We start from the raw sequence: 144179 nt of genomic DNA on the forward strand, positions 1-144179 counted from the left end.
TCATATCCATCAGAGGAGCCGGAACAGAGAAACGATGTAGACTGTGCAAAAAGGACCAATCCATCGAAACCCTAAAGCACTTGGTGATAGAATGTACTAGCACGAAAGAAAGTAGGAATCTTTACCTCCCCCCGCTGGACGATAATCTATGGATTTTCCAAATGGACGAGCTGTGGAATAGACTTATCTCTGGTGAGAACACGAAATGGTCCCAAGCTTTGGCGAAACTCATCGAATTGGTGTTCGACCAAATCGGGCAGCTCGATCCGGAAGGCGGTTCGCCATAGGATTTGGCCACAGCGGTAGGAAACAGGTCCGAGGTCTGGGACCTATGAAGAGTACACAAACGGCACATTCCAGGCGGTGGGGGAGGTTTTCCGTGGACACTTTGCTTCGGTTTTTGAGACTCATCTAAGGTCTGAGATTACTGTTTTTTACAAAACTTAGTTTTAACTGAGTAAAGCTCAATAAATAAATAAATAAATAATAACTTGCTCAGAGATGGAGAGGAGGAATAATGAAGAATATTTCTGGATGCAACTGGAAGGAGGTGGCTGGGAGAGCAGAGCTGAAACCATTAGGATGACTATTCTAGTCAGTCTGAGGAAAGAACCCCTTCCAGAGAGAGGTGATCAGCCCATATTAGAACCCAGTTATAGACAGCCAGTTCAAAGGGTAGCTTGCTGAGGTAGCATTCCAGATCAAAGGACCAAGCAGTGTTCCCAAATTGAGAAACCACCTTTAAAATGTAAGTAGAAGTAGGAGAAACACAACATTGCCTGAAGAGCTTAACATGTTAAAATCCCAGGAATAGTGGGCTGGCAGTTAAAGGGAATGTAAATGTGACAAAGAACCAGGTTCATTTACTTTGAGTACAAAGTGTGATATATCATTTCCTTAAGCCCAATTGTATTGAGAGTCACAACATAAAACTGACAGTATTTTGTGCACTTGAATGAGTATTATATTTGTGTAACTATACACAATTAAAATAGAATCCTTGGCTCATGCCAATGTAGATTCATTCACCAGGACCATAGTGTATTCATTAGATATCATGTATTCATGACATGATGTGATATCAGTCTTTTTTTCTGGCTGGTCTTATTCCAGTCATAAATTATATTTTCACGCAAAGAGACTTCATCCAAAATCATGCAAATTGTTAAATCTGAAAGAAAAGTGTTGCCTTTGCGTGGTACTTTTACATGAGAATATTACATCTCTAGCTCAAACGTGTAGAACTGAAGGCTGATAAACAGGAGTAGATTGAAAACTGCACGCCTGCACACTGAAAGTTGCACATGTATATCAATTGAAAGTTGGACACATATATAGATTGAAGTTACATACACATGTTTAGAGAAAGCTGCACATACTTATTCTGAGACGAGGAACACACATGTGTTCAGAGAGAAATGCACAGTCCCTGAGAGTTTTATTTTCCTAATCCAAACTCACATGAGCTAGATGCAATTGATTCTTATCTGCATTTAAATGGCCTGCACATAGCCAATACATTCACACCCCCATACACATATAGAGCAATTAAGTTGAATGAACATATGTGTATAAATGTGCTCTGTTGAAGTACTTTTTCTCTGATACCATACTTGTTTTGATAATGGAGGAAATCAAGTGTTTTTGAAGAGTTTTGAAATGGTTCAATATCAATATGCATACGCTCGCCAAAAAGCAGCAATGTTAACATTGAAGTAAACTGTGATGTTTACAAAGAAGCGACCATAGAAGAAGTGTATTTAAAATGCCTCCTGTCTTTTGGAGTAAGATATACCTAGAATTGATTAGGGAAATGAATACTTGTGTGAGTTATATTATTGAGTTTCATGTAGGCAGGTGAAATCCTGTGTTAATGACCCATGGCTTTTGTACCTGTAACAATGTAGTGATTTCATTGGCATACATCTGAGACCACTTTTGCTTGAATCGAGTTATTTCTTTAAATAAATATCCAGTTTTGAGAAACAACTGCCTGTTCATTACCCAGAATTGTGGGGTGGGATTGCATATCAGGAATATTAAACTAATTTTGCCACCTTAGAAGAACGCACAAAATAGTTCAAACATATATATATATATATATATATATATATATATATATATATATATATATATATATATATATATATATATATATATATTCATGCATTTAAAGTGCAAAGGCAATTTACAAATGTAACTTCATCAATTTCTCTAACATACATTTATACAGGAAATAATTGTGTACTTGGTAAGTCTGTTGCTGTTAGGGAAAGAAGTATTATTCAAAGGCAAATATCGGTGGTTACATATTCTAAATGTTCCTGGTGTATCAGACATGGGCTTGTGAGGCATTGCATCTTGCAAGGGTGTAAAAGCCCTGGCTGTTTTGCTTTTTATTAAATAATGGAATGGTGCAGATAATATCACCTCAGAAAGGGTGGTCTGTTTACCAGATCCCCCCCCAGTTCATGAAGTCCACGCAAAGTCATAGTATATACTTTAACCTACTAGGTCAGTATCAGGATTTGAAGCTGATGACACAGAGCAGGTTCAGATGTCACATGTCCCCTATTTTACAGCTGCTGTGATAGCAGACCCATGGCAAAGATTGCATTAAGGTCTACCCCTCTGATCCAAAATAATCATAATTATGATAAGCTATCCATCTGATGACATGATAATCTTGAAATATAGGACATACATATTTTGTTATGGTGGTTGGTAGTTCACAGAAATATCTGTTTTGTAGCATACCAGTGTCATTCCGTTGAGCTTAGAAAGCTATGGGAGCCTATGTAGGTTTCAGAGACTTTCCTATCTGCTTTTGAGTGAATTACTCAAAAGGGCAGGATGCACTCCTCTGTTGACTCTCTTGTAGGAAAGCTAATACCGACTTTGCCAGGCATAGGATCTCCCAACTAGAGATGCCCTGTGAGCCTGGCATCATGGAGCCAATTCCATAACAAAGGCCTATCTCACGCTAGGGGACTGCAAAGCAGGGAACATGTGGATATGCAAGCTAGTAAAGGGAAGGAGTTTGAACAATCATGGAGAACAACTGGGTTTGAGGTAGGATTCCTCCCCCTTACCTTTATGTTTCCTTTTTTCTCCTTGCGGTCTCCTCCACTTCCTACAGATCAAGGCACTCTAGGTATGATATCAGAAGGCACAGTGCACTTGTCATAAGGAGAGGAACTTGACCTCTTAAGGTGGGTGTGCTTTTCTCCTATCCTGTATATACAAGAGGGGGTATCCCACTCCTTCCTTAATTTACATTTGGATATTTAAGAATTAAGAAAGAATGAATAATTAACTCTTTTGGGAAAGCTGATCTTTCGAAACCCATGATCCATTGATGTGAAGAAGGAGTGCTCCAAGGCAGGAGGGAGCCAGAGGCAGGCTCTGCATCCTACCCACTCCTAGGGCACATAGGGGGTGGCTTTTGCTTAGTTGACAGGCCTACCACTCTACTTTGAAACCATCCTAGGTGGGCAGAGCAGAGATTGAAAAGGTTCTTCCCAGTCCTGCAGCCCATTTTAGTGTGCTTCACAGAATCCTGAGAGCCAGCAAGGCCAGGACGCCTGTTTTTCATTGTCGTACACTGATTGAACCACATTCAAACTGTGTTTGTCACATTCAAACCAATGGATCCTGACGATGCTGCTTTTGGCACTCAATCAAAATTCGAACCATTGCTGTTTGAATCTGTCGAACCATCTTTCCAAAAATGCCACCTTCAAAGCGCACTGAGCACCCACATTAAACCAACTTGATGCCAACTCAGCGCTTGAACCAGCACAACTTGCTGAACCTTAACCTTATTTGGCCAACATCTACATGACCTCTAAGCCTGATTCAACACAGTCAAACTACCTAACATTGAATCAGGTACTTTCAAGTGACACTGTCCTCTTTGTCCATGTATGGTCCTAGAGACTGTTTAACGTCTTCCTTGTTCTCCTTTTTCCACCAAGCGATATCCTTTTTTATCAACAATGTTGCATTTCTTGCCTATTTCCTCCCTGACAAACCACCCAGAGTTCCTTTACATTTCTGCTCTGCATCTTCTGCCCTTTTCTTTTATAGGGGTGGGTTTTTGATAGTTAGTTGTATGATTCATTTATTTGATTAAAGTATATATATTTTTATAGAACCTTACCTGGGACATTCTTTTAATTTGGAATGGTCACACTTTTGGTGATTTGATTGCTACTTCCTCATATTCAGACCCCTTCTGAGAGTATAGCCTTCCCTCATCCCACGTTACCACAAAAGGCGAAGGCAATACGTCTCATAGCTCTGCCTGTTTTACCTTTATGACTGGAATTACTGTTTGTAGAAATGTGGGGGATAAGTAGGCAGATCAGCCACTGCTCATCCTAGTACCCTGCAGAGCTAATATCATTTGGTCACCAGGCTTCATTACCCTTAGCAAAGTTATTTGTAGGTCACCCATCATTTTTATATAATTAGAAATTATCTCGCCAAGTGTCAGTATGTGCTCCATAGGTTCCACACTTCCTGATTGTGGTTTGGGCAAAACCACACCATACCTGAATACTGCAAGGCACTTTCTCAGCACCTCAGGTTTTAATTTTGATTTGAAGTGCCACATCTCTTCAATTTATCTTGAAATGTCCTCCTTTGGACGGATGTTCCATAGGGAAGGGCATCTGGTCAGTGGTTGTAGATATCTTGGAAAATGGAAACGATTTCAATTCTGTTTCAAGGGAAAATTATGATTTCCAAATTGTGTTTCCTGCATCTTGGATACTTGATATAATTTCACATTTAATGTTTTCCTTTCCTGAGGTGAGGGTATTGGTACTCTCCCCTCCCGTCCAACTGTTCCCTTCACGGTGCAAGTGTGTTGTTATGTCCCTTGTCCTTTGTTTCCACATGCTGGAAATAAATGTAAGTTATTTAACTAAGAGAATAGTGTAGAAAGTCTGATTCAGAGCAAAATTTGACACAGATGACATGTAATGCTTATTCCATCCTGCTTTACTCTCTAATTATGAAAATGTAAATTTAACAATAACAACCACTACATGCTTTAATATTTAACAATAATATCCACAAATGCATCATTTTCTCCAAACATCTTTACTTTCAAACCAGATTCCTTCTTTTTTGGAGGATTATAGGTTTTCTCTATTTGATTAAGAGCTATTCGAGCATGACAAGTTTCCAGCTGGTACATGTACGTCGTCTGTCTGTTCTCCTTTTGTTTTGTTTTTTCGGTACGCCACCAGAGAGATCTGATCTCTAATTTAAAAATCTCCCCGCCAGGAAATTTCAATCCTTACATTAGTTCATCTGCAAATTATATAGATGAACTTATTCTCCGACTTAGCAGCCTTTCTTACATATCCAGTGATTGTTCTACATTTTGTTGCATAGCACAGATTTTTCCAAGTTCCATTGAGAGTTTGCAATGCATGTTGAAGGTATTTGGGAAGATTTTCGACATACTCATGGGTTGTAGATTTGTTGATCAAGTCTGTTCCTGTGTTCTGTAGTACAGATGTTGTGACAGTGTGGGAATAAAGTGGTTGTAATTCTGACACCGCCACTTTTCCCGCAACACCAAGCTACAGGTTTACCAGTGGGGGTTGCCTGATTTACCTCCAGCCAATAGCTGGAGTTAAATCAGGCACCCACCGGCAAAAAACAGCCAGTAATTACCGGTGCCAATAATACCTGTAATTCCCCCCACTGCGTCCTATGAGACTCCATGGAATGGGGAACTAACGCTGTTGCTGGCACCTGCAATGCACTCGAAATTCCAGGATATCAGGTGTCAGTAACAGTAGTTCCGTTTGCTGGTATCAATAACGGTAGATTCGTTTGCTGGTATCCCGTGGGAATTATTAGCGGGATACCAGAAAACATCTAATGAGAGCGAATACATTTTTTTTTTATACGAGTCATGAGTTCAAAAGGAGATATCATGTTAGCAGACATAAGAGAAGATCTCAGTGCCATAACGATTAGTGGTAATTGCATGTCCCAAGTGGGACTAGAATCCACCACAAACTTGTTTAGAATTCACATAATTGCTCTATTATATTTTCCATTCCTTAATTTCCCCTATCTTAGTCATTACTTCACTGGTGTAATGACTATCATGGTCAGACTTAATCCTTTGGGGAATGCTAAAAGGAGAGACGATATAGTTGATTAATAATTTGGCAGCAGTCTCTGCTTAACAATTTAGGGCAGAGAGACATTCAATCCATTTGCTAAAAAGTCACGTGAGAGTGAATAGATATTTGTTGAAGCATGTAGAATGAATCACTGATCCAAGGTGTTTCAGGGATTTGGTGTTGGCACAAAGCATGCCCTTAGGATTTCAATTCACCAAATGTTCAACAAATACATTCAGACATAATCTGAACATTTAGTATATCTAGTTCCTGTAGCAGATGATTTACAGCAGTCAAGTCAGGAAAGCTCTATATAGGCCCTTCAATTCTGCCAACTGATGACTATGGGGACCAATTTTATAGTTGGATGACAGTTTGGGTATTTCATTTACGCAAGCATTTCCGATACCAGCTACTTATTTATTCTTGCCATTTTCTTTTTCATTGTATGAATATCCATCCACTTCAACTATGGCATATACCTTGACAGGTGATTTCATCATACACCTTGTAAGAAAAAGCTTGATGTGTCTCCATATTAATGTTCTTTTTTATTCATCATCTTCTAAACAGTAATCTTGGACACAATACTGTAGATTTTCTAATCCTTGTGCCATTGGATTGTTTTTAAGACTGTCCATACAAGGTCACCCTGCATTGGTAGAATCTAGGAAGTAATGCTTGAATTAGAGACATTCCCTGTTTATATTCAGTCACGCTGAAAATAGGAGGTCACAACTATGATGTGTTCCCCAAAGGACCACCATTTTTCAAAGCCCATACCATTGCCAGGAGTGATTTTTTGCATTTATTGGATTTGACCTCAAAAGGTGATAATGTTTTATTTGAGCATGAGATGCATTTATTAACCCTTTTCATGCTTCAGATATGAGACTGCAGCTAAACAGATGTTAGAAAATCCTATTTACAGAAAACCCTTTTTATTTTTAATGCTGTAAGTCAAACGCAGAGCTTGGGATAGACTTCTTTTCAGATGTTTCTCAGTCTCTGTTTGAGAGTCTCCCCACTCCCACTACATACCTGTTTCAATACATGAACTAAGGGCTAAGGTATCCCTTCTAAATTCACTATGAATCTACAACTTAAGTTAGTGAATCCTGAAAGACTGTGTAGTTTCTGTAGATGTGGGGTATTTTTCAATTTCAATAGAGCCCCAGTCTTCTTTTTCTGGGATTAAGACCTCTGGCTGTGATTTCATGACCTAGAAAATGTACCTTAGATCTGCACCACTGTGCATTGAGACTCTGAGAGTCCCCCCCACTCCGAGTTCACCCCTCTCTTCAAGAGATGAGCAAGGGCCTGAGTGATCTCTTTGTAATTCTCTATGACATTATGACAATAGTTAAGCAATCCTAAAATACTTTGCAATTAACGTAGATGATTTGTGGGGTTCTTCCATTTCATTAGGCCTCAACATTCTTTTCCTGAGGATTAAAGTCCTCCGTTGTGATTTTTCATGGCCTAGAAAATGTACTTTAGTTCACCACCAGTGTGCTTTCTAAAGAGATAATTTAGCACCTGTATTTCGTTGTTCAGTCAGTACACAGTGGATCACCACAAAATGTTCTTCCAGAGTTTCACATTTGATTAATTGATCATATAAATGGGCCAAATCTCCTAATTCTACAATATCAGGCACGGCTTTATGTAGAAATGTGTTGAAATATTTTCCACTGTTAATGAACCCATATCATTACCAGTACACGTGTATTACTGTCCCCAAACATAAAGTAATGTTTATATTGGTGTACAAAGAGTACAGACAGTTCAATATCCAATAGTCAAATAGATGGAAAAATATATTTTAGAAACCTGGATCTGTGTAATTCCCTGACCAATTTACGGGAGAGGCTACCTTGACATGAGTACCCTCTTGTCCAATTCCCTCAGAGTCTCCCTTGTCCAAAAGATCCTAAGATTCCTAGTACTGGTTCATAAAAGGCTCTGTGTATTGGATGAGTAATCCCACAGAATTCCAAATTTTGATAATCTCTATGAGAGATTCCATGGACACTACAACTAATCGGTATTGTATTACAAATACTGAGACCATATTAGGGTCCATAAGTATTGTTGTGTAATGAAGGGACAAATGTCCAAAATCATAGGAAAAAACAGAGAACATGTTCTGAAAATATAGAAATGTTTGTTTCAATTTTTGTTTTTGTGTATCTGTCTCACAGGCATCAGCCATAACTGATTTGCTCTTCAACCATCTGATGGAATCCCAGAAATATTTCTGGGGTTGCAATTTCTGAGGGTATGTTTAGTTATTTGAACAGATCTTAAATTGTGGTTTCTACCTGGATGGATGTTTTCTTCACTTTTGGGTAGTTACTAGTGATTTAGGATACTATTACAACCTCCATCATATCACAGGTAACAACCTCCAGCCCATTAGGGCAAAGGAATATTTATTTATTTGATTTATTTGCATTTATCAAGTGCACTTGCAGCCCATGAGGCATCGAGGCGCTGTTAAAGAGGAAAAGCGGACTTAGGTTACAGGCGGGTGCCCAATGGGCTAATGGTTACACAGTGGCAAACACATATGCAAGAAATTGATAAAGCCGATTCGTAATAGATATTCTGTTTAGACAAAGAGTCTAGTTTTGATAGCCTTACGAAAGGCTAGGTGTGATTCAATCAGTCTTAGGTGAGGTGGCAGTGCGTTCCAGTGTGTGGCTGCTTGGGTGGGGAAGCTGGAGCCTCCAGCGCGCACCTTTCGTGTAATAGGCATGACAATTGTGTTGGCATAGCATGATCTTAGGGGTCTGGTGGCCGTGTGCCTGGTGATTCTGTTGGTCAGGTAGGGAGGGGCAAGTTCGTGGAGGCATTTGTGGGTGAGGGCAAGAGTTTTAAAGACAATTCTCTCTTTGAATACACTATACTATTCCCCCGATCGAACTTCTGATCTGATGTCATTGGTATTGTTTTCTTCATGTATGAGACCTACAATGGGGTTGGTTAGGCCCATGGAAAAATATCTTGCATCGACATCCATTCCAAGGGTAGTGTCTTGAGGCAAAATTACACTTTGGGGTGGTAATTCTCAAAAAGCATACAAATCAAATTGTCTTTCAGATCACCCTATGGGGTTGGGTGTAAAGATAGTCCTTTTTGCTAAAGAATATTATTTTAAAAATAAATTAAGTTTCTTCATTAAACAAGGTTTGCCATTGACAGCTCTTTATTGTCAGATTGTATTTTTGAGTTTTTCTAGGAAAAATAACGTATTCTTTGATTTGAACCACAGCAGTATAAGGTAGCGATTGAGCTGACCTGAATGTCTTTTCAACTTCATCAACATGTATTGTGTCTCCCCCGATTATGGACCACACTTTGATATTACATTGTCCAAATTAATTGAGTGAATTGATGTACAATGTCATTATCATTATAAACATGGGAAAGACATCTCCTATGATGCAGCAATTAACATTTATTGATTTGGTTCCAATGATAATTATTATCAATAACCTTGTACTGATCGGGTGTATTCAATCCATCTAATCTAGATCAGATTCCAATTTTTCTATCAGATGAAACATGGGAATTGTCTGATCCTTCTGGAATTGCCTAAGCAAACTTTCACTTATAAAGTTTCTTCCTTGAGTTTTGCAGACGTTTGAGGGAACTGAATCCTTACCATTAATGAGTTGAATAGGGGATCATATAAGTTCTCCTCCCCTTTGTCTAGTAGCTAAACTACTTATTTTATCTCCTAAGTCAATCACTGGTTGACCTTGATATTTACTGCCATTAGACTCTGGAGAGAATTTCAATGTATTTCCCTCCACATTCTAGAACTATTCATTTGGTGGAGGAAGATTTATTTTTAAAGGGTTGGTTGTGAATACTTTTAATTTCATTGCGTTGTTTCACAAATATTGTGGTGTATTCCGGGGCTTTAGATTTCCACTAGAGACAGATGTTTTTCATTTAAGTACTGTTCAAACTAACCTAATTGGCACTCTTATTTCATTTGTTTGAACAGTGAACTGGGGTGCTGGGTACTTGATTCACATAATCTATCAAAAGTGAAAGCCTTCAAAATACATTGTTTCCCAGTAAAACAAAAGTGCCATTTGGGCCCACAACTATCACTGGATTGGTGAGCCGAAGTCACCCTATTACGATTACTACTTCAGTAACACGATCTACTGGGATCTCTTTTCAATCAAAATGGTGCATTCTCCCAATGAGGGGTTTGCGAGTAATAGTGATCATCCCTTCTTACTTGGTTCAGAGTATCAAATACTTCATGAGATATCAAGGTTGCCCAAAACCCTTTATTTACTAGAGCCAATAAGTCACACTCTGTCTGAACTTGCATTTGGGGAAGACCTTGCATTTTACATCTCCAGCTTACAGAGAAAGTGTGTGTTAGTGGAAACATCTGATTGTCTCTTCATAATGTTTAAGATTTCATGAGGTTAAACCTGTGTTGCTACCTCATGGGCATTCCCCTCTAGCTCAATTTCATGTGAACTGGTCAAGGACTCTGCATGAATAGAAATGCACCCAGAGATAAAAATAGGAACAGTGACTTCCCCCGTTTCCTTGGTGTCAGGTCACCACTGTTGCTTGAATTGCATTACCAAGAAAAATCTGGGGAGGATGGAATACCTTTTTGTTCTGGTCTGTATCGGAATATATTTTATTTTCTATGGTTTGGGTCTCATGTCTAGGGATTTCCTGGCTAATCTCATTCTCAGTCTTTTCTTTTGTAAGCACTTTGAAGGAGAACAAACTGGATTATATTTCCTCATAGTTCTCTTCTCATTCAAATGCAATAGTCACATTTCTCTTTGCACTAGAGTTTACTTTCTTGTTTTTATCAGATTTCACCTCAAGGAATAAAAAATGTTCAGTATTGGCCTTTGCCAATTTTTCAGCACATTCATTGGTATTTTCAAGTAACATAAAATATGTCTCCTCTAAGACTTGGCATATGTTTTCTACAGCATACCCCACTCATCTTCCCCATGTGCATTTTGAATTGGAACAATGTTCTCCTTTCTTTGTCCGCCCCAATCTATCAATGCATTTTGGGCAGGGTCTCTGTGAGCATTAGAAACAGGATTTCCCCCTAGGGATCCTATGAAATTACTAATGCTTTCTCTCAATTTGTTGACCTGTCACTTAATTTCTGAAATCTTTTCTCCACCTTCTGGACTGTAGGGTGGTTTTTGGTCATATCTCTATTTTTCCCTACAAGAGTATGTCTCTCTTACAGACAGTAGTTCCAAACAGAGAAATACGTGTTTAGCCCCCCTGGCTCTAAGTCAAATAGAGGAGTACTCTTCATCCCAGCTACCTTAAAGGCTGGGGCAAGCATTAGTTTGGGGGTTTTGCCTTTGCTTTTGGGAGTTGTTGAGTTCTGTACTTCATAGATCCTTGTAACTTGCAGGATGATCCACCCGATTGACCTAGAGTCATCAGAACCATGACCTGAGTCACTGCATATTTTGGAAGAGCATGCAAGGAAGAGGTTTTAATGTCTCCACTCCCAGTATCAACACATCGACAAATTTTCATAAATGGGCATTAGAGTTCTTGAGAAAACCACTACAATATTGAACCTCAGCACACATTCATTATAGGCTACTTTGTGAGCTTGTGGGTTCCTATGAGTTGAACATAATTTCAAAGTGGCTGCTTTGTAAGATTGTAATATGACCATTTGTAATGATGTTGGTCTGCCAGCCCAGCAGAGAAATTAGAAAACCCAGGAGAAAACATACATTGTATGTATTCAACATTGTTTTGGTCATACATCAATCCAAATGATGCCATCATCTGTTTCTACAATTCTATATGTTTCTAAACAGTGCATTTTGCATTTTAATGTTATGAGGTCATAATGATTTTTTATGGACTTAATCTATTTGATTTGGTATTTCACAAAATGTGATTGTGGTTTTATTTTTCTATTTCTCCTTACTTGGGTCCATCTTCCCTCATCAGAGTCAGAGCCACTACTTCAACCCGCATCCCAGCTTGTATATTTGCTCTTCCTGTCATAATAACATCTGCTGTTTTCTCTCTTTCCCATTGGTCTTCAGGGTTATGGGTTATGGTCCTCTAATCTTTTCTGAGGGGTTATATAGTATGGCATTTCTTCATATTGTTACTCAAAATTAGTGTATCCTCATCTACATTATGGTTCTGGGATATCCCCATAATCCTTGGCATATAAGGTGGCTTTTAGAATGCACTCACAAGGTTTCATTCTCTGTTTTTCAATGTCGGCCACTTGGGCTAAATGGTCACTCTGTTGGATCATGTGCTGTAGTTATTCTTCCCTTAACCCATTTTAATACATTTATTCCTTAAGCCTCTTTTAGGAGAACTCTCATTCCGTCTCCTGTCCACTCTCAACACATTAAGTGGGTCACATCCCCCCTCCTCTCATCTGACATTTTTGGTATTCATATGTGCCTGACAGGTAACCTATGCCTTCCTGCAAGCCTGAACTTGTTTGGGAAGGGGAATTGACGTGTCTGGTACCCTCCCATTTGATGACTATTTCTAGGTGTACCGGAGCTGCTTTTTTGTCTCATGGAAGATCCCTGCATGTGAGAGGTAGTCTCATGAATAAGAGAAAGTCTCCCTTCGTCCATTAAAAAATGAATTTGTTTCTGAGCTTTAGCTAGTTATTCTGAACTCAACTTTTGTTCTTTCATTTATTGGCTTAATCTAGCATTGTTATCCATTTACATTATCATTTGTTGCTTACTCTGTACAAGTAATCCCAGATCCATTCAGACTAGCTTTGCTAGTTTGCAATACTCTTGTTTTGGAGACCAATATGTCTTCCGTGTTTTGCAACTCCTGCGGCAAAGAATATATTTATTTCTGCCAAGCATGTACTTCTTCCACTGACTCTTGATTCATCATCATCAAACATACTTTCATTCTGCTTTTTAACCTTTAATTTATAAAATACAATTCATACAAAAAGAATACAAATGTAAAAATATTCTCTACTGATAAAGGAAATCCAGAGAGTGACACTATTTACAACATAATGGGCAGATATAAGCCAGACATTACATTACAAGGTAGTATAAAAACTGGACTTCACAATAAAAATACCTGCTGTTGTTTGTCAACATTTAGCTATGCTCCTGCCAAGACATAGGTGCAGTGACTATCGGGGAGAGCACAGCTTGCAGCCACTGAGTCTCACTCACCCATATCTATGTTGACAGGGCCCTACCTAATAATCCTGCCACTCAACAGCCATGCCCTATGGATGAAACCTGCAGTGCCAGAGACCACATGGGGAAGGAGACATTGGGCCTCATTATAAGTATGGCAGTAAGGCAACAACGATGCTGGTATCGCTACTGGCACTGTTGCTACTGTACCTCCATGCTATGAGTTGTGCTTGCGGGTCTCGCTCTACCCGCCAGGTCCGACCTGGCAGAAAGTACGGCACCCACAAGCACAACCCGTGGATGCACCGGCACCATTATGAACGGTACCGGTGCATCCGAGCTCCCCATTCCCATTCAGCCCTATGGGGGCGAATGGGGAGTCCCTTATTGCCGGAAACCACAAATGGGCAATTACCGGTTCCACCGAAATCGGCATGATCCGGTAATTGCCAATTCATGGATGCCAGTAAAATCACGGGTTCGGTGGCAGCCGTGCCTTTGTTGCAGGCACGGCTACTACCAAACCCGTAATGAGGCCCATTCTCTTAGGAATCATAGAGCTGGCACTGCCTGGCAAATTTCTGCATTCTTCAAAATACGTTGCAGGTACTTGTGTCTCAAACACTCTGTTTTTTTACAAAGTAATAGGAAATGCAACACATTTTCCGATCCAGAGCCACACATTGGGCACCGCTGTGATTGGGACCCCTGCCACCTCCTAGTTAAACAGGCCACTGGAAGCCTAAAGCGAATATAACAAGATTTCTCAAAGGGCTCAAGGGCACAAAGGATAAATCTTGAACCGCAGTTCTACTGAGGTATTGAGGTATTCCCTGCCAAACTTCAGTTTTAAGACATCGTCTCTAAGTTTGTTGTATGTTTGCTTTTTAACCTTGTTTCTTAGGTCAGTCAAATTCCATACCGATGGCACCTGAGGTTCACTACATAGCTCAGGCATGCCTAATTCTAGGAGGCAGTCCTTCTCGTGTGCTAACCACTTTAGGCTTTTCCCCCCTACGTGGCTCGTTACATGTGACAATGCCTTCCTATGTACCTCCAGTCCTTCCCCATTTCAAATCCTGGCCCAGAACATGACTGGTCTATTCACAATCCGTTCTGTGACGCCATTATTATCTTTTCGAGGTGGCGCAGGCCTGATGGTGCTGACACTGGTAAGCGTAATAATTTCTTTAGAAATGTGTTTTCACATACACATAGGGCACAGAAATTAGTATGTCCCCATAGTTCCGAGCCATACATGGCTGCTGGGACTGCTTGTTTATTATACAGTTCCAGGGCAGGTGGAATTGCCCCCCCTTTCATATTTAATAAAGAAGGATGAAATTCTGCCACAGTATTTATTAAGGGATACTAATGATGTTTTAACTTGGGGTTCCCAGCTACCAGATTCCTCAAACTGCACTCCAAAGTAGTCATAGTGGGAAACTTGTTCTATACTATCACCACAGGCTCGTAATTTTACTGTTCTCCTTTTTGCATGCTGCGGCCTAAAAACCATCACCTTACATTTTGCAGTATTTAGTGAGAGGTGTAGTTCAGAGCATTTATTTTCAAAGATGGTCAGGGCACACTTCAGGCCCTGTGGTGTTGTAGCCAAAAGGACTACATCATCTGCATACAAAAGAGTAGGATATTTATCTGTGTCCATCTTCAGGCTGTCCTGGCACTCACTCATCAATTCATCAATCATTTCTTGAATATAATTAATGAATAGGAATGCGGCCAGGGTGCAGCCTTGTCTTGCTCCTATATTGACCCCGGAGTCCTGTGTCTGTTAACTCCTTACCGCATATCTAACAGGGGCTATGTTAGCAGAATATAACAAACGTATAATTGCAACGAGTTCAGACGGTGCTTTTTCCCCTTGGCAGAATATTTAAAAGTTGCCCTCTTGAAACGGTATCGAAAGCCGTTTTTAGGTCTAGAAAAACAGCATAGAGATACATTTTTTTCAATGAAGTTTTTTTGGCAATAATCAAAAACAAGATCTAACAGTGAGCTATCGAACCCCTATTTGGCCTGAACACCCCCTGTAAATGAGTGATTATATTTTTGCGGTCAGCCCAATCTTGGAATGGTTTCAATAATAATTTAACAAAAAGCTTACTGACTCCATCCAAGAGCGAGATGGGACGATAGTTACCTGGGGAATCTCTGCCCCCTTTCTTATAAATAGGTTCTATTATAGCCCTATGCCAGGCGGCTAGGATCTTACCACTACTCATAATGACTCTTGATTCATAAACTGCCAGTTACAAAATTCTTTCTTTGAATATTCAATCTGCGACACTGCATCGTCAAGATCCTTTATCAGGTTTTCTGACTTCTCTCTCAAAGTCACATTCTCTTCTATTCTTTCCATTAGATCTTGTGACGACACCTTACTCTGATCACTGTATGCATGTGCTTTTGTCAATTTTAAGGTAAGCCATGTATGTCTTGAAAGGGCAAACTGTATCAGTTTCTGTTTTGTTACTTGTATATCCTGATGTAATTGATTAATTCTGCTTGCAAATCAGCATCATTCCGATGAGTTTTGCAGCTGTTTCAAGACTCTCTTTGAGCTATGATTTTATGTTCACAATTGAACCAAAAAAGAGATGGATGGATGTTTTGAATTAATCTCCACCACTACCACTCTACATCTGCTCTGGGCAACCTTCCACACCATTGCTTTTTAGTTGGCTTGCGACATTGCAAAAGGGCCCAGCCATATGCAATTCAGTCAGGTAATGCCACCTATAGGAAAATCCAACCCAAACTGCTAGGTCAGGTCCCCTTTACACATAAACAAAAGCAACCCCAGACATGTTTCAGCCTTGTTAAAAATATGTTCAAAATGTAATCTAACAAGTCATATATAATGTTGGAATGCTTTATTGAGCAGGCTTTCTTCTTCATACTTGTCTTTTACTACTCTCTCCTCACTTTCCTTAATTTTGTGTTTCCATGGCTCAAGATACTGTATCACCCATTGTCTATGCAGGAAATAGCCTGTCAAGGCATTGCCAAAAGCCACCTATAAACCAGCCTTGACGTCCTGTGAGGACATGGCTAGAATGCATATTTGATCACATATATAGAATAATGTATGTAATAATCACCAATTTATAAACAAATAAACCATCTAACTGAATTATAGTTATCACTTCAAAATCTGATATTCTCTCAAACCACAACTCCACTGACTACAAATCACATTGCAATATTCTATTTTCAATTATATCTATTTTTATTCCAAAAGCAACTTGTATGCTTAAGTTAAAGTAGGCAGTAGGGACCATTCAAATGTACACAATAATGTAACGCAACACAGATCTGTGATGTTGCACACAAACTGTGTTAAACAATGCATGTGCTTGTTTACATCAGTGATGTATTTTCCTCCTCAGCACCCCGGTGAGAGCCCTGCCTTAATCAGTTATTCTACTAATACAATTTTGAAATACTGTTAAAGTTACACCCCCTGATCTAATACCTCCAAATGGAACAATCCCACCACAAAATTCTGGGACAAGAAACAGGCTGTATTTGGAGTTAACATTCTATTTTACTGAACAGTAAATAGAAACTAAAGCCGGTCCCTCAACTTTATTCAGGGGGGAATCACCAGCAATGTAATACAATCACAGAAAACTAATCTAAAAAATAACCTTCCTATAAATATCTCACTGCTTTAATCAATGGATACATCCATCAATAGTAATCAAATCTATATCTTTGTTTTGCTAACCGAAAATACACAATGGAAACATTGCTGCTTGTCAGCCAGTATGTATTAGAAGTTTCCAAAATTATATTCAGCTTACATTTTCATTCACTGACTTACAGACCATTTAAAACAGTTTATTTCCTCCAGTACCAAAGACAATTTTTATCAGAGACAAAGAAAATCAACATCACATATACATTAAACTGTGAAACACATTTTCAAAATGTGTATAGCATCCTCATCTTCTAGTGTATGCATGCATGTAAAATACAAATAATGGTGGGTTGCAATAAATAAGAATGTATAGGCTTGCTTTTAAAAAAGTTGTTAGTTCAATTTTAGAGAACATTGAATAGTAGTTTATTAACACCACATAGAAAAATAATGTTCTGATTTTCTTAAAGGACAATAACTATCCCCCTAATTTCACTGCACAGATTAGACCTATCTAATTCAAGGCCCTCCCCATTCTGTGCAATTTCAGAGTTATTTAAATGGTCATTTTAAAATACATAACATTCTAGGGGATGCAGGTTGCTTGGCTAAACTTCCTTTAACTACACTGGAATGATTTGGGTTTCTCAATATGTCTTTTTTAAATTGCTATGGCATCATCAGATCATAATATATTTATCCACTGTGAAGGTTTGGAGAACTGTACAGCAGTACACTGCCCCAGTGCCGGACTACATCTGTGAAAACATGGGGTTACGTTTATTTGCTTATGGTTAAAAGATAATGTGTGCTCTGCACATAACATGCTATTATCCTATTTTAAATAAGGTCTCTTTTCACTTAAATATGGTTATAAAGAATGATACCTTTTACACTAACATTCTGCAGTTTACTAATATATATATAGAATCAATCCTCTAATAGCTTCCCCTTAAGTTCCATCCCTTCCCTTGGATAAGCATACCTTAAAAGCATTCTGGAGAACATATATCTAATTGTATTGGGTCTTTTACACTCACCTCTGGGTTTTTCCTTTGTGGAACAGATCCAGTAGGACCCTTATAGCTCAGGATTGCAACATGCAGTCAGCCAGGCCCAATGGGCTCTGCTTATGAGTTCCTCTCAGGGAATCAGGTCCCCTTTCAGCAAAGTCTGCTTCAGGCTTCCTCTGGACATGGACATCCTAGGGAATCCTCCAATTATTTCAAGGAATTATCTTACTTCAGCACTGATTCATTTGGGCAGAGGTCCCCCACCTGCAGACTTCAAGACTGCCAGAGGTCTACCTACTTTCTGTGGGTTTTATCTTACATAGAATCTAAATTCTCACACTTGATGCCATTTGACATCATTACTTTGGATTCATCTAAACTTGTCCTCGGTTCTCTTAATAAGATGACACTCTGAGAGAAAATACCGACTGATGTGATAGGTCCAAAATATGTTTGACATGTGACACAGATGTTTCTGTATAATTCTGTTGTGTATTCATATTTGTTGCCGTAACGTTTTATAGGAATTTTCCCCATTATTTGGCACGTGATTTTCAGAATCGCCAAATACAAATTCAGACATATGAATATATCATAAACTTGATAACGTTATTAAAATTAGATGATTATTAATTATAATAAGTGAAATGTCCTGTTTAATCTCAATGGGTAGGGCAAACTCTCACGATTCCAATACTACTTTAGTATTTCCATTTGCCCATATTTACACTAAGTTATATTGAAAATTGTTTGGCATGATATTTTAATTTAAAGTGGCTGATAAGATAAATTTCTTGAATTCTCCCCAGAGAGGTTTTTTTTTCAGTTTAATCATTCTCTCTCACACCCGACTGTATGTCTCAGAGATGAAGTCACCTAATTGGCATCTACAGTTTGGAGCTCGTCATTATGAAGTGGATCTGATCTTTTTGATGTATTGTTAAGGGGAAAGATAAAACCAGTTGGGGAAGGTCACATGATGCTCAGGACACTGACTTCCACTATCAAATTGAGAATTTTGGAATGCATAAAGGCAAAACATGTTTTTCTATATTTGTCTATAGTGAACATTTATTGCTGTGGGTGTAATCCTCCTAATGAGTTTCTTTGATGGTGGATGACAAGAAAAGGGTGTGTTTTTTTTTAATTATAGATAACTCATAACAAGTCAATAACCTCCCACACACTTGTTTTGAATGCAAAGTGAATTTCAGTTACATTGTCATGGGATTGTATGAAAAACAAGTGTGTGCAAAGCCCATTTACTGACTGTGCTATTTTTTAATACAGATTAATTCAATGTATGTATGAATTTGACATTCTAAAATAAGTAATGTATCCCTATTGCGGTTAAGCGCACAGGCAATTTACAAATGCAACATCAACAATTTCTCTAACATAAATGTATATATGAAATAACAGTGCACTTGCTAGGTCTACTGCCGTTAGAGAAATACATAATATTCTTAGTCAACTATCAGAGGCTCCATATTCTCAATTGTCCTCATGTATGAGACATGAGACTCATTAGTCTTAAATGAGTTATTGCTAGGTTGCGCATCATTTGTATGGAATTGTGTATTATCTCACAAAGGGCCTGTACTTTATAGGATCTACACTTCTTGTTTCTGGTTGGGGGAAAAGTGAACCATACACAAATGCTCTATTGTACTATATCAGAACCTCAGGTTTTAATTTGGCTTCAAAGTTCTATGTCACTTCAATTTACCCTGACATAGCGCATATTAAATTGAGAGGCATCAAATCGTTAGTGAGTGCTGATTTCAGCTGGTTTTCCTTTCTATTCTGGACCTACTTTTATAAATCAGGGAAAAATGCACTCTACTGCTTCTTTCACATGTAATGACATGCATTCAATGTTATTATTCCATTATTACTAATTCTCTGTTAATATAATTTGCACACTGGAAGTGACATTTCGGTCTAGCTATACTGATACATGATACTCTCAAATTAAGACGTCCGTCATTATAGCACAATCATTTACATTGTATACCACAGCCCTTGACACTATCCATGTGGCCAGAAGTGGGCTCCATTAGCTCTTTGCCCGACAAAACCAAGGAGAGCTTGCTTATGTGTACTATAGATATTATGTTATGGGGAAAAACATTCACAGTAAAATCTGCCCAGTCACAGCTGATTCGCACTGATTATTCATTAATGGCTGTAGAGAATGCATTACAGTAAAATCTGTTAAGTGGCACGTTCCATGTTCCGGTGATGTAGTATTTCTAGTAATAATTCTCTGCTTTACAAAAATGTTGGAGCGCAAAGTTTCCATGCCAAAAAAGAGAATGTTTGGATGCTGATAATCAGAGCAAAAAGGCCAGGAAGATTTGTTATCTGGCCCTTTTTACTCTGTTAATCGGCCCTCTAGCACACAGATAAATGATATTCAGTTATCCAGCATATTTGCTTATCCTGTATCATTGTGCTCCCTTTGATGTCAGATAACAAAATGTTTACTCTAGTCAACAAGTGTAAAACATAGTCTTTCACCAAATAAATTCTCCCCAATAAGCCTTTCAATTAACTTTTGACAATATTATGTACTTTTCAGAAGTATTTGCGTGTGTGTATGTGCTCCTGTGTGTAAAAGTGAGAGAGAGATTTGGGCAGAGCAGGCGGGGTCAGTATTTAATTTAGTGGGTAATATTTAATTTGAGTGTCTTGTAAGGGTGCCCGTTCAAGGTCCTGTTGGCTCTGCCTGGTCCAGCCTCTGTTAATTACACTTTACAGTCTCAGTTTAATGTTAGCTAGCAACAGCGAAAGCGCAACTGTGCAGGCTACACACACGAATTCCCCTCTCTCCTGCTTTCTACATGTGTTACTTATCAACACGAATGTATTTCTTGTGCCTCGTCCTCGGTTTGTTTGTACAAGCTCAGTAAACGGGTCCCTGAAGGGGTGACGCTCGAAGCCAGCAGCAAATGTGGCCGCAGACTTGCAATGAAACAGCAGCCCAGAGGACAAACTCTGTAATCCCGCCAATGATGTTGGAAACCCATGACGGCTTCCAGCCGACAAATGCCCACCGACCTCAATCCATTTTTATTGTATTCCGGCTGCAGTGTTATATTTCCTGCCTCCCCTTAGCACCACACATACAGTGTACTTGAAAACAAAAATCTATAATATTGATCTTACAATGTCACCACAATTATTCTTTTGAAACAGCCATTGAAAACAAATTACATCTGCACTGCCTTTCCGTGTGCTTTCTCTGGGTGAGCAATGCTCACTGTAGCCTCCAGCGTTTGCAAGGCTCGCACTGTGTCACCAAAGACAGCTCATGGAGTAAAAACAAGAAGAAAGCACAACACGCAGATTCGGTGGGAAAAGAAGTCAAATCAACAAAACAACGGAAAATCCCTGTCACCGAACGCACAACTTGAAACACTCCACAACCAGGGGACATTTGAATAGAAATTGTGCATTTTAAGGAGTCTCTCGGGAGTCCCCGAAGTGCACTGAAGTTCTACAGCCTCTGAAGAGTGAAGCTCTCATTGCAGATATGGTATTTTAAATACTCCTCGATTGTAAAATAGCACCTATGTAAAGCTTTGGGTACAATTACCTATTTGAAACATAGGTACATAGAAAGCGCTGCATATTCCACATTGACCCAGTGCAGCACTTTCTATTTTTCCCATTGCCACCCATATATACAAATAACCCATGTCATTCCAACTTGTAATCTTCTGATATTTTATGAATAGAAAGTATTAAAAAACATCACTTATTATACTGTTAAGACTATACTTGTACGAAAGCCCTCACTATACACAGCAAGGTGCCTCATTGTGAGTTTGGTGGTAAATCAGTGATAAATATACAGATTTTGTGCCACAATTTGATTACCCTTTCCGTCACTGGGCCTGTGGCCTTAACAATTACGAGAGTCCATAGGACTTAATCTGTTTTTTTTAAAAGTTTTACTATGAACAGTGATACTGCATCAGTAATTCCGTTACTGCCAAAAAATGAGGCGGCAACATAATTGCCACCACGTTTGTACTGCACCACCAAACACATAATGAGGGCCTAGACTGACACAGCAAGCATATCACTTTCGTATATAAACCTTGCGTCAATTTCATTGTAATGTAAACCACCGTGCACCGATATGGTGACAGGCATTACTGAATATTGCCTGATGGATTTATAAGTTACAGAAACTTGTCAGTGGCCCTTGTCCTGTCTGTGGAATTTAGACTGTCTCTAAAAATAGGGTGTTACTCTAGTGAAAGTAGGACATCATTCACCACAGCAGGTGCATCATTCATGAATCAGATCAAGTGTGCCAACATTTCCACGTGCAGGCACTGGACTTAAAAAATCTTAAATGTTCCCTGGTCATGTGACCGCTCGATTCGAACGTCTCAATGGTTTGGAGGAAGGGGGCGTAGGGCTAGCACTTGGCAAAAATGCTGCTGACAGTACAGTGCAACCGCATAGCAGAATTGGCAGATAATGAGCACTTCACCTTCTTTGGCACGAATATTTAAAGACACAACCCCTTACCTGATTACTCTGAATCTAAACATATTGGCCAATGAGGGGGTGGAGCATTCGGCACACTTCGATTTGCTGTAAATCCAGCCAGTCTCAATGATGTTTCCTATTAAATATGCAGGAGCTAAACATCACCATGGAAAAAGAATTTGCATTCAACAAGTTAGCACGACACAATGCCTGACTATAAACGCTCGTCTTTAAGGAGGGAGCATGCTCTCCCCATGCTGCATCGGGACCCATCAATGTCCCTGGGCTGATGGGAGAATAGCATCAGGTTGATGATCAGTTATCCCAAACATCTAAAGCTCTGTTTGTAGACTAAGCACGTATTTGAGCAATATGTTTCAGACGGGCAACAGCACATAGTCCAAATTACATGCCTAAATGACATGAAGGCCTTACATGGTCCTTGGGCTGTTATGGGCTGGAAAAGCCCTACACCGAGAGGCTTATAACCATTAGTATCAATGGGCAAATTTGGACTTTGGGGAGGCAGTGAGGTACTTACTTGTGGGGGTATGAAGGTATGTGCCCTCAATGCAGAACGGGAGCAAGGACACATTTGCAATGGGGTATGGACGTCAACTGCAGAGATGCGCAGCTATGTGGAGAGTTTTAGGGAGGGTCTGCAGAAGGATCGGAGAGCTTGAGGCAGCAGATGGGCCACATAAGGACCACAAAAAGCCATCCTGGGTGAATTGGCATCTTGGGCACAGTGGCAGCAGAGAGGTAGCGGTCTAGATAGGGGAGCAGCAATGCCATAGCGCACATGCTACACAGCAAATGCCATCGTTAAATAAAGTCCAGAGTTCAGCCAAAGGGAGAGGTGGATGGCACTGGCAAGAATACTAATTATATATGCCATATTTGACAATTGTATGACATTTTTATAGCACAAACAGTAGTGGTTTCATAACTAGAAATTCACAGCCTTAATCATCTAAACCTTAAAAGGTGTCAAAGCTAGAAGACATTCGAAATGTTGCTCTGACTTCTATCACAAAGACAATTCTCTTGTATATAACGCATCCAGGACATTGAGAATCACTTCCAGGACAGCCAGGAAACAGAATGTGTCAAGCAGACAAAAGGCACCTCACTTTAAAAAAAAACAATCAATGACCCTGAAATGTCAGAAAACCACTGACCTACCTTTCTATTATCTTTAGGCTCTTGGAGAGAATTAATCGCAGAAACTCTTTAACCTTAGGCTGAGGAAAGCCTCCTCTTTGAGAACCAACGGTTTAGCTTTCTTCCTATAAAGACCACAGAGTAAGTACTCCTATGAGTGCATTGTACAGGAATATTTACTTACGTGAGTGGGCACAGCTTCTTTGTGGTAATCCTTAGATCAATGCATATTCAGAAGGAATTATTGTAATCTACAAAATGCGTGAGTGGGGTGCAGGCCCACTGATTGGTGCCTCCGTGCTGGGCAACAAAATCATTTGAGAAAGGGGAGACCTAGGCTAGTTAGCCTTCGGTGTGGGCTGCACACCCTAATATCCACTAAATGGTTGCGTAAAAAGGTACATTCTGTTCTGTATCATTTATGCTTCACGAGTTTTCTTGCTAAAACTGGATTCTTGATATTCTTCAATTCCAAACAAATGGTGGTATTTTATTAGTTAAAGAGTAAGTGCAGATGCACAAATTGCCAATGCATTTTGGACTGCAATGAGTCCTTCATTGGGGCAAGACATTCTTATCTAATCATCTTACAGTAAGTCAATTGATATGATCACAGTTAAGCTGGAAACCAAAAACAGAACATTGTCAGCCGGCACAACGTGTTGCCCAATCCAGTTGCATGAAGTAAAAGAGTTCATCACATAATACCACACCGGGGTCCAAATTCGAAAATATTCAAATACAATACATTCAATTCATGTATCAATCGCAATGTACCGTTCAAGTACATTACGTGTCAACACATAAAGTTCACAGCGAGAGGTTTCCCAATAATAAATTGCCGATTTTTGGTAGATTCAGTTAACAGTCCAATGTAAAAAAGGAGCAGGTTACGGGTGCGCATACCAGTAGTTAGCATTAGACACGTCGCACGTAGCAAGCAGTAACATGGATACCATGTCATTACAACAATATATACCATCATTTCTAGTATTCAATGCGTGTAAGGCCACAAGACATACAGACAAAGAAAACAAAAGACAACATGTAGACAAAACACAACAGTAAGAAAATAATCTTTGAAACAAAGCGTGCAATTGTTTGTTTCTCCCTGTTTTAAGTACTCGGCGCGTCTCATGCTGGACAATTAGTGACATCCAATTCACCTGCACCCTATTCCTGAATGACAGTCTAGCATGCTGCTTAAGAACCTGTGTTAGGATAGTGTTAGAAGTGCACCTCACTCCAGGTGTCTAGTTCCTACTAGCTTCATCACCTTCAACTTCAACGTGTCCCTAATAGGTACCTGTGGGTAACTGATGTCTGTATCAATATGCGAAAACCCGACACCTTTGTGCATGCCGGTTATTCATATTATCACTCAGTAAGGCCGTTGCCTGTATTCAAGGGTTTGCAATGTCAACCCCCTCCAGAATGTATCATGTTCAAGACAGCTTTCTTAACCTACAAAGCAATCACAGACAACACGCAACTCTACTCAAAATGGAGAAAACAATAAACAGCACATTTCCTGCTAAGCTCCTTGTCTCTCAAACAAGTTAACAATACAGATAACATTGCCCCTCTCCATACTGCCTTTCAGAAAGGACCTGAAGATACTTCTTATCAAAGAACATCTCACCAATCACTGATCATTCCACTAAGTTTTTTTTTTCCCCGTTAGAGTTCCTTCCCTCCCCTACAGCCTTGCCCAATCCCAGCTCCTCTCCTACTCCTGCAACCTTCTTGTAACCCCAAAGTGTGTCCCCTTTGTAGAATATTTATGTATATCTGGGGGATATCTTAACGTTTCCTTATTTATGCTGGGATGTCTGCAGGATTACTTACCTTCGGCAGTATTCCGAGTTGAAGCTGCTGCCCATTTGGGACCAGGTTTGGCCATACTTCCTGGGCCCTATGTCCTTACTGTCAGGTTTTCCTTTTTGGTTGCTGGACTTCCTTCCTTGGCTATCCTTGTCCTCTCGCTGGTCCAACTAACTCAGGAAATGGGACCTTTTTTACATTCCGGAGTCACCTTCACCATTGTTTTCACTCCTGGATAGTTGGCTCATCTGCTTAGAAGGTCAATATTTCTTCTTTTGGTTCATCTGGTTCATTGTCTGTTTTGTGTTCCAGCCCTCATGTGACTAGATGCTGTAACTTGACCTGAAAAGGAAAACATTTACTGAACAGGTTGTTTCTCCATTTCTGGGCTGTGTTTTACTTAACTGCCACAGAGGGTTCTTACCTGTGGGTAATGAGCTGTTGGTCAATCCTTGATACTTACAATCAAGGCTTACCATAATCCATTGTTGCACATTTCTGCAGGTCCCCTTCTACCACATTTTGTTATAGACGTACATTTGCATTTCTTGTTATTGCACTCTGTCTTCTGGAAAGGTTCTGTTACTGTGTATACATTTTAATTATTGTTGTAGCTATTTTCTAGGCCAGATATTGGATCTTTTGGGTCTGAAACTATGAGTGTACTTACTTATAGGGGCCCACTAGGTGCTTACATATTAATCCGGTTACTCTGTAGGTACTGTATGCAGGGTGTGCATTCATATCATTGTGTTTCTAGGTACTAGACGTTCAGGAATATTGTGTCTGTTTTCTGTGTGGAATTTTTGGTCATGATAATGGGCCTCATTACAAGTATGGCGATAAGGCAACAACAGTGCTGGTATCGCTACCGGCACCGTTGCTTCCGTACCGTCATACTAGGAGTTCTGTTGCGGGTGCCCTTGCAGACACCAGGTCTGACCTGGTGGCCGAACCGGCACCCGCGAGCAGAACATGATGGTAGCACCGGTACCGTTATTAACGGGACCGGTGCTACCAGCCTCCCGATTCCCATTGAGCCCTTTGGGGCTCAAATGGGGATGTACCGTACCCAGCACCCACGAAAGGGCAATTACCGGGTCCAGCTGGGCCGGAATAGCCCGGTAATTGCCCATTCGTGGGTGCCGGACCCGGATGCAAGTTTGGAGGTAGCCTTGCCAGTAAAACCGGCAAGCCTACCTCCAACCTCATAATGAGGCGCAATTACTGTATTAATCTATGTTTTAAAGACTATGTTTCCCTTTTCTTCCCACCCCTTATCCTATATCTATAGTGTTGGGGCCAGGTATTGGGCTTACATTTAGTTATTAAGAATATGAGGGGCCTGACTGGTCATTACTCTTTATGGCCAGACATCAGGCCTCATTCCGATTTTGTCGGTATTCCAGAGGTAAATGCTCTGAAATACAGCCTAACTCAATTACTGTTACTGCCACTTGGTCCAATGGAGTTACCACAGGGTTAAAAGTGGTGGCAATTCTAAATTGTTGAAGTCCATAGGACTCCTTGGTGGTTTGTGGCAGATTTACTGCTGGCAGAATTATTGAGGGGTAAATCCACCTATTTTTGGAGGTAAAGTGTTGGATTTACCACCAGCAACAAGCTGGAGATGAGTCTGCCACTTGTCTCCTTAAGTACCATCTATAAGTTACTTTTAGTAGTTTACTTGCATCAGTGTATGTTGTTTTACTAGGTTGTGATAACTCATATGTTTTTTCATTTATGGTGCAACAAATGTCATACTTAACCACAAGTAGGTTTTACTGTGTTTTTAAAATTTGACATTGAGTAGAGTCTTATCGTGCAATGGAAAAACTGGTTATTTACATAAATGTGAATTGTTTGTGCAGGCTAATTTACCTCACTCTCCTGTGGATGTGTTGATTTTGTGTTACGTGACTTACTTTGGACCTCAGGGGGTTTAAATTGTTTTTAATAGTTTCAAATTCCTTTCAAATAGTGACCAGGATGTAATGCAAAGTCAGTATCGTCCATTTCAGTTATCTATCCCTTAGGCAAAGACTGCAATTACTTACCTGGTGTGAGTTGTTTTGTCTATAGGTTAGCTAACCATTGCCTACGTTGAAAAGTGAAGTTGTTAGCAGTCAGAATCTGTTAAAAAGGTCTCAGTTACAGTTACCCGGGCTAAGCTCATTAGGACCATTTATCAATACCAGACTGAACATTTTGTCGCTGAGACAGGAAAGGTACGATTTCCTCCTCCCATTATTGTGGTAGCGTTTATGGACTGCTCAGAATGTTCAGGCTTTGAGATGGATTCACAATCACTAAGACTGGGGCCTGCAGCCTGCCACTCTCCAGATATGTTGGACTGAAACTCCCATCAGCCTCTATGGCTGATGGGAGTTATAATCCATCCAAAACATCTGTAGAGCTAAATATTGCAGACCTCTAATCTAGGAGCTATGAACATTGTTGTTGTTTACCACAGGGAGCTATAATTGGAACTTAAGAGGTTGGAAATAAAGCCTGCTGGTAGGAGAATGAGCATAAAATACTCACCTTCAAACCCTTAAAGAACAGAAACTTGTTTAGAAGAAGGCCAAGAGGGCCCACCAATTTGAATGGAAGCAATTGGCACTAGAGAATCTCTAAGCAAATGGTTCGGGTTCAAGATCTGGTGGTAGTTCTGGGTGTTGCCCTCAGCCTAAATTCCCTAAATGTTTGTCATACCCCAGGGGAGGTGGTGCGTATGGATTAGATGGAGAGTTCGCCTCCATTGATTGTTCCATCACGTTGTCCTTACGCTTTGGTTAGCGGTCTAGTGGTTTGCAACATTGCCGCCGCCAAGTGCTTTTGTTTCCGTAGCCCTCGGTGGCCGGCGCGTTGCAACGTTCCTGTTTTTTCTCCTGTGTTGTAAGCGCTTAGTTATCATTTCACTTAGCTGTGATCTGCTCCTTTTGCCTTTTTCCCCATTTCCTTTCCCTGTATCCCTTCTTGTCTCCCCTATTTTTACCTCCGGGTCTTTCCAGCCTCGTCTTTTCTTCTGACCTGTGTTATACTTGCTTCCTTCCGCTGCGCTCCTTCCTTTACTGGCTCGCTCACGATTCCTGAGCCGGGTTCTGCTCCACTCTTTCCATTCACTCTTCTCCGCTGCCCTTGTATTTTGTCTCATTCTATTTTCCTTCTGGGTTCCTGTTTCGTTTCAATTGGTTCCATCTCCATTACACGGTGTTATCCTTCTACCTCGACATTGCCTGTGTTTGATCCCGGAACATCCCTCCAGCCACTCAGGATTCTCGCAGCACTGGCAGCACATCACCACAGATTACAGAATAACTTTGTTTTTTTTTAATGCCTTGTGGCTTTTTCCCCACGGAATTTGGCTGCTCCAGAAGAGAGGTCACTGGACCGCCAAGTTCTTGAGGTCAGAGTGGCTTCCTCTCGAGGGAGGCCGTATCTTCATTAAAAAAAAGAAGGAGTTACAAGTAAGAAGACGGAAGAAGAGAGTGGATTATTCATCGGTGTCCTCAGGTGAGGTGGAAGGGGTGGAAAGGGAGGCTTCACTCTATGAGGTAGAGGAGGACATTTCAGACCAGTGTGACAATGTTTCAGGTGACAGTAAGTCTTCATTTATTTCTCTCCCATCTTCCCAGAGGCCATGTGCTATTATTCTGGAGTTGTGTGAGGCATAGAGAGTGAAGTATGAGAGCATGAAAAGCAACTCGTTTGTCAAGATTTGTTAAAATACCCACTCTGTATCCGAGAAAAACATTTGGGAGCTCAAGATGATGGGATGTTCGGCATGGATGAATGCAGTCTTGAAAGAAACTTGAATGGTTGGTGAATGGCTTGTTTTGTGTCACCACCTAGCTGATTCCAATGACATCGAGCCAAGGGAACAAGCCAAGAGTGCTCACATGTGGGCCATCTCAAAGAGGCAACCACAGAAACAAGGGGACAGTTGTGTTAGGCTAAGGTTCTCCTTCCTTACAGTTCCACAAAAGAGACATGGCAGAGCACATTGTGGGTGAGTCTCAAAAGAAGGATGCTAGCAACAACTAAAAGGTAAGTAGTGGAGCTTCAGAAATTCCCAGACTCCATAACACCTGCTGGGTCTGTGGACAAACCAACCATCACAGTATTCAATCCAGCTGTCCATAAAAGTCAGCAGAGATGCATGATCTCTGATTCTTGGGAGAGTTGTGCATATGCAGATACCCCAGAGATTGCTTCAGCCTCTCTTCTAATGAGCGGGTTGAGTCATAGAACAGCACCACGATGCCCTAGGGCAGTTGTGCGCTTTATAAATGGAAATAAAATAAATGAAATAAATAAACATAAAGGACGATATTGATATTCTTCCACCCAATTTTCAATAGTATCTCCATTCCATTGTTGTGGAGACTAAACCTTCGACTGGAATTAGAGACACTGCTGCCAGTATAACATGTGTAGACAGTACATTCCTTTGGCCAGAGTGTCTAGCAAAAAGTACTCTGAAGGTATACAGGAGCCACTAGACTAATTGTCTAGTGGAACACTCAAGGCATTCTCTTTAGTGAATCTTTCTCTTCCAGTAGTTGATAGCTGTTAGCTGTTATTGTCCAAGAAAATTTCCCTAGCAAAGTTTTACGTTGGAATGACTTGGAAGAGAGGGGTTATCTTTAAAGGCACCACTCTCATGCCACACGTTGTGAATGTAAGCTCCATTCCTTCCAGGGGTATTCTTGATAAGGGAGCTACACCTAATCCTGAATTGTTGTCCGGTTCCCGAGAAGGAGGGAGACTAGTTCCTCCCCTAAGTCTTCTCTGGAAGTGCCTTTAACTCCAGCTGCTCCTAGAGGATAGGGGGTGGGATTTCCAATAAGGCTAAGGCCCACTGTACTGGAGACCACTTTGGAACTTTAAGACCCATTACTGAAGGCCCTGTTAAAAATCCTGTTTTAGGTTAATGTGACAAAAATCCCCCCCTGCAGGTCCTTTGGAAGAGATCCCCCTTCCCTAGGTGAAATAAAATCCCACAAGGATGTTATAGATCCTATAGTTTACATAGACTGGCCCTCAACAGCAATGAATAATATTGGAGATGTTTCCAAAGGATTAGTCTGACTTATTGGGAGGTTTAACTGACTTAAACATTGTGCTATTCCCTGAAAGAGGTTAGTGACCCCTTTTAAACTCTATGAGAGGAGGAATTGCACTAGTATTAGTATCAGGGCAGAATTCTACATATGGGGGTTGTGCTGGCCATTACATGAGACTTGTAAACGTTTTGCTTTATTCCTTATTGGTGTAAACAATCCCTGGCTAGTTTTTGTATTCAGACTGACTTCTTCTAAAATATCCCTAACGCTGAAAACCATTTTTAGTACATGTTCTACAATAGCTATATGTCTCGTCACACAGGGTGCTTTTAAGTACACCATTTTGACCCTATTGCGATAATATCACCCTAAATTGGTTTTAGTGAGTAGACTAGTGGCAGCTGTAATTCAGATTTGGGTTCACCACGAATACATCTAATTGTACCTCATTATTAGTCCAACATATTTAATTGGTAACCTTTGAGATACTAATATTTAATTTTAAGTCCTGCTCTCAGCCTTCTTGTTTTTGGACCTTTCCTTTGTTTATGAATTACATGAGAAAGCCTGAGCCGAGTGCTGCATCCTCTATAGTGGTTTGGTCTGGTTTAGTCTAGCCCCTGTCCCTAGGCAGTCCACTACACTTACTCTGAATTGCGACCTGGATGTTTGGTGGTTTTTAGAAAGAGCCAGACTGGCTTCCTGCTAAAATCTTTTGGTGAGTGCCCTTTTGTGTTATTAGAAGGCTGTCTCAGGCAAGCCAATTGGTGCTTGGGTATCTATAGGAGAGACCAGGACATTTCCTCAACTATGCTTGGATTTATGCAGTTTTAGTTACCTGATGGGGATTCTATTTTGGGTCCATGTAGGCCAATACTTCCGAAGCCCTGTGGCCTGACGCTTAGCTCTGGTTTTTGTTTTTGGCTGCTGGAACATCCTTCCTGGGCTGTTTCCATCCTCACCTGGTTCTGGTCAATGGCTGGTCGGGAATTTCAGGCTTGGCCATTTTACTACTGTCTTCCTGAATTACTATAGAAAGGGGGGTCTAATCACAACGTTGCTGGGTAATTAAATGAGCACATCATAAGTCTGTTAGCATGTCAAAGAAGTCAGGTATCAATCATTGTATCAAAGACAAAGTAATGTTATTCTAATTCCAGCCGACATGTGTTTCAACCCTCCTCGGTCTTTATCAAGGCGATACATCAATTCCGGTGTGTAGGTGATCAAGGGGATGGCTAGTGGTGGAATCAAGACTTTATATAATCCTGAAGCAATATGCAATGAAAAGTAGCATGATAAGCGAATCCCCTGGTTACACAGAGTTGTTGGATGTTCGTCCCTGGAGGGGCAACAGCTGATTGAGTCAATTCAGTCATTGGAAAGGTGAACCCTTCATCTGAGAGGCAGTGTAAAGCAAGTTAACAGTGTCTTTCGGCATGCAATATCCTGAATTACTAGCTTGGTTGTGCGTAGTGGGGTAGGAAGCTGTCCCCCTCCAGATGAGTGGTGGAAGACCACTAAACAACCAATGCCATTCATCCCGGCTGGCTTGGATCCCCTCCACAATTGTTTCCTTCATGGGGCCGTTTTTGGCTGGCTGATTGACACTCTTTCCCAATCAAGCTTCCAGAATCTGCTGGATCGGTTCCTGTCTTCTTGGAGCCATCTTTGTTGTTTATGTAATGCCTAGCTGGTGGGTCTCACATATGAAAAGGGTTATTGTCCTTCTTTTGGGTAATCTGGTTTGCCATTTAGCCTTATATTTCATTTTTGTGTCTTGAATGCTTACTTCTTAGCCCTATGCGTGTGGGTTATGCTTGATGCTTACCCCCAGCCGCTCCCATGTTTCATGGTCATGAGTTACCCTTCTATTGCTTTTTGCCCTAGATGTATATGGACACAGATTCTATTGTGCTCCCTTTCTTCCTGTGTTTCAAACCAGTATCTGGAATTCCCCATTAATGTCTCTACTAGCATCCCCTGGGGCAGGGTGTCATCTTCTCTGAACCAGTAGGGTACACAGTAGACTTGCATGACTTATCCCTATAACCACTGCTGTGCCCACAGACGTCTTCCTGTGTATTCCGAAACTGGACTTTTGAAATCACTTATATATCTTTTAAAGTGAATTGAAAGTCACTTACCTGCACACAGACATTTAATCTAGGTCTATGGTGGGCTCTTAGATTCAAGCCAAGAACTGACATTTTAGCATGTACTCCTGATTTTAACAGGATCGTATGTGGGGGGGGGTACTATAAATCTAATCTAAACCTTACTTCAGGTTGCCCTGTGGGCTTGGGTGCTAAAGTATTAATTCTGATTTCCTCTAGGTGCTTGTGCAGGTGTATAATGTATGTTACTATGTACTAGAGGTTTAAGAATATTGTGTTTGTTTTCTTCAGGGCTTTTTAGGTCCTGATATTTCCTGTAATAATGGATGTTTTTATTTTGCACGGCTCCCTTCGCTTCTCAGCCCTAAGACTATAAATATACTGCCTGCCACCAGGTAGTTGATTTACATTTAGTATTTGTAGTGGACAGGGTTCTTAATGGACATCACTGATTTTACACATACATTATATTGTAACCTATTTGCTCATTTTACCTTATATAGTGTATGTGTGATGTATTTAAAGTGTGTATTTTTCAGTCCAATAGTGTGGTGTATTATTTCAGGGTAACCTGTTGGGATTAACTGTACTTCACTAAAAGCTGTCCTCCTTCCATGGAGTTAAGCCTAACTGCTCGGCCACAGCTACTTTTATAGAGAGGCCTGATCTATCTTTTTGCTGGACCCTGTTTTGCCACTAGGGTAGCTGTCCTCGCATCCCTCATCACTGTGGAAGAGAAATCTCCCTGACGCTTTGCATACTGAACAATTAAATGATGAAGCTATGGATACGCCAGGTTTTTCTGCCTGCACCACACCGGAAGTGCTCTGCATGGCAGTCTAGACAAGGATGAAATGTTGATCATTCTGTGCTTCGTGCTGCACAACCCGGAAATCCCTTTTGTTTTCTCCTTTTACATTTTTACCTACCATTGTGTTAAGTAAGATTGAATACCACACCCTTTTTTATTCCTGACCCTTGAAAAAACGAGTACATCAAGACACAGTTTATGTTGTACTTATTATATACATGGTTCATTGTATATAACTCCCCCAACACCTTCCCTATCCAAGCAGGCATCACACAACCCACAGCTGTCAACCCAGGATTTAGCTATTCCTAGTGTACTATGCTCTCTCACTAAACCCTTGTCACTTTCAGTGATTGTTTTCCCACAGTTGTTCCATGGTGCATGGAATGACCACACGCCTGCTCTGTCTTCTCTGTGGCGTCCTATTGTGGATGAAAAGGATGCCAGGTCTGGGTTGGGGACCAGAATGTCCCTTTTGAACTTCTTCCTTCCCGACTTAGTGAGAGGGATAGGATAGGAGATTGCGTAGCAGTTAGAGAAGATGGGTTTTCACCACCAAGTTATTGGGGTCCAACATAAAGGTAACCTTTTCCTCTGATGACACCAGAGGAGACATAATCCGCAACCTGCATGTGCCATCCAACGGCAGTCCTCCTCTATGTTCTACCTGAACCCTCCATTCAGGTCAGTTCACCAATTCATACCTTCATCAACTGTTGGCACTGCACTGAAGATGACTCAGATGTTGGTTCATTCTAAAGACTCTTTCGTCCATCAGATTGCCACCGAGTCATGAGGGCTACCTTGACCACTCCTTCTGCCAGAGGGAGACATTCCTGTGAGACAACTTCTCTTTCCTCTTCTTACAATCAGCAGGCACTTCTTTGGGTGCTGGGAGGCTTTCAACTTCAGGGATAAAGGATGGAGTGTGTTTCCTGGTTTTAAATGGCCACCATTGCATTTCCAGCATTGCCCATTAAAAGGAATTTCAATTACCATGTGCAGGGATTTTACAGAATGCCATTTTCTGCGGGTTCGCTCCTATTTTTCAACTTTTACAGTGGCAATCTCCTGACAGGGTGGTTCGAAACGGATTACCATATTCAGTAATGCTATCTACATCATGCAGTGATCTAGTAATCAATATTGTCAAGTCCACCATGCAGGTCTTAGTGCAATTAACAACTGAGCGAGCCGTGACGTTGGGTGCAATGGGAAGTGCAGCAGGGGGATGGTGGAGGAATTGAGATGAAGGCCCTTTGCTGGTGCTGAAAACATACCCGGCGCCATGTTGTTCCCAAAAGCCTCTTCCTTAATCTGCAAAATGGTGAGCGTGATGGGCCCACAGTCTGAGTATCTGTGGTGATGACATTCCTGGTGGTTGACAGCCGCCACTGCCATCACCACCACCTCAGTAACTGGATGGAGGACGACAGGAAAAAGGGGTGGGATCCAACAGGAGGGGGCAGCTGAACTTTATCCTACACTACCATGCAACATACCCTTTCCTATCACCTGCCCCTTGCACATTCACACCGAGCGGCCAATGGACTGGTAATAGGGATGCCTTCTTATCTCCCAAAGCAGTCTTCATGGTGTGAAAGCAGTCTTCATGGTGTGAAGGGCACTTGTAAGGTCTGTTTCATTAATGGACCCAGTAGAAGAACAATGTAGTGTAAGTAATATGGTGCCCTGAGATGTTCTGCTGTATTGGAATTTTTAGCACCCGAGTTCTGCTGTCCTCCCCATGCCCAGCCTACTTTCACGAATGTGTCATCCAGTGACATTCATTTAAGAAACGTTTTCCATTTCATACCAGTTTTATCACAAAAACTGCTGTATAATCTGGATTGCTACATATCTTAAAATGTGTTGTTCGACTTGAACATTGCAGCCAGCTTCAAATTCTCTTGATGTATGGTTTTGGCCTTCCCCCTATCATTGTTCCCTTTCTGAATTTCTGCTCATGAGGCTCTTGTAAATTGTGAAATGACTAACCAACTCACGGTGTTGTTATCCGTGTTTTTGCTGCTTAACCCGAATCGTAGGTGTTGAAACCTTATCTACCAGCAAACAGCTCGAGCCTGTATGTATCCCTTCCTGTGCCCTTTCCCTTGTTGTGCTTGCATGCCTCCAGTCCCGAGTCTCTCCACTGCCTCTTGCTCAACGTATGGGGAACCCATTTCTGAGTCTGTGTTTTGCACATTCCCTAGCGTACGTGGTGGCCACTCCTCAGACTGTGCTGCTCCTTCCTAAGTCTAGGAACTGAACCTGTTGGCAGCCCATTTCTGAGCATTTGTGGTACGCCTTCCTCAGCCTATCAGCTGCCCCTTTACAAACCTGTGTGTTGCCCTTTCCTTAGCAGATGTGCTGCCTTCTTCAGAGCTTGTGACAGGCTCCTATGCAATTTTTGCCACTGTGGCACACCACCTAGCCCAGCAACTGGCTTCTCACCTTTCCATTATCCTGAATTGCAAAGTCATACATTTCAAGAAGACCTCTCAGCATTGGTTTTATGCTGCATTCCTTGTACACCCCTTTCCTTCCCTTGGACGGCACTTCACCTGGTCCCATTACATGTTTATGATTTCCATTTCACGCCAGAAGCACCACGATTTGAACTCACAGGTTCATGAAATCCAGCAAACAGGGTGTGTGACAAAGCAAAGGCAGGTTACAGCAGAGAAGGAAGTGTAGTATAAATCACTGGTACTTCGTGCCACTAGTTTGTTTGCTTTTTTACAGAGCGTACCTTTAATTCAAAGGCTCAAAAAAGCATCCTTTTCTTCTCCCGAGCCAAATATTGAATATTCTCGGACTGTACATTCAAGCACTGACAATTTCCCTAGTCACACACAGTGGTTGTCCATGGCTCTGCAGCCACGGCACCTTAACGACCTACAAACACATTTATTTTATCAGTGGGTGAGCCTTTCATCTGCATAATGGTGAATTTCCAACTGAAAGACCTCGCAAAGCACCGAGTACCTTGCTAATCTATGAGAGTTAAATGAGCAACACAAAGCACCGTTCATAGATGTGTTTATATCCATGATGTCTACAAGCTTGACATGAAAAAAAATTAAGTTGCTTTATGTCACTAATGTTATGATCATGAATAACAACGAGGAGGAGGTTTGTAACAAAGAATCTCCATATATATATATCGGACTTTATTACACAACTCCTTTTGCCAGGTGTTTTAAGTCACTGAAAGTAGCAAAACGAAAAGGTGATGGCTGGAAGGTTTTGAATAAATCATAACCACGGGCACAGCTCTGGGCAACACTCCAGACCATCATTTTCAGCCTGCCAAGCCATTACAGAAGGGGAAAAAACATATGCAAATAAGGCTTGGTCCTACCCCAAAAGGGGCAGTCCAGCCCAAACTACTATGTCATATCCCTTCTGCACAAGACCACAACCATCCCCAGACATGTTCAGCCTTGTTGGCCATCATCAGTGAAGAGTAGCTTGGGTGTCTAGGCCCGGCAGACTCAGGACCCACGTCTGGGCATAACCGTCCCACTCGGGGTGACTTTAGGAGAACGAAAAGGTGATGGCTGGGAGGTTTTGAATAGATCATAACCACGGGCACGGCTCTGGGCAACCCTCCAGGCCATTGTTTTTCAGTCTGCCAAGCCATTACAGAAGGGGAAAAAACATATGCAAATAAGGCTTGGTCCTACCCCAAAAGGGGCAGTCCAGCCCAAACTACTATGTCATATCCCTTCTGCACAAGACCACAACCATCCCCAGACATGTTCAGCCTTGTTGGCCATCATCAGTGAAGAGTAGCTTGGGTGTCTAGGCCCGGCAGACTCAGGACCCACGTCTGGGCATAACCGTCCCACTCGGGGTGACTTTAGGAGAACGAAAAGGTGATGGCTGGGAGGTTTTGAATAGATCATAACCACGGGCACGGCTCTGGGCAACCCTCCAGGCCATTGTTTTTCAGTCTGCCAAGCCATTACAGAAGGGGAAAAAACATATGCAAATCAGGCTTGGTCCTACACCAAAAGGGGCAGTCCAGCCCGAACTGCTAGGTCATATCCCTTCTGCACGAGACCACAAGCATCCCCAGACATGTTTCAGCCTTGTTGGGTGTCTTAAGTGAGGAGTAGCTTGGATCTCAACCTTCCAGCCATCACCTCTTTGTTTTTGCTTTGTCACCCCGAATGGGACGGGTATGCCCAGACATGGGTCCCGTGCCTGCTGGGCCTAGAGACCGAAGCTACTCCTCACTGATGAGGGCCAACAAGGCCGAAACATATTTGGGCATGCTTGTGGTTTCGTGCAGAAGGGATGTGAACTAGCAGCATGGGCTGGACGCCCTTTCGTGGTGGGACCGAGCCTGATTTGCATATGATCTTTGCCTTTCTGTAATGGCTTGGCAGGTAAAGAACAATGGTCAGGGTGGTTGCCCAGAGCAATGCCAGTGGTTATGATTCATTCTAAACCTTAGAGCTATCACCTCTTTGTTTTTGCTTAAGTCACTGAAAGTGGTGTTTAATAGATTTTTATTTCATTATAGTTTACCATTCAGGATGTGTAAATGAAAGCCACAATGATATTCACATGTTGCTATATGGAGGTTCACGTTGCCATGTGGCTTTACTGTGCAATTTGTTTGTTTTGTAGGTTAACTCTATAAGACGGTATTATTGTAGGCCTTGAAATCCAAAACTTAAATATTTGTACCAGTAAAAGCATGGAAGGTACATGGTCAAATTTACAGAGTGAGTTAAAATCCTTGCTTCACTGTTGAGCCAAAGTGTCTGATCCTGGTCAATTATTTAACTCCACGCTGATTTCACTGCAAAAATTGAAGTCCTTATTACAAATAGTGTGAAAAAACAACACCCTCGCGATGGGACACATTTAATGAGTAGAAAGAAAATAGTGTGCACTCATGCTCCTCTGTTAATGAACCCTAAAACCGTCACCTACAATTTCATTATTGGGGGATTGGCCCATCCTCAGTCCTATATCACTTGATTTGACTGGCAAATATTTAATCTCAGCAGGTAGTCAGTCCCCTAGACCAGAATCTTTGGTACACTAACTGTGTACACTAACTGGTACAGAGCTAACATTATTTTTCTCTCCTGTTGCTGTCAGTCACAGAAGTTGCTTGAGCCATGCAGAGTACTACCCCACAGGAGAATCAGCAAAACTCTTTGCTATAACACACCTGCTGCCATTATCTCACTTTCCAGGAGCCTCGGAATCTGCAGACAGTAGGGTAGGAGACAAATACAGTAGCAGGGGACCATGGCAAGATTGCTTTGATAGAATGTAGATGTCTGTACATCTGAGCATGCAGCTCTATGCACTGTAAGGTTTCAATATCTTGTGAGCTGTCTTGTGCATTAGTAAATGTGCACTCCAAGTTACTAAGATACTTGTTTGTGTGGTTGTCTCTGGGTCTGTCAGGAGTGTGGTGAGTTGTGTTGAGTTGTGTTGGTGTATCTGTGGTGGGTTCGTTTGGTGTTTTTTGAAATGTAGTGCATATATGTACATCCAGACAATGCTTATTCCATTTTGTAACATGTATTTTTTCAGTGCCCAAATGTATTTTCATTTATGGTGCTTGGTAGATAGATTCTGAAGCAGATATTGTTGCCATATTGTTCTCATATAAAAACTTGATTACACGGACACACCACGCAAGAGTGGGAATTGAGGCTTTTTTTAAAGTGCACTTTAAACCAATAAAGGGCTGGACCAGAGGAGAAGCTCCTAAGGGAACCAACAACCAGAGCAGAGTGAATCACCAGAGCAGCTAAAGAACAGAAGGACGAAGACCAGAGGGACACCTTACCACAGAGTGTTGCTTCTACAATAGTTTTTTTTTATTTGTTTTTTTTTATTTGGCCACAATTGGTTTAACAGATTGAAAACCTTAAGACAAAACCCAAACATATGATAACATTTTTTTTACACTGTCATTTTCATATTCATGTTATTGAACACCAAAGCACTCCTAAAACTGTATGTCCGACCACACTTTCTCAGGTGGAATGCTCATTGAGGTTTTCTATTTTCTTAAAAATCATGATTATAAGTCTGACCACAGCCAAGTTAGTCGTAATTTTCAACCCTTCCATGAAAACATTCCACCATGTATCTAAGTCTCTATTGGGATTACTTTTTGCTATTTCTCTTAAACATAATTCTCTTTCGTTTAGTAGACCTTTACATTCTAAGGTTAGACGTTTAAGTTATTCCACTGTGTTGTTTTTGAGGCAGATTCTACAATTTAGGATTGTGTTTTGTTTTATAATCTTCTTTGGATCACTTCTCCCGAAGGCAGAATATTTCAATGGAACCTCATTAGCTGTGACCTGAAAAACCAGTTTGGGAAGAGTTTTAGATATCCTGGAAGCATAATCAGTTTTCTCGGTGTCGACAAATAGTATTCGTAACTCTTGTAACTGGTTAACACCTCCGATGTCTGTATCTAATCTTTTGTACACTCTTTTTTGTTTGTTTATGAAGCTTTGATTGCCAGGTCTTCGTTTGTTTTATTTAGCTCCTTTAAAAGTGATTCCCATTTGGCTTGCCATTTTTGTAGTTGTATATCCTTATTGTTTTTCAAGACGTTATTCAGTGCCTAGAAACCTCCCGATAAGGGCTTTTCGTGGCGTTTTCTGTAAAGTGAGATGGTCTTCCAGTCCACTATAGCTTTCAGTGATGTCAAGCCAAGTTCTCCTCTTATTGCTTGTATTGGCAGCGATTTTGGCAGTTGCAATACTGCTCTCCAAAACATGCCTTCATACTGTGCCCAGGTCTTATCGGGTGAGTCGGGTGTTGTTTCTGCTCCAAACGCCAGAATTGGAATCACTTTAATTCTGTAGAAAGTTATTAAGGGTGACAATGAAAATCTGCAGTATTTTTTTAGGAGGATCCGTCCTTGGGCACTCAAGGTTTTAACCTTTTTATATAGATGGTCTTTCCTGTGCGCTTCAGTTGGACTGTTATTAACACATACTCCTAGGTACATGATCGAATTTACCTCTAGCAGTCTTTCCCTTTGAGAAACCAACTGAAATCTTTTTTTATTAGTTTTCGTTTTTGACAGAGTCATTATTCAGGTTTTTTCCGGGTTGATTCTTAATCCGTTTGTCTCAATGTACTTTTCCAAGGCCTCCAGTTGTCGTTGGAGTCCTATTGGCGTCTGATCAAGTAAGACGATATCATCTGCGTATAGAAGTCTCCCTAGCGGTATTCCTCCAATCTGCGGAGCAAATATCCGTATGTCACAGAATGTATCATCCATGTCAGAAGTACTCTTGTTCAGAGGAGAATTGCCCAGTATTTCGGTGCTGGACTGCCCCTGGGCAGGACAAAGACTGATATGCAGGGAAATGTCTTCTCTGTGAAAGGGACAGTGAGCTAAAGACTTGGTAGAGTCTCTGCCAGGGGTTACTCACCAAACAACAGGTCATTGGGCTGTGTTCGTGCCGGTAGAGAGATTCCCGACCCCTCCTTGTTTTGCACTCTCATATATAGTTTCAAGTTTTTCCATCTATTCTTCCTCATCCGGTATAGAGTGTGTAGTGTGGTCCAGGAGGTTTTGCTCTGTTTCCTCTGTTTCCTCATGTTCTGAACATTCCTCAATCTCAGCTATTTGTATTTCAACTATATATTTTTCTATTCATTCTGGAGTGCCTCTACGCCTGATTGGTGGTTGATGGGCATTGTAATGGTACTGTTAATTTTTTTAATTGAAAAATTCTCGACTTTTGTTAGATTTCTCGTTGGGTGGTGGTGGTTGGTTCTTTGGTTTTTTCATTGTTATGCTTCCTTTACCTTCCTTGGTCTTGGAGTCTGGTACTTTTTTTGGTTTTGCTGCCTGGGGTTTGTGGTTTTCCCTTTGTTTTGGTTTTGCGAAAATATCACAGTTTTTTTTTCTTTATCCCCAGAGGTTTCTCTCTGGTTCCCCACAGATGTTTTTTGTGTATGAGTTTGTAGTTTTGTCTCCTCTGCCATACTGCTCGCTTCACTCATAGTCATTTTGGAATTTGGGGGGCCTCTGTCGCTTTCTCCTTGTCGTCTTTGTTAATCCCTGAACTCTTTTCCTTTGTTGGTTGAATAACTGGCTGTTTTTTTCCAGTGTTATTTAGTTTGTCAAAGACCCCAGTATCTTGATTGGGATCTCTGATATCCCAGTTCATGTTGTTAGCCAAATGGTTCAAGGGCCATTACAATTGATTCCCTCCTTTTTGCCAGTTTTCTTTCTTTTCTTTCCTTTATGATCGGCTCAAGTATGTCCTGTAACAATTGAGCCACCTTCACGTTGCTATTGTCAAGGTTGTTTTGCACTGACATTATGAAGCCTTCCACGAAAATTGTCTTCGAGTGGAGCATAGTTAATAGCGTAATTTGGTCTTGTAATTTACCAGCTAGGTCATGAAGGGTTCCAGGATGGCCGCCATTGTTGAGAGTAGTAGTAGTAGGAATTTTTCTTCAGGGTATTCTTGTAAAATTGAGCTTTTTGTTGTTGGGTCTTTATTGAAACCCATCCATGTTTGGCGTTCTCTGTATCCATCTTATTTCCTGTTGTTTGTGTCCATGTTAATTAAGGGTTCGTTTTTATTAGGGGACGTTTGCAAAGCTTTGTCCTTTAAGAACTTTTGTGTGTCATTGCTACAAGGCGATGTCTGAGCAGCCTTGTCATAAGTTATTACTGGGGTTGAATTTTTTTTTCTCTTCCTGCTCGTATTTGATGGTGTTTTTTGCCTGAGTTATTAGGTTTACCTCGTCTTCCATAGATCTTGTGGTCTCTAGTATGACTTTGTCTGGAATTTCAAGATGGTCTTTATTAGCCACTCTTTGTCCTGGCTGCTTTTGATGGCTAGCGAAATGGAATTGCTTATCCTGCAGTGATGTTCTGTTAAAAATGAAACGGCAGGGTCTTAGGGTGTCAGGAGTTTCTGGGGTTTCCAGATACTCTTTTCCACTATTTTTTTGTTATTTACATGTGGGGATTCAGTTAAGTTTTTCTGTTCTCTTGTCTCTGTTTGGAAACCACATTCTTGGTTTGTTGATTTTTTGTAAAGGGGAACCCTTTGTCTGGTTTGTATCGTTAACCCTCTGGTTGTCTGTCAACTCGTATTCCGTCCTGTTGGCTTTCTCCTGATTTGTTGAGATGTTATCTCTAAGGTATTGTTGTTCAGTTTCTTTGGCATCCCTTCTTTTCTGTGTCGATGAGTCCAAATCCTCTTTCGTTCCACTTTCCTCAAACTGAGTATGGTCCGTTTCCTGATGTTTACTAATCATAGTGTTGTTTTGTTCAGGTGGTTCTTCTTCCTCATATCCCCATTTACCTTTTCTGTTTTTTTCTTCTAGTCGGTTCTCCTGGATTCCGGTGAGGCTATTAATGTGCCCTTTTGGGTCCGGTTGTTGGTCAATGGCTGCTTTTGGTTGGTTGATAAGGGGCTCTTGATCTCCCCACGTATTTCCCTTCACTGTCAAGGGGTAGTCTACACTTTGCTGGCTGGAACTACCTTGTTTGTGTGGTTCTGGATTGGTTGCTTGCAGCTGAGATAGTGGTGTTACTGGGTTACATTCGACACTTTGTTGTGGTCTCAATTCTTCTTCATGTTTGTCAATAAAGGAGGCTTTGCTTGCTCCTATGTTGAATTTAACATTAAATGGGTACTTTGACAATGTTCCTCCATTTCCGCTATCATGTGGGTGTTTTATGCCGGTCTGTCAGTGTGACTACCGTGTTTGTTTCCACCGCCCATGACGGCGTAGAACAATCTACTGGTTTTAGGGTTTCATTGTGTGTCTTCTCATTATCTCCATGGTAGGACTCCATGCTTGTAAGTATTCAGGTCTCACACAGTTTTTTTATGCAACTATACTTACCTTGGTTTTGGTCCTTCACACTGTCACCTGACACCGGACACTCGGACCGCACTGCAAAAGGTAGCAGGCGCCCCTCTCTCGAAAGAACACGCTATGATAACCTGTTCAGTTTATTATTGGTACTCCTGTTCAGAGAGGAATTGCCATAGCATTTCGGTGCTGGACTGCCCATGTGGGCGGAACAAAGACTGATATGCAAATGGTTATTTCCCATCTGTGAAAAGTACAGTGAGCAAAAAGCGTGTGCTGCAAACTCTCATCTCAGAACAGGTTATCATGCCATGTTCTTTTTGGAGAGGAGCGCCTGCTACCTTTTTGAAAAATGGCACATTTCAATCCACAATATCTTGGAAGTGTAAGCACACATTAGCAGAGTTGATCACAAACGTGTAGGATCCTATTAAATCAAAGTAGAGTGTTGCTGGTGTTATTTAAAGTTATTCAAACTATTCCAACACCTTTAAGGCTACCCTGAAAAAACAATACACATACAAGATTCCCCTCAGCAAGTACATCTGAACATGGGTGATTTCGATTGGATTGCTAACTGTAGGTTTCTCTTGAAATTCAGCTATACCAAAAAGGATGGGGAATCTCTTTTATTTCCAGAGGCCAAATGAAAAAGGGCTGTATTGCGAATTAAATGGGCCTGCTTCCTCCCTTATAAAAATGGGCAAAAGTCCAAAATCAAACAAGCATGTAAATGAGTATGGCATGGTATTCTCCTTTGAACATCCAACATTTTCTAATGATTTTAATAAAAACATGTATTTTTGCCTGCTACCCCTATACTGATGTGTGCAACCACGTGCCTGCTGTTTGAAGGTCCTGTAAAAGGTTTCTGATGTTCGACACAATTCCAGTGTCATAACACCATTGGACTATTAGGGCTTCAAACTCTTTCCCCTGCAATTCAAGGTGTTGTGATAGACAGATTCCAATGTAAGCTTGCACATATCTTCAGTTATCTGCAAGATCTGTGCACACGACTCACAAAATAAAACTCTTTTTTTAACCTGTGACATTTACATTCAAGGTTTGTGCTACTTTGACATAACAAAATGAGCTTTCTGTTTCAAGAAATTCAATTTGCTTATCTACAGACATAACACCAAGATACAAGTTGTCTTACTATGTGATTTGTGATCTTTGAAATCCATCTTTTTTTAAAACACATTAGTTTGCTAGCTCTTTAAAGCCAGAACTCAAAAAGCATGTGGGCTTGGTGTTAGCAGGGGACCTAATTTCTCAATGTATTTTTTTTTATTAATGCATTTCGGTTATTTAAAAGCTTTACTATGTTATGAAACGATACACAAAAAGAAGAGGAAAAAAATAATATACAATTACACAATTATATGCGATCAACTAGGAAAATATAAAACCGTATACATAAGAAGACACTTACAAAGATAAATGAGAATAAATCACCCTTCAGGTAATAAGTTTTCCAAATCTAGAAGCTCACTCATGATGAAATATTAACACTGTTTTGAATATATCATCTATGAACATTGTTAGTGCAAAAGTCACTTTGAAATGTTCACCTCAACACGTAGACTACCACCAATCTGAGACACTCCAAGTTGTTACCTCGTTCATGAGAGGACCAAAATATTTAGTTCTCATTAGTCTAAGTTTAGGGCAACTAAGTGTCTGTCAGGCTGTTCACCCTCACCACCCTTCTCCTTACCTGTGGCTTCCTCTTGTTTGTCCTTGGAGTGCTTGGAGGATCTCCGGGGAGTTCTGGTATCTTCCTTTGTAGACTTGTCTCTGGACCTCTTGTCATGCAAGTAGGGTCTGGCTCCCTCGGATGCCACCTCGACAGGAAGTGGGACCTGTCTTGGGCGGCCCCGAGGAGCCAAGGCCCCGCGACAGGGAAAAGACCGATGGATGGTAAAACACCCTGTGTAGTCTTTCTGAGATTGTATTGAATATGAGACTCTCCAATAGCGGATGTGGTAGTGAGTGATCCGGAGTGAACCCAGGAAACTGTGGATCAAGTAAGTTCGTTCTGTCCACCAAAATGAAGATGGCTTGAGGAAAAGAAGGCAGGATCCGATCCGTGGACACTAGGCCGGATACAAGGTAAGCAGCAATGAGAAGCGATGCGGGAGGAAAGAGAAGAGGGAAAGAGCCCGGAACGGGGAAACGGTCCGAGCAGAGAGGGAAAGGTAGGAACAGAGGGAGAAGCAGTTAAAGTCCCTACTTACCAGAAACGGTTGGATCCACGAAAGACACAGGGAGTAACACGTAGATACGCGAGGATGGCGGCAGACCGCTAGTACGAGTGGCAAGATGCCGAAAGCAAAGGAAAAGACTGAGAAGGCGTAACGGACAAGTGCCGTGAAAGGACTAAGGAAGTAGGGAAAAGCAAAGTTAAACGGAGGTAAAGGCAAGCGGGTAGGAGTAAACACTGCAGGAGGCACTGAAGGAGCTAAAACGGAGTATTAGCTGAGCGCTGGTGTCACAAGGAAAAATAACACAGATACAATGCACCGGGAGGAGGGCGGGGCTTGCTTAAATAACAAAGGCAGCCATGTTGGATGGGGACTGGACTGCTAAGTGAAGGTTCTCCGCGGCGAAAACTTCCACTTCTGCCATAGCTTCCAGGGATGGATCCTGACAGTGTCAGATGTCTTAAAGGTTCTCTTGATATGTCACATAGTCTACAGACATCTATCTCATCTTCACTTAATTTTCACATTTTAAGGATCTCATTAGTTGGAAACAAATTCATCCTTATACGCATACAAATATTTCAATGACTAGGACTTGGAAATTTAACCAGGTACTTGGGAAGTACATTGAAAGACTGTATTTCTTTTTTCAGATGTTCATAAAGCTTATAACAACCTTTGCCCATTTCTGTTCTTATCCAGACACAATACCATCATTTTTTCTTCGCTGCATATCTGGGTTTGACAGTAGGGTTTCTACCTTTATGTTAGCCTCATCAAGAACTGCTAGGCACTGTTCCAGACACATTTCTTGAGCCGAGTCAAAATCAGCTTCTTTATTTCTTTAAAAACTTTTGAATGGGTCAGGTTGGTTGTCTAAGGTAAAATTTCTGGACAAAGACAAAGACTTCCATGACACCATTGCATAAATTGAAAGCAAGCCCAGCTCATATCGTATGATGGCTATCGGTATGCATCTCGGGAGGTTGGTATCTTACTCCAGAATAATCCTTCAAGAGTGCTCCAAACCTCCCAAGGAAAGCGCAGACATAAGATAATATTGGGACTACTTTTTGTGTGTAAAATTTCAATACAGCTAATAATGAACATTTGCCAGATTAGTTGTGGATTATCACTCCCTGAAGTCAGATTTGTTGTCTTTAATTTTAATTCAACTATACGCGGTGTGTCATTTACACTCAGATGTATATCAATTCACAAATATCTCATGTTCTCCACTTTCCCAAGTATGTGTGGAAGTAAAAATAGACAGCCCTCCGAAAATGGCAGGAAATTGTAAAAAATTTTCACAGAATTCAATTTGGTAATGGCAAACGGGAATGAAGAGGCGAGTGAGGTAACCTGGAAGAGGGGATTCTGATGACCTATTCCTCTCTGATGATATGTTTGTCAGGTTTAATAGCTTTCTGGTTCAGGAATTAGGAAGCAGTGATCATAATATTCTCAATGGTGTCTTTTTGGGAAAAACTTAATTGTTGTGAGTTAATAGTGAACAATGAATAGTGAAATTAAGAAAGGGAGGGGTTACCGGAAATAATAGTTTACAGAATACGTTTAAAGGGTTAAGCAAGTCAGAACTAAGAATTTCATGTGATTCATTCATTTTCTAGAATTTCTGTGGGATGTAGATCACCCAGGAACATACAGAGTAAATAAGAGGTCACCTTACAAACATCAGGAAAAAAGGTGACTCCAGGACTCAGTGCCAGTGGAAAAGTAATCAATTGTTTCAAAAACAATCACAAAGTTTTTTACATTCAACCTGACACCAGTCATATGGACTTTATCATTCCAATATCGGGTAAGCTAATTATTTAGCACTTGCTGGAAACATTTTTTTGTTTATGGTGCTGATAAATAGACTTTTTAACAACTGAACTGATGTTTTTTTCTTTTGGGTTTTCTTTTTCTTTTTTTGTTCTTTTCTCTTTTATTTATTGTGTTTTTTTCATTATATTTTGTGATGTATGATTACAATGACTTGTTTTCTTGACCCCTTCCATTCCTTCCATTCACCAACCCTTATTTTTCTGTCTTTTGGAATTTTGATATACCATGGTGTATGATGGTATTATGTCTTTGCAATTTGAAAGTCACATGTGTGTTTTGGATACTCTATTTGCTAACATTAATTTTGATCATTGGTATGATATTAACACTGTGATGCAATCTTTGTTTATTCTTGTCAGCCCAGCTTTGATAAAGGCTCAGGCGAGCCGAAACAGGTGTAATCACTAAGGAGAGGGCTAATTTTTTTTAAAAAAAACTTTTTGATTGCATATTAAAACAATTGATTACTTTTCCACTCACACTGAGTCCTGGAGTCACCTTTTTTCCTGAAGTTACTTATAGATGGTTAGGGCTTAATTTCTGTCCAAATCCAGTGAACCGCGACAATTTGGGGTACTCAGTGAATCAAATAATGAGTTCTCCTGGCCAATTGATAGGGATTGTAAGGAGTCACCTGTCTGAACAACTTTTAAATAAGCCCCACACATCTTACAAACATTCCTTCGATGACTCAACATGGATCCGGAAAAGGGAATTTAGGAGATAAATTCGTGCTCTCAATAATATCCAATTGTTTTTCAGTCTACCATCAAGAAATTAGGAGACTGCATAACGACTATAAAAACGGGTCTAGGTTCAAATTGGTATTTGCATCAACAGAAGGATGGCGAGAGTATGTTGGGAGCTCTGGTAAATAACAACTCTCAACATTTTTGTTCTCTTGTTAATGCTCCTTTGAATTCCCAATATTGCCTCCAGGGTAACACAGTGGCAGAAATAACTTGGTGCAATCATTTTGGGAATGTATATAGGAAACCCTCAGCATTGAAGTTCAAGGAGAATTTGGACATAGCTTGGAAGCTGCATTTAAATCAAGAAAGCATAGCCAATCTAATTGTCGGATCTTAATCTTCTATGGCGGCAGGCCCTAATGGCCTAACCAACCAAATCTTTAAATCCAACATCGAATTATGGTCCAGACTATTCCTGGCCCTATTTAATGAGGTGTTGAGGACTACGTGTCTGCCCGATTCTTGGAAATCTGCTATTGTTATCCCCATCTATAAGAAGGGCGGTCAGGCAGATCCAATGAATTATCGCCCGATCACCCTTTTGGATGCGAGTAGTAACATTTTTGATGGGCCGTACTGAAAAAGCCAAAGTCAGGTCTCGGCTCAACGTAAGGGAATATTGTCTAAACATCAAACAGGTTTCAGAAAGGGCCTTTCTACATCATTGAATAAGCTGCTTATGAGCATTGTGTGTGGAAAATATTGGACTGAGTGTGGCCCTGTATTGTATGGTGCCTGGATAAATGCGTCTAAGGCATTTGATACAATAAATAGGGAATGCCTTTGGCAAAGTTGAAAGATTTGGGCATCCCCTTGTCTCTGCTAATAATAATTGTGAACCTGCATGACAACTCACGATTACAAGTACGGCTAGATGCCCACGGTCATCCATCGGCCTCAGATTGTGCAGAGAGAGATGTAAGACAGGGATGCATAACTGCTCCCTATCTCTTTAATCTGTATCTAGCAGATCTGACAGATGTACTGCATCAGCATGCATTGGGAAGCCCTAAGATTGGTTCTCAGATCATCAATTGAATAACCTGTGCAGATGATATAGTCTTGTTAGATTATACCCTGATAGGCCTCCAGCGTCTTCTGCGAACTTTGGAGAAATATGCAATATTAAACTATCTCCAAATCTATCCTGTGAAGTTGTAAGTTTGACATTTTTTTCCCCAAAGTTCAAGTGTACTTTATTAGATCAAGAAGTTCCTGTAGTAAAAGAAGTTGTGTATTTGGGCTTCAAATTTAAGCCCTATCCCACGATAGCTTCACTGGAATTAGAAATAGAAGAAAAGTTTGACCAACTGGCTTGCCAAATGAAAAAGCTTTTTTACACGCACTGCAAATTTCCAATAGTTCCCTTAGTTATATTTTATGTAGGCAAGGTTATACCTTCACTTACATATGAAATGGATATAAAACCTTTATCCAGAATATTAAACTAGACAAGAATAGAGGGGAATATATGGAAGAAGGTTCTGAGCTTACCCCAGAGTCTTCCAGTGGCTAGTCTGTGGTACAAGCTGGGTCTTCAATCCAATGAGACCTTATATCGACTAGGAGGTTCTTTCATTATAAAGGAGGATATTAATTCCCCCCAAACTCCCTATATTAGGACATTGGGCACCAGCTAGCTAATGGTCCTAGTTCAGTACTCGAACAGTTGAAAGATTATGTGACAAGGATGTTGTCAGAGTGTGACAGGTGTGAAGAAGTTCTAATAAAGAATCCTCAGGGTGTAAAGGAAGCCTTGGCTAGAATGGACTGGATACATACAATATCAGAGATGCTCAGTAGTATTATGAAAATCATTATTCTCTTATGGTAAACCTAGAGCGTATTTAGCAACGTATTTAAGGTGATGCCCCAATTCAAATTGGAGGACAGAATTTTTAAGATTTCGCCTTGATCTTCTACCAATGAGAGAAATCCAGTCCATCTTTAATAAGACTATATATAAGGACATCCTTTGCAATCTGTGTGAGGATTCAAGAAAGCAGATCCTGAAACACTTAATCATTGAATATCGGGGGGACCAGGGATGTGAGAGTTAACTATTTCACTTGATTTTTGAAAAAAAAGTTGATGGGTTATTTTCTGATATTTTCTGGGAAAGAATGATTTCGGGACATGAAGCTTACCGTTCTATCGAAGTTTAAAAAGTGTTGAAAGCATTGGGTCTTATGTAAATTATTTTAATGGTTGTTAAATTAGATAATAATATGCGGAGCGTGAGCAGAGGGTGAGCAGTCGTCTGCAGTCTTTCCACTCTGTCTTTTCTACTGGTGCTTGAAAACACCCATACCAACGCGGAGCGGTGAGCGGAGCGTGAGCAGAGGGTGAGCAGTCGTCTGCAGTCTTTCCACTCTGTCTTTTCTACTGGTGCTTGAAAACACCCATACCAACGCGGAGCGGTGAGCGGAGCGTGAGCAGAGGGTGAGCAGTCATCTGCAGTCTTTCCACTCTGTCTTTTCTACTGGTGCTTGAAAACACCCATACCAACGCGGAGCGGTGAGCGGAGCGTGAGCAGAGGGTGAGCAGTCGTCTGCAGTCTTTCCACTCTGTCTTTTCTACTGGTGCTTGAAAACACCCATACCAACGCGGAGCGGTGAGCGGAGCGTGAGCAGAGGGTGAGCAGTCGTCTGCAGTCTGCTGCAGGCGCCATGGAGCTCCCCGACACAAGCGTAGCCCTTCCTGCTCAGATCGAAACAGACTTCTTCTCAGAGGCTTCTCTGCGAGTCCTACGGAGCTCCGCAAAACCACCCGACGGTAAGAGTGCAAAATTACCGACAGGCTCAAAAAAAACTAAGGAGCTCAGGCCTCCCTCGACGGCATCAATTTACATCTCTTCGTGCACTCTGCCTTCGGCACCTACGGCACCTACGGCACCCTCAGTGAACACGGCCTGCTCCGTGTCTCTCCCGAGCCGACCCCAAAATCATACAAACCGAAAGGTCCAAAACCTTGTAGACCCCCCGGCGCTACGACTTCAGTACTTAACGCTGCACTTCACTCATCAAACGATTTCCACAACCCCCCAAACATTTTGGATGAATCTACACCCTTCCCAGCAAACGAATTGTTCAACCCTGGGCTGTCTAAAACAACACTGTCTAGTAACGCGGATGTACGTTCAACCCCTTCTCTTCCCGCGTCCTTCCCTGCAACAAGGACTTACGGTTCGCTGTCAGCTGCTGCAACGTTCCACCAAACGGAGGACCGTCAGATCTCTTGCCCGGCGCCCGGCTCCAGTTTGCTCTGCAGCCCTTCCCCCGCCGGGCGGGCATTGCCTTACCGCCTCGTTAGCGAGACGAGGGACACCTCGGCTTCGGCTGTCGGAGGACGGCCGGTCGAGGCTCCTGTGCTGTCCGCCAACGGTGAGGGCTTTGGGACCTGCTCCTCCAGGAGCGAGTCGACTTCGGCCAAGGGGGGGGCCAGTAAACGAGCGCAGCTGCCCTTTGTCACTGGCGCTCGTCAAGCCGCACCTGAACTTCACTACGACGTCGGCTTCCGGCGCTCAGTCAGACCAAATCCCTCCTTCAATCACGCGATCTGTGTCGGAGGGTCCTTCGAAGGTTTTTCCAACGGACGAAATCTCGGCTACGATTATAACGTCAATCGCGGTGGAGGCACTAGTCCATGCCCCACCCCAAGTGCAAAGAAATACTGCCTATCCTTTGACCACCCGGGCCGCTTCACCTCCAGACCGGGATTCCACACCCATACAGCCAAATGTGGAAACAGCTGACGCAGCGTTGTACATCACCTGTAAAGCCCCCTCTCTGAAACCGGGTGGCACTTTTACCACTCTCACCCCGGAAAGGTGTTCAGACCAATCCAACGTCATCCTAGAGACAGACTCCACGCCTGATCCTAAAACTTCTGATTCGAATAAAGCTTGTAAACAAACCAACAAAAGAAACAAAAAGTCTAAAACAAGCACGAACAAAAAAGCAACCAAAGAAATGAAAACAGGGAAGCGGACCCTACCAGCCCCCCTTTTGTCCAGTGCCCTGAAAGACTTCATAAACAAACAATTCAAAAGGAAATTGGACCAATCGAAAGAACTTTCTGATGCTGAAATTTTGGAGGCAATCCAGGACCTCCAACCCATGAGTAAAACAAGAAAATTAATGCCGAGGAATCCAACCCACGGCTGGTCCCAACAACTACCTCTAAATCAACAAACGGATATATCTACTCCGCCCAGCTCTGATCCGACGCCGTTAAAGGCCTTGACCAACCCAAACAATGATGCCCCCCAGCATAAAGAAGGGAACGCTGCTCTAGAACCACACAATGGGACCCCCGACCCTCAAAGACAAACATCAAACGGCTCTAACGAAGTGCCCTCAGGCGTCCCTGTGAATAAAGCCTCCGAACCAAAAGGAGTGACCTCCGATCTAATGAGCCTGAACCCAAGGGGCCCCTACCCCTCCTCAGTCTTGGAAACCAGCATCACTGATGCAAGCAAGTCCCCATCCCCTAAACACCCGGGACCACAAGCTAACCAAGTCTTCTCCACTCCCTTACGCGCGCTCAATTTGGGCGACAACACACCGCAAACGTCCTGTACAACTCGACCTCTGTCTGATCACCTCTTCATTTCAGACGAGGTTTCATCTCAAACAGACGACCCTCAACAACCATCAGACCCTCTGCCCATCTTTACCCCACGATCCAGATCTCTGCCAAAAAATAGAAGACTGAGCGAAATCACAATTTCGGAAGCAAAGCCATCACCCTCGAAAAAACCTGATCTCCCAATCCTCATGTCCGCTATCACAATAGCTTTAGCCCCATTTGGAAAGCTTTATGAAGCCATCAACGACTCACTGAAGGACAGCAATGTTCTTACCGCAATGATGCACAGCAAAATGATATTTATTGAAGGTTTCATAACAGCCCTGGAACAACGAAACAGAGAACAGAATGCGATGTTGGACTCAAAGTTGAGTAGAATAGAAGAGATCTTAAATCATCTCAAAGCAACCTCGCCAGCTGCACTGGACAAAGAGATCCAAACAGAATTTGTGGCACATCCTCCCCAACCAGCACCGATTTTTAAAAGTCAAACGGAAAAGCATACACAACCAAATCGAGCTGTGCCTAAACATCAGAGACCAGAGGAAAACCAACAAAAGGCAACACAGAGTATAAACGGCAAACCATTGCTGAAAATCTCTACGATAAACGTAACGTCCTCCTCTGCGGCTCAAACAGTGTCGGCCCTTGACCCTCTGATGGCAGTAAGAACAAAACAAAAAGAATTATCAAAAGACATACAAACTACATCACACCAAAAATCAAGTTCAAACAATTCAGCCATCTGCATCTCTTCTTCCCCAAAATCCATCGATGAATTCTTGGCTCAGAGCTCACTGATGAATATAAGCCAACATCTGGACCTAACTGACGATCCTTCACCAAACCAAGACCCCAGAACCGAAAAGACTTCTTCCACCACGTCAATCCCAACTGTCCACAAAATCAATAAACCTCCATTGGCTACAACGATTTCGAACCACCAAACAGCACTATCTCCTGAATCAAAACGGACTAATCTGAACCCGAGTATATCGAGACACGGACTGGAGAACCGGGTTACTTCAAGCAGGAAGACCACTCCCCCAACCCGTCTGTTCAAAATCGAACAAAAAACTTCAAACGACCGGTACATGATCTTAAACCGTAACACAGTTTTGAGATTACTCAAACAGGTGAAAACTCTTCAGCACCTTCAATCGGTCGATTTTACACTAATTGAACTATACCACAGAAAGAATCAAGCAAAGGCCTATTTACATATCAAAAAATCTGCACTGGACGAATTACATCATGACATATTTGCCGAACTAGCCCTATTGGGCTTCAACCTCTACGAGATCCCCTCCTTGACCCCCAAAGAACAATCAAAAGACAGTCACAAAACGTCTCCGAGGAAAAACCATAGATTTAAGTCACGCACCGAAGACCTCTACCGATCAGCGAGAAGGGGTAGAAGCCCCACACCACCGTCTAACAAGCGCTCGCCGAAAAACAGATCACCTTTAGATGGTCGCCCTACAACAACACGCCGAAGGAAAACTTCAAGGCGAGCAGAGGAAACAGAGCACAATGAAGACCACAGACAAAATCACAATTCCAACCGGCATTATGGATACCCCGCAACCACACGATCGAGATACCATGCCAGCAAAGAGGTCCCTCTGAGCGACAGAACCCCAAGTAAAACCACAAAGCAGACCCCAAACGAGCCTGAAAAGTCAGCTGAGCTAAACAAATGGAACTGGTTCCGCAACGTCCTGACCTCAGGGGCAAAGAAATAGCAACCATTGGGCGACGTTGTAGAGGCGTCACCCACATCTAAAGCATTCCAACAACCATCTTCGAGAACAAACATAAACATAGCCTCATGGAACACCAGAGGCCACGTCCACCTTACTAAGTCTGACAGCCAAGACCTGAGCCCGTACGACATCATATGCCTTCAAGAAACGTGGCTATGTGAAAAACCGGCCCTCGACGGCTACCACATTGAAATATCTCCAGCTTCCAAAGGACCACTGGGTCGCCCCTCGTCGGGACTGCTAATAGCAACCCGCATTGGATCCGGTATAACCATCACAAAAGTCATCGCCCGCTGTTACGAAATTCTGGCCATTCTGACCTCTTGGAGCACCGAAAACTCACCAACCAATCCCATAACCCAGGACTCGGTAGCAATTATCAACGTCTACTGGAACCCACAAAAGACCTCTACCGCGAACATGTGTGAAAAAGTGTCCAATATAATCGACGAAATCACCATCAAACATAAATCTTCGAACATTGTGATCTGCGGGGACCTTAACGCGAACTGCCTTACAGCTAACGCTCCAGCTAGACGAGACCTTACCAACGGCTCTGCTTCAGATAGAGGTTTCGCTTGGAACGCCATTATGAAATCTAAAAACCTCCTTAACTCAGCCACCAAAACAGACCTTGATGCCCTGATACCAACTTGGGAACGTGGCTCGTCATCTGCTACCCTGGACTACATCTTCGTCTCTGATCCTGTGTATTCCAACCTAGTGTCATTCAACGTCATTAAAACAATTCACAGTGATCACAATTTACTAAGCCTGATTTGCAGAAATCAAGAGACCTTCTCGCAACTCTACGAAACTCAAATTGAAACTAATTCGCAGCAAACTCGTCTTCGAATGATCGCTCCCGACATCCGCAAACTAACAGACCAATTTGCCAGCCTGACTTCAGAACCCGCATCCCAAAACGGAGTGGCCAGATCAAGCTACATTCCTCTTCTGTTGGCTTTCAAAAAACCAGGGAAGACCACTAAAATTCGAAGCAAACAACACACCCATAAATATAATCCGACCCTGGTAGCTAAACGGAAATTCCTCAGGAAATTGAGAAGAGCGGCAGTATCATCAAATCTACCTAATGACCGGGACGCCCTCGAAGTAGAAACGAGGACCTTCAGGCAATGGCTGAGAAACGCTAGAAGTGGGCTATATCAACGTGATGCCGAAGACATGATGAAGGCCCTTACCAACAAAAAATCTCGCGACTTTTGGTCACTCATCAATAAATCCAACAAGTTCTCAAACTCGCATATGATAAATCCAATCCCAGAAGAAAAATGGGCTTTCTATTTTACGAACCTATTTCATCCAGCAGAAGGCAATGTTGAAGAAACAAAGCGCACAGAGCTCTCAACCTGGGTGGACCAGACTGACATTAGTGACATCAAGTCCACAATTCTAAAACTGAAGTCATCAAGAGCGCCCGGGCCCGATGGCCTAGCGAACTTTGATCTAAAACAACATCCAGATGAATGGTCAACCCTTATTAGCTCAATCTTCAAACTTTGCCAGGATAAAAGAACGATCCCAGACTCATGGGCGACTGCTGTGGTCGTCCCGATCTTTAAGAAAGGAGCAAGAGAGGACCCCTTGAACTACCGGCCAATAGCCCTTCTCGATGTCATCGGGAAAGTGTTCGCCTCTCTCCTCCTCTTACATTTCCAGAAATGGACCTCTACCTCGACGTGCTTTGATTTCCTACAAACAGGATTTCAAAAAAACGCAAGCACGAGTGTCAACATAATGTGTTTGAATAAACTAAAGGAAAGAGTTTTAGCAGGAGCCCCTCAAATCTTTCTAGCATTCGTCGACCTGTCCCAAGCATTTGACAGAGTGGACAGGCCCAAACTGTGGTCGAAACTGAGGTCTTGGCACTGTCCGGAAAACATTTTGGATCCAATAATCAGTCTCCACACGAACACCAGTATAAAGGTTCGGCTGAACAATCAAGGCCTCACCTCGAATCCTATACCAACATCTCGTGGAGTGAAGCAAGGTTGCCCCCTGGCACCCGCCCTGTTTATATCCTTCCTTGGAGATTTCAAAGACAGCCAGAAACAGATACGATCATTTCCGCCCAAAATAGGCTCTATAAGGGTTCCTAGACTCCTGTATGCAGACGACCTGATCTTACTCGACCTAACTCAGGTCGGTCTGCAACGCCAACTAAACAATCTCACAACTTACATTACCAACAACAACCTAGAGATCAACAAATCCAAAACAAAAATAATGATCTTGCAAAAACCAGGGAGCAAAAAGATAGACCGTTTTCATTGGCATCTCAGTGAGACAAAAATCGAAGTGGTCAACTCATTTAAATACCTAGGAGTCCAACTCGATTCTACAAAGAATGCCCTGAACATGCAAGCTACCCTTTGGGCTAAGGCAAAGAACCTAGCCGCCCAACTAAAAGCAGTCGATCGCAAATATGGCAAATTTTCACTTCAGCCAGCAATCAATTTTTACAAAGCAAAAATCATCCCTTCTCTGACGTACGCCATGGACGCCACACCATCAATTCCCTCCCATCTTTGGCTCAGACTCGAAGGCCTAATTTGGAGAGCAGTGTTAGGACTTCCTAACTCTACACCAGTAGCGCCGATAAGGCGAGAACTTGGCCTCACATCTCTCAAAGCAACGATAGACCACAGTACTTTACAGCTCTACAGGAAAGTCATTCATCCAGACAGCCTGAAAATCTATCACTTGATAGCCGAAGAAATTGAAATGGGCAAAAACCATTTCATGAACAAGTGGGCCACGGAACAAAAACAAAAACTCCACTTGATTGCCTGTACGGAAGAGGATCTGAAGAACAACCCTACCAGGGTCAAAACCAAACTAGAATGTTGGGACTGGATTACCACCATCGATAAAGCGACCTCTTACAAACTTCTAGCCGACCTCCCAATGAACACAAATAAATTGAAAGAGCCAATGGCTTACTGCAAAAGATACCCCAGCAAATCTCTCATGAGAACCTTTCTGAAAGCCCGTCTGAACGTGCTACCGACACAAGAAATCCTAGCTATTAGAACGAGATCTAAAGAAAGATTTTGCAGACTCTGCCAAAACCCTGAACAGACTGAATCAATAAGGCATCTATTAATGTGCTGCCCTGCCTTGCACCTACCTAGAATCGCCTATTTCAGCTCTCTGACAGCCACCTCCTTCGCAGGTAATGAAGATATCTGGTGGAACCGAATCATAAATGGCGAAAAGACCCGATGGCACACAGCAGCCGCCAAACTTCTGGACCTGGCAATCGAAAAGACAAGAACCACCATTGCCGCTGATCAGTCGTCAACAGAAACTTGAAACTGTGACTCATACTACCGTCAAAACTCTTTACACTGTAAACGGGATTCGCTCCGTTAGGAATCAGCCCTTGTAAAAATCTATTTTTTGATTATATACAAGTAAATAAAAAAAATAAAAAAAAATAATAATAATATGAAATGTTTGTTTTCTTTGTGATATGTAATGTGAAAAGCGCTGGATGTTCGACTAAAACACAATAAAAAGAAATACTAAAAAAGAACTCAAAAAGTAGTTCTAACACGTAGTCAAATGGTATTTGGTGAAGTGCTAAATTTAATGAGCAGTCTCAAATCCCACCTTCACTCTTAACCAAACTGTGTAATTCTGGGAAAATAATGTAATCTTACGGTCACTTACAGTCACTCATCTGCAAAAATGAGATGTCCCTAGAAATGATTCAGTTCAGAGTGTATGCTATTTGAAGAAAAAGAGCCCCCCTCAGGTTTAATATACTCTAATACTCCCTCTAATAATAATAATCACAGAAACAACCCTTAAAAAACAGAGCCCACTTTTGAATTAAACAATATATCACAGTGTATTGTCTCCCTTATTCAAAGATGTATGTATTCTCAGAAATAAATACATATTTTTGCATTAATGACTTACCTGTTGATCTGTACCAAGTGGTCTCCGCCCATTATGCTGATGTCCATTTCTATAATTCAACTTCTTAGAATATGCCATTTTCCTTGATGAGCTTGTATATCACATATTAATGTCACTGCCAGTGCTGCCAACAGGAATGCAAATTGGGGATGGGCAGACTCGTCTTTTGCCAAAGAGGCCCTCAAAAATCCTAGGACCAGTGGTAACAAAATAGCCAGAGGGTTTTCACCTGTGTTACATTGCCCAACTTCTAGCAATTAGCCGCCTGCCTGACAGAGGAGGTAGGAATTCATGGTGTGCCTGAAACCTTGGGGCGAAACTCCTGCATATAGAACAATCTCATTTGAGTGAACAGGAACTTTTTAAAAAAATAAAACCTGTTGTCAGGACCAGCCTATTCGTTACTCTTAGGGAGTCTCCGCCCTACCTTTATCATCACTTCCTGCCTGCTGCTGTCAATGGCATTGCCCCACTCATTGGGCAATGCTTTTGACCCAGTGAATCAGTACGTTCTCTTCTCTCACTGCTTTGCTCGACTGGTCAAAATTGGGTGGGGGCAGGGACAGAAGGCTGCTGCCTTTTGGAGGAAGAGAGAGTGTCACCATCTACCAGGATTTTAGTGCTCCTGGGGAGTCATTCTGGTGTGGGTGAGGTTTGGAAGCAGTTTAAGCGGATGTCCGGGTTAATGAGGCTGCAGGGTGGTATGTCTGTGTTGTTGAAAGGGGTGGAGGTGGTCAGTGAGGATGGGGAGAAGGCAAATTTGTTGGGGAAGTATTTTGCGGGAATGCACAGTTCAGGGAACTTTCCAGAGGCGGTGAGGCTAGGTATGGGTGTGGTTGAGGAGGAGATACAGGAGTTGTTGGCGGATGTTGGGCCTTGGGAAGAGCAGTATGAGGTTCTGTTTTCTATGGTGCAGTTGGATGGGGCGATTCGGAAGGAGAAGTGGTCTAGCCCAGGGTTGGATGGGGTCATGTATGTATTTTTGGAAAAGTTGCCAGTGGAATGTAAGTTGGAAGTGTTGGCTCTGTTCAATGAGTTCTAGAAGAGTGGAGTTTTGCCGAGGATGTGGAAGAGAGCGATTGTAGTGGTGATTTTGAAGGGTGGCCAGGTCCCTACGGAGTGTAAGTCATATAGGCTGATTGCGCTGACTGTTGTGCTGTGTAAGGTAATGGAACGGATGGTGGTTGAGCGATTGGGGTTTTACTTGGAGTCGAATGGGTGTTTGAGTGATTTTCAGAATGGGTTCAGGAGGAATCGGTCGGTGGCAGATCCGTTAGTGAGGTTGGTGACTGGTGTGGAGGAGGCGTTGTGTGATGGGGAGCTGGTGGGGGCGTTCATTTTGGATTTGGAGAAGGCGTATGATATGGTGTGGAGGAGTGGGATGTTGGTGAGACTCTTGGAGATGGGTGTGAAGGGGAGGATGTTTCGGTGGATTAGGGCGTTTTTGGCTGATAGGACCTTTCAGGTGAGAGTGAGGGGGTGATGTCTGAGGGTTGGAAGATGGAGACTGGGACGCTGCAGGGGAGTGTGATTTGTGTGATGTTGTTTAATGTGATGGTGGATGGGTTGATTCGGGCTATGGCAGGTATTGGGTGTCAGGTGGATTTCTTTGCAGATGATGGTGTGGTATGGGTAAGAGGAAGGAGTTTGTTGTTGGTGCAGAGTCGGCTTCAAGCTGCGATAGTGCGAATGGAGGAGTGGTGTGGGAAATTGGGCTTTTTGGTGTCTGTGGATAAAAGTGTGAGTATGGTTTTCTCGAGGAGAAGAGTGCAGCAGGAGTTGGACTTGGTTTTGAAAGGTGTGAGGGTGAAGAGCGTGGAAGAGTTTCGGTACGTGGGGGTGATTTTGAATAGGAAGTTGAACTGGAATTTGCAGGTGGATGGTGTGGTGGATAAGTGTAAACGTATGTTGAATTTGTTGCGGGCAGTGTCTGGGAAAGAGTGGGGTGCACAGCAGAAGTGTTTATGAATGTTGTATAAGGGGTTGATTCGCAGTGTGATGGATTTTGCATGTCAAGTGCAGTGGGTTTTACGGCGAGTCAGAAGCTGCGGTTGGATAGGGTGCAGGCGAGGGCATTGAGGGTGTGTTCGGGTGTGATGAGGTCCTCTCCAGTGAATGCGGTACAGGTGCTTGTGGGGGAGATGCCGTTGGGGTTGAGGAGGGATGCGTTGAATATGAGGTGGTGGGTGAAGTGCAGTGCGAAGAGTGGCTCATCCGGTGCGTGAATTTTTGCTGTATAATTGGAGGTTTGAATATTATAGGGACCGATGGAAGAGGAAGGGGGGCACATTGGGGTTTCACATGTGGGAGAAGGGGGTGCAGTGGGGTGTGGGCGAGTTGTTGGCTGTGACGGGTACGGATTTGGTGAGATGGCCGATGTGGATGATGGGGTCTCCAAAGGTGTGTTTGGAGTTGGCGAGTGTGGTGTCGAAGAAGCGGGGTTTGCGGAGTGAGATCAAGGCTTTGGGTCAGGCGTATGTGGCAGGGAAGGAAGGGCGTAAGGTGTTCATGGATGGTTCGAAAGATCCTGTGTCTAAGAGAGTGGGTATGGCGTTTTATCTGGAAAGCACTGGGGAGTATAAAGTGGGGCGACTGACGAATGACGTGATGATTTGTACGGCTGAGTTGGTGGCGATTGCATTGGCGATTGATAGGGTGTGCGAGTTGGGGTTTGAGAAGGTGGTGGTGTTTTCGGATTCATTGAGTGGGTTGCAGGCGATTGTGGCAGGGGATGGTGATAGGAAGGATGTGATTTTGGACATCAGGAGGAAGATTGATCGGTGTGTGCGTGGGGGGATGGATCTGGAGTTGGTGTGGGTCCCCAGTCACAGTGGCATTTTGGGTAATGAGTTGGTGGATTTGGCGGCGGGTGCGGGTATGAGGAGAGAAGCGGTTGATGTGAGGATACCTTTGAGTGTGGATGAGGTGAAGGCTGTGGTGGTGAAGCGGGTTATGGATGAGTGGCAGGAGAGGTGGGAGAGTGTGGTGAAGGGCAGGTGGATGTTTGGTGTTCGTGAGAAAGTGTCTGTGAAGGTGGATGCAGGGAAACTGGAATGGAGGAGGAGGGAGGAGGTGATGCTGAACCAGTTGAGGATAGGGCATGTGGGGCTGAATGACAGTCTGTTTCGAGTGGGAAAGCGTGAGTCGAGGGACTGTGCGGTGTGTGGGGTGCCTGAGACTGTGGGACATTTTTTGCTTGCGTGTGAGAGGCATGTTGAGGAGAGAGAGTTGATGAGGGTTCGTTTGTCTGCGTTGGAAGTGGCTGAACTGAGTGGGAAGGCTTTGTTGGGAGGAGTCGGGTGAGAGGCAGGGAGAGGAGCAGTGTGCTGCTAGATTTTGTGGGGCAGACGGGTCGGTGGGAGGAGTTATGAGAATGTGAGGGCTGTGTGTAAGATTGGTGGGGTAGGTGCACATCATCCTTTTGGATGGGGAAGCGCCTGCGTGGGTCTGCCCACACATTCGATAATAAGAAGGAAAGAAAGAAAGAAAGAAAGAAAGAAAGAAAGAAAGAAAGAAAGAAAGAAAGAAAGAAAGAAAGAAAGAAAGAAAGAAAGAAAGAAAGAAAGAAAGAGCTGCTGGATGGGAGCCTGAGGCACTGGCTTCACATGGCTATGTTTGTGTTGCCTGGTTTAAAGCCAGGCTACATCTGGTAAGAGCTCCAACTGCTAGTATTTACTTTGCTCATCATCATTCACAAATGGGTGGAAGCCCAGCAGAAGCTTTGACTCTGTGAGCCTAGAGGGAATGTCTACAAATCGGACCATGACAAGATAAGTTTGTCCACTGCTACCAGAATTCAGCCTGCCACCTGTGTTAATACTGCACCTACGTTATACCTTACTGCCTCCATCAACCAGCATCTGCAGCAGGCAACCACACCTATTTTTGCATAGCAATACAACATTTCCTGCATCTTCCCAAAATGAATCTGTTCTGTTGCCTTACTATTGCAAAGCTCTCTCAGGACAAGGCTGTGGTGTTGAATGACACAGGTTCACAGGAGACACTGCCGGATTTCCACGTAACACATTTGTTACGTCCATGCTACTGAGCCTATATAATCCGAGGTTCAGACCCTCTGGGGCAAAGCCCTTACAGGACAAGGCTGCAGTGTTGAGTGATGCAGGTTTTCAGAGACACTGACCATTTTCCACGTAACACGTTTGTTACATCCATGCTACCAAGCCTATATAATCCAAGGTTCAGACCCTTAGTGGCAAAGCCCTCACAGGACAAGGCCGCAGTGTTGAGCGACGCAGGAGTTTGGCGACAAAGGGGTCTGCAGCATAGACTGTGAGTGTGTCTGCAACCGCAAGGTAAGAAGTGGGGAGTTTGCTTGCTGCTCAGCACTACCTAGCCCTCTTCCTGCACTCTCTAACCCTGCTTGTATGTGTGTGCCCCAGCCACCTCACCTCACTTCCTGCTGCCTAGCCTCCTCCCCTGCATGGCCCCTCGCAATCCGCCCTTGCACTGCCCGCTGCCTCAGCGCATACTGCATGTCCCCTGACTGCATGATCCCTTGCATTCTCAACTGTGCACGCATCCACGCCCTCTCCTTCTTGCCTTCCCTTGTGCCTTCAATTTGCATGGTCCCTCGCAATCCCACAATCGTGTGTGCTCTAGCGCCCTCTCCTTCTTTGACCATGCTCGGTCGGCGCCTTCCCTGAATGTCTGTCATCATTGTGCAACTTGGCGCCCTTCTCTTCTTGGCGTCGCTCACTCCTGCACGCCTTAGGACACCCTTGCTCCTACCCTGGCTGACTTCTAGAACCACTTCTTCACCATCGGAGCCTTTCCATCCACCCTGGAGCACGCTCTTGTGCACCTGCTTCTCAAGAAACCCTCAGCCGATGGTTTCTGGCTGACTAACTATCGCCTGATCTCCATCGTCCTTTCCTGGGCAAACTACTGGAAAAGCTGTCATTTCCCAGCTTAAACTTCATACTGAATCTGTTGGTTGTCTCCATGACCATCAGTCTGGCTTCAGAGCAGCCAGAAGCATCGAAACTGCTCTCTTGAACATTCGTAAAGACCAGCTCTAAAACCCACTTCTAATACCCCCTCTGTTCTCATCTGTTCTCGATCTCTCTTCTGCCTTTGATACGGTCAACCAGGCCATCCTGCTCAACCTGCTCTGTGATAACCTGGGTATCACCAATCAGGCCATGGCCTGGCTGACCTCTTTCCTCTCTGATCGACACTGCCACGTCCAACTAGGGTCCTTCCTCTGCTCTATCTCTCTCTCTACCTGTGGTGTTCCTCAGGGGTCTAACTTCTCTCCCTGGCTGTTCAACAAATACCCGGCACCTCTTGCCCAATGCATTGCTGCCCTCTCCCCAACTATCAGCGCTATGCAGATGACACTCAGCTCATTTTTAAGCTCCATTCTGCCACCTTTTCTTCTCTCATCTCTGACTGTCTGTCTGCTATCCAGGAGTGGTGTGCCACCAACACTCTCTGCCTTATTTCCAGTAAGATGGAGATTCTCTTTATCGGCACACCTGCTCCCTCCTTTCCTGTCACTCTCTGCCTGGTCCCTCTTGGCCCTCTTCCTGCTCCTACCTTTGAGGCTAAGAACCTTGACATCATCTTCGACTCTACACTCTTCTTTTCTCATCACATCTCTGACATATCTCAGAAGTCACACTACCAACTGCACCTCCTAAGAGGTATTCTTCCTTTCCTCTCCTTCCCACAGAAGCTCACTGTCTCCAGCGATCTGGTTCTCTCTAGGTTGGACTACTGCAACAGCCTCTTTCTAAATCTGCCTGCTTCTACTCTCCACCCTCTGCAACTCATCCAGAACAGGACTGTGAGACTTGTCCTTGGCCTCAAGCCCAGGGATCGTATCTCTCCAGCACTGAAATCTCTGCACTGGCTCCCAGTGGTTGTGAGAATTAATTTCAAGACCATCTGCATTGTCCACAAGGCCTCAATAACCCCAACTTTCTCTTTGTAAATGTCTTCCTACTTGAACTCTTCGCGCCTCAGCCTCCAACTCCCTCAGGGTCAGTCGCTTCTCCAAGCAACGAGTTGGTGGTAGATCTATTTCTTCGGCTGGGGCTTCCCTCTGGAGCAGCCTCCCTGCATCTCTGAAATTTGAGGAGAACCATCTCCGGTTCTGGAAGCACCTCAAGACTTTCCTCTTTGATTCTGCCTTTTCTCTTCCTCTCCCCTTCTGAGGTCCTGCCTGAAAATGATAACTGCACTGGTCACCTGGCTACACACTGATCTCGGGCAGAGGTCCCCTCCCCTCCAGTTGCACACCTGCACTGCCCCCATGGCAACCCTTGCACTTGGGTCTGTATCTGTAACCCTACAGTCCCCCTACAAGCACTTTGGACACCTGCTGTCTGCACTTACCCTGCAATTGCCACTAGCTTGCTGCACTTCTTTTATTGTTTGATCCCATGTACTGCACTGCCCCCTCACCTCGCACTTTTCCCCACCCCTCTCCCCTGCACTTGCGTGATCTCAATGGCATCTGGCCTACTAAGATCGCTGTCTCTGTCTTCCCTTTGTTCCCCCTCCCTGGCCTTGTTGCTCCTTGAAACACTTGTGTATAGGGACGTTATAAATTCCATATTATATCATGTCATATCGTTCCCTCTTTTTTTTCTTCATCTTTTCTAGACCATTTTAGAGCACCTACCAGATATCAGTATCTTCTAGTGGCACAACAGGGAAACCAAAGTGGCACTATGTACCCGTTCCATGGGCAACACCGGGGGGCCGTTATCCCTTCTGGTGTTGTCCGAGGAATGGGTGCATAACGCCATTAGCATCCTGGGTTACCAAAATGGCAACCAGGGGTGCTAAAAAAAGAAATAAATGTTCCTTCCTGCAACGGGACGATGCTTGTGTCCTGTTGTAGGAAATAAAATCCTTTACCAACGTGACTGCCATAGAAAGGGAAGGCCGAGCCCCTCTTCCCTTTCCATGGCAGCCATGGGCAGCTGAGAGGAAGGTGCGACTGCACCGGCAAGGGCCGTCGTAGCTGAAATAAGAAAAAAAACAGGGACAGAGGGTAGGGGAAAGATGGTGGCAGGGGGAGCCGGCCGTCAGGTGGCTTTGAACGTGGGCTTAGACCGGCGGTTCAAGCCTGCCTTCCTAGTCAACTGATTGGCTTGCGCCCCTCCCCAGAGTGCTAATGCAAAAGACAAACCAAGGACAACTTCCTTTGTGCAAGATGCTCACCAAGTGGTGTGAGAGAATTACTGAATTACTAGATAATATCTTTTAAGATAAATGTAACTCTATTCCACAATTAAGTGGATGTTCAGATGTTTTTATACATAAATGCAATCTTGACACCGAGCTAGGAAGAAACTGGCTGTGAAGTGGACAGCACATTTTGGACAAAGGTCCATCATCAGGGCAATGTCTGTAGAATCAAAACATAAAAAACTAAGAAAATAACACTAGATATCTTTCCTCAGAAATGTACCCAAAAAAATGAAATTAGACAAAACACTAAAATGAATTAACTAATGAAACATTCCTGACCTTCAATAAAAAGAACATATATCTGTAATAACAAGAATAAACATATCTAAAATGTTGGGAGCAACATAGAAATGTCTATGAAAATAACTACAAATTCCTGCTACCACCACAAAAAGTTAAAATTTGGAAAACGTTACCTGAAGCACTTGTAGAAATAATTATGGCTGACCTGAACTTCAAAAATTAACCATACAAAAATGTAAAACAATGGACATTAAATGCATTGTGTGATAGAGTCTGGATATAAATATGTAGTGGACTCACCAATTAGGGAAAATCTGTCTGAAGCAACAAAGAAATGGCTCAGACAACTTGAAAAGGTCTGCCATAAAAGGAATGCAGAGTAGAATCAGCATGCTTGGTAACTTCATCCCACCCAAGCAGGATGGCATAATTGCCTGAAAAAATAAAAATCAATAACCAAGTTGCACAGCAAGTGCATATTAAAGAACGATAAACAAGCAATTATTACATTTGCAAATGAAGGCACTGCCAAATCTTTTGACACAAGTAAGTTGGCTATTAGGAAAACATTTTTTTTCTGGCGTGGTGGATAGAAACTAAAGCAATGCAGCAAAGTTTTCCTATCAGTACATTTATGAAAGATATTAATGACCAAACGTCTATTTATAGGAGTGACCTTCACATCAGGTGTGCCAATCTCAGCATTGAGATAGATTCTAGGGCCAATGGCGTTGGTGTAATCCATAAATCCTTGTAATGACTCCAAGGAGCTTTTCCAAATTCCACAAAATTCATCAACATACCTCACGCAGTCGGTAAAATATCTATGCCATTCCAGCCATGGAAACAGAACTTTGCACACTCCTCATCCGCGCATCAATGCACCCTAGAAAAAAAGCCTGCATTCCTTCCCCAATCAGGCCAGCACCCCAGCAGGAGTGCAACGGGGTCCCCATAAGGATCCCAAGCATCCCCAAAACAAGCATTGCATGTATCGTAAAAATCATAATTTTCTGGAACACATGTGTGCCAACCCCCGTAAATGGTTCCTGCATCCTGCTACACTGCTTACAAGCACCCCCAAGTGCAATCGGACCCCTAACTGCGTGCACAGACACCTATATCTGATGCTCGATCTTACGTCCGCACAGAGATTCGTATGTGCAAGTGTCTGCCTTTGGGTGGCGGATAGTTTGAAAGCATTGCATGGCCATTTCCCTGCCGTGAGGGTGAGCGGTATGATCCATGAACACGTATCGTTCCACTCAATAGTGGACACGCGATGGACTGCCTGCGGGCCAACCCTCGTAATGCCCAGATTTTCCCTTGTTCCCCATTTTGCATGTTCTGCCCCAAACACTGGTCCATGCCCAGGCCATGCACGCGCTCTGCGAGGAGTCTCGCGCAAGGCACTCAGCCGCTCGCACAGACATGCCAAGCCTGCTTGAAGTCCCCACACAGTTCAAAAAAGTCCTGTGCAGAGGATTCCATGAATCGACAAACTGAGTTGCGCGCGGTTTGGTGCACAATGTCCACATTTACTGTGCAAATAGTTCCATGAATTGGGCCCATTATATTTCCTATGGAGGTGCCTGTTATTTGTAAATATTTTTGGTTGTCCGTCTCTGAAATAAGAACTATGTGAAATAAATGATAATAATGTAATTTGGAATATTTTAGACGCACCTAAGGTGAAGTCTTGTCAATTCAGCAACTTCAAAACCAAGATTGTGAAGTGTAGAAGTATAGAAGTATAGAAGTACATACACTTTTAACAGTAAAAAAGTGTGTTCTGAATTGAATGAAACACTATTGAGAATTTGCAAAGAATGTGTTATATTCATTATATGTGAACATGTCTTTTGAATAGGTGGTTGTAGAAAATGTTCAATGTAGATACTCGAGGGTTATAACAAGCATTGTTTAGCTACTATAATAGGTCTGCCAAGTGTGGGATGTTTATGTATTTTTGGCAGTAAAGAAACAATGGGAATGGGTATGTGGTAAGTAGAAAGCTTCTGGTATCATTGATACAACCTTCTTCGTCAGCCAAATGTAAAAACACAGTAAGATTAGATCTTGTCTCACTGGTAGGATCCTTGACCAATTTAGCATATGTTTCTTGATCCTCTAGCAGTCTCTGGCACTTATTATAATATCTGGTGTTCATGAGTACAAGTGTACCACCTTTGTTTACTGGCCATATTGTGACAATGTTGTCACTGTGCAGAGCTGTTATTAACACCAATTCTTTACTTTTAAGATTGCATTATCTGGATTGTCTGTATGGAATCTTGTTGAGACATTTAAGAATAGCCCTATGAAAGTTGTCTATAGAAGGAATGTTGATGGGTAGCATGCATTTACTTATTTTTTTTTAATTCAATGTAACCTGAAACCTCTTACGAAGAGACTATCACATTCCCTACAGTATTTTCACCAACACATGCCTGCAACTTGAGTCTGTGAATAAAGTGAAATAAGTCCATTGCAGTGTCAAATGATGTAGTGCTGTTTGTTGGAACAAACCTAACCCCGCTTTGGAGTATGGAGGTTTCTTGCAAGTTAAAATGCCTTTCCCATGAGTCAAAGACTATGTTCTCTTGTTCTTCAAACTAGTCAAGATCCTGAGGTTGTGGATGCTTTCTCCACCACCCTTTCTGTTCTATTTCTATCCCTCCTTTTTCTAAAAAAAAAAGAGGAGGTAGAAGGGTGACTACCTAGCATTGTTTTAATAGAGGCCTTCTCCTGTTGTGAATGGCGAGTGTGAGGTTGTTTATCAATGGGTTTACTGTTATTAGGGCCACCGTTTGTATAGGAACTTGAACGATTAGATGAACTGATGCGCTTATGAGTGGCAGTGCTTCATGTCATTATATGTATCCCTTCTAAACTCCCTTGTCTGTTCTGTTCTAATTCTTTCCTATAAGGTTCTAACTTTCCATTCATTTCTTTAAGTGTTGTGTCTAGTTCCCTTTTCCTTAGAGGTTCACGAAGTTCACTTTGTATGCAGTGGTCGAAGTGCGGGGAAATAATTAGTGGAACCATGTTCCCTGATGGCCGGTCCATGCCCACCACAAACCCCATCACCACGTCCCCTCCCATGTGCACTCCAAACCCCCAAACAAATGCACCTGCTGTTTAAAGGAATGTTCAGTGCACTGCACTGAAGTGCAAGTTTCAACTTCTTCATACACTTTTATTTTAAAACTAAACCATTGCGGAACGGGTTCTTTTTTAAATTAAAGTATAGGAACATTAAAACTGAATTCAAAAAGTATAGGAGTGCAGCTCCGAACCACTCCTGCCACTTCAAACACTGTTTGTATGTCTTTGTATCCTGATACAATGAATCAATATTTTAGCAAGTTCCTGAATTGCTAATAAAATGAAATGTTGTGAACATTTGTTCAAAACTTGTTGCATCCGTTTAACAAATTCATGAATTTCTTTGCACAATGTGGGTTTAAAGGGATATGAAAATCTCTTGGTATCCGTTGGATTCTATGGTAACGCCGCATGAAAAGTGCCATTTTGTTACAAGATCGCACATAAAAGGGGGCACAATTGTTGATTGTAGGAACAAAGTGCAATCCCATTTTGCACTTCCGCTGTTAGCCCTCTATGTGGGTATGCTGGACTGACTGTAGCAGAACAGAGGTGCATTTCCTCCCCAGCTGCTGCCAGCCATCGGAGTTGCTTGGGCAGGGCAGAACTTTGCCCAACAAGAGAAGGAGTGAAACTCCTCCCTGTTATGTCTTGTTGGGGTATCAGGCTAAGTCATACTTTTCAGGTTACGCTCTAGCAAGGAGCAAATTCATGGCCCCCACTCCCACTGACACCCCAAATACACGCCAACTATTTAGACGTAGATGGGATATGATGCAAAGCAGCTGGACAAGCACTGTGAAGTGGCAACTGACTGAGCCACCCGCACGCCACATTGAAGATTTGATACGACCTTGACAGGCACCAATACAAATGTGCACGTTGTCTTTAAATCCTATAACATTGTGGCCAATGTCACGTTCTGTGCATGCTTGAAAATGCACCATATCCTGTTAATTTGACAATCGCTGGCAAAAAACAGTCATTGTGAGATCATGAAAGGGGAGTCGGTGCTATTGCCTTAGCCCTGTATTATCACTGAATGTATGATATGATGGGTTATTTATAGCACGCTTAATACCCAGTGGTTTCTAAGCGCAGACCCGGGGATCAAACCTGTGTTGCTTAGTGTCGGCTCACTTCCGAGGCGAACACGTTGCCCCTGAGCCATCCTCCCTAGAAAAGGTAGGTAGCCCCTCCCTACGGTTGAACGAGTTAGCTAACTCACCACGGGTTTAGGACTTGTAATGACCCTGAACAAGGCGACTAATTGTATAGCGCTTCTAGGCATCAGTTATTCATCCATGAGATGTTCAGTGAAACACGCGCGCACACACACACACACACCCCCATGCACAGGTGCATTTGCCTATTGGGCTATCTTTCTCCGCCATTCTAATTTCGAGCGTCGTTTTTAAGTGGATGCATTGACTTCATTGTTGTAGCTCTTTTTCTCTTCCTGTGAGTTTAGCTTTTCATATCGAGAAACATGCCGGCTGGGCCACGCGGGCGGCGAGTCAGTTGTGCTGCCACAGCAGCACGTGTCCAAGCAACGAGATTCCATTGTTAAGCTTTGACCACACAAGTCACCGCGTCGGTTCCTTCAGCAGGGAAACGACAACTCGGGAGTATTAAGAAAACCAATAGGCTTGTTGACACGAACATGGGAGCCTAACCCCCGAAGCCTGCTCATATGAAGCATTGATTTTTCTGTCTGGGTGCAGTACCGTAGACATTCATTCTCTATGCTCAGGACTCGCAGGGCTTGAGAAAAATATCTTCTTTCTACGTTCAGCTCCAGGCGCAGTTGAAGAATACATTCTACATTTTGAGAGATGATTTGTTCAAACCATGTTTAGCAGCAGCTTATTGCATAGAAAAAACATTGTTCCGTGACCCTTGCAACCTGCAGCCACTTATCCTTTTGAGCAGTGCTTCGCGAGCGGGAAAGCTGTTGCTTTGCCTAAAAAAAAAAATAACGACTTCTTCCTTGTTATTCTCCGAATATTACTATCACGCTTGCTTATTATTCCTCAAATACAGCTGCCATGTTCACTTGTCACCACTCAAATCTTGCTGCCAGCGGACTTGTTATTTCTCACATGCTGCCATGCCTCCTCGTTATTCCTACTCCTGTAATTACTATATGCCTTACTTGTTATTCCTTCTCATATACCGCCGCTGTGCTTACTTGGGTATTTCTCATTCGCTAATGATATGCCTCCGCTCTAAAGTATGTTTTTTTTCTTTTCTTTCAGCGCCGCAATAATATGCCGTTGGAAAAAAAAACATATGACTAATACACATTTTGGTTAAATCTGAAACATTGTTCCCGTGACTTCTCGTTTCTTCCTTGCACTTTTACCTATGCAACGCTACTGTACTGAGGACCATGACATTTGCATCGAAAGAGATTTTTGGAAGTTTCCTATGTCGTACTCCCTGTCTAACCTTGCTCTCCTTAATGGGTAGACAAGTCTAAAGAGATGAGAGAGTCTTGCCTTGGTTGTCACTAAGTATATAATGTGTGAGCCGATTTAATTCACCAACGCTAATGATGAAGCTTTTTAAACATCTTGATAAACCTACCCACCCTTAAAGTGGGTGGGGCTTTACTTTGGGATGAAACGTAAAACACTTTTTCAAAGTTTGGATTTTAGAAAAAGTCTAACTTTTAGCACACTGACCTTGAGTGGAGTGTTGGCATTCTTTTGGCAAGATGAGGGAGAAGTTCAAGTTTCAAAGACCTTTTGCAGTGCAGCTCTCAAGTTTCTCCTTACCATGCCTAAGAAGAAAACTCAGTTCTTATGTTCCTGGAATTCTGGGACTACTAGTGTTCTTAAATTGAAAATGGGAATTAAAAAAACGAGAAGTCCCACAATGTAAAGGGACAAACAGGACTGGATTAACTTTCATGTATGGCAAGGAAGAGCTTGACAGCTCTGAATAACTGATGCTTAATATCGTAAGTGGGGGTCATTTACTGTCATTTCTCATTTAATAGAGGCAAGCATAATACTTTATGAGGTCACTGGTCAACAGACACACATGGCAGGGAGACAAAATAAATTAGTCATGAAGAAGATGTAATATGAATTCCAACGTAAGTGCTTCATGGTGGAGGTGTTATTCACGAGAAGATAAAGTAAATGTTAAAAAACAGTTGGGATAATGGTGGATGCTAAACCGCCAATTATGAGTTCAGCAAAATCGGACAACCTCACAAACGCCAACATTGCCAATCTGCCAAAACATACTACTAAAGCATCAAAAGAACAATGGTGGGCCACGATTGATAAACCACTTTAATGGCATATATGCAGCCAGAAATAATGGGCCCCATTCCAAATCATGCAGTCCGGTAAAAAAGTGCCAGCATTTGTGGATACTGGCATTTTACCAGATCACCCGACTACGGGATTGCCGGTGGGGCACCTGGATTACCTCCAGCTAAAAGCTGGAGGTTATCCAGGTGCCCTACCAGCAATAAAAGCTGTCATTACCACCACAGGCATTGCCGGTGGCGTTAATGACGTAAAATCCCCTTGTGGAGACCTATGGCACTCCATGAATGGGGCTGAACACCGTCCTGCTGTTACTCGTTATCCGGCGGCAATGCTGCTGGACCGAGTGCCAGGAAAGTTAAGTACCAAATGCTGGTATCCTGGTGCCTCTACCGCCAGGATACTGACAGGGTCAGAATGAGTCCCAATGAGCAGTCATTAACCAGGAAATCGTTGTATATACCACCATCAAAACGTCCTTAACGGATATGGCATAAATGGGAACAGTGTAGTAAATGGCTGCCTATCCACCAGAGAAAGATGGAAATTGTAGGGGCACACCTAGCAATAGTGGCCATACCCCTGCCCACACATTTACAATGGCGAGCAAGGCAAGCAGCGAAAAATCGCAGCACTGGAGAGAGAGGTGTCATCTGAAGGTGGAGCACAGACAGACATCCACGCAGCCGAACATTTACATGGGTGCAATAAAGGAATTGCATGCGTATGTGGGCTCCAATATTCCAGAAATGACAGGGCAATAGGCTTAGTACAAACAACCTATCATGGCAGCCACAACACATCACCAACACTACACCCATCACGCGGTACATCCCATGGCATTGCTGTCATGCATTGCCAAGGTAAGATACCTGTGTACCCGGCGACCTGCCTCAAATGGGATGAGCATACGAATGGCACACAAATATTCACACTGGATTTTGACAAATATTATTGTGCACCCTACAGGGCACGTCACAGATGGTAACAGGTAGCTCATACCCATCTGCCAAGGGCATGTCTCAGGTGATGCCAGCAGAGCACACACTCAGGATCTACAGATTCGACCAAAATACCATCATGCACCTGTAGGTTACTATAACTTCAGACCTAGATTCACAGATCTACGTTGTCCAGGGATTCTGCCAATTCCGAAGGTGTTGAGTGTCTTGGATTTTTGTGCCAATGGATCTTTCCAGACCTCTGTGGAACGTGTTGCTGTCAACTCACAACCGGTATTCAGTAGTATTCTCATACAGGTGTTGGTTGGATGCCATCATATCATGGGTGGGGGAACACATAATTTCCCCAAAAGATGCACCCACTATCAACACCATAAATTGAATTGTGCAGCGTGGCTGCTCCCCCGCACCCGAATGGAGTAGCTCTAATTGATGGAACACCTGTTGCCTTAACATCACCCGAGGCATTTGAAGGCATATACGCATGGTAAAGATGTCCATAGCATCAACATCCAGGCTGTGTGTGTTGCAAACATGATATTCACTCATGTATGTGCAAAGTTCCCAGGACCGACACAATATGCCATGGCAATGCAGAACAGTAGTATGTCACGATCAGTGCATAGTATGAGCAACATAGCGGATTGGCTACTGTTCAAACACACAAGCAGACCATTTCTGTATTATCTATGAGCATGTCACAAATCCGCCATAACCAGTGAAAATGTCTGTCCCTATATTCCCACAGGTAATGCTGAGTAACTGTACAGACCATGGCTCTTGACACCTGCGTGTGATCCTCAAACTGCAGCAGGCCAACTCTACAACCAACGAGAACAAGCAAAAGGAATGAGCGTGCCTTTACAGTGATGATGAACTGGTGGTGCTACCTGCACTGTACAGTAGGCACAGTCATATATGCATTAACACAATGGGGAGCTTTTTATCTGAGTAGTCAGAGTACACCCTGACATTAAAGTATTAACACAAAGAAGGGCTAGTACACCCAAAAGAAGTGCACTGCAACGTGCTCCACATTCATTCAGAGTTTAAGAGGGGGTCATCTACATATCCGTATGTAAAAGAGACAGGCTTATCCCCAAACTATCAGGTATAACATATCATTTACACTATACATTTATTTTTTGTTAGGTGCGAAGACACTATATTTGATCTGCTTCCTATATCTGCTGTCAGCAAAAAACTTAAATAGGGGTAGAAAAGAATCTATCAACTCACACAGTTTTGATCTGATCACGTATCGGACCAGCAAGCCATACAGGGCCCGGAAGCAGTGTCTTTGCACCTATACAAAAAACTATTTCTATATTGTAAATGATGTGTTATACCTGATAGTTTGGGGAAAAGCCCGTTCTGCCCATGGGACAATGAACTTTATTATACCACAAATGGATAGAAGGACTTTGCCACAAATCTCATTTTAAGTATGAATGATAAGAATAAGTTGAAGAAAAGGACTGAACAAGAATACTAAGATCAGTCATTCTTGTCAAATGCCCGAGTGGTTCAGAAAAAATCTTTAAAGACAACCCAATATTTCTGTTTTTTTTTCTATCTACTTTTAGACAAGCGGCACACCAGCGCAGCCTAGGACTAGTGTAACCGTTAGGTAGGACTAGTGATACAATCACTGTATCCTTGCTCTCTTTTATGTAGGGATATGTAGATGACCCCCTCTTAAACTCTGAATGAATGTGGAGCAGTGCACTTCTTTTGGGTGTACTAGCCCTTCTTTGTGTTCATACACTCATGTATGCCACATGAAAATTGTGCAGCATAAATCTGATTTGCTGCATCCTGCACAACATTGAAATGCATTGGGTCGTGTCATTGTCAGAGGATGCATCAAGTAACATGGAGGATGATTCAGACAACAGAGAGGACCCAGCAATGGAGGAATCACCCACACACTCAGGCTACACAGCGATGATAGAGGTACTGATCTGTGATTACTTGGATTACTTGTAGAGATGCATACAGTGTTGTAGGAACGCATGGGCCTCCTATTTTATACTACTTTTCATTAACGCTTAACTTCACAGGGGACATTGTATTTACACACACGCAGGATCACACTGCCACCAATCGTCAGTGGCCAACCACCATTAGTATGCCCTCCCAGTGTCCCTGGCTAGTAGGTAGGCATGAGTACACAAGTGCATATCAAGTGTCTATTGGTACCTATATGTGGAAATCCGAAGGATGGTGGACAGTGGTTCAAAGTATGTTAACATACCTCTTGAAGTTACATTTTCCCCTCCTGGAATGACATCTATCCACATCAATATTGTGTGGATGACAGTTCCCCAATCAAGACATGCTTCTCAATGAAAGCTGTTTCTTGAATGGCATTGTCAATGCAGATCAGGGAACTGTGTCTCAGAAAGCAATTAAAGCTCTCAGAATCTAGGATATGGAGTTATCTAAGCCTGAAAAAGGCATGGGTCACTCTCCCTCAGGAGTCTGGTCGGGGGTCATACTCGTTATCATTGCCTAAAAGGCGCACGCTGAAAATAATTATCACTCTGGCACAAGTTAACTATGTTTCTACGGCTTCATAACAAATTAATAGGAACAGTTTTGACAAGAATCGAGAAGACTGAAGAGAGGAGCTAAGTTGAGACATACCAGATGTGGATATGTCTACTTTAGGAACTCTCAAAGAATAATATAGATATACAAGGTCATTTGATGAAATAAAATACTGCTCCAATCGTAAATCGAAAAACATACATTTGAATCTTGAGTCTATAGATCACTCTTGTGCATTGAAGTGCAGTTAGATGAGGGGTACCTACTTACTGTTCCTTGAATGCAAAGTCATCTGAAGTTATGGGATGAGATAATAATAATAATAATAATAATAATAATAATAATAATAATACTTATTGTTTATTATTATTATTATTATGATTACTATTATTATTATTATTATTATTATCATTATTATTATAATAAATATTATTATTATTTTTAGGTTATTTATTGAGCATGGACCTAGCTTAAGGAAGCAATGCAGTGCTTTACAATTGAAAGGAGAGTAACCCAAAACCGGAAGGGAAAAGTAATCCAAAAAGTCAAACAGGCACTACATCTCTTTTAAAGGAAAAACAAGGTGTATTACATGCAAAAAGGTCTCAGGTGGTCCCGTAGAACCGAACTGACATGGAGTTCTCTTATTCTTCAAAGGGTTACATCTTTTATCCAGGAGGGTATCTCAGGGACAATGGGAGCAAGACAATGCATAGGAACACAGGTTTGAATACTGGGCTCGCCCTTAAAAACGAGTCCCTGGTATTAAGCGTGTTATAAAAAAACAATTATAATTATAGGTTGATAAACCATAATTAACAATACTAACATATTAATGAAATACAAAATAATCCCCCATCCTCATTGGTGATCACCTATAGAACATGTTAATCCGCCTTCCCCTTACAGTCACTGGACCAATTAGCCTCATTTAATCTAAACCCACTTCCCTTAACACGTGGTCCCCTACATCATCACTTGCAAATCCAGGTTCATAATTGGCAGCATCTGTTCATTGACACATTCATAAACTAAGACCCTCATGTGATGTGCACCCCTCCCTTCCAGACGTGATCAAAGTAAACTGGAGAAGCAAACTCTGCTTTGATAAGACAATAGGCTAGGGATGACGGGATATAACAGGAAGTTTATTGAGAATTATGCCGCGATCACTCAACCCTTAATTAAATTACTGAAGCAGAGTGTACCCTGGAAATGAGAGGAAGAGCCATCTGAAGCAGTGGAGGAATTAAAAGAATGTCTCATGAAGTCACCATGCTTGGCCTATCCCATAAAGAACCAAGATTATGTCAGACCAGTTTATGTCAGCTGTGTTATCTCAAAGGCATGATTTAAATCATAAAACTATTGCCTACGCGAGCAAGGCATTATCTCAGGTTGAAACTAAATTCAGTGAATGTGAAAATGTGAAAAGGCTCTTCTGACCACTTCTGACCACTGTCTGGGCGTTGCAGCATTTCTGTCCCATTATTCAGGGAGAAAAAGTGATCATTGAAACAAATCACCAACCTTGCAATTTTTACAAAGTAAAAAGATTAGATCAGGTAATCTGGCACAGTCCAGAATTACTTCCTTGGCATTGGCATTACAGGCATTCCCTGTGGAAGTTAAATATGGACAGACTATAAAGAGCCCAATTACTCAAGGGATAGCAGATCTGCATGATTGTGCAGCTGACTGTTCCCCTGATGAAATAGAAGTAGAACCCAACCTGAATGAATATGAACATTCACCACACAAAACCTTTAATAAAAATGTGTGCAAAGATTTGCCAACTGTGTATGTAGATGGATGTGCATATCATATAGAAAATGATACACTATGTCAGGCTTGGGGATACAGCTGGTCTGTTTGGCGACTTTAGAGTCCAATCTTGGCGGTGGTACTACTTGTCTACTTAGGTAGAATATGTTCAACCAGGTCAAGGGGAGTAGGAGACCCTCACCTTCCCTGGGATTTAATATTTAATTAGGGTCACAGTTCACTGAATTAACTGTAAGCCTCTGGAAACCCGTCATAAACTATGCAAAACAAAAGAATGAAGATCCAGGATTCTGCGCCCAATAGTATCAGTACGTGTTTTATTGGATTGCCCTTTAGATAACATGTGTTTCAGCCTTCCTTTGCCTTTCTCAAATCAGGGCTATAATGTTATTACAGTTTCACTACATTCGTCAATTGGTAAAATTATCATCATTAAACCAATATATTTGTTCTGCACATTGTGCAAAAGCCGCATTTTCTGAAGCCTGGTTGTTTAGTATCCAGCCATGTGTGTTGGGTTTTTCCTTTTGCGTCTGGTAACAGTGATGGGCAAATAATAGATTTCAAAGTGCCTGCTTTCTTAAAGGTAATAGTATGTCTGTTCTCAATATAATGATGTAAGTGTTCATTCAGATGAAGTAGATACCAATGTTTTTGCAGGATCTTCCTAATTCTTTGGTGGTCCTTGTTGTATTGGGTTATGAACACTGTTGTCCTGTGTTTCTCTTCTAATTGATTTTTTGGAGGTAACGTGTCCTGTTGTTTGAGATTCTTAGTTTTTCAGATGCCTTCTGCAAGCATTTATTCGGATATCCTCTTTTTTAAATCAATTTCTGAGAGGATTGGGTGCATACTGTGAACAAATATATTGGTTTAATGATGATAATTTTACCAATTGACAAATGTAGTGAAACTGTAATGACATTGATACATTGTATATCTATAATGCTGTTTTATTGATGATTTTCTTACCCTATGCATCCATTCCCAACGCCAACCTGTATTAATCTGTCTATGATGGCTTTAACCCATTGTTGTCGATACATTTTATTAGTATTTCCCTTTTCTGTGATTCCATAATGGATGCTCACCTGCTTTTTCTCTTCTTGTTGTTTTTGCTTGGATTGGGTGCATACTGTGGACAAATATATTGGTTTAATGATGATAAATTTACCAATTGACGAATGTAGTGAAACTGTAATAACATTATAGCCCTGATTTGAGAAAGGCCAAGGAAGGCCGAAACACGTTTTGTCTAAAGGGCAATCCAATAAAACACATACTGATACTATTGAGCGCAGAATCCTGGATCTTCATTCTTTTGTTTTGTATATAGAAAATGAAATTGAAAAAAAAACTGTTGGCAGGGATAAGAAATGTCTGGTTAAGGTGTGAGGACATTTCCTGTACATGTATGAGAATTGGAGCCAGGAGTAGCCAGATAGCAGAATTAGATGCCATTCATAAGGCATTTGCTACGGCAGTCGAAAACAAATTCAAAGAAATTGTCCTAGTGACTGATTCTGATTATGCACGAAACAGTTTCCTGGAGTATTCGCCTCGCTGGAAGGCGAAAGGCATGTTCGCATATAACAAAAAGCCCCTTAAACATGGAAAAATGATCCAAGCTATAGACAATTTAGTATCAGAGAATGGTTTAATATACTGGAGGAAAATTTGTGGACTTTTAAAGACACCAGGAGAGGATAAGGAGAGAAACGACAGAGCAGATCTATTAGCCAAGATTGGGGCTGTAATAGGAGAGTTGTTTCCCATTGAACACCTGATTGGCGAGATACAGGTAGATGCGGTTACACACTCCAAATGTCCAAAAGAGGTTGAACAACCTGTGGTGCAATGGAGTTAGGATACGCCAGATCAGGACCTGATTAAAGCACAAAAAGAGGACCTAGTGTTGGTGTTTTTTATAATCATTTGATAGATCCAGAAAAAAATCCTCTATCTGAAAATGATTGCAATGGTTAGGAAGAGCTGAGAGTGTTCTTAAAGAACAAAAAAAAGGATTAAACTACAAGATGGTCTGATGATTAGGGAATCTGTAACAGATCAGATACAGTGGGTGGTGCCTCTTTCATTCAGAGGGCTAATGTTACACCACGCACATGCCACAATAAATGCAGGACACAGAGGTTGACAAAAAACTTTAGAAATATTGAAGGACTATGCTTACATATGTCCCAAGATGTGGAACTGTACACCAGGGGGTGTCTGGTATGTGCACTATTTAAACCTGCTTAACCGATGCATAGGGCTCCATTAATGAAAAGAGGTTTAACCCTTCCATGGTCAGATTTGCAAATCGACTCGGTTGGGCCTGTAAAAAGATCGTCCAGGGGAAGTAGATATTTGTTAACGGTGGTATGTATAATGTCGAATTGGGTGAAGTGCATTCTCACACCAGACTGTAGTGCGCAAACATCAGCCACATTATTAGTAAATCACATATTTTCAAGGTTTGAGTTACCTCAGAGGATAGAAGTCATTTCACTAGTGCCTTGATGATCAAGGTGTGGCAGATATTGGGGATAAAGAGGAAATTATACATAGCCTATAGGCTGTCTTCTTCAGGAAATGTGGAGAAGAGCAATAGATCTATTGTAGATATACTAAAGAAATGTGTAGCTGAGGCAGGCTCCAGTTGGGATCTACGGTTACCTTTAGTATTAATGGCCATTAGGTCAACTCCTGCTAAAGCAACAGGCATTAGTCCTCATGAAGTATTGATAGGAAGAAAAATGGTACTGCCACATTTATTGTACAGGACACACAAACAAACACGTGTGTGTACCTCCAGAGTTCAGGAATATGTGAAGGAATTGAGGAAGCACTTAAAGCATGCATTTGCATTTGTGCAGCTGACTTTAGAGAGAGCCGCTGATGGGTGCAATGACATATTATGATAGAAAGGCACCGGTCAGGGAATACAAAATAGGTGAGCGGGTGTACAAATACCACTTATGCAAGAACAGGCACAATAATTCTAACTTTCTTGCGGCATGGCAAGGGTCGTTTGAGATTGTAGATAACATTTCCCCTTTTGTATATAAAATTATCAGGACAGAGGGTGAAGTGATGACAGAACAATTTGTTCATGTCAACCAAATTAAACCCTGCCACCCAAAGCATGAGGTGAGAAGACTTGAGCGAGTTGAGACTAATTGAAGATAAGAAATGCAATGAAAATAAAGCTGGCAGTGTAACTAAGATAAACATGCCAAGTTTTCAGGAGGTATAGTAGGATCATGAAAATGTAAGTTTGTCTACTGGCAGAGTCATTGAACAGAGATTGATTTATGGTACATTTGACACAATGATATGAAATCATGTGTAAGATAACTCACAGGGTTTCACTTCATGGCAAGTATATGGCTTGGTGAGCAAACAGAAGTGAGCAGAGCCACAGGTAACATTTGAAAATTGTGCATTATTTTCATGAAAAGGTACTGAATCAGACTGAGCTATCATAATGTTGTGTAGTAAGATTTTTCTGCATGGGTCTCAAATAAGCAATGAGATATTGTGGGATGTATTTACCCATGCATCCGGGCCCTACCTCAAAACTGTGCAGTATTGACATGGAAAACATCATAATGGCCAGAGCTCCCCAGAAAATGCACAGGAAAATCCCATTTCGCCTATATTGTGAGCTCAGAGAGGCAATGCTGATTGCCAAAAGCAAACCCATAACTGTTGGGAATTCCTTTTTCTTGAAGGTCAAATATGGCAAAATCATGGGCACAGAATTACTTTACTGCAGAAAAACACCAATGCCATGTCCTGAACATGGACAATATACTCCATGTAATATCACTTGCTGAAATGAATCAATCTAAAAAAAATCCCAAGGAGGGATGCAGTAACCGCAAAATCCTGAGGGTGGCGCTGGCGGTCTAAACTCTGACAGGAGAGCTGTCTTGCAAAACTGTCTAGTGCAAAGAAAGGGGTCTTATTTCATTGAAAGTTCAAAGGGGTTGCCTGTCCTGAGAACTCTTGACACTTCAGAACTCAACACAAGAAGCCAGGAAATCACAGGGTTCTGTTAATTAAATGCAAAGTGGCTCCCTGGCCTCCTGATCTCAGCTTCCCAGAGACCACACAATGGCCCCTCTCCTCTGAAAGGAATATGTTGATTTTTACTGTTTCCTGTCAACAAAGGCCTGCCTGCCCGGAGGTCACATGTGACTTACCCACCCAAGTCTTGGAGGCGGACTCCAACACTCTGAGGACTGAATTGAAAGTAAAATATATATTTTACAAAAACACTGATAACTCTTTGTAATCAAATGACAGAAATGTATAACTTTGAGAGACTTAATTTAAAAAATGTACCTTTAATTCAAGCCCAAACTCCAAATTGTGGGATATTCTGGGACAAAACCCTGCTGTTTATTAATATTACAGACTCCCTGTTTCAGCTAGACAAACGAAAATGCATTGGTATGTGGGTAGATATGTGAGGAACAGTTGTATAAAATTTAATGAAGATCCAATGTTGTTTAGCACATTAAAAAGTGCTAAAAGTTGCCATTTTTGAATGCAAGCTCTTAGAAACAGCAGATTTGCGACAGAGTATACCTCATGTGATATGTGACATGGGTATGTAATTTCAAACAACTGTGTAACTGTGAAATATGTATTTTGATCATATATAGATTTGGGTGCACAGATGACAGGGGAGTTTTTTCAAGAGATCATAAATGGCTGACATCACTCTGACACAACTTAGCTCCCCCAACCAGGGGAGAAATGAAAGCTGGACCAATGACAAGTGAGAGGGGCAAGTTTAGTTATGACCAACACACACACCCACTTGCAGAACATATAAATGGACCACTGAAACTTAGGTAGAGACATTCATTTCCATCTGCAGCGGGACGCTCTGCCGGAAAAATCCATACTTACCTCCATCAACCTTCTAGGAGCCAACACTTAGACTCCAAGATAAACAGAGACTACAGAACCTTAACCAAAAAGGCCACTGCCAGCAAGAGTATTTGTCAACAGGCCTGAAAATCTTTTGCAACTGAACTCTTCAGACAGCCGGCTGACGCCGTCTGAAGTTTGCCAAGAACTTTTGCAAGAACCCGGTGACAGAAATATCCAAAGAGAAGGCAGGACCCGACCCAGAGAACCGGTGCCTAGCAGAGACCAGGCCATTGTATCCAGAGTGCTGACCCCGATGCTGTGAGCAGTTCCAGAGGCCAGGCGCTGTGAGCGGAACTCGGGAAGACCTGACCAGACTGAAGTCCGTGACCAAGTCGCTTTCCGGTTCAAAATCTCTTGTGAGTACTCAGCAAAACTCAGAACACATCTCTTAGTTAAAATCATATAATTCAATTCATTTTTAATCTAAGTAGAACTGCAGCTTAGCAATTGTGTTATTCTGCCATCATTTTTAAAGCTGAAAAAGTGTTGCGTTTAAAATTTGCAAAACCAAAAACGACCTTCGCTAAATCGCTCATATCTCCGCGACCGTTTGTCTTAGAGACTTGCAGTAACTTTCATCTGAAAGCTTAGAATCTTAGCTTTTAATCGCACCAAGAAGCACATTCCTACCCCTTATAGTTTTACCGCAATCGCGGAACACGCATTCGCGAATTTTGCCGCGATTTGCAAATTTCTTCACGTATAAAAAGCTGCTGCTGCTTGCCTTCCATTTGCCAGAAATTCGTTTAACCTGCTAATTACACCCTAGATCCTTGCTAAAGTGAGCCTGGACTAATATTAACTAGATACCACTCACCCTGAACCTCTAGAGGGAATTAAAAGCATTTTAATATATTTTCACTCCATTGCCAGCACATATCAAAGCATTTTGCCTGTGTTTTCAACTTCGGTAGTCTAAGTTGCTGGGTGAACTGAATTACATTTGAATTGCATTTCTGAGAATTGTGTGCCTTCCTTCCACTTCCTTGCATTGCATAAAAGGGGGGGGGGTGAATTGTACAAGAAAGTGATGACATTGTTTTTGCTGAAATCCTATCAAGTTATTTTCTGTATTGCATTTCATTCCACATTGCATCCATTGGAAACCATAAAAGTATTGTTGCTATCTTATCCATTTCATGTCAACTCCTTAGTGATTATAAAGAAGTGTGCTAGTGCCAGATTCTCCGTTGTTAATCTTTATCATATCAGATTAAGTGTGATATCCAATTATTACTTTATTATAAAGCGTGATATAATATATATTGTTTAAGTTATCAAATAAACCTTTAAACTTGCAAAACAGAACTACTTCTTGGCTCAGTGGGGTCAGGAGGATTCCAAGAGAGGGGTGTTATATAGGGGTAGTCATCCAGAACGCATGAACTGGACATAAAGATATATCAATAAGGGTTTTCATTCAGTATTCTAGACTAGGCGTTGACTTGGCTGTAGTGCTGAATTGAATCCTCTTACAAATTGGGGGCTCGTGCCGGACGTTTGGGTTAGATCTACCATTTGTGCAGATTAATACAGCGTGCCAACTGACGGGATACATACATCCAGTCGGATCACCACGCTGCATTACGCTGTGAAGCATTCCTCAAAAGGGACACTCCAAGAAAAGTTCTGTTCTGCAAAAATAAAATACTAACTTCTGTAAGTCAGGACAGAGACCAATCTCTAGAATGACGACCTTGGTAGATATGAAAATAGCCAGAGAGCACTTCTTACATAAACTATTTGTGAGAGGTGAATGGGCTGAGCAGGGCCAGGAGGCCTGGTTGCAGGCCATCACGCGACAGGCCACTGAAACAGGGTCAGACTTATGGAGAGATCAGGGTCCATTACATGTGGCCCTGAGTGAACTATATATGGCTCCTAAGGCCAAAGATGAACACGACAAGATTGTTAGGATAGCGGCATATTTATATTTATATATGGGAGCCATACAGAATAAATGTGCTGAAGGCCATGATCTGGCAAAAAGGCAACAGATGGCGTTAGAGAAGGCCCAATCTGATCTGGACTCTTCTGAGCAAAGGCTGCACAGAAGCCAGGAGTCAGAAAATGAGACCAGACAGTACATCACTAAAATAAAGGAGGATATGGATGTGCTGCAAAAGGAAAAGTCAGACCAGGATACCAGATTTCGGGCCTTGCAGAAGGAACACCAAGAAGGTTTGGACTCCCTACTGCAAAGCCAGAAAAAGCTGGAGCAACAACTGGACTTCAACAGGGTATGTGCTGAGCAGGTAGTCACCCTGCAAGGCCACCTAGATAGGGAAAAGGCAGAAAGCAATAAACTGATTCTGAAAGACCTGGATACCCAGGCAGAGTTTGATGAAGAGCGCCGGAAAGCTGGTGCCTTTCAAAGGCAGAGGGACGACCTGGCAGCACAGATGCAGGCTCTCAGTCAGGAAAGAGACACTTTAGGCCAGGAAGTCTGCCACTTAAAAAAGGAAATTGAAGAAAATCACCTGGCCCTCCAGGGGCTCGGTGACCTCCAAAAAGAAAACCAGAACTTGGTAGAGCACACCAGAAGGGTGGAAGATGCTCTGGCAAGAAAGGAGCAGGCCGGTAGGGATGGGACTCAGGAGATAAACCTCCTGCAGCAAAGACTGGCCCAGTTCTCCAGGACCAACCAGGAAGCACAGAGGGAAAATGAGGCCCTCTGTCAACACAATGATAGGCTCCAACAACAGGTAGCGATGCAGGAGAGACTGATAGAGTCTAGTAAGGCCTTGACTGAGGAACTGAAAGCACAAATGCAGGCTCTTGCATTGCAACAGGGAGCAGGGGCGGATAGAGATGAGGTCCGCTGGGAAAGAGAGACTCCTGACCATAACCTCAGGAGCCCTAACACCAGGGGCCTTCATCTCTCCCAGTCCCTGGACTCTACCACCCCCATGTCCCCTGGCGCACATGAGCACAGGGCCACAGGGATGGCAGATTACTATCCAGCTAAAAGTATGGGGCTCATAGGCCAGTACCACTCAGGAATGGAGGGGTGGGCATCCGGGTATGGACACCCAAGTACAGTACAGTTCAGTGGGGAACCCCAGGAGAGTAGGCCCATTAAGGGCATCCTGAAAACCTCTGCCCAGTTAGGTCAGTGGAGGGGGTACCCATCAAATCCTGGCAGCAAGGAGGAATCTGAAGACTCCTCTGAACTGCGCAGGACACAGGAGACCAGGTCCCCACATTCTGCCAGCCATTCCCAGGCTCGCAGAATCCGGGAAAACCTGGAAGAGCAGACAGGAACCTCTGGGAGCAGTGCCTCTGAGTCAGAGGATGAATGGACAAGGGTTACCCGAACCAAAAAGGCCAATAAGGCAAAAAGGGCCTTGCTTAAGGACCCCTTAAAGCAGATTAAGGCGATCAGGAGCGTCATCACGCCTTACCATAAGAACGCTAAGTATTCTGTTTGGGAGCACTTAGAGTTGTTTGAGCAAATGATGGAGACTTTCCATTTGAAGGACAGCCAAAGCTGTATTCAATATGTAAAGTGGACCTTCTCCCCGGAATACTCCAGTTTCTTTGCGGGGCTGGAGGACCAAAATCATTTAAGATGGTCCACCTATAAGGCGGCCATCTTGAAACATTTTTCCATTCATAGAAATCCTCAAGAGGCTCGCAAGGCAGCCTACAATTTGCAATGTGGGGAGGATCAGGCCCCACAAGAATTTGTGCAAGAACTGAAACGTGCTTTTGCGCAGACCACCAGAAGGGTGCGCACAGACAGTAGAGAATTCATAAATACATTTTTTCATGCCTTGCCCAAATACATAATGACCCAGCTCGTGAGGGATTTTCACGAGAAAAGATCTTTAGACTGGGTCCTTGAACAGGCTACCCGGATCTATGAGGTGCAGAAACCGGTAGATAGCAAAAATAATGCTCAGAAAACCCCAAAGCCAACAGCACCCCTGCTGCTGCCAAGGTGGCAGAGGTAAAGGTCACCCCCGTTTTAGAGTTGGAGATGGGGGGGCCTAAAAACCTACCTGCACCTAATAATGCTAGGCCCAGAAGGTCCTCGGGCCAGTCACAGACAGGGAGCCAGGGAGGCAGCCCCACAAATGGGGTCCCTCGCTCTCCTGATTATGTAAGTCCCCGTTACAAGGGAAATCGACCCATCCTGGGTTATGTGTGGACTCCTCCAGCCCAAGGGGGGGATCCAGCCAAGCACCTAACCCAGGGAACTTCCCTCCCAACTTCCCACAGGAGGGCAGAAATTCTCCAAATCCTGGGCAGAACTTTTTCCCCAGGTATCCACCCAATTTCCAACCCCAAAATCATCCATCCTTCTTTCCCCAATTCCCTGAGCCCAGACAACCTAATCCGGGAGAGGGGAGGCCAAGGGTGGAGGGGTACCCAAATCTTCCCAACCCGGGGTATTACCAGAGGAGGGACAGCTACCCTTCCCGGGATCAGCCCAGGGGAGAAAACAGGGCCCCGTATCAGCCTGAGCGGGTTTCCCAGTTAGAGCGCCAGGTTCAAAACATGGCGCGGGATCTGGGTCACATACTGAGGGCTCAGCAGAACCCTCAGATCGGCATGCCGGCGCAGAACACACCCAACTCTGGACCTGGTGCCCCAGAACAATGACGGGGGCAGCACCCCGATAACTCACCGGTTCCCAGGGAGGAGGCACAAAGGGAAGGGGGGTGTAAAGCCTTGGAGGAAGCTTCCTTCCTCACTTGTAAACAGCCCCTGGAAACCCAGGAACCGGAAACAAAATCTCTTGCCCCTGAAAGTCTGCCTCCTAAGGAGCAGAGGGGGGGTAGGAGAAACAAAAGACCCAAACAGACTCAGTTTGAGGAGGAGGTACAGATCTTCCAATTTGAGGGAGAGGGATCCTCAGAGGATCCTGGGAAAAGGATCTTCTCCTTCAGAGAGGGGGGAACTCCTCCCAAAGAAAAATGGGTCCCTAGGGATGCAAATCCAGACTGGGGAGATGTGGAGACTGAGCTACCGCCGCCCACCATCTCATCCCAGAACCAACAGCAAGAAAATCCCCTGGTTCAAACCCATCCTGGTGACTGCCTCCAAAAAGGGGGGGGGGCGGCCCCGAACCGGAGCCAGGGGAACCCACAATGGCTCTGATCTCCAGTTGCCAACTTTTTCTTTCAGATTCCCAAGGCTCTCCACAGAATTCTGCCCAAATCTCTTCGCTAGCGATGTCCAAAACCAGAAAGTTATCCCACCAGTTGTCCAAAAATGTGCATTATCTGTGCCCCCTTGAGGAGAAGGAGGGAAGATACTATGCCCCGGTACAAGTACAGGGGCAGGGTACAATTTTGGCACTGGTGGACACTGGATCTCAAGCTACCCTTCTGTCCAGAAGGGCCTTTGACGAACTGAATGCAGGAAGGGGAGAGAATTACCAAATTCCTCTCACCTCTCTTCCTGGGCAACTCCAGAACTTTGACGGGAAGGAAATTCCCGTCGAGGGGACGGCAGATTTGGACATTAAAATTGGGCGACACAAGTTGAAACACCCAGTCATAGTTGTGACTCCGGAGGGCACCCCTTGTTTACTGGGGAATGACCTCCTGAGAAGGTTGTCACCCCTAATAGATTGCGTAAACAAGGTCCTCTGGACCCAGACTAGCCGACCAATAAAATTAAAACAGAGTGTCAACCATGTTAGTTTAAACGGCACCTGCCACATGGTTGAACAAAAATCTGACCAAGTAGAATTTCACTTCCAGAATAGCCAAATTCCAGACGTGACAGTAATAGCAGTAGGACAACAGACTGGTGATGCAGGGTCCTCTCTATTTCTGAAAATCAACCTTCCTTCCAGTCTAAAGTGGTACTCCACGCTGGAAGGAAACACTCTGAGATTCTATACTAATCCACAATCTGAAACTCCCACTCCTATAGTCCAGAAAGATGCGAAATCAGCTCAGAGCCTGGCTGATATTCAGCAAATTGGAGAGCAGTTGTTCATCCCTGTCCAATTAAATGATGGGAAGGACTCTGTTCTCGCTCGAGTGTGTGTGAACAACGGTAAGAGCTTCATCAGCGAAGCCATGTTCCGCCAACTCCCAAAAGATCCAGCCATTCCCACATTCAAACTGATAGACAAATGGGAAATGGACCTGGAAGCACCTAATTCCAAACAGCTCCTGCCAAGCAGGTGTATGCTCAAAATCTCCATTGGCAACAAGAGCATAGTCCATAATTGTTGGGTCGTGCGAGACGTCACTGCCGCCTTTTACTTAGGCAGTGACATTCTCAATCGCTTTGCCATTAGTTTGGACCTAATAGACTTCAAAGCTTGGTCCCGATTAGCGGATAATCCCATGGGCTTTGATGATCCAGAAAAAGCATTTAGGTCAGCTCAATTGCTACCTTATGCAGTTGAAATTCAGGTTAAAGAGGAAGTCACCATCCCAGAAAGGACCCGACAATTCTCCCTGGAAGTGAAAGTTAAAAGGGGACAAGAGTTGAAAAACCCTGATGCTTACATACATCTAAATGCTACTCTCCAACAGCAAGGGTTAGGGGTAAACCCAACACCATTAGTCAACATAGAACATGACACCATTCTAATAGAGGTGGATAACAGCGACTTAAAGAGTATTACTCTAGCCACAGGCACCATTATTGGAATGGCGGTTGATGACCGACATTTTTCCATCGACTTAGTAAATGAACTGTTAGGACCAATCCCCAAGGACTGTTTTGACAATGACAGTGAGGACAAAACAACACCAGACAGGATTTTTACCCGGCATGGGGGGAACTTCCTGGTGTACACTTCCTGCCCCTATGGTAAGGAAGATGTGACTTGTGACTTCAGGAGGGATGAGGTGATTTTCCAGGTCCATGAGGGCTGCCTTTCCCACCTGAAGCCTCCAGTCCAAATCAGCACTCTGACCAGGGACTTCTCCACCCAGCTGGAGGAGGACGCTGAAATAGCCAAACCAGAAGTCTTTCCAGGCTTCAGGCAGATGGTGGAAGAGAGAGTCAACCTAGCTGATGCCTGTGTGACTCTGGAACAAAAGCAAAAGTTGAAACAAGTTTTCTTGGATTTCCAAGATCTCTTTGCGGTAGACTCATATGACTGTGGTCGCACTGACATTCACACAACAACAATCCCCACGGACCCTGGCATGACTCCTGTGTTTGTGAAGCAATATCGCTTGCCTCTCGCATCAATGGAGTCCCTTACTGAAATAATTAAGAACCTTGAGTCCCGGGGAATAATCCGTCCAGTCCACAGCACCTTCAATAATCCGGTGCTGGGAATATTGAAGCCAAACGGCCAGTGGAGACTCTGTGCTGACCTCAGGGAGCTCAACAAACGGGTCCATACTTCCCGATGGCCTCTGCCCTACATTGACCAAGGGCTGGCCCAGATCCAGGGGTCACAGGTATTCACTGCAATAGACCTGACCAATGGGTACTGGACCGTGCCTGTCAGTAGGGAGGACCAATACAAACTGGCTTTTACCTTTGGGGGCCAGCAGTACACCTGGACCCGGACTCCCTTGGGATACCTCAACTCCGGCAATGAATTCAACATTTTCCTACATAAGGCCATGCCCGACCTGGGTGCGAGGGGTAACCTGGCTTATGTAGATGATGTCCTCATCAAAAGTTCATCTGTGGAGGAACACATAGCGGAGATCCGTTATGTTCTGACCCAGTTGAGGGCCGCCGGAGCAAAACTTTCCTTTCAGAAAGCACAGTGGTGTAGAACCCGTGTTAATTTCTTGGGGCATGAGATTACTCCTCAGGGTCTCTGTCCCCAGGAAAAGAAAGTGGAAGCACTTCAGAAACTGAAAGACCCCACAACTCTGCGAGAACTAAGGAGCCTCCTTGGACTGACTAATTACAGCAGAAAGTTCATTGAGGGCTACGCAGAGATTACCAGACCCCTGATTCATCTCCTAAGGGGGGGGTCAAGTGGGAATGGGGTCCAGAACAAGCCGAGGCAGTAAGACAACTCAAAAGAAGCCTCTCAAAAGCGCCCTGCCTAGCTTACCCTGTCAGAAACAAGGAGTTCTTCCTGGAGACAGAGTTCTCTAATACGTGCTTGACGGCAGTATTATACCAAAAGCATGACAAGGTCAATAAAGTAATCTCCTATGCGAGCAAAACTTTATCCTCTGTGGAGGAAAAATTCAACGATTGTGAGAAGGCACTCCTGGCAACGGTGTGGGCATTGAAGAATTACCGCCCGTTTATCCAGGGGGAACACATCATAGTGGAGACTCCACACCAGCCTCTGCAATATCTCCAAAGTGACAGAATCCGGGCCGGAAATGTGAGTAATTCCCGAATTACTTCCTGGATTCTGTCAATGCAAGGCTTTCCTGTGGAGGTCAGATATGGCCAAAACAAGAAGAGTCCCCTCGCGCAAGGTCTGGCTGACTTGCATGATTGTGCCAGAGAAAACTGTCTCGAGGACGAAAGTCTAAAAATCAAGGACAACACGGAGGCATACCTTAATTCCCCCCACAAAGTCTTTGAAGAAGACAAGTGTGAGGGAATGCCCACTGTGTATGTGGATGGATGCTCTTACCATGTTGACAACAACGGGGAGAAAGAACTGGTGGCTGGTGTAGGGAATGCATGGGTGAATGAGTCCCCAGAACCCTCCGCTGGATACAAAATTGGTCCCCGAAGTAGTCAGGTGGCAGAATTGATGGCTGTGCATCAAGCCATCCTCACTGCTGTCCAGCGTCAACTCCACGAACTGGTCATAATCACAGATTCGGATTATGTACGGAACGGGTTCGTGGAGCACCTGGTTAATTGGAAAACCAGAGGCATGTTATGTGCTAACAACAAACCCTTGAAACATGGGAAGTTGATCCAAAACATTGATGATCTGGTCACCTCGAATGAGATGACCATCCATTGGAAAAAGATCAAGGGTCATTCCAAAGTAGAGGGACCAGACAAAACTGGAAATGACTTAGCTGATCAGCTGGCCAAAACCGGGGCCATCCAAGGGGATCTAATTGAGATTGAGTCCCTGTTGGGGGAAATCCAGGTCACTGCTATCACTAGGTCCCAGACAAATGCTCACAACGACCTTTCAATTGCACAATGGAGTAAGGAGACCCCTGATGCTGATTTGATTACCGCTCAGAAGGGGGATCCAATTATTGGTAAGTTTTACCAACACCTTGAGGACCCTGAGAACTTTCCCCTGACGGATACCGATTACAGTGGGAAAGAGGACCTAAGAGTGTTGATGAAATGTCCAAAAATGTTCCGAATCCAAGAAGGTTTGCTGGTAAGGAAATCCAAAGCTGGCCACGATCAGTGGGTGGTTCCTACCTCATTCCGAAGCCTGATGTTAAGTCACGCCCATGATGCGGCCACCGCCGGTCATAGGGGGTTTCACACAACATTGGAAATATTAAGAGAGGTTGCATACTGGCCACACATGGGGCAGGACCTCGACCAATACTTGAAGGGGTGTCTTGTGTGTGCACAATTTCAGCCATCCTCCCTCACGCACCGTGCGCCTCTCCAAAAGCGGGGGATGACCCTGCCATAGTCAGATTTACAAATCGACTTTGTAGGCCCCGTGATTCGCTCTGCTAGGGGGAATAAGTACATGTTGACTGTGACATGCTTGTTTACCAAGTGGGTGGAATGTCTCCCAGCCCCATATTGCAAGGCAGAAACCGCAGCTGCCCTGATGATTAACCACATCTTTTCCCGTTTTGGTCTACCTCAAAGGATTGAGTCAGACAGGGGTAGCCACTTCACCAGTGAAGTAATGACAAAGATGTGGGAGATACTGGGGGTCAAAAGGAAGTTGCATATTGCTTACAGGCCAGCTTCTTCTGGAGCAGTGGAACGCTACAACCGAACCATTGTGAGCATATTAAAGAAGTTTGTGGCAGATTCTGGGCCAAGTTGGGATATCCGATTACCTCTGGTCCTAATGGCCATCAGATCTACCCCTTCATCTGCAACCAAAATGTCACCATTTGAGTTGATGACTGGGCGCAAGATGGTGCTTCCGCAGCATTTGCTCTACAGGACCCAAGAGCAGACACTGATAAATGCCTCCACAACTCATGAGTATGTGGAGAATTTAAGGAAACACCTTCAACATGCTTTTGCTTACGCTCAGCGGAATCTAGAAAGATCGGCTGATAGCATGAAGACCCACTATGACCTGAAGACTTCCAGGAAGGAATATCAGGTGGGGGACCGGGTCTATCTATACAACTTCCAAAGAAACCAGGCAAAACAGCGGAAATTTTTGCCTACGTGGAAGGGACCCTTTGAGATCATCGACAAAATCTCCCCTGTGGCCTACAAAATCCACATCCCCAAAGGTCCTTTGGCAGCGGGGGAAGACGAGTGGGTCCACATAAACCAGTTGAAATGTTGCCATCCCAGGCACACTCTGCAACAACTGGAGGAATCCTCTGGAATCCTAGCGGGTACTGTCTCAGACTAATTCAGTTCCAATCATAAAACATACCACATCTAGTCTCTAAAATATTGTGATTTGCATGAAACTGTCTCTTAGTTATACTGTTTTTTTATCAAAATAAGAATGTAATGTTTCGTTATGATGAAATGCATATGCTGCCCCACTATCTCAACAGTGGTGGAAAAACGTCTATGAGTAGGTATTGCCGCTCTTCCTTTGTCGTCCTAGGAGAAAGAAAACCTGGAGACGGGCCAAGGAGGATGATCCAGAGACGGGAACGAAGATCCAATGGGCCCGGGGTACCGCCCAATATTCCCATCAGGACCGGCGAGGAGAACCGATCGATCAGTACCGGATGGAGGAAAAGATGCTGAACTGTGCCATCTACCGGAAGAAGATGAGAACTACATCCCAGATCTTGCGGGTCCCACCAGTGAAGGATCAGATGGCCACCGCAAGAAGGGGGGCTTGTGGGATGTATTTACCCATGCATCCGGGCCCTACCTCAAAACTGTGCAGTATTGACATGGAAAACATCATAATGGCCAGAGCTCCCCAGAAAATGCACAGGAAAATCCCATTTCGCCTATATTGTGAGCTCAGAGAGGCAATGCTGATTGCCAAAAGCAAACCCATAACTGTTGGGAATTCCTTTTTCTTGAAGGTCAAATATGGCAAAATCATGGGCACAGAATTACTTTACTGCAGAAACACACCAATGCCATGTCCTGAACATGGACAATATACTCCATGTAATATCACTTGCTGAAATGAATCAATCTAAAAAAAATCCCAAGGAGGGATGCAGTAACCGCAAAATCCTGAGGGTGGCGCTGGCGGTCTAAACTCTGACAGGAGAGCTGTCTTGCAAAACTGTCTAGTGCAAAGAAAGGGGTCTTATTTCATTGAAAGTTCAAAGGGGTTGCCTGTCCTGAGAACTCTTGACACTTCAGAACTCAACACAAGAAGCCAGGAAATCACAGGGTTCTGTTAATTAAATGCAAAGTGGCTCCCTGGCCTCCTGATCTCAGCTTCCCAGAGACCACACAATGGCCCCTCTCCTCTGAAAGGAATATGTTGATTTTTACTGTTTCCTGTCAACAAAGGCCTGCCTGCCCGGAGGTCACATGTGACTTACCCACCCAAGTCTTGGAGGCGGACTCCAACACTCTGAGGACTGAATTGAAAGTAAAATATATATTTTACAAAAACACTGATAACTCTTTGTAATCAAATGACAGAAATGTATAACTTTGAGAGACTTCATTTAAAAAATGTACCTTTAATTCAAGCCCAAACTCCAAATTGTGGGATATTCTGGGACAAAACCCTGCTGTTTATTAATATTACAGACTCCCTGTTTCAGCTAGACAAACGAAAATGCATTGGTATGTGGGTAGATATGTGAGGAACAGTTGTATAAAATTTAATGAAGATCCAATGTTGTTTAGCACATTAAAAAGTGCTAAAAGTTGCCATTTTTGAATGCAAGCTCTTAGAAACAGCAGATTTGGGACAGAGTATACCTCATGTGATATGTGACATGGGTATGTAATTTCAAACAACTGTGTAACTGTGAAATATGTATTTTGATCATATATAGATTTGGGTGCACAGATGACAGGGGAGTTTTTTCAAGAGATCATAAATGGCTGACATCACTCTGACACAACTTAGCTCCCCCAATCAGGGGAGAAATGAAAGCTGGACCAATGACAAGTGAGAGGGGCAAGTTTAGTTATGACCAACACACACACCCACTTGCAGAACATATAAATGGACGACTGAAACTTAGGTAGAGACATTCATTTCCATCTGCAGCGGGACGCTCTGCCGGAAAAATCCATACTTACCTCCATCAACCTTCAAGGAGCCAACACTTAGACTCCAAGATAAACAGAGACTACAGAACCTTAACCAAAAAGGCCACTGCCAGCAAGAGTATTTGTCAACAGGCCTGAAAATCTTTTGCAACTGAACTCTTCAGACAGCCGGCTGACGCCGTCTGAAGTTTGCCAAGAACTTTTGCAAGAACCCGGTGACAGAAATATCCAAAGAGAAGGCAGGACCCGACCCAGAGAACCGGTGCCTAGCAGAGACCAGGCCATTGTATCCAGAGTGCTGACCCCGATGCTGTGAGCAGTTCCAGAGGCCAGGCGCTGTGAGCGGAACTCGGGAAGACCTGACCAGACTGAAGTCCGTGACCAAGTCGCTTTCCGGTTCAAAATCTCTTGTGAGTACTCAGCAAAACTCAGAACACATCTCTTAGTTAAAATCATATAATTCAATTCATTTTTAATCTAAGTAGAACTGCAGCTTAGCAATTGTGTTATTCTGCCATCATTTTTAAAGCTGAAAAAGTGTTGCGTTTAAAATTTGCAAAACCAAAAACGACCTTCACTAAATCGCTCATATCTCCGCGACCGTTTGTCTTAGAGACTTGCAGTAACTTTCATCTGAAAGCTTAGAATCTTAGCTTTTAATCGCACCAAGAACCACATTCCTACCCCTTATAGTTTTACCGCAATCGCGGAACACGAATTCGCGAATTTTGCCGCGATTTGCAAATTTCTTCACGTATAAAAAGCTGCTGCTGCTTGCCTTCCATTTGCCAGAAATTCGTTTAACCTGCTAATTACACCCTAGATCCTTGCTAAAGTGAGCCTGGACTAATATTAACTAGATACCACTCACCCTGAACCTCTAGAGGGAATTAAAAGCATTTTAACATATTTTCACTCCATTGCCAGCACATATCAAAGCATTTTGCCTGTGTTTTCAACTTCCGTAGTCTAAGTTGCTGGGTGAACTGAATTACATTTGAATTGCATTTCTGAGAATTGTGTGCCTTCCTTCCACTTCCTTGCATTGCATAAAAGGGGGGGGTGAATTGTACAAGAAAGTGATTACATTGTTTTTGCTGAAATCCTATCAAGTTATTTTCTGTGTTGCATTTCATTCCACATTGCATCCATTGGAAACCATAAAAGTATTGTTGCTATCTTATCCATTTCATGTCAACTCCGTAGTGATTATAAAGAAGTGTGCTAGTGCCAGATTCTCCGTTGTTAATCTTTATCATATCAGATTAAGTGTGATATCCAATTATTAATTTATTATAAAGCGTGATATAATATATATTGTTTAAGTTATCAAATAAACCTTTAAACTTGCAAAACAGAACTACTTCTTGGCTCAGTGGGGTCAGGAGGATTCCAAGAGAGGGGTGTTATATAGGGGTAGTCATCCAGAACGCATGAACTGGACATAAAGATATATCAATAAGGGTTTTCATTCAGTATTCTAGACTAGGCGTTGACTTGGCTGTAGTGCTGAATTGAATCCTCTTACAATATGGCAAAGGAGAATGGCGATGTGAAATATTATTGAAGGGCATATATTTGGTTGGGAATTATTTTGATGCATGATGTAAAATGTTGTCTTGTTTTTCTATAATATGTGTTTAATTGCAGGTATCCAAAGTGGCAAATCCAGGCAAACATGGTGGTTTGGGCATCCAGATTTTTTTTCGTAGGCCTTGTCTCAAAAAGGGATAAAAACATGTTTTATGCTATGTTCTTAACCTGTTTCTCTTCTATTCACTTTAGATACTACTAATCTATTACCCCGACAGGGCCGGTTCCTTGAGATGATGGACCATTGGAGGCCACAGGATCGGAGACCACAGGAGGAGGCCCCGGGAAAGCCGCTGTGCCACAGAAAAGAAGGCGATGATGACCAGACCTGAGAACCAGATACTTGCCATGCTACTCATAGTGGCTGTATCAGGAATTAAAGTTGCAGGAGCACAAGCCATCAATGAACCCGGGCCGGCATCTGGAATTGTGGTGGAAGAAACACCTGGATTTATCCTGGGAAACAGAAGGCATGTATACCAGAACATGTACATACATATAAACTCTGTTAACATGGTTGAAAGATTTAGGAATAAATCTGTGATTGCATCCAACCAGTTAAGGGAATCGTTGGAGCTGCAAAAAGAGGATGCATGATAATCAGTCAGTGATATAATAGTCACTACCACATAGGCCACAAGCAATACAGTCATCCGCTTTCCTCTTCTTTTTTTTTTACATCAGATGAATTCCCAAACGTTTTTTCCAACTGCATGGCAATATCTCTGACAGATTGCCATGCAGTTGGAAAAAAAGTTTGTGAATTGATCTGATGTAAAAAAAAGTAGAGGGAAGCGGATGGCTGTATTGCGTGTGGCCTCTGTGGTAATGATTATTATTGGGGCTGTAGTGGGCACGACAAGGTCCACAGCCAATGCAATTTCAATGGGGACATTGAGTGCCAAGGCGCAACAATTGACTTATGATTTAGACATAATTCAAAGGACCTTAGATGAAATCAAAGATGGACTGAATGATCAGTTAAAGTTCATAAATGAGACTGCTATCATATTAAATAAACAGGCTGAAATAATGCAACACAGCACAAATGTTGTGGTTAAACATTACCATATGCTAAGTGACATCATAAACATAGTCAATCCCGTGGATAGATTATTGGAAAAGTATATGGGAGAGTTTCAAAATGCAATTTCGCAATTGATACAGGGGCATATACATTGTACTTTGTATCATCTGACATCATCCATTAGATGATAGCAAAAATCACGCAAAGAGAAGTGGAAATGGTACACATCAAGATTGCATTTGAAATGGGGAGTGCAATGCCATTGTACATCAATATGGAAAGAATGGAATTTTTTTTTTTCATGCATCCCATATATTGCTGCTGAACTCATATTCCAGACTAAACTAGTACACAATGTGGGATTTTGACAGAATGACAAATATGTAAAGATCAAATCCCCAGAGGTGGCGGCATTTCAGTCTTGGGAACCTGATGTTTACTTGATTCTGAATTTGGATACATGTATAAAGTTTAAAGAGCAGAATTACATGCGTCCAGGTAGATCATTTGCTCCTGACCTGGCAGATGCTATATGCGGGTTGAAACCTGATCCGGGAGTGTCAGTGGGGATGTGAAGTGGTCATTAGTAATTCGGGAGTTGAGGAAATATCACAATAAAACATCATTAAAAACAGGTGGTTGGTAAAAATTACACAATCACCCATCTGAATCATGGAATTTTCATTGTCAAGTAGTTAAAGTACAGTGGGCCTCATTACAAGTATGGTGGTAAGGCAACAACAGCGCTGGTACCACTACCGGCACTGTTGCTACTGTACCGCCATACTACGAGTTGTGATCGCGGGTCGCGCTCTGTCCGTCAGATCCGACAAAATACATTTGCTCACGTGGTCCTACACCATACCAGACTATCTTGAACCACCAACAGAGGCACTAGATACTGAAACTTCCACTGTAGTTAAACTTTTATAGTGGCATTAGCTCTGAACAACTTTTATTTTAATGTGCTTGAATAGTGTCAGTGTCTACAATTGCTTGGACTACCAGAATTACAATAAAAAATGAAAGAAGAGTCCACTTATGCTTAGTTTTCAATAACTGACCATAAGGTAAGCCTCTTGTTTTGGATAATCACCCTTCAATTTGTGTCCTTTTGACAACTCTTCTTTTTTTTAATTTTAGCGCATGTTAACTGATTGCATTTAATTAATTTGGGCATCTTTTGTCCCCAACAATCCCTTTCTCCTCTTTTCACGACATTTATTTTCATGGATGATTGGCAATAGGCTCTACTTAAATGTTTCAAAAGCCAAATCCATCCACTTTCATGCCTCTATCTTTTTGTCTCTTCTGTTCTGTCTCTCCTCCTTGGGGCCTTCCCCTTCTCTCCTCAATGATGTGAAGAGCCTTGGTATCACTTTTGATTTACTCATTTTCCTTTTCTCAGCATGCCCATGAGATCACCCAAAAAATCATTCGGCTCATTTCAACTATAGCCTCTGCTCCAGATAAGACTTTGAAGAGTGAGTATCTTAATCCCTATTTTTTAAAGTGGGGAGTAAAATCATTTTTATGGGAGCAAAAGTGTAAGTCCAATTCCCAATGGGAGTATTTCATAACTAAGTAAAAATATGTTTTAACTGAAAAACTGATTTTTTTGTAATAATTATTTCTTTGCACCTAGTTAGTCATACATGTTAAAAGATGAATGTTTATTGCTTCTGATCAGCCAGAAATAGTAGTTTCTTTCTGTTGTACTACATGCACTACTGCTCCAAACATATCCATGGAGCTGTGTTGGTGAAAGCTGGGGCTCAAAGTCCGGTACGACATTCTTTCATTCACAGCTGAAATTTCACAGGGTGCTTTGCCGAGGTTTTTATAATGCAAAAACTCATCGAAATGTTTAGGGGGTTCTAAAAAATATATATATATATATATGCAGTGTGGATTTTTGGGAATAGATAACTAATTAAAGGGGATGGGTCCTTTGGGGATCCCCCCCCCCCAGAACAAAAAAAATGTAATCCCGCGACTAAATGACATGGAACCAAAGGTCCACTGTGTCATTTCCTATTTTTTTGCTGGCAGTATTTTTACTCTCTGTTTTTATTTTTGGGAATATTTGAATATTTTTTGGGTGTAAACGTGGCTGATACAGCCCTTATCTGTAGGGCTGACTATGACCACATATCACCTTAGATTATTGCAATAGTCTCTTGCCTGGCCTCCCTTAATGCTTGTCTCTTGAACTTCAGTTGATTCATAATAAGTCTACTTGATTGATCATTGGCTTGAAATCTCATGGCCATACCATCCAGGTCTTCAATGCCTCACATTAGCTCCCAGTATCTGCTTGAATAGAATTCAAATCCATTTGCATGCTGCACAGAAGTTTCTAAAGACCAAGAAGTGTGCTCCATTAACGTACCTGTGATCCTCTTCTTCTAGACAGTCAGTTGTTGCTCCTGTCAGAAAATAAAACATGGAAAATCCCTGGAAACAACAGGCTCTCTCACCTAGAACGCTCTCCAAAAGAAACAATCACTGTGAAAAAATGTAGTTCTCATTAACAAACATGTCACCCTTGTTTCTTGAGTTGGTCTACCTCACTTGATACCAGTCATGCTACTTCACCCATCTTCATACTCCTCATCTCCCTCTTCTGTCATGCTCCTCCTACTTTACCTTATCAGCACTTGTTTATTGCACTTACTATGCTGTTCACTGAGCTGTTGATTTGTCTTCAACACTTACGTTGAAAGTGCCCATTATGGCAAAGCGAATTGCCAAAGGATAATACAATTACTTAATTTAGGCCCACATCAAAAGGTATCAAGATTTGTTTGAAATCTATCAAAAGATCACAGCTAGTAAAATTAAACATGCATAGTATCTGCAATATATAACCACAATGTAAACATGAAACATATGTGTACTTATATATTCAAAAGCAAACTAAGATATGCAAGAGATACACGTGGTGCACATTTCAAATAGGCAGAGATGTTCAGTGGCAACCCAGGCTCCTGTATAAAGTAGATGTCAGTGTGCAATTAATGCTGGTGTGTACTTCAGCATGAGCATACACCATAGCGCTGATGTGAGACAATGCTGAGAATTCATACAAACCAAAGAAAGAGTAGCTGTAATTGGTTAAATGGCATAGTTACCACAGCACAGCATTCCAATGCAGGAACTAACAATACCAACTCTGAATAATACTAATCATTAACCCTTAAACCTTAGCCCATTAACATAATTGGTAATTAGAATGGGACAGCTTAGTCCATGGCAAATGGTGGAAATGAAGGTTGCAAACTAAGGGTGCAAACTGTGGGCGGGGGTGGTGTAAATTAAGCTGCAGGCACAGAATCTTCAATGCTGTTTAGAAATAAAATGCAGGAATTATGTTTGCTTTTGAGATGGGGATGTGAGCTTAGGAATTTGAAGAATCATTCTACCCAAAGCAGCCATTGTTTGAGCTGCTAGCACAGGAAACCAAAATAATAATGTTACATGCTGATTCAGGACCCATTGACCCAAACTGTGCTCAAGGGTGACTGTGAAAAAGAACAGGGGCTTCTGGAAGTTTCCTGAATGCTTGTCCATACCAGAGGAGGTGTATGATTGATGGTATGAAATCACTGCCAGCGGCTGGAAGATCATATACGTTCTGTTGATAGAAATTGGAGAAATGGGTCGGAAAGGAGAGAGTTTAAAAAGGTGCAGAGAGAGAGACTGGAGGGGATGGCTTTTTGTCAAGAGAGTGAGGACTATAAGGAGGGAGAAAATGGGAAAGTCGGAGAGCCTTTCCCTTGGGGTGCAATTCTGAGCCAAACTGCCTGTGTGCCTTGCTGGAAGGAAGGGAGAGCTGCAGGGATTCATGGGACATATGGGAGAGAGAGAGCGAGAGAGAGAGAGAGAGAGAGAGAGAGAGAGAGAGAGAGAGAGAGCTTGTGTGCTTCCAAGATGGGTAACTACTAGTTGGCAAAAACAAAGCACTTCTAAAATGTATGGTAAGCATAAAGTGACAAATGAAGAGAATATTGCATACTGTAGATACATTTGCACGGATTAACAGAAAGCCAATTTAGATTTCAGGAATGCCCCTTTGTTCTTCCCTCGTTAGAGTACAAATGCGTTTTCTTATGCAAAACAAGCTGCATAGATAAAGTAAGAGAGTTACCACTTGCAAAACCGTAAGAGCAACATTTATATCTCAAGGTAAAAAAAAAATTGTGCGCTGTGCCAATTGTAGAAGGAGGCCACACTTTGCTGAGTGTGAAGGAGGAATATTTGCTTGGGTGAGAAAAGACAGGAACTGGCTTTGAAATTACTGTGGGCATAAATGTGTTGCATAATTTCTGACAGATTGTGAAAATAGCATGTGCAGATAAATGGGAATATATTTATTTTTTCTCAGCTCGCTTTCAGTGCAAAAATGATCGCACATAGTTTGTATTTCTGTCTGTTTTTATTCTGATCTGCAGAAAATCTATGAAGTGCTTTATAAAATAATGAATCCTGGACATGACTGATTCCTGTTTGGCGTATCTATTTGGTAATGTGTAGAGGATTGAATGTGGTATTAACATAACTGCAAAAACAGGATAAGAGTTAGAGTTCCCTACATAACACTAGGCCCGGTACTGTCCATTAGTCAGTGCCCCGAATAAAAGATACATTTTGCAGTGAGCTGTTCTCCTTGTTAGGAATCAGGGAAACACATAAGACAGCGCATGTGAGTGTAGAGGCCACAAGATAAAATATCTGGCAGACCATAATTTGGACACGATAACATAGCAAAAATAAAATAATATTTAAACATACTAACATACAGGAAAGAGTTAACACTTAAAGCAAGACAATAATAATATTCCCTTTCCAACATTCAATTAGCAGAAAAAACAAAAACAACAATTCATTGCATTGTTCCAAGTTTTATCTGGCACAATGTGAGGGGAAAAGACTGCCAACTGAGCATTTTACATGTTATGTCATGATCTCTGGAAGTGGATTGGGCAATTATGCTCAACTTGAGCTTTGGCTCTACCAAGCGATGCTTGATGGCCAATCCATTTTCAGGACCAATGGAGTCATAGAGCATGTCCATAATATAAGGGAGAAATCTAAAAAATGTAAATATTCATTAATTGCCCTTCTGGTATATATTAATTTATAATATTGGTGAAAATAGTACAACATATACAAATACACATGCCAACTTGTTTATTGTGGTAGGCAGAGCTCAGATGAATGGGCTCTCAATTTTCAATGATTTAGGGTCTTTCAGAAAAGAGAGAACATTGACTACAACAAAATAATAATAACCATTATAAAATAAGAGTGTCTCCTCCATCCCTAGGCCGCAAGCCATCATTAATAAACAAATAGTTCAAACTTAACGAGTATTCAGATTATTGGTGTTTGACGTGTATGATGACAATTTTAGATAGTGAGTGGTCTGGTAAATTAATTTTCCAACCAGTGTGACTGGAAACCAGACCACAGAGCCTGAGTTCAGTCTTTCAGAGTATATTGGCATTGTTAATGGTAGCAGTTCAAATAAACCGGGCTCCTTACCTTTCAGATAACTGTATCAGCTCACCCAAACTGTGCAGTTGATAGGCAGGAACCTAAATTCAAAATGAAAAGGTGTACCCTTTATTTTTACGATTGTTTCTGTGTTTGAGTCTGAATGTGGTCAATGATAATTACATAAACAAAAGCATCTCAGAAGATGTCATATTCATGAATTTGAATGAGGGATTTTAGACCCTAGACAACAGCCATATTGGAAAAGAAAATACAGATGAAATAGCTTGTTTCCCATTCACAATCAGAATGTAATTCAATTTGCTGACTGTAAACATGGTGCGTTTTATTGATCTCATGGCTATATGATGTCATGTAATAACAGCAATTGCAACAATTTGCAATAAATTATACATCAAGCAAACCAAGCTAACCTTTGTGGAAATAAAGTAATGTGCCTGTATAACCTATATGTTCCTGCTGGTTTAATTTACACGTGAGAAAATATGTCATTCAGTGTTTTTATTAAGCCCAGAAACATGGCTCCCAATGCAATGAATCCAATGTTGTTCCAGTTTATGCAATTTTACAGCAGTGGGGAAATTATTCAAGTCATAAAGCACCACCTGAATTGATCCTTACTTTTGTAAGTATTCCAAAAATGGCTTCCCCAGTGGAGTCTGTAGATTCCTTGTTCAGATTATGGATCTCTGTTCTAGTTATTCAAATTTAGGTTGTGCAAGTGATAATCCCCACATAGGTTTTAGAACAGGAAATGCAATTATGTTAATCATGCTTTTCATTTGGCATTTGGTTTGTTCACATTAATTTGAAGGTGCAATGTGCAAACTCAGTTTGCTTTTTTTCGTCATTACATAGGATTGACAGTGTCCTCATGGGATATGTCACACATTCGGGGTTATGTCTAAACTGAAAAGTGATGAAATCACAAACAAAGGTTTGCTACCAGTGAATGAAGTATGACCATAGTTGTCTTTAACATGTTTACACCTTTTCAATGCAAAAGTGTGTCTCATAGGCATTTTGTTTGTTGATGTCATAAGTGGCCAACTCTTCATTTTTAACTGTTTGAGTCTCAGATTACATTGTGAGAATTTTGCTGTAATATTTGAGGTGGAAAAGGTGCCTGTGTCAATAATCAATCTCATATATTCGCCTGTTTTAACAGTCTCTGAGGGTACCTGACAATTGTTCAATTAACTAGTTGACATGAATGGTATTATACATACTTAAGGTGCAATTGTGGCACAATGTTATAAATTAACTGTAGGGAATGTTATCCCTTTGAGATTTGAGATGGTGACTCCAATATAAAAACATTGAGATTTGGTCAGAGGGTGTGCAGCAGAAAGTGGTATGTAATTGTCCATCTGTATGTCACATTTTGATGTCTAATAATTATTTTTAATCTTTAGTCAAATGTCCTGTGAACTTTAGGTTGAAATTACGTGAGTTTAACCAATTACTAAATAAATTAAGCCTAATCAGATCACCTTTCCAGATCACAAAAATGCGATGCTCCAATGTTCTGTTAAAGTTGGCATAGCCATTACTTGTTTTCCAAGCTGACAATTGAGCATGTCTATAAATTAGGGCTGGACAAGTGCTGTTTTGCAGATACTTCAGGCAAGGATTTTAGACCAATGAGATTGAATAAAATGGTTATGTCCAGTACGGATAAAGGATCGCTCAGAAGAACGCGAATGACAACATGATGTGAGGGGCATGAAGGCCCCTTGATGGGATGCATCCTAGGAGAATATACGTCATGTGACAAACCACTGGAGTTGATATCGAGCAAGGACTAAACATGAATGAGAGAAGGACTGAATTAGCAGTAGGTGAGATATTTGTAATAGAAGCCCTAGTCATGGTGTCCAGAACGTTCCTACGCTTCGAATCTGTCAGCTCACGAATGGCCTATCAAGGTGGAGGGTATGGAAGGTGGGCCATATTGGAGCAGTCATTTGTCCAAAAGCCGTAGTACACTAGGTTGCTTGTCATGCACACCAACAATAATTCTGTGTCTGTTTGTCAACCCAGTAATTGAGATGTGAGCCTGGCTTCTATGACAACTCTGATGCAACAACAGAGCACTGACGACTTGTGGTCTGCTGCCTCTCAAACGCCTTCAGCATGCATAATTAGAGGCAAGGAGTCCTGCTTAAAAACTTCAGAGGGGTGGGGGTGAGGAGGCTGGCCATACGTGGTGTTTGTGTCACGGCTCAAGTTAGGCAAGGGTTTTCATGATTGCAAAACATGTTGCAAACTTCTTTCAGGCATATGCAAATATCGGTATAACATTTTAAATTGGTTGTTTTGGTCTGGACATTGTGGTAAACTGATTGATTAGTATGGTACTTTTTCTGGTATTATATTTAGGATTGCATGGTAATGGTCTAGCAACGTTTTGGAAAACTAAAACTATTCTGGTGTGATGTATATATTCTTGTCTGGTAGGGGTCCAGTGACCTTCTGATAACCTATTGTGCTGTAGGTGTGTACATTGTTATACATTGTAATATAATTGGATCAGCTACTTTATTTCAATAGTGGGGGATGGAGTGTGTGAAGAGTGAGTGCCCTGGTCCCTTTCAGGACTGCTGAGTGATGTCTCTGGTGTGTTGATCTCTTCCCTCTCAGTATCGTGCAGAAAGTCGCAGTAAGGGTGGAAGTGAGTGAAGATTTTAATGAGTGGCGCTAAAACGAGGGACAGTAATGGCCACACGTCCATCCAATCAGGTGCATAGTTCATGTTAAAATACATCTGCTGATTTTTCTTTTACTAAGTACAGCAGTGTCATATGCTAGAATTTTGAGGCCTGTCATAAATTGACATGCGAGAATAGACACACGACATTCCTACTTAAAGGAATCTTTCATTTGGAACCGTCATCCTCATTAAAGCACACTGTACAACAAAAAAAAGGAAAAAATAGGTCCACAACAAGGGTTGGCTTATGCTGGTTGGTTGGACAGTTCTTTGACCACGTGCCAGACTAAACATATAATCGACTTCAGCTCGTGTCCTTGCAACCTTTTGTATTTATGTATTTCATTTGTATAGTTGTATGTTGGGATGCCTACACAAACGGCATCGGATTTTGGAACATCGTTCCTGTATCCGCGATGGCTATGTACAAGCACCACTAGTGAAACACTTCTTTGAATCTGGACACAGTGCACATGATCTGAAATAGTTAATCATTGATACGATAAAAAAAACAAATTTGAATAACGACGGCAATATAAACCGGCTGCTCAGACTGGTCTGAATTAACAGATGCAATGGGATAATTTATAAATCTCACTTGGCATTCTGTACTTACATCTAGCAGCTTTTGCTATAAACACACGGTTTTAGCAACAAACATTGGCAGATAATGCAGGAAACACGTTTGTATTAAGCACTGATGTGTGAGTTTCTTATGTTTACCTCTAGATGCACTTGATCCCTTTTATATTCACAAGAAACGTACAACTGCATTCTGTATCTACAATGCTATCATGTCTCTATCCAGTAGCTCCTCTTCCAAAATGGCGGTCCTAATTACACACACTACACCCATATCCCAGGACCCACGTTTGCCTTGAGCATTGGCGTGTTAGCCCTTTCTTCGTGTTGACTTCGAGATGTACGAGACCTTTTTGAAACACACTAAAAGGCTGCACAGAACAATACTCTGGTTTCTGCTACCTCGACACTTCTTGTGACTTTGCAAATGTAGGTACTTGTGAATGGGCTGCAAACTGTCTCTACCTTACTCCTCAGAGGTGTTAGTCACCACACCATATATCCCTTCTTTGAATGAGATCAGTGCAAAGGTACAATATAGGCAATTGCCTTACACATTCTTTTATCTGTAAATGGACACCCAAGTAAAACTGTTTCTTAAACTCTTTTTTCTTGTTGTTTCTTCCCCTTGCTCCTCTTTCTCTCACAACTCCGTTTTTTCTCGTCCTTTATTCTTACTGCTTTCTTTATTTTTTTCACTCAAAACCAGTGTGGTGATACACTTTGGGCATTAATTATTGGTTCATTTGGTTGGGGGTACCTATTAAACCCTGAAGACTACAATAGGTGCCATGATTACACCGAAATTTGAGTGCACCTGATCTTTTTGAATTATGAAATAGCCCCTTCAGAGCTAAAACACAGTTTTAAATTGTTCAATCTCGAGAATTCTTGGTATCTTTTACGACTTTCCAGAAGAACTCTGGAAAAGTAGTATCTCCTTCTGTCCGAAGAAGGCCTGTCTTAGAACATGTAGGCCCTTTTAGCCAAAACCCCTATATGTGGGTTTATAGTTTCATGTTACTCTTTTTTTGTTCATATATATTACTTGTTTTCACAATTTCTTTTGAGGTTCTACACTGTTTCAGAACAAATGCTATGTCTCACAAGATTTGAATAACATGTTTTGACACATAAGTAGAAACTGTACACAAATAATTGTCTTTTTATCTTTTTACACTGTACTTGTTTTGTCTTTTTGTATTGTTTCATTTTGTATGCCAATATTTGGCTTGGTTGATCAGTTGTGATATGTGTTTGCTATTGCTTACATTAAATGTGTACATTATTTGGACCCTTAGGCATTACTTATTAGTAGAAAATAGAGAAATATTGGGTCTCTCTTCTTGGCTTACGGACTTCCCATGTGATGCAATGTTTCTTTGTCACCAGCTTGCTCACATGCATAGGAGCTTAGAATTACTTTGCTTGTTTGGAGGAAGCCTTGGAGTGGCAACATGTTTCTAAAATTAGAGAATTTGAAGATTTGAATGACAAATTGATGGGCTATTTTAAACACTTAAGGTATCGGGGAGATAGCAAATTTTCAGGATATTCCTTTAATCTATAGATGAAAAGCAAGATGAAGAAACTGCACAGGATTTGATTGACCTTTTCACAAATGTACATTTTCCCTCTGCACAGGGGGTGCAGGTGGTCATTCCAACCCCACCACCCCTATTGGTTGCTCAAACTGCTGTTCTGCAGCTCCAACCACCTCTGCTACTGATGGTTCACCAACCCATAGCACACACTCATCAACGTCTATGTCTAATTTTATTTCAGGGGGCAGTGTCCCCAGTTCATGTTGCTTCCCCTATTACTGCATTCCTGATAGAGGCAGTACAACATATAGGCATTATAGTATGACCTTTCAAGTGTGCCTTTGGCAGATTCCTGTGGAAACACGCAGTGATGCAGAAGACAACTTATGTGTGACAGTCCATGTCCTATGGATTCTGGGTAACTTGGGAAATGTGAACAAAGATTTCCGTAACACCTGGGAGAAGCCTCTGAATGTCAATGAAGAAACCCAAATGGTCACTTAATGCTACAACCCTGCCTATGCAGGAACCAAAATTGAGATTGGCTAAGCAGGAGCTAAAATCAGCTCCTAGGTATCCAGCACTAATCAGTGACCAGTAGCTACAACTGGAGAACCAGGAGATAGAAACAAGGGAGGGGGGGGGTTCCTGGGAAGACACTCGGCCGGACATTAGTCCCTATTATGAGAGCCTTACCAGATTCTTTAGCTCACTATCTTTCACAGATGACAACAATCCAACACATATCAGTCTTTGTCCTGCCCTGGGGCAATCCAGCCCTGAAATGCTAGGCAATTCTCCTCTGAACAAGAGTACCAACAGCAACCCCAGACATGTGTTTCATGTCTGGTCTGACCTCATCAGTAGGGTGGATCTGTGCCTCTCTAAGAATAGTGAGCAAGGGGTCCACGTCTGTATTCCTCTAGTAACTTAGGGTGAGACCCAAAGCTACTTAAAATATGCAAAAAACAAGGGGGGTCCTGGAAAGTCCCTCTGCCGGACATTAGCCCTGGTTACCAGAGCCTTACCCAGATTCTTTAGCTCACTATATTTCATAGAGGAGAAATATCCAAAATGCTAGGCAATTCTCCTCTGAACAAGAGTACCAACAGCAACCACCAGACACATGTTTTGGTCTGGTTGGACCTCATCAGTAGGGTGGAACTGTGCCTCTCTAAGAACAGTGAGCAAGGGGCCCACGTCTGGATTCCCAATGTAACTTAGGGTGAGACCCAAAGCTACGTAAAATATGCAAAAAACAAGGTGGGTCCTGGGAAGTTCCTCTGCCAGACATTAATCCAGGTTATGAGAGCCTTACCCAGATTCTTTACCTCACTATCTTTTACAGAGGAGTAATACCCAAAACATATCAGTATTTGTCCTGCCCTGGGGCAATCCAGCCCTGAAATGCTAGGCAATTCTCCTCTGAACAAGAGTACCGACAGCAACCCCAGACATGTGTTTCGGTTTGGTTGGACCTCATCTGTAGGGTGGAGCTGTGGCTCTCTAAAAATAGCAAGCAGGTGAAGAACAATGGTCTGGAGGGTTGACCAGAGCAATGCCAGAAGTTAAGATTCACTCTAAACCTTCCAGCCATCACCTCTTTGTTTTTGCTTTGTCACCCCGTGTGGGACGGGTATGCCTAGATGTGGGATCTGTGCCTGCTGGGCCTAGAGACCCAAGCTATTTCTCACTGATGAGGCCCAATAAGGCTGAAACATGTCTAGGGATGCTTGTGGTTTCATGTAGAAGGGATGTGACCTAGCAGTTCGGGCTGGACAGCCCGTTTTCGGGTCGAACCCAGCCTGATTTACATACAGTCTTTTCCCTTCTGTAATTCCTTGGAAGGTGAAGAACAATGGTCTGGATCGTTGCACAGAGCAATGCCAGAGGTTAAGATTCATTCTAAACCTTCCAGCCATCACCTCTTTGTTTTTGCTTTGTCACCCTGAGTGGGACAGGTATGCCCAGATGTGGGTCCCGTGCCTGCTGGGCCTAGAGACCCAAGCTACTCCTCACTGATGAGGCCCAATAAGGCTGAAACATGTCTGGGGATGCTTGCGGTCTTGTGCAGAAGGGATGTGACCTTGCAGTTCAAGCTGGACTGCCCCTTTTGGGGTGGGACAAAGCCTGAATTGCATATGGTCTTTCCCCTTCTGTAATGGCTTTGCAGATGAAGAACAATGGTCTGGAGGGTTGGCCAGAGTAATGCCAGAAGTTAAGATTCATTCTAAACCTTTCAGACATCACCGCTTTGTTTTTGCTGAACCAGGAGTTAGTGCATAGCGTTCCACAAATCTCACTTCCATATAAGATGCACACTTATAATGTTCTTCCTTATTTATGACGCATTATGTATTAAATGTTGCATAAATGTGCCCTAATGTTATTTATAGTTTGTTTCAAATAAACAGAGTTACATTCATATAGGTGTGATTGTTCAGCATTGATAGGCCAAAAGTGACTCCTGGTAGCTGTTGGTGTCAAGGTAATCATGCTCTTGTAGCCTTCAAGCAGGAGCTAAACAGCTGCCAGCTTGCCTACATTTCAAACCCTGCTATGCTAACATGATCGAGCTCATGTGCATAGTTATGCTCCTGTGGGTTAGAGATAGAGTCACCCGGCTGGCCCTAGGTACAGTGGCAGATCTTGGGATATGAGACCCGTTAAAACAAGCCTGGAACATAATCATGAACTCCATCCCTGAAGTGTGCCACAGAAAGAGATTGGGGCTAGAAAAGCAATTTTAGGCAACGTAAGGCAAAATAAGGGAGAATCCCCAGATGGTTAATTAAAGGTGTTGTTCACGCAGAACTCAGGCATCACAAAACTGAATGAGACTGAGCAAGATGCGATAGCTAACTCTTTTGTCTCCCGTTTACAATCAAAACTCCAAGCTCTGTTAAAAATGATTTATGTAGCGAAGCAAAACAAGCTCTTACCAGAATTAGTGACAATTGTGAATCACTGTATAGTGTGCCAAGAAGAAAATAAAGAGTATATTTGAAGCAAATTCTGCTACATTTACATAATCCGCAGGGGCCCTTGGTGGAGTGGGGGTTGGTTCAGTGGTGGTTTTGGAGAGGGAAGGGAAGAGGACCACCCACAGTATATCTGCCAGGACATACAGCTGAGTTTGTCTATCATATGACCTGTAACTATTTTAAGCAGTTAGGGCATTGGGAAAATGAGTGTCGCTACAGACCCCAACATAACAATCATCTTCCCCTCATGTACCAGGCTCCATCCTCAACCATAGTCCACCGAAGCTTACACCAAATAAAACACCAAACACCCACCAAGAAGAAGAACACTACTGAGGCATGCTGAGAGAAGATCTCACTATGTCATCTTTTATACTAGTAGATCAGGAGGGACCTTTATGTACTGTGTGTATGGACAAGCAATGTCCTAGTTGCCTGATATGAGAGCCAGTTAGTCAGCCATTCGGTCTAATTAATTGCAGAACATCAATGTTGCCTTGAAAGAGTTAAGGCAGTAGGCATTTTCAACACCCCATTTCAACACCCTATTTCTAAACCAGTGCCCTTCACTTTATGGACAATCTCTGAAACATACCCTTTTCTCCATGGCTCTTCAGCATCTATTACACTATCAGTTAGGGGCCTTGTTGATACGTTAAACGTTACCAAATACTGTACTTCAGATGAAGTATTTCTGAATATCCCCAATAACAATACAGAGGAAGTCCTGACTACCTTATATGTCCTACAAGAGAAACGAGAACAATATCCAGATCATAATTGATCCCCATACCTGCAAGATGTGATTAATACAGTTCCTAATTCACTGTGGCTATTAATCAATAATGAAGAAGTATGTATTAGGAATTCTGCACCAGTTAAGATTAAACCAGATTGGTCTAGAAAGCTGCTGCATATTGCCCAGTATCCTTTGTGCGCAGAATCTGAGGAGGGCAAATTAGCGGCAATAGGGTTTCTGTTGAAGCAATGGCTTATAGTGCCTATGTTTAATCCTTGTAACACGCTGATTCTGCCAGTAAAGGAGCTAGAGAGGGGAGCACTTATTGATTTGTTCAAAATCTAAGGGCGGTAAGCACAGTAGTTATTCATGCCTTTCAAGTGGTATCCAACCTATCTACTATCATATCCTGCTTTCCACCAACTACATCCTGCATTCCACTGTATGCGTTACACTTTACATTGTTAGACATGTGCTCTCCTTTTTTCCTATCCCAATACACATTGAAAGCCAGCTATATTCACATTTTCCTACCTTGGAAATCAGTATACTTGGATAAGGCTTCTCCAGGGGTCTGGTCTACAGAATGACCTACACTTTCCTCACAGCAGCTTTAGAAAGGTTTAGATGATATTAGCAGGCCGATTCATGGAATTAATGTGCGCCGAAAACTTCGGCGCACGCGTGCGAAAACGTGCGATTCGCAGTGGGAGAGCGAAAATGGCAATGCAAGTGCGAAAATCGCAGAGAAACCAGCGCACATCGATTCATGGAAGTCCGTGCGTGAGAAAAATATTGGATGTGCGCTGAATAAGTGCGCGGCGCACGCTGGCGCACACTGGCGCACGCTGGCGCACAGTTCATCGAACGCCGTGCGATAAGGCCACAGCGAATTCGCACATAGCGCAGCGCACATAACAAAAGTAGGCGTAATACGGGGCGTTACACGCAGAATGGGGAACAACTTGTGAAAATGTGGGCATCACGGGGGAAGTACAGGAGGCAAGTGTGCGGAACGCCCGCACGCTCGCCTACAACACGTATTCATGGAATGGAATAGGGAAAAACAGCGCACGGCCAAAGATGCGCACAGGCCCATACATGTCCGCCACACGAAAGCAGGCGGTAGCGTCCCTGTGCAGGCAAAAAATGTGCGCCAAAGTTCTACACGCGCGAGAAGTTCCACACGTGATCGGGCCTGGGGGAGCGTGTGCGTGTATTTCAGGGGTGCGCGTGAAGTTCTACATGCGATTGGCCTGTGCGTGTGTATTTCAGAGGTGCGCGAGAAGTTCCACACGCTATCGGGCCTGGGGGAGCGTGTGCGTGTATTTCAGGGGTGCGCGTGAAGTTCTACATGCGATTGGCCTGTGCGCGTGTATTTCAGGGGTGCGTGAGAAGTTCCACACGCGATCAGGCCTGGGGGAGCGTGTGCGTGTATTTCAGAGGTGCGCGAGAAGTTTCACACGCGATAGGCCTGGGCGCGTGTATTTCAGAGGTGCGCGAGATGTTTCACACGCGATTTGCCTGTGCGCATGTATTTCAGGGGTGCGCGAGAAGTTCCACATGCGATCGGGCCTGGGGGAGCGTGTGCGTGTATTTAAGGGGTGCGCGAGAAGTTCCACATGCGATCGGGCCTGGGGGAGCATGTGCGTGTATTTCAGAGGTGCGCGAGAAGTTTCACACGTGATTGGCCTGTGCGCGTGTATTTCAGGGGTGCGCGAGAAGTTTCACACGCGATCGGGCCTGGGGGAGTGGGGTACGTGTATTTCAGGGGCTCGCGGGTGGTTTTACACGCGATCGGGCCTGGGGGAGCGTGGTACGTGTATTTCAGGGGCTCGCGGGTGGTTTCACATGCGATCGGGCCTGGGGGAGCGTGTGCGTGTATTTCGGGGGTGCGCGGGAAGTTTCACACGCGCGTAGCCAACACCCACCCGCTGTGAAGTAATAGCGTGTGAACCCAACGCCTGGAAAACACACGCACCGCACCCCTCGGAAAGCACATACAGAGCAATGGAAATCTACGTGGGATCTCCAAGCCTTACGCGCTAAGGGCCTTTGGTCCAATGAAATCGCGTATGCGTGCAGACGCGCTTACGCACTAAGGGCCTTTCCTCGAATTACACGCTGACGTGCAGAATTTTCATGTGCCAAATCACTCCGTATCAAGCTGGCCACGCGTAAGCACACGGAAGACCACGCTCCTGACCAGAAGGCCGAATTACTGCCCCCCAGAGCCCCGAGCACGCTCCCACCTGCCATCTGCTGCTGCCTGACTGCCTGCTGCCCATGTGCCCTGCCATTTGCTGCCTGCACATCAGCCAGGGGTGCTGTTGCTGTGACCCACCCTGCTGGAACCGAAGACTCCCGACTGGGATTCCATTGCTCCACAGCCCAGCCCCAGGACCCAGTTGCCCACCCACTCCTGCCTCTGGGGTTGTCATGTCGGGCACTGCAACATCTGGCACCACTGACAACCCCCGGCCAGAGAGGCAGAGGGGCACCAGCTTCAGTGCCAGGGAAGTTGGTGTCCTGGTGGAGCAAGTCCTGGGGCAGTATGATGCCCTCTTCGGAAGTTCCCACGCCAACAAGGAAGGACGGACTCGGATCTGGACGGATATCGTGACTGCCATCAACGCGGAGGCGGTGGCAGTCCGCGACTTCCAACATGTCAAGAAGCGCTGGGAGGACTTCAGGTCCAGGACCCTGAACAAGGCCCGGCGCCTCTTGAAGGCAGCGGATGCTAAGGGGCGCCGGGGCCACTTGTCGGAAGATCAGATGAGGGTCCTGGAACGCATATCCCCAGCACCCCACGTCCAGGTCCTTGAGAGGCAGACCCGTCTGGAGTCGAGCGGTAAGTGTACGTGCATCCTGATTGTGAGCTGTGCGTGTGGTGATGTTTCAGTAGTGTGCAGGTTGCATATCTGTTTGTATGGGGTCGAGTATGGGTGGGGGTGTACAGGGCCGTGAGGCTAACACATGCGAGGGCTGTAATGTGGGAGACATGGATGGTGCTTGTGTGTGTAGGCTTGCATGCCAAATGCAGTTGTGTGGGCACACATGTTTGGATGAATGTGTATGTAAGTAGACATGTTCATGATGTCACGCATGTATGTTGTTTTCAGCTGCATGTATCAGCACTGTGTACATGTGCATTTGTGTGTATTTGACAAGGGTGCAACAGTGATGCAACATGGATGCATGTGACAGCGGGATGTGAAAGCCTGATTGGCAGATGTGACATGGATGCACATCTGAACACTGCGACAGTTGGCAGAGGTGTACACATGCATGCAAGTGTGGTGGTGTGTGTACATGTGTAGTGCACTTCCTGTGTTGCATGTGATGTCTGGCTCAGCTTTGCCTGCTCATGCTGTTGTATGTGTATGGATGGTGCTGGCAGTTGCGATATGGCTGTGGTATGGCTCATGTGTGCGAGTTGAAATGACATGTGTGTTGGGGATTGTGATGGCAAGTCTGAGGTTTGCCAATGCCACTCAGGTACAACTGTCATGTGTGTATGTGTCCATTGTACAGTGCCCTGATGCCTGTGTTTTATTTCTCCCTGTCTGCAGCGTCAACTGATGAAGAGGGCGGAGAAGGTGCTGTGGAGCACAGCGGCGGGGATCCCACCGCTAGCCGGAGAGGCAAGGCCCGGCTCCCCTCCCATGTTGTGATCTCATCGGGGAGTGAGGAGTCCGGTGCCGCGTCCCAGGCCGCAGCTGCCGGGGGGAGGTCCAAGAGGCAGAGGTTGGAGTTGGACTCCTCGGCAGCAGAAGGGGCAGCTGGGACCCCACAGGGCCCAACGGGGGAAGATGGCACGGAGTCAACCAGGTTGGTGGGGGTTTTGTGGAGGAGGAGGCCGTGCAAGCAACAGAGACGGGGTCTGGAGGTGGGGATTCCACTGGTGCTAGTGGTGCAGTGCAGGACCAGGGACAGGAGGCAGCACAGGCCGCCGCGGAGGTGCCTGTGTGCAATCCTGTCCCTGATCCTGTCCCTGCATCATCTTGCACCAGCAGGGATGCCTACGTCCAGACCCGTTTTCAGGCAAGTGATGAGCTCACGACAACTGGCCTTCCTCTGCCTGCGGACGTGGCTATCCGGGTCTGGGTTGAGCCTGTCCTAACTGGTGTGGCGTTGCGTCAACGGGCCATGCGAGATGACCTGCCGTCTTTTCATGAGGAGACTGCACGTCATCTCGAATGGCTCGTTGACCGCGTCGGCCTACTGGGACAGGTCACCCAGGCCGGATTCCTCCGTTTGATGGGGCTTGCTGTGACCCCCTCCTCCACTGAACCCCCTATGCGCCAGTCGTCCTCCGTGCCATCTTCCCACCCATCAGTCACCTGGGTGCCCTGTGGAGCTGCCTCTGACGGTGCGGCCAGGCTGGTGGAGGAGGCATCCCTGCCACAGTCGGGAGTCAGACGTCCAGCAGGGGTGGCCACATCAACGACTGCACCCCAGCCAGCGGAGGATGTGCAGGCAGCAGGAGGCAGTGCACGGGCAGAGGCACAGCAGCAGCAGCAACGTGGTGGGAGCCATGAAGGCTCGGGGCCTTCGACATCGGAGGGGCAGGCATCGGCCGGAGGGCAGGAGGACCCAGGACAGAAAGTGTCTTCCATGTGGCAGCGGTTGGGCCACGCCATAGATGCGGAGTGGCAGCGGGCGGAAGAGGCACGGCTCACGATGGTCAGGGCGGAGAACTCCATGTGGAGGGCCCTGAGGCGGGACGAGTGCCTCGAGGCAATCCGCAGGGGGTTGGAGGTGGACACGTCGATGGCCCTGCAGACCCTCGGGGCCATGGAGGAGGAACGCCTCCAGGACATTGAGCAGGAGTTCGATGATGCCCTGGCCCGGAACATCCAAAAGTGAGCCGTCGGACTAGCCCGCTGCCCTTGTACATAGTTCTGTAGTTAGTGTTAGGTTTCCTTTGTTTTTGCATTATTTTTGGACCTTTTGGACAATGGGCCACATTTTTGTATATAGTTTTTTTTTATTAGGTAGTGTTGTTAGATAGGTTTCATTTCTTTTGTTGGGATCATGGACCCTGGCCTGTTCATCTGTACATAGTTCACTCCTGGATTTTCTTTTTATTTTACAATTTACCCATGGAGCAATGGCTTTCGATTATTATTTGCCATAGGATTTTCTTTTGTGGACTGTGACTTTGGACACCATTCCTTTGGATTATGATTTTTGGTTTTGCATTTTTTCACGGACATGCTTCTTTTTATTTTTTTACATTCCCATTTCTGTTTGTTTATTTTTATTCAATTTATGTTTCTTTAATACATATTTCTTGATCAAACTTCAATGTGTAGTATCCTCTCATTGGTTTCATGCATATCATGATATGGGTTTTGAGATTCACTGACACCCATTGGGTGTATGTGAGGGACATGTGTTCGTTTCCAAACTTGCAATTGGTGTTCTATCATGTTATTGCCATTTCTAAGTGGGTGGATGCAATACTCGGGTGGGTGTTTTGCATTTGGAGGCTGACCATAGGGACCAGGGATCTAGATTGTGATGACATGTTGGCTGGGGAACATGAGTTGGGGCCTGGTGGAGGGTGCACCACAGTGCTGGGGGGTGGGGTGATGGGAGACATGAGTTGGACATGAGTGGGGGCCTGCTGGCAGGTGCCCCACAGTGCTGGGGGGTGGGGGTGCAGGGGAACATGAGTTGGGGCCTGGTGGAGGGTGCCCCACAGTGCTGGGGGTGGGGGTGCAGGGGAACATGAGTTGGGGCCTGGTGGAGGGTGCCCCACAGTGCTGGGGGGTGGGGGTGCAGGGGAACATGAGTTGGGGCCTGGTGGAGGGTGCCCCACAGTGCTGGGGGGTGGGTGTGCAGGGGAACATGAGTTGGACATGAGTGGGGGCCTGCTGGCAGGTGCCCCACAGTGCTGGGGGTTGGGGGTGCAGGGGAACATGAGTTGGGGCCTGGTGGAGGGTGCCCCACAGTGCTGGGGGGTGGGGGTGCAGGGGAACAAGATTTTGGGCCTGGTGGAGGGTGCCCCACAGTGCTGGGGGTGGGGGTGCAGGGGAACATGAGTTGGACATGAGTGGGGGCCTGCTGGCAGGTGCCCCACAGTGCTGGGGGGTGGGGGAGCAGGGGGACGAGTGGGGGTGCAGGCTAGTCCACCGTGGTGTGGGCTGCCTGCAGGGGCTGTGAAGGTTGTGGAGCGAACACCTGGGAGGACCCACACGGCCAATTCACGTGTAGTACTCCACAGAACCCCTGAAATACACGTACCCTGCTGATGTCACGTGTGAAACTTCCCGCGTACCCCAAGATACACGTAGCCAGGACATTCGCGTGTGGAACTTCCAGCGCACCCCTGGAATACACGTACCCTGCTGATATTGCGTGTGAAACTTCTCACGCAGCCCTAAAATACCCGCACGCAGCCCAATCGCGTGTGAGACTTCCCGCGCACCCCTGAAATACCCGCACCCAGCCCAATCGCGTGTAAAACTTCCCGCGCACGCCTGAAATACACGTACCCAGCCCAATCGCGAGTGAAACTTCTTGCGCACCCCTGAAATACCCGCACGCAGCCCATTCGCGTGTGAAACTTCCTGCGCACCCCTGAAATACCCGCGCCCAGCCCAATCGCGTGTGAAACTTCCCACGCACCCCTGAAATACACGCACGCGCTCCCCCAGGCCCGATCGCTTGTAAAACTTCCCGCGCACCCCTGAAATACACATACCCAGCCCAATCGCGTGTGAAACTTCTCGCGCACCCCTGAAATACCCGCACGCAGCCCATTCACATGTGAAACTTCCCGCGCACCCCTGAAATACCCGCGCCCAGCCCAATCGCGTGTGAAAATTCCTGCGCACCCCTGAAATACACGCACACGCTCCCCCAGGCCCGATCGCGTGTAAAACTTCCCGCGCACCTCTGAAATACACGTACCCAGCCCAATCGCGTGTGAAACCTCTCGCGCACCCCTGAAATACCTGCACGCAGCCCATTCGCGTGTGAAACTTCCCGCGCACCCCTGAAATACCCGCGCCCAGCCCAATCGCGTGTGAAACTTCCCGCGCACCCCTGAAATACACGCACACGCTCCCCCAGGCCCGATCGCGTGTGGAACTTCATGCGCACCTCCGAAATACACACGCCCAGCACGATCGCATGTGGAACTTCTCGCGCACCCCTGAAGAACACGCACCCAGCCCGTTCGCGTGTGAAACTTCTCGCACACCTCTGAAATACACGCACACGCTCCCTCAGGCCCGATCGCGTGTGAGACTTCTCGCGCACCCCTGAAATACACGCACACGCTCCCCCAGGCCAGATCACATGTGGAACTTCACGCACACCACCGAAATACACGTGCCCAGCACGATCGCGTGTGAAACTTCTCGCGCACCCCTGAAATACCCGCACGCAACCCAATCGCGTGTGAAACTTCGCGCGCACCCCTGAAATACACGCACACGCTCCCCCAGGCCCGATCGCGTGTGGAACTTCACGTGCACCCCCGAAATTCACGAGCCCAGCACGATCACGTGTAGAACTTCTCGCGCACCCCTGAAATACACGCGCCCAGGCCATTCACGTATGGAACTTCTCGCGCACCCCTGAAATACACGCACCCAGCCCATTCGCGTGTAAAACTTCTCGCGCACCCCTGAAATACACGCACACGCTCCCCCAGGCCCGATCGCGTGTGAGACTTCTCGCGCACCCTGAAATACACACACACGCTCCCCCAGGCCAGATCGCATGTGAAACTTCTCGCGCACTCGTGTTCCCAAAACCCGTAATACGCGTTCCCCGCTTTGCGTTTGCTGTTTGCCAGTCCGGTAAACTGGTACAGGGTTGGCGCAGCCCTCTGCGATGGTTTTGCAATCTTGATGGCTTTTCCTTGCGCGAGGGCGTTCTTGGGGGCGTAACTGGTGCTGCTGCAGGGTCGCTGCGCCACTCTGCGCCACGTCTGCTTTTGGAGGCGGGAATCCATTAATACGCTGTGCGCGGAAATTAATTTTATCGCACGCGGCTGGCGCAGACATTAGCACGGGCACGCTGTGCGCCAGCCGCATGCGACACTTTTGTGCGAATTTCCATGAATTACCCTGTAGGTTTCCCAGAGATCATCAGTATTAGTACAGTCTGTAGGCGACTTATAGTTAGCCTCCCTATCATATGATAAATGCATACAGAATAAAGAGGTGTTATGGACTGCATTAGCAAATGAAGGGCATAAAGCATTCGAGCAGATGTTTCAGTTTTGAAGAGAAGGAATAAACTACTTGGGTCACAAAACTGTGCTAGGGCACAGAAACAAGACAGCATTACCTGAAGTTCTGGATTTTGGTCTCCCTGTTTACAAGATGCTGCAGCCATAGTAGTGCAACTTTGCAAAAATACAGTTCTGGGATCCCCTCTAAAAGTAGCATTTCCCCATTCAGGAGCTTATTGTTGATCACAAAAATGCAAGTGTCTGTGTCCCAATTGAACAAATATGAGGTGTTGCTTCTAAATCCCTGTAATATTAACCTAACCCAATTTCTTGAACTGAATCTAGCATCCTTACTCCCAATTCCTACAGATGGAGACCCACATGACAGTGAGCTGGATAACTGTGTGGCTGTTACTGATTATCTCTTGACACCTGATAGTGATAAACCAGATACATCAAGGCACATCAATGGTATATTTCATGGATGGTTCTTGTTATGGAAATAGAGGCGGTCAAATGGCGGGAAGGTATAAAGTATGTACACTTGGAGATGTTTTTGAAAGTGTGGAATTGTCCAGCATGCCATCAGCATACATAGTTGAACTGGTTGCACTAACATATGCTTGTAAATTGGCAGAATGACAAACAGTAAACATATACACAGATTCCAGATGTGCATTTACCATTGCTCATGACCTTGACCAGTTGTGGAAGCAGTGTGTCTTCCTACTATCATCTTGTTCGCCCACACAGCATCATGTCTATGTAGAAACGTTGCTGAAAACCACAATGCTGCCCAAACACATTCCATATTTAAATGTGCAGAACATCAAACATTGAACATTGATGACGATTAGAAGAATAGCTAAGCAGACTTAGTCACTAAGATGGCAGCATATCCAACTCTCAGGATCAAGATGTATTCAGACTGAAAGGGAAATCAGTCACCTCTCTTTCGAACACTTGACACATAATCTCACATCCGGGAAGCATGACCTGCAATAGAGAAAGTCTCTTGGGAAAGAAAGTGTTGCTGACTTTATATGGACTTCCTGTGGTGGGACAAACGGATCTACGTTCAAATAACGAATCCCAAAAGCTTGAGTTACAAAAACACGAAGCTTACTGGTTCGCAATTTGGAACTAGAGCTTTTGGGATGTTCTTCTTTTGTCCCGAGCGCTACATTTAATGCATGCGGGGACATCCGTGCAACCCTCAAAGCCAAAAATGCTGAACTCGGTGGGCGGGGGCCACCCCGCAAGTCTCGCTCACCTAGTTCGGCATTGTTGGCTTTGACATTTTCTGCAATGCCAAATGCGCTAAAAACACGCATTCAGCAATTTCTTTATGGTTGCCTTGTACTAAAAATTGTTTTCATTTTAAGGGACTAGAATATATGATGGAGTAGCACATGTGTACATGTGGGAAAACGTGGTATGATCGCCACCTTAAATCAGTATGGGTTCACACCAGACTTTCCAAACATGGGCCAGGCTTATTTCCTTGCATTGTTTTATCTGCCAGCAGAATAACATTGGGAAAGCAGTGCTCACAAGGAACATCATCTCCACGTTAGAAACCCTATGTCAACCTCCAAGTTCCCTTCATCCAGTTGTAATTGTAATTGGTTATTTATAACGCAATTAATACACAGAGGTTTCTAAGCAAAGACCCTGGGACCTTGTCGTCTTGCTCCCAAGGCGAGCACGTTGCCCCTGATCTATCCTCCCGAGACTCATATGTAATAATCTACAGTATGTGCTGGTTGTTCTTGCCTTCTTTTCTGGCTCGGTAGAAGCAGGCCCTTGCAGTACAGCCAATGCTATGTCTGTGGCAAAGGTTTTGTTGAAGGACTTCATACCAAGGTTTGGGATCCTAAACAGCATATTCAGTCACTGGGACACCCATTATGTTAGTCAACTCTTTAAGGAACGCTGCACAGCTTGGACCCTTCAGAATAACGTCCACTGCCAATGCCATCTTCAGTCAAGAGGGGCAATGGAAAGGCGAACTGGAGTTGCCAAAAATAGGCTCTCTGACATGCGTGCTGACCTCAAGTATCCAGAAGCACGTGCATTTTTATTAGTAGTGCATCAGAAGAAATGCAAACAGAAAGACAGCACTGAGCCCTCACCAAATCTTGTATGGGCGACCAATGCAATCACCCGCTTCGCTGTCTGGAAAGAATTTGCAAGCCAGCATTAATCTTATGGATGACTTGCTCCTTATTTATTGCAAACTATTGATTTTTACAGTTAAACATGTTCATAAGGAGCTGCAAGAAGCCTTTCTGAAGGAACCAGATGGGGAATTCCATTCACTTGAGCCTGGAGAAATTGTCATTGTTTGTAAGATCCAGTGGAAGGCAGCATTAATTCCCAGGTGGCGATGACCCTTTCAGGTGTTATTGGTTACTGAGTCGGCTCTGAAAGTCAAGGACATCCCCTCATGGGTTCATGCCTCCAACTGCAAAAGGAGTGCTGTACTCAGAAATGTGTCTAAAAAACTGTTTAAACCATGCAGTCTTGTGAATGTGTTATGCACTGGTTACGTCACAATGACTTTCTTCTCTTTTCAGGATATAAATTGTCACCAAGTAGGTATGGATCTGACAGGTAAAGAAAGTCTGCAAATGTGTTCACTACTTCATAGGTGCAGTGCTGACCTTGGCATAAGCATAGATAAGTTCTGACCTGGGAGGGTACTGAAACTGTGGTGTAGATCTACTTTTGGGATTTATTCCAAAACCAGCCCAATGTCATCAGGGTCAAATTTTGTATCACTGTCATTCCCTCCTAAATTGATTGGCAGATGATGATTATGTGAAAACACTGGCACAAGAGGAACAGCCGCTGGCCCCATTTCATGCAGCCCAAATGAAAACAGTGGCTGTTGCCCAATGTGTCCCAACCACCCTGAATGACGTGATCTTGCCAGAACCTTCACACCTCTCTGATATGCTTTTCTATTGTTTCTTTTATCTGTGTTTTGTAGATGATGTTCAACATATGGAAATAGAATTGTCTTGGTTCGAAGATGGCATGGTACGGGTACACATGTGGGATATGATTTCACATCAATCAGGTAACCAAATAAACTATAGGAGAGTAAACTTTCCAGAGGTGGTGGACATGGGAGTGGCAACTGGAATTTGTGATAGAGACAGGAAAGTGGTAGAGGCTGGTAAAGAAACACACCACTTTAATAACAACTATTCTTGTTTAGTAACCTATATGGAATGTAAAGGACATGATGCTAATGACCGGATTGTGAGTAAATTAGTCCTATTTACTCTGTCATCATCTGGTTGGTGAGGGAGATCATAAATGTTTTATTATTCAACCTTAAGTAACCCACTTGATGAATGTGTCCAAATTTCAGAGTGTGACTAGAATAACCTCTCAATCTATATGGTATGGTATGATTAGTGTGATAGATAGGTTAGGGTATATATAGAGAATTTTATATGCATCATTCGGTAGTGTTACTATTTCAATTAATCTATATGCTTCCAGTTATTATCCCAGTTTTCCAATTGCTCAAGAGGTGCAGCGATCAGATGTGCACAGCAGCGACAAGTATTGATATCCAGTAGAGAAAAGCGGGAAGTTTCTGATAAAGTGTGAGATGGAGCATAAACAGTCTTTGCAGTGTGGAGTTTGTATGGGGGCCAGTCACTGAGTGACAGTTTCGGTCATCTAAAGCTAGCCACATGGCTTATTACTGGGGCAGCACCTCACAAACAAAGATGCTGATGTAGGTGAGAGCCATATCATCTTTGCCTTCAGGTGAACTACAGGAAGAGTCTTGTCTCAGCTAATTAGGAACAACAGAGCCTCAGACAAAGCATTGGAATTCGAATTATCTCTTGCAGAAATGTACAATTTCCTCAACAGTCAACTCAAAAGCATCAAGGAAGTTGAGAGGTATCAAACCTGACCATGTAAACTTGGTGAAGATTCTGATGTCCCAAAAGATCTTTGGCCATGGAGGGATATGTGGAAGCATTGCATCTGGATGTGCTGAGGATTGGTATGCATCTTTTAGGCCATTAGCCCAGTTGATGGAATGTGAGCTCAGACAAGTCTGTGTTTACCAGGTCCATAGGTGGACTGCAGCAGGGACTGGCAATCCATCATGAAGTCTGAGATGTGAGACCTCTCAGGAGTCTGGCACTTTATAGTGGATGACTGACCAAGGAACAATCCATGACCTGTGGGTGTGATTATGAACAAGTTGGTTACTATGTTCACCTCAGCCTGCAGAGCTGCAAAGTCTTAGCAAGTTCGCTAGGGGTCACGTCCTGCTAGTGAGAAATCAAATATGTTGGGAGAAGTTTGTATAGGGTACTTCTCTTCAAGTTATAGTTTTGCTCTAGGTGAATTATATCTGCTTTTAAATAGCTACATTGTTGAGGTAAATAATTTACTCCGAACCAGTATCCGGAGGTATAACAGGTTCTGACCAGCTGAAAGAACCCACATTGCAAACATGCACCAGTAGTTTATGCAGAATTGGGCAAGGGTGATCCCACAAAGGTTTGAGAATAATTTAGAATGTTTGCAGCAGGTAAAGAAAATCAAAGAGGTTAAAAAAGAACTGCATGTCTTAGAAGCTAAAGATCACAACGGTATACCACTTTGTGCACACTCCTTAGTACTATCATGCCTTTTCACTGAATGTGCCGAATAAATCACTTTAATCACCACTGCCTTGAGCTTGATACTTTTTTTCTGTTCTTTTTAGTAGGCAGTGCTGCAAGTTTAGAGGAGGTGAAACACTGTAACAGAAGTTTAAATAATGTTGTGCCTTGCATTTATCTTTTTAGTGATCTCCTGCTGTGTGTTTCCTTCTTCTGGTTAGATTTATTGTTGTGTTCTTTGTTGTTAGAACTTCCTATGCCTGCAGGAATGTTTAAGCGCTATATAAATAAATAAAACTAAATCGAATCCCTCTCCAGCAGATGATAGTTTATTCCAGTATATGGTCTGATGATGATATACTTGATGAAGAAGATGAAAAAAGGTATAAATGACACCCTGATGAATAATGAAATTTAGATTGTAATTTGGAAGATTAAAGGGATGTCTGCATAGAACCATATCCCATCAAACCTATTATAAGAGGGCCAGGGGCTAGCATTTGGGGGAAGTGTGGGAGAAAGACACATTTACATTAAATAAAGAGATGGATAAAGAAAGAGTACATGAAACTTAAGACACATCACTAGTGACACCACATTAGTGAAGCCCTAATTATATTTTTTTCCTTCATGTGGACACTGTGATGCTCCAACGTGTTGTTAAAGTTGGCTTATCCATTACTGATTTTCCAAGCTGACTCCTGAGCATATGTGTAAAGTACGGCTGGAAAAATGCTGTCTTCCAAAAACTCCAGGCTGGACCTTCAGAGACGTTTTACTGCATAAACCAGATAGACAAGGTATGGACAAAGGGTCCCTGAGAACGGTACAAATGATGATATCATGGGAGGACTGTGAACACCTCAGCCAGATGCATCCTAGGCGATCTTGTCATGTGAGATGGTAAGCAGAGGTTAATATCAAGGATGGACTAAACATGAATAAAAAATACATTGGGTCTCATTACAACTCAGGCGGTAAGGGTTTTACGGCGGCGTAAACAGCGCCGACCCTTACCGCCTGAGTACGAGGTCCCTTAGCGCCATGGCGGACTTAACACCTGCTTTTAGCAGGTGTTAAAATCCATGGCGCTAAGGGACCATGGAGTTAATTACGCCACCGTAATTTACGGTGGCGTAATTAACGCCTTCCCCACTCCCATTATGCCCTCTGGGGCAAAATGGGAATGGGGAAGGGAAAATGGGAAAATGGGGATTTACCGCCCCGCCAAGGTTGGAATGGAGCGGTAAGTCCGCCTACCACCATGGCGTAAACGTAGTTTACGCCATGGTGGTAAAGTCAGGGCCCAGGCGGTAACTTACCGCCTGGGTCGTAATGAGGCCCATTGCATTGGTTGGAAGGTGGGTTGATTCTGCTGGAGGTCCAAGTGATGGTTTCCAGAATGTTATTAGGTTTTGAATCTGTCATGTGACTAGTGACCAAAGGTGAGGGCTCTGTAGAGTGGGTCAGGTTAGAGAGGTCTGTTCCTTATAAAACTAGGATGCTGGTTTCCTTGTCTTGCAAGACAGCAATAAAGTTGTCTTTTTTGTCATCACCTAAAATGGATGTGTGGGCCTTGTTTCTCCAACAACAACCAAGTGGATTAAATGGGATTTGTTACACTGGATTTCTAAACTCTGCCCGGTTGGAGAGATGTTTAGGAGGCCACCCTGGTTAGATGAACAGGTCAACACTTCTGGAAGATAGCCAGACCAATTCATGTTATCTTCAAGAGCAGTCAAGGCTAAATCTCAGGAGAAGTGAGGGCGATCAGGGTTCTCCAATGAGCACACACAGTGGAACACCAAGAATTACAATTAGACAGTAGCATTCGAAAATATACTATCTATTATAGGCCCACTAACAAGACAATGAATAATGAAATGCAATAATAATACACCACACGCGCAATACACTATTATATATATATATATATATTCAGTAAAAAAACTTTGTTAAAGGGACGTTGTGGTTAAGTTGCGCTACTAAAAACCTATGAAATTCAGTGAAAAAACTTTGTTAGGGGGACATTATGGTTATGATATGATATGGCATTTGTAACGCGCCTATACACAAGTGTTTCAAGGTGCGACGGCAGGGGGGGAAACAAGGGGAGACAGACAATGATCCTACTAGGCCAGGTGTCATTCAGATCGCGCAAGTGCAAGGGTAGAGGGGAAAGGGAGAAGTGCAAGGGGAAGGAAGAGGGGAAGTGCAGTACAGGGTTAATAGCATACAGGAAAATAACAAGGGCCAGCTTGTGGCAAGTGTGAGTAAGTGCAGACAAGTGCTGGGAAGGGGGGCTGTAGGGATACAGACACAGTCCCGTAGTGCAGGGGGTGCCAGGGAGGCAGTGCAGGGGAGAGTGGCTGGGCCAAGGACCGAGAACGGTGAGTGGCCCAGTTGCAGATTCAGTGCAGTTTCAGTAACTTTAGCAGGGGAGAGGGGGAGAGAAAGCGGAGGCGAAGAGGAAGGTTTTCAGGTGCTTCCGGAACCGGAGATGGTTCTCCTCAAGTTTCAGAGAGGCAGGAAGGCTGTTCCAGGGGGAGGCCCCTGCAGCGGAGAGAGATCTCCCACCAACTCGTTGCTTGGAGAAATGGCTGACCCTGAGGGAGTTGGAGGCGGATGAGCGAAGAGCGCAAGAAGGAAGATATTTAGGAAGAGAGAGTTGAAGGTATTTTGGCCCAAGGCCCCAGAAGGCCTTGTGGACAATGCAGAGGGTTTTGAACTTGATCCTCGCAATCACTGGGAGCCATTGTAGTGATTTCAGTCCTGGAGAGATAAGGTCCCTGGGCTTGAGTCCAAGCACAAGTCTCACAGTCCTGTTCTGGATGAGTTGCAAAGGGCGGAGAGTAGAGGCAGGCAGATTTAGATAGAAGCTGTTACAGTAGTCCAGCTTCGAGAGAACCAGGGCTCTAGGGACAGTGAGCTTCTGGGGGAAGGAGAGGAAAGGAAGGATACCTCTGAGGAGGTGAAGCTGGTAGTGTGACTTCTTAGAGACGTCGGATATGTGAGGAGCGAAGGAGAGTGTGGCGTCGAAGGTGACCCCGAGGTTTTTTGCCATGCAGGTAGGAACAGGAAGAGGGCCAAGGGAGGCCCGCCAGAGTGCTGGAGGGAGTGGATGTGCTAATGAGTAGAATCTCAGTCTTACTGGCATTAAGGTAGAGGTCATTGGTGGCTCACCAGTCCTGGATAGCAGAAAGACAGTCAGAGATGAGGGAAGGAGAAGAGGAGGCCGAGGGTACCCTGAAAATGAGCTGGGTATCATCCGCATAGCACTGAAAGTTGGGGCAGAGAGCGGCGATGTGGTGGGCGAGAAGTCCCAGATACTGGTTGAATAGCCAGGGGGAGAGGTTAGCTCCCTAGGGGACACCACAGGTAGAGAAAAATATGTCAGAGAGGAAAGACCAAAGTTGGACCTGGGAGGGTCGATTGCAGAGGAAAGAGGTCAGCCACGCCAGAGCCTGACCAGTGATACCCAGGTTATCACAGAGACGGTTGAGCAGGATGGTATGGTTGACAGTATCAAAGGCAGAAGAGAGATCAAGCAGAATGAGAACACATGGAATTTTAGAGTCAAGGTTCGGGAGCAGGTCCTCACGGATGTTCAGGAGAGCAGTTTCTGTGCTTCTGGCAGCTCTGAAGCCAGACTGATGGTCATGAAGACTGCCAACAGATTCAGCATGGAGATTTAGCTGGGAGATGGCCAGTTTCTCCAGGAGCTTGCCCAGGAAGAGAGTTACAGAGATTGGGCGATAGTTAGCTGGGCAGGAGGGGTCGAAAGAGGATTTCTTAAGAAGGGGGTGCAAAAGGGAGTGCTTGAGAGGGGATGGGAAGACTCCAGAGGCGAAAGAGTGATTGCAGAAGTCAGCAAGGGCAGGGGTAAAGGCGTCAATGTGGTCCTTGATAGTTTTGGAGGAACAGGGGTGGACCTGTTTTGACGAGACTTTCATAGATCGGACTTGTCTCAAAACCTTGTCAGCAGAAAAAAGGGGAAAGGCAGAGAAGGGGAGAGGAGGGATGGCTGCAGAAGGGCGAGAGGGAGAGCAGGGAATAGGGGCGGGGAGGTGAGAGGAGGAGAGTGAGGACAGGATGTCCTGAGTTTTTTAAATGAAGTGAGAGGCCAGTGCTGTGCAGAGGGCCTGGGAGGGAACAGGAGAGGTAGAGACTGCAGCAGGGTTGGCCAGCTCCTTGCAGATTTTAAAGAGTTTGGCTGAATTGTTAGATGCCGCAGAGATGCGAGCTTGGATGAGGGCTCTCTTCTTGGTTCAAAGTAAAATCGAAAACCCCCTGAAATTCGGCAGTTATGGTAAGATAAGCAACCATAACTCGCGCCACCGTGCACTGCTAACACTAACACCCAGGACATCAAAGATAACATCACAAATGTCATTGATGACATCACTGATGACATCACATATCTGGCTCTCCCTTTCTTCCCTTTACTGACATATCTAGGCCACATAGTTTTCTTCAGTAACAGTCATGAAGTAAAAATTGAAAAGGTACTATATTTGTAGACTTAGGGTTAAGTCACATCATATGAAACATATAGTTAGTGGAAGACACAGGCTTGAAAGAGAGCAATCCTTTCTGTGCATGAAGATAATCATTAGGGTTATCAGCACTTTCTCATAGTTCTATTTGTATTACTCTACCTTCCCTGTATATGCTCATATTTGTATACATTATACTCACTCTCCTTTCCTTTGGGTGCAGTCACATCATGTGATACACATACATATGGTAAGTAGCAGCTTTGAAACAGAGCAATAGTTTCTTTGCATAAAGACAATCAGTTAGGTTATGAACTCTTTCTGCTACTACTTCTGCTTTTTTGTTTACTTCACTGTCCCTGTATATACTCATATTTGTATGTGTTGTTGTCTCTTTGTGTTTTGTCTGTAATAATTATGTATTAAGTGGGTTTTATTATCTACTTGTTACATGTTTCACAGTACGCAAAACTCTAATAAGAAAGCAGTTATCATTTCACTATTCAACATGGCAAGATTATGACTATGGCACCTTCATCATGTATGCTGCACACACTGCCTGTGTTTCTGCATGAGTAGCTTAGTATACTGGATAGAACTTCATAATAGAATGCTATTTATATCAATGCATTGCTTAATGCACCAATTAGCTCATGATATTTATCCCAATGATCCTTGACAGTTTTTGGTCAGCATTATAAGAATCCCTTGTACAGAGTTTTCATGAAAAGTAAATGCACATGTGATGTCATCAGTGATGTCATCAATGACAATTGTGATTTCATCTTTGATGTCCTGGGTGTTAGTGTTAGCAGTGCACGGTGGCGCGAATTATGGTTGCTTATCTTACCATAACTGCCGAATTTCAGGGGTTTTTCAATTTTACTTTGAACCATAACGTCCCTTTAACAACGTTTTTTCACTGAATTTCATAGGTTTTTAGTAGCGCAACTTAACCATAACGTCCCTTTAACAAAGTTTTTTTACTGAATTCCATAGGTTTTTAGTAGCGAAACTTAACCATATCGTCCATTTAACAACTTTTTTTACTGAATTTCATAGGTTTTTAGTAGCACAACTTAACCATAATATCCCTGACTTTAAATACATGTAACATAGAACATACTGAACCCCTAGCTAGTGATTTTGATGTCCGTGGACTACCGCCATGTCTGCGGACATATCGAAAATCTGAGCGTGATTAATGTAAATTTAAATAGTGTGCCCCATTTACCCTTTGAGGTTGGTGCTGAAAAGAGCTGTTTTTCTGTTTTTTTTGCAGATGCTTGACAGACACCTGTTATTTTGTATTTTTTTTTCTTACTTTACTCCTAACTCTTCACATAACCTTCTCCAAAGCAACCCTTACATTCCAAAACAGCATGGCATTTCCCATAAAATATAAGGAAATGCCATCTTCATTCAAATAAACAGCATTACTTGAATCAATATTCTCATTATTACAGAAGAACATACCAGCTCTAAGCATGAAGGCACACATGCCTCGGTTGATTACACACCTAGCATTGTTTTGCTGAGTTTTTTAAATGAAGTGAGAGGCCAGTGCTGTGCAGAGGGCCTGGGAGGGAACAGGAGAGGTAGAGACTGCAGCAGGGTTGGCCAGCTCCTTGCAGGTTTTAAAGAGTTTGGCTGAATTGTTAGATGCCGCAGAGATGCGAGCTTGGATGAGGGCTCTCTTCTTGGTTCAAAGTAAAATCGAAAAACCCCTGAAATTCGGCAGTTATGGTAAGATAAGCAACCATAACTCGCGCCACTGTGCACTGCTAACACTAACACCCAGGACATCAAAGATAACATCACAAATGTCATTGATGACATCACTGATGACATCACATATCTGGCTCTCCCTTTCTTCCCTTTACTGACATATCTAGGCCACATAGTTTTCTTCAGTAACAGTCATGAAGTAAAAATTGAAAAGGTACTATATTTGTAGACTTAGGGTTAAGTCACATCATATGAAACATATAGTTAGTGGAAGACACAGGCTTGAAAGAGAGCAATCCTTTCTGTGCATGAAGATAATCATTAGGGTTATCAGCACTTTCTCATAGTTTTATTTGTATTACGCTACCTTCCCTGTATATGCTCATATTTGTATACATTGTACTCTCTCTCCTTTCCTTTGGGTGCAGTCACATCATGTGATACACATACATATGGCAAGTAGCAGCTTTGAAACAGAGCAATAGTTTCTTTGCATAAAGACAATCAGTTAGGTTATTAACTCTTTCTGCTACTACTTCTGCTTTTTTGTTTACTTCACTGTCCCTGTATATACTCATATTTGTATGTGTTGTTGTCTCTTTGTGTTTTGTCTGTAATAATTATGTATTAAGTGGGTTTTATTATCTACTTATTACATGTTTCACAGTACGCAAAACTCTAATAAGAAAGCAGTTATCATTTCACTATTCAACATGGCAAGATTATGACTAAGGCACCTTCATCATGTATGCTGCACACACTGCCTATGTTTCTGCATCAGTAGCTTAGTATACTGGATAGAACTTCATAATAGAATGCTATTTATATCATGCATTGCTTAATGCACTAATTAGCTCATGATATTTATCCCAATGATCCTTGACAGTTTTTGGTCAGCATTATAAGAATCCCTTGTACAGAGTTTTCATGAAAAGTAAATGCACATGTGATGTCATCAGTGATGTCATCAATGACATTTGTGATGTCATCTTTGATGTCCTGGGTGTTAGTGTTAGCAGTGCACGGTGGCGCGAGTTATGGTTGCTTATCTTACCATAACTGCCGAATTTCAGGGGTTTTTCAATTTTACTTTGAACCATAACGTCCCTTTAACAACGTTTTTTCACTGAATTTCATAGGTTTTTAGTAGCGCAACTTAACCATAACGTCCCTTTAACAAAGTTTTTTTACTGAATTCCATAGGTTTTTAGTAGCGAAACTTAACCATAACGTCCCTTTAACAATGTTTTTTTACTGGATTTCATAGGTTTTTAGTAGCACAACTTAACCATAATATCCCTGACTTTAAATACATGTAACATAGAACATACTGAACCCCTAGCTAGTGATTTCGATGTCCGCGGACTTCCGCCATGTCTGCGGACATATCGAAAATCTGAGTGTGGTTAATGTAAATTTAAATAGTGTGCCCCATTTCCCCTTTGAGGTTGGTTCTGAAAAGATCTGTTTTTTTGGTTGTTTTGCAGATGCTTGACAGACACCTGTTATTTTGTATTTTTTTTTCTTACTTTACTCCTTAAATCTTCACATAACCTTCTCCAAAGCAACCCTTACATTCCAAAACAGCATGGCATTTCCCATAAAAGATAAGGAAATGCCATCTTCTTTCAAATAAACAGCATTACTTGAATCAATATTCTCATTATTACAGAAGAACATACCAGCTCTAAGCATGAAGGCACACATGCCTTGGTTGATTACACACCTAGCATTGTTTTGCTGAGGACAAAAAACTGAACTATTATCCCATATTGCCCTAGGTAGTAATCCAGAAAAAATTACTTTGGCATTTGGAAGGATGTTCATTACTGCTTGAACCAAGTGTTCCAAATCTGCCAACAACGTAGGGGCACTGACATAGCCCAAATGGAAAGCACCATAGTGCAAAACTACCACATTGGGACTGTTCATCCTGCCCATATCTTCACAAACTTGTACAATTCCCTGTACATTGCAATCAGGCACAGTGCTCCACACCACCTCCACTCCTTTAACATCAAAATTCTTTGCAACATGTCTGCATTGAGCATACTGTTGTAAGCCATGCACAAACATATCTCCAAGCACCAACACCCTGACTTTCTCCACTTCTGCCATCTTCACTACACACAGTCTCTTTCAACACAAATCCACAACCTCAACATCTGATTGGCTGATCCCTACAGTCTTCTTTCCATGCTGGATTTGCTGGAAAACCCCAGATGTAGCACGCCCTGTCCACGGACAGCCACGGTGTCCGCGGACCGCGTAACTCTTGGACAGCCCTTCTACCATTTCCACTTCACTCTCTGTGCCATTCCCTCATTGCATACAGTTAAGCAGTCACACAATATGGATAACGTCCTCAGAACACCCCCATTTTGTTTATTTTCGAACATTTCAGGACACCGCGAGTGTTCTTATAACACATGCAACTTGCCAGCGAACAATACAGTCTTCTTTCCATGCTGGATTTGCTGGAAAACCCCGGATGTAGCACACCCTGTCCAGGGACAGCCTCGGTGTCCGCGGACCGGGTAACTCTTGGACAGCCCTTCTACCATTTCCACTTCACTCTCTGTGCCATTCCCTCATTGCATACAGCTAAGCAGTCACACAATACGGAGAACGTCCTCAGAACAACCCCATTTTGTTTATTTTTGAACATTTCAGGACACCGCGAGTGTTTTTATAACACATGCAACTTGCCAGCGAACAATACGGACAACGTCCTCAGAACACCCCCATTTTCTTTATGTACGAACATTTCAGGACACCGCAAGTGTTCTTCTGGCTCACTCTTTTTTCTTTTGCTGACATAACTAGGCCACATGGTTTTCTTCAGTAACAGTCAGAAACTAAAAATTGTATTTTATTTGTAGACGTATCCTACAAGTAGGTTCTTATAGTAATTCCCTTAGAGTCCAGTCACATCATATAAAACATATACATAGGGGAAGACACAAGCTTTAAAGACAGCATTATTTTCATGCAAATAAATGATGATTTCTCTGTTTCAAAGCTGCTATTTACCCTATGTATATGTATATTGGTATGTGTTCTTGTCTCTTTGTGTTTTCTCTATAGTAATGTAATTATGTAATACATGGGTTTTATTAGCTACTTAATACATATTTCACAGTACACAAAAATCTATTAAGAAAACAATTATCATTTCATTATTCAACAGATTAACATTACGAATATTATACATTCATCTTGTACGCTGCACACAATGCTATGTTTCTGCATTAGTAGCTTAGTATACTAGATAGAACCCCATAATTGAATGCTATTTATATCAATGCATCATTAAAGCACTAATTAGGGTATGATATTTATTGCAATGATTCTTGACACTTTTTTCGCAACATTGTAATAAGAATCCCTTGTACACATATTTCATGAAAAGTACATACACATGTGATGTAATCAGTGATGTCATCAATGACATTTGTGATGTCATCTTTAATGTCGTTGGTGTTAGTCTTAGCAGTGCACGGTGGTGGCGCGAGTTATGGTTGTTTAGCTTACCATAACTGGCGAATTTCTGGGGTTTTTCGGTTTTACTTGGAACCATAACGTCCCTTTAACAAAGTTTTTTTCACTGAATTTCATAGGTTTTTAGCAGCGTAACTTAACCATAACGTCCCGTTAACAAAGTTTTTTTATTTTATTAGCATGCAAACAATATACAAAGATGGAGTGTAAAAAGCAATTTCTCAGAGATGGCTGTACACAGAATGTTGCAAACCAAGAATTTATGGTCGTTTACAGTGAAGGTCAGCTGCTTCCATTTTTTGCTTGCGTGCTGGAGAGGCCCAGGAAACGCACTATAAGGTTCTATTGTTTTTTGACCTTGACAGACAGGGATCGTGCTAAAAGACTTCTTTTGAAGGAGTGTTGCAAAAACATAAGACACGATAAGGATGAAATTTCTGAAACAAAACCACTTTTATATATTATATCACTATGAGAAAGATTGTTGGCACAGACGGAGTCGGATTTTGGGACTGCAGTACGCTTAGACAATGGAAAATGCCAATATAATGTAAGTAACCCTTTAGATTATTTTATACCGGAATATAATAACAATAGCGTGGCGTTAAAGCCCGGTTAAGTTGTACTTGTTAGTTCAATGTGGCATAGTGTTTTCTATCGCGCACTATCACTGCCGAATTGGTCCCCTCTCGCTTAGAGGGCTCTGGAAAAGGCAGAGGACAGAGGGTGGGTTAATGGGAATAATTTAACATACTCCGTTGCACTATCCTCGCTAGCAAATAGTTTCACGCCCTAATAAATAAAATGAATATTTTTAATGAAGATCGGCTGGTGAGACTAATTTATGTTTTTTAAACCAGGTACATCCTTCCGTATTGTCAATGCCACGATTTTCAGACCCCAGCCGATTGTTTCTTTGACTGCCAGGTGCAGCCCCATGTAAGCAACTTCATGACCCTCACCATTTTATGGGACAATCGCCAAGGACCAATATGCCCTTACGCAGTACTAGCGGCTAGAAGCAACATACCAACCATTATGGTGGTCTAATGCCTCGTTGTTGGAGCAGCCTTCCGATTATCAGTGCAACCATTTTCTTCTTTTATCATAAACCAACAGCCTGTGTACCCTAATGCCTCGTTGTTGGAGCAGCCTTCTGATTATCAGTGCGACCATTTGCTTCTTTTATCATAAACCAACAGACTGTGTACCGCAAAGGAACAGCGCGTGGCTCAAGATGAACTTTTGCTGATCGACAGCAAAGACAAATGCAAATCGCTGAATATTCTCTAAACATTTGATGTGAAATAAATGTACTTTACCAAATGTACAATCTTGCTGTTTACTTTTAAACCACAGTTTCATATTCCGAATTGTGGCGCACTGTGTTGTAAGCTGATCTAACACCCTCTGTACCGCAAAGGAACAGCGTGTGGCTCAAGATGAACTTTTGCGGATCGACAACAAAGACAAATGCAAATCGCTGAATATTCTCTAAGCATTTGATGTCAAATAAATGTACTTTACGAACTGTACAATCTTGATGTTTTCTTTTAAATCACAGTTTCATATTCTGAATTGTGGCATGCTGTGTTGTGAGATGATGTGTGTTGTTTTCCGGGTTCTGTGTAAAGTCACGTAGGACTGGAGACGACTGAGCGCGTTTGGCTACGCACCCTGTAACGTCACAGAGAGAGGCGGGGAATATGAATGCTTTGATAATGTCAGGCTTAGGGGCGGGACATATCAGCCAGGTCGATGGCGCAAGTGATAGGATTATCACATAACGTCGGCGCACAGCAGCCTGATTTATCGTGTCTTTAGTGGACAAAAAGTCGGGTAAGGCCCATAGGAAATTGTACTATCAGCGGACATAAGGAGGGTTCTTAGAACACTTTCAACCTGACAATGAACAATAGGGACAGCGTTCTCAGAACACCCCCATTTTGTTTAATTGCAAACATTTCGGGACACTGCGAGTGTTCTTAGAACACATTCAACTTGCCAGAGTACAATACGGACAGCGTCCTCAGGACACCCCCATTTTGTTTATGTACGAACATTTAAGGACACCGCGAGTGTTCTTAGCTCAATTTTAGCTTGCTTGCGAACAAAACGGACACATGCGTCCTCAGAACACCCCACCGTTTAGTTTATTTACAAAATTTCAGAACAGCCGCAGACAAATCGAACACAACAAAAGCGTCTAGCACACAAAAAAACCAGAACATTGAACCTATCTCATACTCCCCCACCCTCCCCAAATACTCTTACACCCCAACACACTCCACTAAATACAATTTTTAATCCAAGTTTCACCGCGCTGTCCGCGGTCGTCCGCGAATGCAAGATGGCGGGCGCCACAGAAAATCTGACGCGTTTCACGCACCACGCTGTCCAATCAGCTAACACGTCGCATGTCCGTGGACATCACGCAAGCCGCTCGGCCAATCAGGGCACTGTCCGCGGAGCGAACCGGGAAGTCCGTCCGCGGAGCGAACGGAGATATCACTAAGTTTATTGCCTTACATTTTGGTCATTTTAAAAAAAACTATTGGACGGATTTACACCAAATTTACAAAAGCTTTCGGGACCAAGCCCCCGCTCCTGCCGCAAATTTGGTGTAAATCCGTCCAGCGGTTTGGGCTGTAGGCGTGCACAAAGTTTTTTCCCATTATGTCTAGGGGAATAAACAAATGTTTTGGGACCCCCCTATAACTTTGCCCCCCCTGGACCAAACCTCTTGCAAAAAGATTCAGAGTGGGCCATATACTTTTTTTGCAAAGTTTGGTGAGGATTCGTCCAGAGGGAGCGAAGTTATAAGCCTCCCAAAAAATGCTCTTCCTATGGAAACACCAACTTAACCATAACTACATGGACGCCACCGCGTAACTGGAGTTAGTGTGAGAAAATGAATAACTCCACCAATACCTGCAAAGATAAAGGGTGAATAACTTTTATAGCACCAACAGCCTGACAAAAGGCTCACTTTATGGACTAAGTAACTTTAAGTACCATTGTTGAAAATTGCATCTTGGTGAACATGTCACATTTCTATCCACAGTTTGGTTGCCTTGAAATCACGATACCCACTTTGATATTGTCAGTGCACAGACTGAACTTTGGCTAACTAGAATCTCATATTACGTGAGCTACACACACACATTGTTGTACATGTTATATTGTTGAATTCCTTTTGGTAGCAGCTGTGAGGACACAGCTGCATCTCCAATTCTCTTTAATTCACCTGGTACCCATAGGTTTGGGACTGTCTACGTTTGAATGTGCCCAATTCATGGGAAATGTGTCACATTATTGATTGTACATTCATGACCCAACAAAAAGGTGTTTGGATCATAATATTTAATATAATCACAGCCTTGAAAAAGACCAAGATTGAAACACGTGTCGGCTGTCAGTTGTATTCTCAAGAAGATATTCTCTGTGTAGCTGTTAAACTGCTGTACCTTTAGGCACATAATTTCTGCATGGTTTTATTTTACAGGTTTATTTTTTGTACCCAAATTTAATTTCATATTCGTTATTAATCACTTTACTTGGATTCACAACATATCCTTTCCATGTGCATTGTTGCCAGGGGTTATTAGCTATTTACGTTTACCTTATTGGACCTTACAAGCTCGGTCTTATTACCCAGACACATGCTGCAGGACATAGCATCATTACTTGCCCAGGACTTATTCTACTTTTAGCAAGTGCAGTTCGAAGTTCACATATTTTGTTGCACGCTTCAGAGTTGTCAACCCTAACTTTATAAGTCCAGCCCGAAGATAAATGGAGCCTTGTCCTCAATGTACAATCGGCACGTAAAAGAGCGCGGTGGCGCATAAAGTTCACAAAGTACTTCTTAGAAAGCAGGAAAACATTATGGGAAGAATTCTGAAGGGTTGAACTGGGTTACAAATGTTAGGAGAAGATCTGCTATGATGAACAAAGCTGTTCCCGACTTTTGGAGGGTTTCAGGAAGAGAATACTACCCGAGCCAACAGGAAGGCCAAAAAGAACCTTCAATGCACAATATTTGGATGAACAAAGGGTCACTGGTTCTTGACTTCACTGCTCACCACACTTAGCTCAGTAGTGATCCACACTTTGCATGCCCTTGAGGTGGTCGTCAGAGGTACGATTTCCTTCCCTTGGTTCGGTTTCCAGATGCACAGGAGCTGCAGGTGCAGATGAAGGTCTGGTATGGGATAGGAGCTTTAACTCTTGAGTCAGATGAAGAACGAAGAAAACACCAATGCCACTGGTCTCAAGGCACTGGAGGGAACATGGGAGAAACTGCCTCAGCGACTGTCAGTGTCACACAGTGACGCAGGGGGACCCAACTCTCACTGTGTTACACACCCTCCTATCTCATGGCCCATGGGTGCTGGGATGATGCAGTTCAGCAGAAAGGTGCTGTGTTGGATAAGCTGGTATTCTTCAAAGCCGTGGCAATGCTCCTTCATGGCAACCAAGGATTGAGCTGGGCAGTCCACTAGATGGCCAAGGGACACTTCCAAACAGGCTCACTTGCAGGGTTGTCGGGAGACGTCAATAGTGATTGGTCCCACCACTCCAAGGGTTCGAAGCAACTTCACAGTTCTTCTGAGATCAAGTGCAAAGCAGGGCTCCGCCATGACAACAACAGGATTCAGGTGCCATCTCTCTTCAGTGCACCTCAGGATCATCATTTGTTCTTTTTGGCTCCTCAGGATACTTGGTTCCTTCTGCAGGTCGGTTATGGTATGATGCTGATCTGCTGGAATGAATGCAGGTCCCCTCCTCTTATCCACAGTCAGGTGAGTAATCTCACCTAGGCCACCAATGGCAAGATCTGCTCCATGCATGCACACCAGCAGTGGTCCAATTGGGGACCACTGGGATTCTCATGTTCTCTTGCAAAACAGAAACCCTGGCACCAGTAGTGTGGATTGGACCCAGACAGTTCCAGCCCAATTCCTCAGTACCTAGAATATGTGACCTTCAGGGACCCACAAAAGAAGCAGCTTTTGTGGGCAAGTTCATGCCCAAACAAAGAAATCCCAGCCCTAGAAGGGCAGGGCGAAATGTGAGAAAACAGAGGGTATCTCACCCGCTAGTCCAGGGAATCAATCACTCAAGATTTTGGTGAAGAGAAAAGAAATTAGTGAAGAAATTAGTGAATGTTTCCACTTATATTATGAATCTTTGTAGGCTGAGGATCATGATCCTTTGGAATGTTAGTTGGAAGAATTTTTTGATAGGATAGATGTTCCATATCTGCCTGCTGATTCCAGAGAATTCCTTGATGCTCCTGTTACTGTGGAGGAAGTTTTAGAGGCCATAAAGGGTTTGAAGACTGGCAAATTACCGGGCGCAAATGGGTTACCAACTGAGTTGTATCAGTCTTTAGGTGAGCAGGTGGCGCCGGAACTGTGTGATCTCTACAATCGGTTTTTAATGGAGGGTATTTTATGTCTTTCTATGAGGGAAGCGGTTGTTACTGTGATTCCCAAAGTGGGGAGGGACAGTTCAAGATGTGGTAACTATCATCCTATATCGCTTCTGAATGCAGATGTAAAGATATTTATGAAAATGTTAACTAATAGGTTAGATAGCTATATGGGTGATCTAATTGATAAGACTCAAGTGGGATTTATGCAACAGCGATATGGATATGACAATATTAGAACTCCCTTAGATATTCTAAATCTCTCTTCCACCAGATCAGATGATTTATTATTTATTTTCCTAGATGCTGAGAAGACATTCGATAGTGTGAATTGGACTTTCTTAAATTTTACATTGATGAAGATGGGTTTTGGTCCTCTATTTAAAAATGCGGTTGGAGCGTTACAGTCTGACATTAGTTCTAGGATTTGGGTGAAAGGGGTTCTCTCGGCTTCTTTTAGGTTATTTAAAGGTTCACATCAGGGGTGTCCCTTGTCACCTTATCTCTTCAATTTGGCTCTTGAACATTTTTTGCTATACATTCAGCAATCTTATAGTCTGTCAGGCTTCAGATTGGGGGAAATTGAGGTTAAACTTCTCATTGTATGGATGATGTTGTACTCATTGTAAATAATCTTGAAGTGGAGGGTGTCATCTTGCGAAATATGATTGATAAGGTGGGCAAGCTCTCGGGCTAAATAATTAATTGGGAAAAGACCGTTTTGTTCCCGGCTCGAGATACTCCGGTGCGTAGGCAATTATTGGGTTGGAATTGTAAGTGGGAAAATAAGCAGGTGAAATACTTGGGGGTATATTTGATGAGAGATGCGAAAGGAATGGTTGAACTGAATATTGATAGGGTTTTGGAAACTCTAAAGAAGAATATTTCCAAATGGAACAGTCTTTCGTTATCTATTTGGGCAAAGGTTAACGCCATTAAAATGGTGCTGTTACCCAAGGTTTTATATATACTTCAGTCAATTCCTTTGAAATTCACAAAAAAAGCTCTGGGTCATGTAGACCAAGTCTTTCAAGATTTCATGGGTGGTCCGGTGAAAAGACCTAGAATACCTTGTTATTTGATGATTCGGAGTGTAAGCAATGGGGGCTTTGGTTACCTTATTCTTGAAAATTATTCTAAGAGTTTTTTGATTAAAAAATCAGTGGTTTATTCTTTTATGAATGATCCAGGAGCCCCGATATGTGCTCAGATAAAGGATTGTAAAATGAGACCATTCAGAGTTGAATACTTATACTCATTGGGTGAACTGTCTAGGACAGTTACTAATTTAAAAACGGTACTTGCTACCAAAGAGGCAATCACTTCACTGTTTGTGGGGCATGGTCAGAGAGTTTGTTTATATAAGGAGGCCTCCATCTAGCAGAACCCAGGGTTACAGATTGATAATAATATGTTGTGCTGGAGAAGTTGGATTAATAAAGGGATATTGCTAATTAGAGATGTCTGGTGTGAGGAGGGAATGTTATCTTTTGAGTTTTTAAAAAGGAAGTATGCACTGAATAACCCTGAGCTGAGGAGATATACTTAGTTAAAAAATGTGATGGAAGAGAGATTCTTAAAGTTTGATGAACCTTTGTCAGAAAGGCTGGAGTGGTTTAATTTCCTTTCTGTTGCTCCTCGGGTGGTGTCAAGCTCTTTGAAACTTTTCCCAATAGAAGAAAAGGTTAAATTATCATGGGATAGTTTGCGGATTATGTGGTCTGAAGAAATAGTTGTGGAAATTATGATGAAAGATTGGGAAAGTTTATGGAAGGTTCCGGTTAGGAAGAAAATTGATTTGAATCTGCGTTATATTCAACAAAGAATCTTGGGATGTCTTTTTTGGACCCCAGATAAGATGTACAGGTTAGGATTGAAAGCTGATGATGTATGTTGGAGTGTCTCCAAGGAAAAGGAACTATGCTTCATTTGTTGTGGGACTTTGTACGGGTTAAGAGTTTTTGGAGTGATATTCTGTATAGGGTTGACTTAGTTTGGAAAATGAATTTCCCGAGAACGCCACTAGCTTTACTATTGAAATCTCCAATTGGAACACTCCATCTGAGTTTTTGGCGACATTATGTTAGGTTAATAAGGTCCTTTTGGAGGCGACAAGGCAAATTCTGCACCTTTGGAAAACAAGGAAAAAAACATGTGTTTGAGGAATGGGTGGTACAGGTACAGTTGGTTTCACGTTTTGAAAAGATCAAATTTGATACATTAAACAGGAATGATTTTTATGAAGAGCAATGGGGTGTATTTAATGAGTTTTATGCATACATTTTGGCAAAACAGGTTTTAATTTAATTTAAAGCTGTTTTGGGTGTATTATTTGATGGGGGATTGTTTGTCTTGTTTTGTGTTTTGTGGATTTGGATGTAATATTTTGATTTTATGTTGTTTCACAGTAAAATAGTCAGATTATCATTAATTGCATATCGTTTATCTTCAAATTGTTTCAGTTTTGCCTGTACTAATTTATTTTTTGTGGTAATATTTTATTGATGCTCTGATAATTATTTAAGCTTCTGATCTCTGTGTTGACAAGTTGTTACTGTTTGAAAAATGTAAATAAAGTTAAAAAAAAATAAAAACGCAGATGAGCTCGATAAGGGTGTGGCACTTACGTGCATTGTGACCACTCCCTCCTCCATTAGTTAGTCAGAAATGTTGGAAACCTCACAGGCTCACAAGGAAGGGTTTTAATAACTCCCAGTGGGCCAATGAGATGTGTTGTTCCTTAGCGCAGGAACAGGGGAATGCATTATCTCTGAAAACTATGACAAGAACTGGAGGGGCTGAGGGGGGGTCTAAGGCAATTACTGATACCATTTCCAAGCATGTTGTTAACCTTCCGCCAAGAAGAATTGATTATGAGCAGGCAATTTCTCTTTTTGCATGTACAATGTGCCTATGCTGGCTGCTGGTGGTTATGAGAGCAAGGAGTCCTTCAACAATAAAAGCATTCATTGGATTAACCATGTTAGGGGGTGCTTCTCTGTCATTAGAGATGATATAGCATACTGGGTAAGTGTGGGGATGCCTAATGGTACCAATGACTATGTTCAAATTTCCTTGGGAAACAGGGTTTTGGTGGAAGGGCTCCTGGCAATTGAATACAGAACCTACCCACCTCCGGGTCAAAGATCACCCTAAGGCCTCACATCCCAGGAGGTAATGAATTTGTTAGTGATAGAAGACTGGGGGTGTCCAGTGGCAGGGAGGTGAATAAGTTGAGATGGAAGGTGTTGATTGACTATTACAACTGCTAATGCAGCTGGCAGAGACACCCTTGATACTTGTAAGGTGCTGTCATGGAATGTTGCGGGTGTGGAGAAGTACCTGACATACCCTGAGGGGAGTTGTTTTATTTGGGGGTACAATCTTGTTTGTCTGCAAGGGAATTGGGCCCTGGACTCTATTGTGATCCAAGGTTAAAGGGCCTATAACATCCCAGCCACACAGCTAGCAAGGGGGAGGCCCACTAGAGGTTTGCTAATCCTGGTAGAAGCTACTTTAGAGTGGAAAACAGAGATATGCGAGTTGGGTTTCCCTGACCTCCAGCACTTAATAGCTAAGAATATCAAAGGCCACAGTTTGCTTATATTTGACATCTATAATCGGCCTAATGGCAAAAACCCCTTGGTGACCTTGGACATAATATGAGAGTCAATCAGAGGCGGGATCACTGTGACCCTGGCAAAATACATGTGTTGGTGTTGGGTGATTTCAACCTACAAGTTGAGCACCTAAAAGTATTAGATGCTATATGGGGGAACACGACTTGGCTTGGGAGCTTCCTGCCCTGGTAGTGGATTATCCTGTAAAAACCGATAGCAAGGCCAACCTCCCCAGGTATGCAGGGGGGTGGGGCTTGGACCCCATCGTAGAGCAGAGAGTTCTGGGACACAATTTTTTCACACTTCATTGGATGTTGGTTTTCTTTCATGGAATATAGCTGGCACCAAGGCAAAACTTTTATTTCTGAATGTATTGAATTTTTGAAGAAGCTATGAGGTGATCCTTCTTCAGGAAATGCGGGCTTTGGAAAAACCTCTTTTGGACAGTTATTTGTCCACTCTTATCTCTGCATGAACAAACACTAGAGGTTGATGCTATGACCGCTTAGCTATATTTATAAAAGTTTCCATTGACTGCAGGGTGGTGGTGATTGATGCCAAAATGGATTATCTGCAAATGTTCATCCTATTTATGCACAATGGTGATTCTGTGGTAGATCTACATATTTATAACAGTCCCCACAAGCCTGATCTGAATAGGTTTCTCCAACTTCAGAGCTTACATGGAGGAACAATTAATATTTAAGGTGAGCCCCAATATTGCATTTTTGCTGGAGGGCAATTGTAATGTGAAAATGGGCAATGTTATCCGAGCGGGCTTACCCAATTACCAAGAGGACTCGGTACACAAACTTCATTAACCTCAGATGCAGAACCCTCTGGTCTGTGCCAAAGGTCTTCAATTCTCATCCTGTTTTGTAGAATGGGGTATGCATACAGTTAATGAATGAGTTTCCCCAGATTTCCCTGGTCATCAGCATTTAGGAACCCACAAGAATCCTCCACCATTGATTACTTCTGTCTTTTGGCCCAATTTTGGGACAGGACTCAGTTGATTGAATTG

The sequence above is a fragment of the Ambystoma mexicanum genome, chromosome 1p (assembly GCF_040938575.1).
Source record: "Ambystoma mexicanum isolate Mex_15411 chromosome 1p, UKY_AmexF1_1, whole genome shotgun sequence".
NCBI lineage: Eukaryota > Metazoa > Chordata > Amphibia > Caudata > Ambystomatidae > Ambystoma > Ambystoma mexicanum.